Here is a 120,947-nt window from a genome sequence, read left to right as displayed (position 1 = left end):
GGACATTCCCCAGTTTTTCACTGCTTTTCCCCAGCATTGAAATATTGATTCATCTTTCAACAAACATTACTGAGCACTTACCAAGCCCTGGGTAGTCACTACTCCCCTATGGACTAAGAGTAGTGACATTAGTTCTGTCTCACTCTACATTTCCATACAGTCTTAAGTAAGAAGTTTACAGAAATGATATAGTGCAAAGTGGAGAACTCCAGACCCAGGCTTCTAGACTGCAAATTCTGCCTCACCCTCGCTCTCCTTATGCAAAGTACACAAACTCTCTGTGATTCCATTTCCTCACCTGTGAATTCGTATGACGATATTAACTGTCCCTGGGATACGTAATGAGGCTTACAAGAATGTGGAAACAAATTACATTTTGGATGCTTCCATTTAAAAAAAAATTATTTCCGCAGGTTTTTGGGGAATAGGTGGTATTTGATTACATGGTTAAGTTATTTAGTAGTGATTTGTGAGATGTTGGTGCACCCATCACCCGAGCAGTGTACATACTGAACCCATTTTTTAGTCTTTCATTCCTCACCCCCCTCCCACCCCTTCCCCTGAGTCCCTAAAGTCCATTATATCATTCCAATGTCTTCGCATCCTTGTAATTTAGCTCTCACTATGAGTTAGAACATACAATGTTTGGTTTTCCATTCCTGAGTTACTTCACTTAGAATAATAGTCTCCAATCCCATCCAGGCTGATGCGAACATCATTAATTCATTCCTTTTTATGGGTGAGTAGTATTCCATCGTATATATGTATCACAGTTTCTTTATCCACTCATTGATTGACGGGCATTTGGGCTGGTTCTATATTTTTGCAGTTGTGAATTGTGTTGCCATAAACATGTGTGTGCAAGTATGTTTTTCGTATAACAACTTCTTTTCCTCTGGGTAGATACACAGTAGTGGGATTGCTGGATCAAATGGTAGTTCTACTTTCAGTTCTTTAAGGAATCTCCACACTGTTTTCCATGGTGGTTGTACTAAATGATCAGGGAAATGTAAATCAAAAGCACGGTGCAATGCTTCCATTTTTTCATTCACTTTTATTCTTTACATTCAAAGTATGAATGAAACATTTTTCAGTTACAAACAGTGCTCTAATAGATATTTTCTACAACTGTGCTTGTAACGTCTGCAAGGGTTTCCCAGCAAATGCCTGCTGAGGGAGAAGCACATCTTCACTTTTACAGGCACCACCCAGTTACCCTCTGACGAGTTCCGATTTCCTCATTGTCTTACTACAAAATGACGCAGTCAGACTTACTTGTTTTTACCATTAGGATTGTTTTTTGTTTTTTTTTTTCCCTTTGCATCTGCAAGTTTCCAAGACCTTTTAAAAATAACTTGTTATTATCCTGGCCCCCAAAATAAGCTGCTCTCTAATTTTTCTTACCTATGACTCCCACAATAAGGTGACCGTGCCCCAGTCTAACAGGTACGTAGACAAGAGGTCCTCCATCAACCTTCTCAGGTGGAAGTCTTCTTTTAGAAGGATGTTTGTAAACCCTTTTGCATCAGGAATGACACAGTCCAATTCTTTTCTGTCAGTTCTTGTTCCAGATCAATTAGGGTGAGTCATACGGAGTAACCTTGCCATAAAAAATGGAATTCGTATGGGGATTGTATGAAGGCCTTCTTACTGAAAGTCATTGAGATCCTTTAGATGATGTGTTTGTGTATTCTTATGACTTAAATACATGCAGAAATGAAAGGATGCAACGCAGTGCTAGAAAGCAATTTCTCTCTGCGTTTCACTCAGGGTTTCCTGTAGCCACTGCTTCTCTCCATCCATGGACATTCTCCCACTTCTGGTGAGTCGTTCCCCTCTATATCCCTCAGAGAAAATTCTGAAGACAGGGAATGATTTGACTGCTTTAGGGAATTCCCTCTGCCTTCGTCACTCTGTTGGGCAGAGACTTTCATGCCTGAACATCTCAAAAGAGAGTCACGGGCCAGGCTGCACGCAGCCATTTTTAAACCAGTGCCGATGTTTGTTGCGGCAGTGAGCCGTGCCATGTATAAAATGGGCAAGTTCTTCTTCCACAAAGGGCAGCCATCATGTCCCTCTGGCTAGAGGGACAGCAAGCAGGGATGGCAATATGCACGTTCTCCACAGGGATCTGACAGCTGCATTTTCTCTAAAGACAGGTAGAAAACGAAGTGACATTCATGACTCTTGAATCTCTTATTAGATGAACAAAAGGAAGTCATTACTCCATAAATCAAGAATCTGTTTCCGGAAGAGGAAATGGTTTGGCAATAATTTAACAGAAATTCTGTTAAACAAGAAGCATGTTCACGTTCATTGAATAATACACCACATCCCAAGTTTATTCAGGGACAAAAGGCCACTGTATCTGAGCCACAGATTGTGCAGCGATCTTATTATACATTCAGTGTTTACTGACAGTATTTAGCTGCTTTTTACACACATCTTTTTCTCAATGTAAGTGTAAAGCATTCTTCTGTCATTCAATAAACAAACTGAGATACTAGGACTTTGTGATTGACGAAACTGTTCTATCCACTCAGAAATAGGCAGATAGGATTCAAAAGAATATAACTTGTGAGTTTGTCCGGGAGTCAGACACAGCAGAAAATAAACATTCACTCTCTGACTATGTTCTTACATTGACAACCTCAAAAATATTTTTTTAAATGAATTATAAATTTCTGGCTAAATAGTGATATAAAGAATTACAGGTTTGAGGAATCTCTCCTTTGCCCCTTTTCTTTGAGGAAAAACGTGTTTTCCTCAAAATCCTTTGAGGAAAAGGATTTAGACCAGTCAAGCCTGGCGACAACAGCTCTTCTAGATCGGTGAACGTACTCGATCTGTAAATGTACCTAAAATTATATCTAGATAAAATTGGTATCCTAAAGCACTCAGAATATGGAAAATTTATGATATAGGTTAAGTATTGCATTTCAGGAAAATATGCTGTTTTCCAGTAGAAATATTATATATATATAAAATATTTATATATTATATATTTATATTTTATATATATTATATATAATGGAGAGAGAGAGTATGTGCAGTAAGTTATTATATAGTTAAACTTGATTTGAAAGGCTAAATGTTAATCACTATATAATTTTTAATTTTAAAAATTTTTAATTGACACATATATTTATGAGATACAGTGTCATGTTTTGATATATGTATACAATGTGTAATGATCAAATTAGGAAAATTAGCATATCCATCACCTTAGACATTTATCATTTCTATCTGGTGAGAACATTGAAAATCCTGTCTTCTAGCTCTATTGAAATATATAATATATTATTGTTAACTATAGCCGCCCTACTGTACAATGGAACACTGGAAATCGTTCTTCCTATCTAACCCTGACTTTGTACCAGGTGACAAACCTCCACCCCAATACCTCCAGTAACCACTCTCCTACTCTCTACTTCTATAAAATCAACTTTTTAAGATTGCACATATAAGTGAGATTACACAGTATTTGTCTCTCTGTGCCTAGCTTATTTCACTTAATATAATGTCGTCCAGGCTCATCCAGGTGGCTACAAATGACAGGATTTTATTTTTTATGGCTGAATAGTAGGCCACTGTATTATACCACATTTTAAAAATTCATTCATCTATTGATGGGCACTTAGGTTGAGTCCATATTTTGACTATTGTGAATAGTGCTGAATCAACATGATTCATTGATTGGATGAATGAATCCATTTCTTGGATCCATTTCTTGGATACATTGATTGCTTTCTTTTGGATATAGACCTAGTGATAGAATTGCTCAAGTATGGTAGTTCTATTTTCAGTTTTTTGAGGAACCTCCATACTGTTTTCCATAGTGGCTGTACTCATTGACATTCTCACTAACAGTGCACCAGCGTTCCCTTTCTCCACATTCTCACCAGCTAGAGGTCATTACGCTAAACGAAATAAGCCAAGCATAAAAAGACAAATATCACATGTTCTCATTCATATGTGGGAGCTAAAAAGGTAGGTCTTATGAATATAGAGAGTAGATAGGTGGTTACCAGAGGCCAGGAAGAGTAGGAAGAAGGGTGGAGGGATAAAGAGAGGTTGATTAATGTTAGAAAAAATAAAACCTAATGCTTGATAGATTAGTAGGGCAACTATAGTTAGCATTAATCTGTTGTACATTTCAAAATAGCTAGAAGAGAATCATTTTAATGTTCCCACAAAACAAAAGGATAAATATTGAAGGTGATTAACTTCCCAGTTACTCTGAATTGTTCTTTTCATATTATATGATGTATCAAATTATCAAATATACTCTGAAAATATGTGCATCTGTTTTGTATCAATAAAACAAATAAATTAAAATTAAATGGACTGCAAATATTTTAATGATTTATTTGCAATTTTGCTTATTAAATTTTGAGAAGAGGATGGGGTTAGGAGTGTAGGCTCTGAAGCCAGAAGCATCTGTATGCCCAATTCTGCTTCACCATCTTAACAGAATCTTTCTTGCCCCAAATCTAGAAGCTGACTTTGTTTAGATATCTATCTCTGTGGGATGCCGACATAATCTCACACTTTAGGGAAGTCCTAATCATGAAATCTACTCACGATGACTCCATCTACATCACCACTGATTGCTAAGGGTGGACAAATGAGAGAGTCTTTTTACAGTTGGTTGTGAGGTGGTCTCCTGGGGGCACTGCTAAGAAAGAGTTCCTCATTCTTAAAGAGATTGACAAGAAAGAGATGCTCTTCCTCCACTAGACATTACAAGCCTGTCCGTGATCACCGAGAACTGCCATCCTGCAACTGCCGTCAGGCCCAGACTGAAACAGTGACGGCAAGAACAGGATTCTGGAGGGAACCTGGCTCTGTAAGGACATAATTGTCCTGCTGGATTACTCAACTCTTCATGCTTGTTATTTGGATCATACTATTTCCTAACTGTTTACGCCAATGTGAGACAAGATTAGGTGTTAATTCATCCAAAGACATCCTAAATCTGCTAGTTAGATTAGCAGTTGATTAGGATCCAAAGACATACTAATTCTGCTAGTTGTAAGAATTGTATTCTTACAACCAAAGAACTTTGTATGAGAGAGTTCTAAATGTTCTTTCAGAAATTTTCCAAATGTCCACATTTTGAAACTATGGTGTAAAGAGAAAAGGTCAACACCCACAAGCTAGAAAAACTAATTCATTTGTTAAGAAGAGTCTTGGCCGGGCGCGGTGGCTTATGCCTGTAATCCCAGCACTTTGGGAGGCCGAGGCGGGTGGATCACGAGGTCAGGAGATCGAGACCACGGTGAACCCCGTCTCTACTAAAAATACAAAAAATTAGCCGGGCGCGGTGGCGGGTGCCTGTAGTCCCAGCTAGTCGGGAGGCTGAGGCAGGAGAATAGCGTGAACCCAGGAGGCGGAGCTTGCAGTGAGCCGAGATTGTGCCACTGCACTCCAGCCTGGGCGACAGAGCGAGACTCCATCTCAAAAACAAAAAAAAAGTCTTACATCCAGTTTTAATATAGTTATTTTTTAATAATTTAAGCTCTTTAATATGTTAGGAATCTTAAGAAAAATTATTATTATGTGAAGATGTGTTTAATGAATCTGTCTTTTCCATGTGGAACCAAAAAAACGTAGTCAACTCTTTCAGAAAAAAAATGCAAACTTAGAATTTGTGCATCTCCGTGTAAGAAGGGAATAATTTCAAACTAAGAAAAAGTAAGAGAGATATAGTGTATTCTGAGAAAACTGCAACATGAATGCATCTTTCTTCTCCTTTACTAACAACTGTAAATTATCTTTCTTCTCTGAGCCAAATTGCAGTAGAACTTAGAGGTAATTGGGTGTTAGCGAGGGGCTTTTTGCTCTAATTGGCCCTAGAGAGAGAAAAATAACGTTTGAGGTTTATTTCTCGAGAGTATTTGCAGTACTATATGTGAGACCCAAGTCTCAATGGGTCTTAGATAGAATGGTTGATCAGAAATCTGTGGGCCCCAAGCAGTGGCTAACATCAGCCTCACAGGAATATGCCAAGTTTCCCGGGCCTCTGAGTACCCACAAAGGGAGTAAGTGCTTAGGGTTAGTCCTCCCTGTCCCTAAAGCTGAGAGACTATCAGGGGATCACAAGAAACAAAAGCCAAAAGCCTCCCCCAAATGCCTCAGAGTAGACTAGAAGTTTCCCTGTTAGTCCAATCCTGGCTCATAGGGTTAGACAGGACTTGATTCCCCACCTCCTGAGGCTAGACTGCCCCAGCTGAGCCATCAAATCAAACATAGGTGGTGTTGAAGAGAGAAAGCTTGAAATTGGGATATCGGGAGAGATGCAAGAAGTGGCTGGACGTATAAATAGTGGCTAGACTGCAGTGTTTTTGCATGCACAGCTGTGGTTGTGTGAAATGTGAAAATGAAGCCATTTATATATATATTTTAAAAAGATTATGGCAGAGGGTAGGGTGGAAGTAGGGAAGATATGTACAGAAAGAAATGATAAACTAAGAGCGTTCAGCTCCATGAGTGCAGAAATGTGTGGTTTCTAGCCTATTGTATCTCTAGTGCCTGGAACTCTTGTCCTTCATGGATTCTGCTATTCTCTGTTAAATGCTGACTAAATAAACGTCTTCCAATGAAAATTTAAAAAAAAAAAAAAGAGAGAGAGAGATAAACCATCAAAGAAGAGGAGCACAGAACATCCCAGCATACACACAACACAAAGGGATGGAGACAACTTGAATTTGAAAAACTAATAGAGGACTTAAGATTCAACTGAAGAAATTTTTTAGGAACTAAAAAATATCTCTATAGTTTTCAATTAAATAATTTAATACATGCATTGAAGAAAAGGATGGTCACTTTTGAGCACTGAGTTACTGGCCTGCAGGCTCAAATAGAAGTAAAATCTCAAAACTCAAGAGTGTTTTGCAACTCACATGCAAGAAAAATGGGAACATAAAAGGAGGGAGAGGATATAGACTAAATAGAGGCAATGACATAAAACCTTACAGGAGAAAAGAATAATGCTTCTTAATCTATGAAAGACCTGAAACTACAGTTTGAATTAGCTTATCAAGTCCTAGGTTAAAATGCTGAGAAAATCTGTATGGGTAGCTTTTTGGAAAAGAAAAATAAGCAAGTAGGTCGGGCGCGGTGGCTCACGCCTGTAATCCCAGCACTTTGGGAGGCCGAGTTGGGCGGATCACGAGGTCAGGAGATCGAGACCATCCTGGCTAACATGGTGAAACCCCGTCTCTATTTAAAAAAATACAAAAAATTAGCCGGGCGTGGTGGCGGGCGCCTGTAGTCCCAGCTACTCAGGAGGCTGAGGCAGGAGAACGGCGTGAACGCGGGAGGCGGAGCTTGCAGTGAACCGAGATCGCGCCGCTGCACTCCAGCCTGGGCTACAGAGGGAGACTCCGAGAAAGAAAAGAAAGAAAGGAAGGGAGGAAGGGAGGAAGGAAGGAAAGGATGCTGAGAAAAATCGACCCAGGTAAGGTCTGATGGTATTACTGAATATAGAAAGAGTTGTTGGGATATGATGAAAATAAAGTATATAAAATCTTGTAAAATGCATTTAAAGCTATTTTTATGAGAAAAATCATATCTTTGATGGCATGTTTTAAAAAGAAGAATGGAAAGAAATAATCTGAGCATACAGGTCACAAAGCCCCAACAAGTTAAAAGGTGAAAAGAAATTAAGCTTAAAAGTAGGAGTAAAAAACATAAAAGAGATTAATGAAATAAATAATAACTATACAATAGAGAATTAAAAATTGGTTATTTGAAATAACAAATAAAATTAATAATTTGTAGTAAGACACAGTACAAAGGAGAAAGTATGAAATTTCAATAACAGAAATTTTAAAAGCGGGACATTTTAGAGCTATTACAGATCCTAAATAGGTAAGAGGATATTATGAATAAATTTGTATGTAAAATTAAGGGGAAATTGGAGTATACATGCATTTCTCTTGAATACAAAAAAAAATGAAATAACAAAGTAGCTAAACCAATTGCAAAGGAAGGATATTCACCATCCACTCTTTCAGTATTGTTCTAGGTACTAGGCATACAAAAATTAAAACAGAGAGAAAAAAAAGTCAGAAAGAAAAAAGAAAACTCCTGTGTCATGGAGTTAAATTCTATTGTATAAGATCATTTTAAACGATTTCAATTTTTACTTGATAAATTTATACAAAATAGTTTCTCATCTGATTTTCCATTTCTTTTGTATCTGTGGTTAAGCATTTTTTAAAAAAATTGTCTGCATACAATTTCTCCTTTTATTCTTGAAAGAATAGCTAAAATTTGTCTGTTTTGTTAGTGTCAAATAAGTAATCGGCAGATAGTTCTATTTATTATCATTATGAATTGTCTCATTCTACTTGTTTTGTTGTTTTCTTTAGTCTGACTTCTTCAGTTGAGTGTTCAAACATTCATTTCTTTTCTTATTTGTTGATAGGCTATTAAATTTCCCAAGAGCATTTCTTAGTAAAATTCAATGATATCAGGTGTGTATTGTGTTTTATTATTATTGTGTTTTTTATATATTGTGCTTATTATTTTCTAGAAACGATTAATAATATAAATTAATCTAAAAATTTTGTTTGGATTTCCAATTTGACTTAAAAGTTACTTAAGAGATATTTGTTAATTTGTTTTAATTTCCAGAAATTTTTTTCATTTTTCTCACTAACTTCTATTTTATCGTATTGCATTCAGATAATTTTCTCTCACAATTTCCACTTATAAAGCTTAATCAGAGATTCTTTAGGGATTAATAGTACTGTCATTTGTGTGAATGTAACATAGCTACTTGAAAAGAAGGGATATCCTTAATAATTTTATTATTTTAGTCTACAATATCTGCATTTTTGTTTATATGATGTCATAGAATAATAGAGATGAGTAAAATTTCCCATATCTAATGTTTTTTCCTGTGTATTTCCAGGTGTTTTTCTTGTGGTTTCAGCCTTATGGTTATTGATGCTATATTATTTAACATTATAACATTTAGTGCAAAGATATTCAAAAATGAGAGGGAGATAATAAATTATGTCTATCAAAAAGATAACTTTTTCCCCAAATGCACAAGTGATACTTAAAATTTTAATCAAAATGGACAACTTTAAAAGGTAGTCTTTTACAGGCTACCATGATGGATAGTTTGCAAAGACTGGAAGAACTACTCTCTGGTGGCATGCCTATTTGCAATGTGACTGATAATAAGGTTGGTCTGTCTCTTTATCCCCTAAATCTGAACTGACCTTGTGAATTGCTTGCTTTGACCAGTAGAACACACAGGACTGCCTCCCTGAGACCTGCATGCAAGAAAGTCAGTCTAGCTTACTGGAGGATGAGAAGATACATTGAAAACCACTAAAGTGCCTGAACCACCTGCCAGCACTTACTGCCAAATGTGTGGGTGAGGCTATCTTAAACCCCCAGCCAGCCTGGCTGTCAGAGGCATGCAGCCACACACATGAACTCAGGTGGAGCTGGCACAAGAGCCACCTGAAAAACTCACAGAATTACAAAAATAATAAAGGGGAGCTGTTACAGGGCACTAAAGTAGGGTGGTTTATTACTTAGTAATACCTAAGTGATATATCCCATTCATTGATTATAATCTCATAAAAATAGAAATCATTACAAAAAGGTGATCAAAGAGTTGCTTACTTGAAAATGTAAAAATACATTCATAGGTCAAGTTTATGTCAAAGAAGTATGCGAAACTGAGGTTAGAAATTACCTAGAAAATCACAAAAGGGAAAACAACTTATACCAAACATATGAGCCAAAGCAGTACTCACTAAAAAATTATAGCATTGAAAACAAAGCTATAATATAAACACAATGATGTCCAAAAGAATTAATTCTCATCCAAAAGAATTTAAAAAGGAATAAGCCAAAATAATCCAGGTAATGAAATTAAATAAAGATAGCTAACACTGACGATTAATTATATATTGTTAGTTAAAATGTGAGCAAAAGTCATTCTTTATATATAAATATACACACACACACACACACACACACACACACATATATATATAAACTTTAAGTTCTGGTTTACATGTGCAGAACGTGCAGTTTTGTTACATAGGTATACACGTGCCATGGTGGTTTGCTTGAAAATGTAAAATAATAAGGTTGTTTTGGAAGCCAATCTAATGATACTAGAAATATTAAAAACATATCTACACTTCAACTCAACAGTCTCACTACTGAGAATTTATCCACGGTATCCATGGTGAAAAAAAAAACAATAGAAAAAAGTGTGTGTGTGTGTGTGTGTGTGTGTGTGTGTGTACACATGATGTTAAGTAAAATTAAATTCTATTTTGTTTAATACTCTATCAGGGATCAAAGATTTCTCTTGTGTTTTTCTGCTACTCAAATATAAAGACTCTTGTCCTCAAATTGTTTTATTACCATGACTGATTGCTAAAACAGAAATATAATTTTATATGAAAACTCATAAAATCTGTTTTAGATACTTTCAGACAGTCATAAAACATGTCTAGTAGTGGAGACAGTATGAGTTCATAATTGTACTTGTCGTTGGTTACTTCTAAATTTACTAAATTTAAAATGCACTTGCTAATTTTTTGTCTATTTTAAATATAAGCCTCTGGTTATTAAAAAGTAAACAAAAACTGGTGGGTGATTCCCAGAATTTTAACCAAAAGCATAATCTGTTATCTCATGGCAACAGCTGTTTACATACTTTAAATTGAATAATGAGCTTTCAACAATTTCAAAATTTAAACACAATCCAGACCAATGTTGATATTTCCACACTCAGGACAAGTGGTGCAGTGTAAAATTCATATGAAAATCTTATCACTATCAACCACCAACACTAGCAACAATTAACCAAGGATAACAAGTCAAATCAAATAAGTATAAACTGTACTCTACTAGTGACTATTGAAAATTCAGCATTTCAGAATACTAATCTTCAATCCTTTATCAAAAGCATTTTTTTGACTTTAAAAAATGTGGTAAAATACACATATATTATACAATTTGCCATCTTCATTATTTTTAAAGTCACTCTGCAATTTCTCTTTAATATCATTGACTTGTGAATTTATAATTCTCACTGTGTCCCAAACAAGGGAACCTATTACATTTTGTAAACTTCTGCAGGTCATGAATTTTGCACCTCAAAGAGGATCTGTGTATTGTTGAAGGCTTAAGAGGACAGCAGTGTGTGAAACAGAGTCCCGGACTAGCACTCAGAAAAAAATGTGTTCTGGTTCAGTTGTTCAACTACATTTAGTCATTTGACTCTTTAGTTTTATTTCTGTATTCTTTGTGAAAAGATGTAATCTTTTCTTTTTTTTTAACTTTATTATTATTATACTTTAAGTTTTAGGGTATATGTGCACAATGTGCAGCTTTGTTACATATGTATACATGTGCCATGTTGGTGTGCTGCACCCATTAACTCGTCATTTAGCATTAGGTATATCTCCTAATGCTATCCCTCCCCCGTCCCCAACCCCACAACAGTCCCCAGAGCGTGATGTTGCCCTTCCTGTGTCCATGTGTTCTCATTGTTCAATTCCCACCTATGAGTGAGAACATGTGGTGTTTGGTTTTTTTGTCCTTGCGATAGTTCGCTGAGAATGATGGTTTCCAGCTTCATCCATATCCCTACAAAGGACATGAACTCATCATTTTTTATGGCTGCATAATATTCCATGGTGTATATGTGCCACATTTTCTTAATCCAGTCTATCATTGTTGGATATTTGGGTTGGTTCCAAGTCTTTGCTATTGTGAGTAGTGCCGCAATAAACATACCTGTGCATGTGTCTTTATAGCAGCATGATTTATAATCCTTTGGGTATATACCCAGTAATGGGATGGCTGGGTCAAATGGTATTTCTAGTTCTAGGTCCCTGAGGAATTGCCACACTGACTTCCACAATGGTTGAACTAGTTTACAGTCCCACCAACAGTGTAAAAGTGTTCCTATTTCTCCACATCGTCTCCAGCACCTGTTGTTTCCTGACTTTTTAATGATCGCCATTCTAACTGGTGTGAGATGGTATCTCATTGTGGTTTTGATTTGCATTTCTCTGATGGCCAGTGATGATGAGCATTTTTCATGTGTTTTTAATTTCCTTAAGCTGATAAGCAACTTCAGCAAAGTCTCAGGATACAAAATCAATGTACAAAAATCACAAGCATTCTTATACACCAATAACAGACAAACAGAGAGCCAAATCATGAGTGAACTACCATTCACAATTGCTTCAAAGAGAATAAAATACCTAGGAATCCAACTTAAAAGGGATGTGAAGGACCTCTTCAAGGAGAACTACAAACCACTGCTCAATGAAATAAAAGAGGATACAAAGAAATGGAAGAACATTCTATGCTCATGGGTAGGAAGAATCAATATCGTGAAAATGGCCATACTGCCCAAGAGAATTTACAGATTCAATGCCATCCCCATCAAGCTACCAATGACTTTCTTCACAGAATTGGAAAAAACTACTTTAAAGTTCATACGGAACCAAAAAAGAGCTCGCATCGCCAAGTCAATCCTAAGCCAAAAGAACAAAGCTGGAGGCATCACGCTACCTGACTTCAAATTATACTACAAGGCTACAGTAACCAAAACAGCATGGTACTGGTACCAAAACAGAGATATAGATCAATGGAACAGAACAGAGCCCTCAGAAATAATGCTGCATATGTACAACCATCTGATCTTTGACAAACCTGAGAAAAACAAGCAATGGGAAAGGATTCCCTATTTAATAAATGGTGCTGGGAAAACTGGCTAGCCATATGTAGAAAGTGGAAACTGGATCCCTTCCTTACACCTTATACAAAAATTAATTCAAGATGGATTAAAGACTTACATGTTAGACCTAAAACCATAAAAACCCTAGAAGAAAACCTAGGCATTACCATTCAGGACATAAGCATGGGCAAGGACTTCATGTCTAAAACACCAAAAGCAATGGCAACAAAAGCCAAAATTGACAAATGGGATCTAATTAAACTAAAGAGCTTCTGCACAGCAAAAGAAACTACCATCAGAGTGAACAGGCAACCTACAAAATGGGAGAAAATTTTCACAACCTACTCATCTGACAAAGGGCTAATATCCAGAATCTACAATGAACACAAACAAATTTACAAGAAAAAAACAAACAACCCCATCAAAAAGTGGGCAAAGGATATGAACAGACACTTCCCAAAAGAAGACATTTATGCAGCCAAAAAACACATGAAAAAATGCTCATCATCACTGGCCATCAGAGAAATGCAAATCAAAACCACAATGAGATACCATCTCACACCAGTTAGAATGGCCATCATTAAAAAGTCAGGAAACAACAGGTGCTGGAGACGATGTGGAGAAATAGGAACACTTTTACACTGTTGGTGGGACTGTAAACTAGTTCAACCATTGTGGAAGTCAGTGTGGTGATTCCTCAGGGACCTAGAACTAGAAATACCATTTGACCCAACCATCCCATTACTGGGTATATACCCAAAGGACTATAAATCATGCTGCTATAAAGACACATGCACACGTATGTTTATTGCGGCTCTATTCACAATAGCAAAGACTTGGAACCAACCCAAATGTCCAACAATGATAGACTGGATTAAGAAAATGTGGCACATATACACCATGGAATACTATGCAGCCATAAAAAATGATGAGTTCATGTCCTTTGTAGGGACATGGATGAAGCTGGAAACCATCATTCTCAGCAAACTATTGCAAGGACAAAAAAACCAAACACCACATGTTCTCACTCATGGGTGGGAGTTGAACAATCAGAACACATGGACGCAGGAAGGGCAACATCACGCTCCGGGGACTGTTGTGGGGTTGGGGGAGCGGGGAGGGATTGCATTAGGAGATATACGTAATGCTAAATGACGAGTTAATGGGTGCAGCACACCAACATGGCACATGTATACATATGTAACAAAGCTGCACATTGTGCACATGTACCCTAAAACTTAAAGTATAATAAAATAAAATAAAAAAATCAGAGCTGAAGGAAATTAAGATGTGAAAAAAAAATACAAAAGACCAATTAATCCAGGAAATTGTTCTTTGAAAGAATTAACGAGAAAGACCATTAGCTAGACTAATAAAGAAAAAAGAGAGAAAAACCAAATAAACACAATCAGAAATGACAAAGCACACGTTACCACTGACCACAAAGAAATACAAAAACCCCTCGGGGTGTACTATGAACACCTCTATGCACAGAAACTAGAAAACCTGGAAGAAATCAGTAAACTTCTGGAAATATACCACCTCCCATGATTGAACCAGGATAAATGAAACGTTGAGCGTACCAATAACAAGTTCTGAAATTGAATCAGTAATAAGTCTGCCAATCGGGAAAGCCCTGGACTAGGCAGATTTAGAGCCAAATACTATCAGATGTATAAAGAAGAGCTGGAACCATACCTACTGAAAGCATTCCAAAAATTTGAGGTGGAGAGACTCATCTCTAACTCATTCTGTGAGGCCAGAATCATACTGTCACCAAATCTGGCAGAGACATGATGGCAAACAGAAAACTTCAGGCAATAGAAATTAAATAGAAAAGAGAAAACTTGATGAACATAAATGCAAAAATCTTCAAGAAAATACTAGCAATCCATGTCCAACAGCACATCAAAAAGCTAATTCATCACAATCAAGTAGGCTTTATTCCCTGGGATGCAATGTTGGTTCAGCCTATGCAAATCAGTAAATATGATTAATGACATAAAAAGAACTAAAAACAAAAACCATATAATTATCTCAATAGGTGCAGAAAAGGTTTTTGATAAAATTCAACATCCTTTCATGTTAAAAATTCTCAATAAACTAGGTACTGAAGGACTATACCTCAAATAATAAGGGCCATCTATGACGACCCCACAGCCAACATTATGCTGAATGAACAAAACCTAGAAGCATTCTCCTTAAAAATCGGAACAAGACAAAGATACTTTCTGTCACCACTCCTATTTGATACAGTGCTGAAAGTCCTGGCCAGAACAATCAGGCAAGAGAAAAAAAAAAAAAAAGGCATCCAATAAGAAGAGAGGAAATCAAACTATCCCTGTTTTCAGACAATATGATTCTATACCTAGAAAAACCCACAGTCTCTGTGCAAAAGCTCTGAGATGGGATAAACCACTTCCATGAAGTTTCAGGATACAAAATCAATGTAAAAATATCAATTGCATTCCTATACACCAACAACATCTAAGCTGAGAGCTAAATCAAGAATGTAATCTGATTCACTTTACCCATAAAAAGAAATACCTAGGAATACAGCTAACCAGGGAGGAAAAAAAATCTCTACAATGAGAAATACAAAACACTGCACAAAAAATCAAAGATGACACAAACAAATAAAAAAAAATCCATGCTCATGGATAGGAAGAATCAATATTTTTTAAATGGCCATACTGCCCAAAGCAATTGCAGATTCAATGACATTCTTATCAAATTACCAATGAAATTGTTCACAGAATTAGAAAAAAATGATTTTAAAATTCATATGGAACCAAAAAAAAGCCTGAATAGCCATGGCAATCCTAAGCAAAAAGAACAAAGCAGGAGGCATCACATTACCTGACTTCAAACTACAGTACAAGGTTACAGTAACAAAACAGCATGGTATTGGTGCAAAAACAGACACACAGATTAATGGAACACAATGGAGAGGCCAGAAATAATGCCCCACACTTAAAATCACCTGATTTTTGACAGTCAACAAAAACAATCAATGGGAAAAAGGTCTCTCTAGTCAATGAATGGTGCTGGGATAACTGACTAGACATATGCAGAATATTGAAACTGGACCGCTTCCTTACACTATAACCCAAAATCAATTCAAGATGGATTAAAGGCTTAAATGAACAACCTAAAATTATAAAAACCCTGGAAGAGAAGACAGATACATAGCCAACAAGCATATGAAAAAATGCTCCACATTAGTAATCATTAGCAAAATGCAAGTCAAAACCACAATGAGATACCATCTCATGCTAGTTAGAATGGCTATCATTAAAAAGTCAAAAAATAGCAGATGCTAGTGAAGTTGTGGGAAAATAGGGAACACTTATACACTGCTGGTGGGAATTCAAATTAGCTCAGCAAATGTGGAAAACAGTTTGGCAATTTCTCAAAGAACTCAAAGCAGAATTACCATTCTACCCAGCAATTCCATTACTCAGTATATACCCAAAGAAATATAAATCATCCTACCATAAAGAGACAAGTACATGCATGTTATTCACAATAGGAAAGACATGGAATCAACCTAAATGCCCATCAACTGTAGACTGGATAAAGAAAATGTGGTACATATACACCATGAAATACTATGCAGTCATAAAAAAGCATGAGATGATATCCTTTGTAGCAACATGGATAGAGCTGAAGGCCATTATCCTAAGCCAACTAGAACAGGAAGAGAAAGCCAAATACCACATGTTCTTACTTATAAATGGGAGCTAAAAACTGAGTACATGTGGACACAAAGAAGGAAACAACAGGTGCTTGGGCCTATTTGAGGGTAAAGGGAGGGAGATGGATGAGGATCAAAAAACTACCTATTGGGTACTACACTTATTACCTGGGTAGCAAAATAATCTGTAAATCAAACCCCTGTGACATGCAATTTGCCTGTATAACAAACCTGCACATTTACCCCTGAACCTGAAATGAAAGTTAATAAAAAATCTAGGTCACATATGGAACTTGGGCCTTATCTGTGAGAGGGGCATCCCATAGTGGGAGATGGGCTCTGACCCATTATGTGGAATAATTGCCAAAGCAGAGGACAAGAATTGACCATTTTAAATAATTAAAAAGTGCATTACCTCGTTTTATAGGCATTTCAAATTCATCATAAACCTGATTTGAACTTCTCATCTTTCTCACAAATCCTTGTGTTCTCCTAGGCAGAATTATAGAAGTATTAATTTTATACTTTCCTGCACCACTCCCAATCAGTTACATTCCAAGTATATCTTGAATCTTTCTACACCTCTCCAGATCCACTACAATCATTTGAATTCAACATTTTTTTAACCTAGAATATCCCTAAATGGTCTCATTCATTATAACAGCTTTACTGAGATAGAGTTTACATGTAATACTATTTAATCTTTCCAAGGTACAATTCAATATTTGGTATTTTCAGAGAGTTGTGCAACCATCACAACAGTTCATTTCAGAACATTCTCATCACCCCAAAAAGAAACCTTTGTCCATTAACAGTCATTCCTCATTTCTCCTGATGCCCCCAGTTCTAAGTAACCACTGATCTTCTTTCTGTCTCAGTAGAGTCACCTATTATGGACATTTTGAATCATTGGTATCACACAGTATGGGTCTTTTGGGACTGGCTTCTTTCACTTGGCATGTTTTGAATGTTCATGCATGTTGCAGCATCTATCATTACTCCATTTTCATTGCTAAATAACATTACATCATATGAATCTACCATATTTAATTTATCCTATTATCAGTTAATGGACATTTGGGTTGTTTCTACTTTTTGCTATTACAAATAATGCTGCTATGAATATTCAGGTATAAGGTTTGTGTGGTCATATGTTTCAATTCTCCTGGAGTATAAATCCTGGGTCATGCGCTAACTGCATTTTTAAGATTTTTATGAATTGCTAAACTGTTTTGCAAAGTGGCTGCTCCATTTTACACTTTTACCATCAGTGCATGAGTGTTCAAATTTTGTCCACATCTTCACTGACAGTTGCTATTTGCTAATCTTTTTTTATTATGGCCATCCTAATAGGTATAAAAATAGCATCTCATTGTTTTGATTCACATTTCCTTATGACTGATGACATTGTACATCTTCTGTGTGTTTATTGGCCAACTGTAGATCTTGTTTGGATAATGTGCATTCAAATCCTTGGCCCATTTTTAAATTGGTTTGTTTGTCTTTATATTATTGAGTTGTAGGTGTCCTTTATATATTCTACAAACACGTCTCTTATCAGATATATGATTTGCACAAATTTTCTCCTAAACTGTAGGTTGTCTTTTCACACTTTTGATAGTGTCCTTTGAAGCATAATTTTTAAATCAAGCCCAATTTCTGTTTTTCTTGTTTGTTTTGTTTTTGTCACTTACGTTTTTGTCATATCAAAGAAACCATTGTCTAACCCAAGGTCACAAAGTGATGCCTATGTTATCCTCAAAGAGTTTCATCATTTTAGCTCTTAAATTTAGGTCTTTGCTCCATTTTGATTCAATTTTTTTGGATGGCATGATGTAGAAATCCAGATTCATTCTTTTGCATGAATATTAACATTACCACTATTTATTGCAAAGACTTTCCTTTCCCCATTGAAGTGTCCTGGAACTCTTGCCAAAACATCAGTTGAATGTAAATATATGATTGTTTATAGAATTTCAACCCTAGTCCATTGATTTATGTCTATTCTTATGCCTGTATGTCTTGATTATTGTAGCTTTGCAGTAAGTTTTAAAATAAGCATAGATAAGATCTCTAATTTTGTTCTTCTTTTCTAAGATCATTCTGGCTATTCTGGGTCCCTTGCATTCATGTATAAATGTTAGGATCAGCTTGTCTATTTCTAGAAAAATAAACAAAGCACCAGCTTAGATTTTGATAGGGAAACATATTGATCTATCTTTGGAGAGTATAGTAGTCTTCCCTTATCTGTATTAGGGCTGCCATAATAAATAACCAAAAACTTAGAGACTTAAAACCACAGAAATTTATTCTCTCACAGTCCTAAATGAGAGAAGTCTGAAATAAAGGTGTAAACAGGGCCATACTTTCACTGGTAGTTTCTAAATGATTCATGGGAATGTTTAGGGTTCCTGGGCTTGAAGCTGCACAACTCCAGTGTCTGCCTCGATTGTCACATGGTGATCGTGTGTGTGGGTGTGTGCGTGTGCGTGTCTATGTGACTTCATGTGGTGTTCCGCTCTTTATGTGTGTATGTATCCATTTCTCTTCTACTCTTATTTATAAGGACACCAGTTATATTGAATTAAGGGCTCATCCTTCTTCAGCAGGATCTCAACTTACATTTTAATTATATTTTCAAAGACCCTAGTTCCATATACGGTCACATGCATAGGTTCCAGAAATTAGAATTTCAGTATATCATTTTTGGGATAAACAAATCAATCCTCAATACTTCCCATCATATTGGATTTTTAATCAATATATAGAAATAAAAGTAATGTTCCATCTTGATCTTCAACCCTGCGTCCTTATGGAATACGTATAATAGTTCCAATGTTTTTTAGTGGATTTCTTTATGGTTTTCTATGTACAAGATCATATGATCTGCTAATATAGTTTTACTTCTTCCTTTCTTGTCTATATGCTTTGTTATTTTATTTTCTTTCCTAATTGTCCTGAATAGAACCTCTAGTAAAATGTGGAATTAGAAGTGACAAGAGTATATATTCTTGTCTTGTTCCTGATCTTAGGGGGAAGATTCCAGTCTTTCATCATTGGGTCCGATGTTGGCTGTATTTTGTAAATGCTTATTATGATATTGAGTCAGTTCCTGTCTATTCCTAGTTTTTTCACGGTTTTTTGTTTTGTTTTGTTTTGTTTTAAGGAGATAGAGCCTTTAAGGAGGTAATTAAGGTTAAATGAAGGCATAAGGGTGGGTTGTAAACCCGTAGTACTGGTGTCCTTCAAAGAAGAAGAGACAAGAGAAATCTCTCTCTCTCTCTCTCTCTCTCTCTCTCCCCCTCCACAGAGGAAAAGCCATGTGAGAATACAGTGAGAAGGTGATCAACTACAAGTCAGGAGGAGAACCCTCACCAGAAACTGAATTTGTTAGCACCTTGATCATGGACTTTTAGCTTTCAGAACTGTGAGAAAATGTCTATTTTTTAAGCTAATCAGTCTGCGGTATTTTGTCATGTGAGCCCAAGTGGAGTAAAAACATATGGTGTATTGCATTAGTTAATGCTTAGATTTTAAACCATCTTTGCATTCCTGTGATAAATGCCACTTGGTCATGGCAATTGATTCTTTTATATATCGCTGGATTCAGTTGGCTGGTATGTTATGAGGATTTTGTACCTATACTTATATGGGTAGCTTGATCCTTAGTTTTCTGTCTTGTAATTTCTTTGTCTGGCTTTGGTATCAGAGTAACACTAACCTCATAGAATAATTTGGAATATGTTCACTCATCTTTTATTTTTTGGAAGAGTTTGTGTAGGATTGCTGTTAATTCTTCTTTAAAGGTTTGGAGCAATTCACTAATGAAGGATCTGGAATTAGAATTTTCTTTGTTGGATGGATTTTGATTATTTATTCAGTCTCTTTACTTGTTTCAGGTCTATTCTGATTTTTTATTTCTTCTTCAGTCAGTTTTGAGAGCTTGTATCTTTCTATAAATTTTGTCCCATTTGATCTAAATTATCTAATTTGTTGATTGTTGATGGTACAGCAGTCCTACCCTTATTTGTCATTTCACTTTCCATAGTTCCAGTTACCTGCAGTAAATTGCAGTCCAAAAATATTAAATAGAAAATACCAGAAATAAACAATTCATAAATTTTAAATTACACACCATTCTAAGTAGTGTGATAAAATCTCATGTCATCCTGCCTCACTTTTTTTTTTTTAATAGAGACAGGGTCTCACTGGAGTGCAGTAGTGCAATCATAACTCACTGCAGCCTTGAACTATTGGGCTCAAGTGATCCTCCAACCTTAGCCTCCCCAGTAGCTGGGACTACAAATGTGTGTCATCACACCTAGTCAATCCCACTGCAGCCTTGAACTATTGGGCTCAAGTGATCCTCCAACCTTAGCCTCCCCAGTAGCTGGGACTACAAATGTGTGTCATCACACCTAGTCAATCCCACTTCATCTTGCCCAGGACATAAATCATCCCCTGTGCTGCATATTATACCCACACATTAGTCAATTAGTTGCTGTCTTGCTTATCAGATCATCCTGACATCCAACCATTGATATTGTTGTGGCTCAGTGATCTGAGATAACCCAAAGCACATGGTCCTTCTAACATTACCAGAAGATCTGTAGTAGCCTAACACTATGCCACAACACACAAGTCATTCACCTCATTTTCTCTCAGTGGGTAGGCAGCTCATCATCTTGCATTATCACAAGAAGAATAAAGGCAAGTACAGTACAATAAGATATTTTGAGAGAGAGAAACAGACTATATTTGCATATTTTTGTTATAGTATATTTCTATAATTATTCTGTTTTTATTAGTTATTGTTAATCTCATGCTGAGCCATATTGATAAATCTATCGCAGGTATGTATAATAAGGAAAAAATATAGTATATGAAGAGTTCAATATTATCTGTGGTTTCAAGCATCCACTTGGGATTTTGGAACATATCTCCCACAGATAAGTCATTACTACTACATTTCTTTAAATCTTTTAATTTCAGCAGTAATGTCCCCTCCATTCCTGATGTTATTAACATAATTATTCTCTCTCTCTCTCTTTTGTTTCATCAGTCTAGTAAAAGGTTCTTCAACCTTATTGGTCTTTTTCAAAGAACCAACTTTTTGTTTCACTGATTTTTATCTATTGTTTTACTATTCTTTATTTCTTTAATTTCAACACGAATATTTATTATTTTTAATCTGCTTGCTTTGTGTTCAATTTGCTCTTCTTTGAGTGTCTCAAGATGGAATATTGGTCCATCAATTTAAGAACTTTTAAAAAATACAGTATTTTACACTTATAAATTTCCCACTAAGCTGTATGCCTGTTTTTAGCTGCATATTAAGTTTTGGTGTGTTTTATATTTATTTTCATTTATCTTAAAGCATTTTCTAATTCTCTTTGTGATTTCTTCTTTTACCCACTGGTTATTTAGCAGTGTGTTCTTGAATTTCAACATATTTGCGAGTTTCTCAAATTTGTTTCTGTCATTGAATTCTAGTTTCAGCCCATTCTGCTTGGTGAATATGCTTTGTTATTTCTATCCTTTTAAATTTTCTAAGATTGGTTTTATAACTTAGCCTATGGAATCCTGAAAGATCTTCCATGTCCGCTTGAAAAGAATATGTATTCTGCTGCCTTTGTGTAGAGTATTTTATCTGTGTATGTGAAGTCTATTCAGTTTATAGTTTGCATAAGTTTTATATTTTCTTGTTGGTCTTCTGCTGATTTGTTCTATCCATTATTGAATGTGTAGTACTAAAGTCTATGACATGTTGAATTGTCTATTTTTTTCTTTCACTTTTGTCAGTTTTTCTTTTGTGTATTATAGGGCTCTATGGTTAGGCGTACATATGTTTACAATTGTTATATCTTTCTGATGGATTCACCCTTTATCAATATAAAATAACCCTCCTTATCTTTGGTAATATTTTATTTTTACAATCTATCCTGCCTGTCTTAATTTTATATTGGTACTATAACAAATTTTTTAAGATTTTGTGGCTTAAAATAGCAATTCATTCTCTTACTTCTCTTACTTGTCTGCAGTCAGATATCAAAAATCAGTTTCATGAGCTAAATTCAAGATATTGGTAGGCTGGTTCCCCTGCAAACTCTGAGAGAATTAGTTCACTTGCCTTTTTTAAGCTTCTAGTAACTGCCTGCATTTCTTGGTTTGTAATTCCTTCCTCATATCTCTACAATCTCTTGCTTCTGTTGTCGTATCTCTAACTTATCACTTTGACATCCTGGTACCCTCATAATGACTCTTGTTACTACATGAAGCTCACTTGATAATCCAGCATAATCTCCCCATCTCATCTGGGGAATATTCAGCCATCCTACCACTGTGTCTGATAGAAGTATAGCCACTTAAGTTTTCTTATAGTTACTGTTTGCATTTGTTATATCATTTACCATTATTCTACTTTAAACCTATTTGTATGTTTCAATATAAAGTATGTCCTCTAGAGAGTACATTGCTGAATCCGATTGCCCACCCTAATTGATTGTCAGTGATCTCTGACTTTAAATTGGACTATTTAATCCATTTGCATTTAATGTTATCATTTGGTATATATTTATGTCTGCCATTTTAGTTTTTGTTTTCTACATGTCTCATATCTTTTATTTTCTCTATTTCTCCTTTACTGCTTTAATTTGCATTAATGTTTTTGAATGTAGCATTATTTAATTCAATTCCTTTAATAATTTTTTCACTATGTATATATTTTTTCACTATATTTACTATATTAATATACATATATATTTCTTTTAAACCGGGTTGACCAAGCTGGAGGGCAATGGCACAATCATTGCTCACTGCAGCCTCAAATTCCTGAGCTCAAGCCATCCTCTTGCTTCAGCCTCCTGAGTAGCTTGGACTACAGTTGTACACCACCTCACCAAGCAAATTTTATTTATTTATTTATTTTTGTAGAAAATGGGGACTTGCTATTGCCCAGGTTTTTCCCAAACTCCTGGCCTCAATTCACCATCTTGCCTTAGCCTCTCAAAGGGCTAGAGGAGCTACCACACCTGGCCTCACAATATATTTTTAAGTGATTTCCTTATTGGTTTCTCTAAGACTTACCATACTTATCATAGCTTATCAGAATCTACTTCAAATTTATACTAACTTAATTCCAGTGAGATACAGAAATGTAACTTCTACATAGCTCTCAGTTCCCTCTTTCCTCTTTTGATGATACTGTTATACATGTAAACATCTATGCATATTATAAAACCAAAACCAAAATAAATTCTTATAATTTTACTTATACAATTTTTATATTTACTAAGGAGACTTACGGATAAAAGCAAAGCAAGTATATTTATAGAGATTGTTATAATAGTCTTCTTACTTACCATTTTAGGTCCACTTTTTTTTCCCTGTGGATTCAAGTTACTATCTGACGTCATTTCATTATTCCATGGCAGCTTTCCTCCTACCCACTTCCTTTGTTTTTATCATCAAATTACATATTTATTTGTTGTAGACTGAATAATACAATTATGCATATATATTTTATGCAAGTTATTTACATAATTTAAGAAAAGGAGAAGAAATATGCATGTATACTGTCTTTTCTAATTACATAATTATCTTTACCAGTGCTGTTTTTTTGTGTGTGGATTCAAATTACCATATATGATTACTTACTTTCAGTGTGAATGACTTCCTTTAGTATTTCTCGCAAGCTGGGTCCTGCTCACAAAAATTATGTTCTTGTTTCTAGGAATATTTTGTTTCATGTTCATTTCTGAAAGTTTTGTTGAATATAAGATGTTGTTTGACAGTTCTCTTTCAGTACTTTGAATATTTAATACCACTACTTTCTGTCTTCCTCTAATCAATTCTGAAGATTAGTCAGCTGTTAATCTTATTGGGGATTTCTTTATACATGATGAGTTGTTCTACTCTTGCTGCGTTCAATATTTTCTCTCTTGTTTTTCAGCATTTTTCCTTTGCTGTTTCTAGGTATGGATCACTTTGTGCTCATCCTACTTGGAGTTCCTTGATCTTGGGTGTATAGATTGATGTTTTTTATCAAATTTGGGGAATGTTTGGTCATTATTTCTTTGGATATTTTTTCTGCTCTTTTCTCTCCTCTCTTTCTGGCACTACCATTATGCACATGTTGGTGCAGTTCTTTGAGGCTCTGCTCATTTTTCTTCACTCCTCTTTGATCTCTGTGTTTCAGATTGCCTAGTCTTGATCAAGTTTATATAAACTTTATGAAGTCAATATTCAAGTTTGCTGATTACTTCTGCCAGTTTGATTCTGCTGTTAAGCCTGTTTAGTGAATTTTTCATTTCAGTGATTGTGCCTTTCAACATCAGAATTTCCAGTTAGTTCATTATTTAAAATAATTTCTATCTCTTTTGATACTTCTCTGATGAGACAAACAGAGACAGTTTGATGTAAAACCGTTTGATGTAAAAACTGTTTTTACAAAAAGGAAATTATCCCATGCCATAGCCATCTTCCAAGTGTTTGCTCTAGAATATGACTGTAAAACTGGAGTATCTATAGCATTTAAATTGATCCAAGACACATACATTTAAACACTGCTGACAAACTGTCTTTTTTTCCTTATGACTGGATTAAAGAACCAGGTAAACAAAAGTTGAATGTGCATTTATCCATAATGTACTACAATGAGCATTCTTATTCAAAGTAAATTCATATATTTTAAAGAAGACATCCTATACTTTTGATCAACCTTATGGGAATCTAAAATGCTTTTGATTTCTATATACTTGGAATCATAGAAAGCCCTTGCTAGGCCGGGCACGGTGGCTCATGCCTGTAATCCCAACACTTTGGGAGGCCGAGGTAGGTGGATCATGAGGTCAGGAGATCGAGACCATCCTGGCTAACATGGTGAAACCCCGTCTCTACCAAAATACAAAAAATTAGCTGGGCAAGGTGGCAGGCGCCTGTAGTCCCAGCTACTAAGGAGGCTGAGGCAGGAGAATGGCGTGAACCCAGGAGGCAGAGGCAGGAGAATGGCGTGAACCCAGGAGGCAGAGCTTGCAGTGAGCCGAGATTGCGCCACTGCACTCCAGCCTGGGCGACAGGGCGAGGCTCCATCTCAAAAAAAAAAAAAAAAAAAAAGAAAGCCCTTGCTGGATGCGGCCACTAGAACCAACTGAGCCAAACGCCCACTTTTCACAAGGCCCTGAAAGGTGAAATATCATCCCAAGGTCACACAACTTCTTAAATTACAGAAGAAAGAATCACTTTCAACAGCAGTTCAATCATATTTACAAGCTCATTAAATAAAATGAGACTTTTTATGAGAAAACTGTGACATTTGATAGAAATATAAACCACATTTGTAGGCAAAAAATAAACGTTTTATATAGCTTGACTTTAAATTGTTAACCACGTCACTATTTTGACTATCCAAAAAGAAGGAGGAAAATATAAGGCTCCTTCACCACATACTATATTTAAATTTCTCATTTTATATGTGGAACAGTGAAGATTAGATTGCAGGCTCTTTAATTTCAGGGTTCCTCTGTGTAAAGTATACTTGTTGACATCTTACAAGGTAATTCTAATCTAATCTAATATTCAGCTTGTCTTCCTCTTATTGGACCTAAGAAGCACAGCACCTTTGGTGAAAGAGTCCAGTGATATTCAAAGGAACCATGTAATGTTACCGGATGGACTATAGGCCTCAGCTTTCTCCAAAATGCTGCTGATGATCGAGGCACTCCTACCATGTCCCTCACTTCTTTCTGAATCCATACCAGAAGCCCAGTTAATGTCCACATTGCTACCAACAGTCTCTTTAAGGCAATCTACACTTTTCGTAGTACATTTTTCAAAATTCTTCTAGCCCTATTCACTAACTCCAAAGCTATTTCCCCATTTCCTCTACCAAAACCTGTATTATCTCCCTATGAAAGCCGTAATAAATTACCACAATCATGGAAGATTAAAACAATGGGGATTCATTCTCTGGTCATTCTAGAGGTCCCAAGTCTGAAATTAAGCACCAGCAGGACCACCCCCTCCAAAGGCTTCTGGGGAGGAGTCTTTCCTTGCTTCTAGTTTCTGTGGCTGCTGGTGTTCCTCGGCTTCCTTGTCTCGTGGTCTCATCACTGCAGTCTCCACCTCCATCTTCACATATCCTTCTCTTCTCTGTGTGTGTCAAATCTCCCTCTGCCTCTCTCTTATGGCAGTTATGATTGGATTAAGAGCCTACCCAGATAGTCCAGGATAATCTTCCCAAGTCAAGAACCTTAATTTAGTCACATCTGCAAAATCTTTTTCCTTACAAGGTAACATACAGATTCCAGGGATTAGAACCAGCTGCCTTGGAGCCATTATCCAGCCAATACAGAAACTAAAGAGATTTCATAACTAAATGCAACTTGTGGTTTCAAACTCAGTCCTTTTAATATAAAGGACATTATCGAGATAATTAGCAAGACTTGAAAGGGATCTTAGAAAGGGATCAATAAATTATTTGTTAATTTCTTGATTGTAATGGTTGCATTATGAATGTGTAGCATATTTTTAGTAAATACACATGGAAATATTCACAGGTGATGGTGCATTAGTTCAGGAACTTATTTTCAAAATGATTTAAAAATGATTCTTTTACTGTACTGCCAACTTTCTGTAAGTTTGTGATTATTAAAAACAGCAACAACAATAAAAAATGTGAATGGAGAAAAAAAGAAAGAAGAGGGACCGGATTGAGGGACTACTAATATCTCCAGAGGAAGAAGTAAGAGGTTCAAGCAGAAAGGGAAATTCAACAAAATGCTATAGTACTGTTTAATCCCAAGGCAGATCAAAAAGTGTGCTCTTTTCTGAGCTGCATTGTAATCTAAGCCTATATTTTTCTCACATTCCAGTATTCCTACTCCCTTGCATTTTTTTCCATCTCTTAGTAGGAGATAGCACATTTTGCTAAAATGACCATCTTCTGAAAAATTCTCCATGATTTGCCTTTTCTCTCTTGCGGTTTTACTCACATAAATAAGAATTAGAGGGCAATGAATTATTCATTAATATGTTTTCTTGAATTTGAGGTTCTAAGCATAAATAATGATTCTAATAAGGGAAATAAATTGCACTATTAGAACAAAAATGGTTTATGTTTTAGATTAGCTACTCCCCTTATAAAATGGAACGCAAATCATTATTAAACATATATATTCCAAATATAAGGTAAAATTTGCACATGGAAAAATTTGAATTCTCCTTCCCTTCAAAAAAGCCTTCTATTGTTTTTCTTTTAAGTGAAAAACAGCATAAAACATTATTTTGGCCACCTACCCCAACTACCTTGTATTCCGATAAACAAAATGTCATGTAAACCAACCTTTAATGATTGCATTTTAATTATTAACATGATTGTTTTAATTACGTTTGTGTTTTAATGATAAGTGTAACCATCACCTTGTACTGCGTTATCACCTTTACGATTACCTTGAGTTTAATACCCAGATTAATCCAACTGCATACTGCAGCCTTTACAAGCTTGTGGGGTGCACAGTGATGCAAATGGAGACTACTGAAAGTTCTAGAGCTTTCCACTCCTGCAGAAAGTGACTTTGGAGTGCAAATGTATTTAAATATTAATATATTTCCATCAATATCATTATGTAGTGGAATATTTTCTGTATGCCAGGAATTTTTTCATTCATTAAATGTTTATTGAATGTCAGCTATGTGTCAAAGGCATTGGTCTTTCCATTGAGGAGAGAGTATTGTGCCCACCTTCACAAAATTTATAATCTATTGGGTGAAACTCTATACTTGGTGTCTGTGTGTCTATAACTCAAGGTGTTAATGACTAGTTAATGACTAATGGCAGGATATCCAAATATAGGTAATGGTGAAATACAGAAATAGACTGGGAGGGATGGCAGGCTTGAAAAACTATTAAATCATATAAACAGAACCAAAGACAAAAACCACATGATTATCTCAATAGATGCAGAAAAGGCCTTTGACAAAATTCAACAACCCTTCATGCTAAAAACTCTCAATAAATTAGGTATTGATGGGATGTATCTCAAAATAATAAGAGCTATCTATGACAAACCCACAGCCAATATCATACTGAAGAGGCAAAAACTGGAAGCATTCCCTTGGAAAACTGGCACAAGACAGGGATGCCCTCTCTCACCACTCCTATTCAACATAGTGTTGGAAGTTCTGGCCAGGGCACTCAGGCAGGAGAAGGAAATAAAGGGTATTCAATTAGGAAAAGAGGAAGTCAAATTATCCCTGTTTGCAGATGACATGATTGTATATCTAGAAAACCCCATTGTCTCAGCCCAAAATCTCCTTAAGCTGATAAGCAACTTCAGCAAAGTCTCAGGATACAAAATCAATGTACAAAAATCACAAGCATTCTTATACACCAATAACAGACAAACAGAGAGCCAAATCATGAGTGAACTACCATTCACAATTGCTTCAAAGAGAATAAAATACCTAGGAATCCAACTTAAAAGGGACGTGAAGGACCTCTTCAAGGAGAACTACAAACCACTGCTCAATGAAATAAAAGAGGATACAAAGAAATGGAAGAACATTCCGTGCTCATGGGTAGGAAGAATCAATATTGTGAAAATGGCCATACTGCCCAAGGTAATTTATAGATTCAATGCCATCCCCGTCAAGCTACCAATGACTTTCTTCACAGAATTGGAAAAAACTACTTTAAAGTTCATATGGAACCAAACAAGAGCCCGCACCGCCAAGTCAGTCCTAAGACAAAAGAACAAAGCTGGAGGCATCATGCTACCTGACTTCAAACTATACTACAAGGCTACAGTAACCAAAACAGCATGGTACTGGTACCAAAACAGAGATATAGATCAATGGAACAGAACAGAGCCCTCAGAAATAACGCCGCATATCTACAAATATCTGATCTTTGACAAACCTGAGAAAAACAAGCAATGGGGAAAGGATTCCCTATTTAATAAAGGGTGCTGGGAAAACTGGCTAGCCATATGTAGAAAGCTGAAACTGGATCCTTTCCTTACACCTTATACAAAAATTAATTCAAGATGGATTAAAGACTTACATGTTAGACCTAAAACCATAAAAACTTAGGCATTACCATTCAGGACATAGGCATGGGCAAGGACTTCATGTCTAAAACACCAAAAGCAATGGCAACAAAAGCCAAAATTGACAAATGGGATCTAATTAAACTAAAGAGCTTCTGCACAGCAAAAGAAACTACCATCAGAGTGAACAGGCAACCTACAAAATGGGAGAAAATTTTCGCAACCTACTCATCTGACAAATGGCTAATATCCAGAATCTACAATGAACTCAAAGAAATTTACAAGAAAAAAACAAACAACCCCATCAACAAGTGGGCGAAGGACATGAACAGACACTTCTCAAAAGAAGACATTCATGCAGTCAAAAAACACATGAAAAAATGCTCACCATCACTGGCCATCAGAGAAATGCAAATCAAAACCACAATGAGATACCATCTCACACCAGTTAGAATGGCCATCATTAAAAAGTCAGGAAACAACAGGTGCTGGAAAGGATGTGGAGAAATAGGAACACTTTTACACTGTTGGTGGGACTGTAAACTAGTTCAACCATTGTGGAAGTCAGTGTGGCAATTCCTCAGGGATCTAGAACTAGAAATACCATTTGACCCAGCCATCCCATTACTGGGTATATACCCAAAGGACTATAAATCATGCTGCTATAAAGACACATGCACAGGTATGTTTATTGCGGCTCTATTCACAATAGCAAAGACTTGGAACCAACCCAAATATCCAACAATGATAGACTGGATTAAGAAAATGTGGCACATATACACCATGGAATACTATGCAGCCATAAAAAATGATGAGTTCATGTCCTTTGTAGGGACATGGATGAAATTGGAAATCATCATCCTCAGTAAACTATCGCAAGGACAAAAAACCAAACACCGCATATTCTCACTCATAGGTGGGAATTGAACAATGAGAACACATGGACACAGGAAGGGGAACATCACACTCTGGGGACTGTTGTGGGCTGGGGGGAGGGAGGAGGGATAGCATTAGGAGATATACCTAATGCTAAATGACGAGTTGATGGGTGCAGCACACCAGCATGGCACATGTATGCATATGTAACTAACCTGCACGTTGTGCACATGTACCCTAAAACTTAAAGTATAATAATAATAATAATAATAATAATAATAATAATAATAATAATAAAAGAAAAACTATTAAATCAGCTCTCATTCATCTCCAGGGCCACTTTTAAGAAAGAATTAGGATTGTTTATTGTCTTACTCACTTTGGGCTGCTGTAACAAGTATCATAGACTAAATGGCTTAAACAGAAATTTATTTCTCACATTTCTGGAAGCTAGAAAGTCCAAGATCAAGGTGCTGGCAGACCCGATGTCTGGTAAGGTCTCTCTTCCTGATTGGTAGACAGCTATCTCCTTGTATCCTCACATGGCAGAGAGAGGTAGGAGTAGCTCTCTTCCTTTCATGAGAGCCCTCATTCCTCCACACTCATAAGGTCACTGCCCAGCAAATTCCCACCTCCTAATACCATTGCTTTGGGGATTAGGGTCTCACACATGAATTTTGGGAGAGCACAAATAGTCATTCCATAACATTTACTGTCTCCAGAGATTTTGCCCTTCCCACACCCTCCCTAATGCAGTCCTGTGTTTTGAGACATGCATGCTCTTTGCATAGAGGAGCCTGGAACTCACTTATACCTCAAGAAATAGGCTCTGGAACAAAAGGCTAAGAAAAATGCCAGTGTCCCATTAATTCAAGTGTCTGTGTCATTTCACTTGTTTAAAAAGTAATGATGATGATAATTTTTTAATAAGGGAACCATGGGTACAGGGTTAAAAGAGGCCGGGCGCGGTGGCTCATGCCTGTAATCCCAGCACTTTGAGAGGCCGAGACAGGCGATCACGAGGTCAGGAGATCGAGACCATCCTGGCTAACATGGTGAAACCGCGTCTCTACTAAAAATACAAAAAAATTAGCCGGCCTGGTGGCCGGCGCCTGTTGTCCCGGCTACTCGGAAGGCTGAGGCAGAATGGCGTGAACCCGGGAGGCGGAGCTTGCAGTGAGCGGAGATCCCGCCACTGCACTCCAGCCTGGGCGACAGGGCGAGACTCCGTCTCAAAAAAAAAAAAAAAAAGGACGGAAAGAAATCAAAACTGGGGACAGTCACTATCTCCCAAACTGGATGTCCCACGACAAGGGCTTCTTTGCCCTTCCACTAATGTGCCCACCTGACTTTCTGGTCCTTCCTGTCTTATCCAACAGATCTACTTGATACTGCCACACTTGTTGATCTCCACTGATCTCTGTTTCACATCCACCATCTGTACTCTTTGCTCCTCTCCTCCCTGAGCTTACTGTTACCAGGCTCTTCTGCTCTGCTTAAGAAGGAGCCCTCAGGGAATATATGACCTGCACAATTATTGCCCCTCTTATTTTCTGCAGACTGATGTAATTACACGGGTAACTTCCAATGTTTCCACTTTAATTATTGCTTTGGGGTGTGTGTAACTTCCAGGTTTGTTGCTATTTTAGGTCTAAACTTTTAAGAAATGTAAAGTATTAATGTAATGGCCTTCGTGCCTTTCTTCTTAAAGATGGAAGTTTGGACAAACTTTATAATCAGTGTGCACATTCTATACAGAAAATGTATCTAGTACCACATGCTCAGCACTGTGCCAGGTGCCATGTAAGACAGGAATCACATGACATTCCTGTCAGATCAAAAGACAATATATTATAAAGAAATGAATTGAATATGATCAAGTATCAAAATACAAAATGCTTTGAGTGCAATGGGTGTTCAGAAAAAGAAAAAAAAAGCTATTGGTGCAGCTACCATAAATTTGGTCAGGGACTCAGGGGCCTAGAGAGGTGGGAGGGAGGCACTGGATCTAGAGGTTAAAGCACCAGATATAAATAAATGCACAGAAGAGGAGTAAGTTTGATTCAAGAAAGAGAAAGAAAAGATACCCTTTACAAGGTTTAGTTGGTAAAGGACCCCATAGAATGAGAACTCTGACTTTGATCTACTGAGAAATGCAGCCACTGAAAACCACTGGATAGGGAATGACACAGAGTTTTTCTGGTAAGTTAGAAAGAATGGGGCAATGATCCAGTTCATATTCAGTTATTAAGAATAAACAACAAAAAGGAGTCAGAACAATACTTTGAACACAAAAATCACCCAATAAAAATGTTGACTACTATGAAATAATGTCAGGGACTGGTATGGTAGTAGCGGAAATATTGGGAAAATAAATCTTATTGGAAAAACAGCAAGATGTGTTTCAAAATATCAGGAATAAAAAGACAACTCCAAGATTTTTTGAGAGGATAACTCTTATGGGACTAACATCTAGATTTTCCTACAGAAACACACATTTAATGACTTTGAAAACATGTACTTTACTGTATAATACTTATTTCAATTCACAGCCAATTCTTTTGGATTCCTAAATAACTGACCAACTTGTAACCCATTTCAACATTTCTAATCTATTCCAACATGAACAAAATTTTCAAATTGTTTGGGTAAATTAGCAAATGAATAGCTGTCCTCGATTTAGAATTACAGACCTGGATTGACATCTTGGTTCACTCTAGGTAACCCTGAGCATGTTACTGAACCACTCCGAGCCATTTCTTACAAAATGGGACTACAAATCACTCTAAGGTTTGTTGTGAGGATTCAATGACATTAACACATTCAACACCTGGGCCTTATATTTGAAGATACTCAAAAATTTTCTTTACCTTCCTCTCCCCTTAGTAAGATAGGAGTTATAGTCTCTAGCCAGATCTAATTGTTCATGCTTTTTAGTATGTAACAGAATGTAATGAAAGAGTTGGAGAGTGAAATGGGAATGTGAAAAAACTTATCTTTCAAATTTAAGAAATAGTAATCTAAAAATGACTTCACCCTGGGATTCAAGTTGGCGATCTTTCAGGGTAGTACATGAGAGACCCTAGCTCCCACTAGATCTACCCATACAAAGATGGGCTCCAGTACGTGAATTCTTCATCTTCCCTTTCAGGGGACCATTTAAGATTCATCTTACACTTCCTATGATCCAACTCATTCTGACATATTCAAGCATGCACATTTCTTGTTAGGAAAAGCAAGGTATAGGCCCCTAAAGGCTGAGTTAGTATCAGGTCATTTTTTGATCATTAAAAACCATTAACTAAAATACAAACAAGAGGGGGGAAAAAGCAGAATTTTTTAAAAAAGCATTTTATGAAATCTGAAGGCAACATAATTAGGAAGTTAAAATGTATTCATTCCTAGATTCAATTAACTAAAGAAATGCATTAGGGATTAGTCATTCACCAGTGGTTTATGTATAGTTTTAATATTAGCCTAAATTAAATATATGTAAGAGGATAATACTCTCCAGGGAAGGAAATATAAATCTAACTTCTATTTTTTATCCATACCATTACTAGAATAAAATTCATTAATTTCAGTGCAAATTCAGGAATTTTACATAACCATTGAAGAAATTTTAATGTCCTACCATAAAATTCTAGATTAACAATTTTTAAAAAAAGACTGAATACAAACTATCTGAAGACATTAGTCAAATTTTTAATGTACCAATTTATTGCATATGTCAGTACAGAAAAATAGAAAGTATATTTTAAAAGAAATTTATTGTAAAAAACAAATGTAAATGTTTGCTTGCCATGGTTAGCACACAATGTACTATGACATTCACATTTGAGTTATAAAATTTTATCACTTCAAATAAAATATGGCAAATTAACAAAAATATGATTTACATTATGAAATGGGATTAACTTATTTTATACTGAACATACTTGAATATGTTAAAAACAACTTGAATTTTCCATATACGCTGTACTGACAGAAATAATTATAAATTATGTTAAACACACACTCACCTGTTACATATGTATATACGGCACTTTTTGTAAAAAAGTGTCTCATACATAGTCCTATTTTTAAACTACATTTTAAGATACAAAATATAAATGGAGGTATATTTGCGCCATTTGGCAAAAATGTATAGACTAGTATTAAGATGACTGCATTTATCTCGCCATACAAATGAATATATTATTTCCAATTTGCTAAAACTATGTGTGTATATATATATATATATAGTATTAAGAATAAACAGAAGTACATTTCATTTTCTACCCTATCAATTTAAAAAATAAATGTCTGTGCTCTGTCATTTCCATCTTTACCTGAGTAATATGAAAATACCTAAATTTAAGTGGATAACCCAAAAGGGTTATTTATGACTAATTTTTCCTCTCACAGTTTTTAAAAATACATATAATTATCAAACATAATAGGAAAATGGGAAAGAAGAATGAGTGGAAGAGTTCAGTATCTCAATCATGACTTAATTAAAAAGTGACTTCTGTGACATTCTTTTTACAAGTTTACCTTACCTATCCATATCCTCAAGGAGAAAAGGGTCTCCTTAATATGAACTGCTCTTAAGCTATCTGAGCTTGAAAGAGAATTTATAAAAAATGAAATATGGCCTTCACTCTTTAATTTCTCCACACCTATTCCCACAAAGCCAAACTTACAAACATAAGAAATTAATATATAAGCATCAGATGGTATGAATTCTCAACAGGTATTACAGCGTAATTACTCCAGTGACATATTACCAAAGCTGTAATCTATGTAATTATCAAGTGTCTACAGGTAATCATAAATTTAAGCAGCCCTGTAGCAAAATTCAGAACACCATTTTTATGAAAATATCCATTTTAACAGTCAAAAACCTAATTGCAAAAACAGGGTTGTTGCAATGGCAAGTGCTCCAGTCACTTTTTGTTAGAAATGCTTTGCATTCAAATGTTTTGCATGATTTCCTTTCACCAATCTCATTAATTCATTATTTTCTACATCTAAATTTAAAAACTGTGTCACACTTTCCTTTCTAGTTGTTTCTATCCTACTAGTATTCTATTACCTGTCACAAATTATTTCTTCTCTTATTCTGCAGAATTCTTTTTAGGGTCCTTTTTATATTTCTTTTTCACCAGTTTTTCCCCCCAATCATTCCCTTTAAAATAATGGATGTGAGATTTTATTCTAAATGAGCTGTATCTTGCCATATTTAAGATCACTCTAGGATCCCCAAATTTATAGTAACTTAATAACTTAAAGTTCTTTTGTAAACTCCTATAGCTGCTCTTGTATAAATAAGTCAGAAGTTAATACACAAGATAGATACATATACTTCCATTCCCACTAAGCAATGGGTCCACAGTAAAGGAGTGACTCCTGAAGAAGTCTCATTTTACTAAAACCAATTGCTTTGGCTACAAAACTAGAAATATTTTCAAAAATGATGCCATGGGCTTCATGGACCCCTGATACTAAGTTTGTTTTCCACCTCTTACCCATCTAAGGAAACAGTCTCAAATACAGACGCTAGTGGTGGTATAGCCCTAGGCACAGCCCCTGCCCTTAGCTGCAGAAAGAAAGGCTCCTTAACCCTAAGAGAATGAAGGTAGGGAACGCCAAACAAGTACTCTACAATTTTTGAAGTCCTGGCTTAAAATTTAAAAAGATAGTTTATAAACCTGGAGTATCAAAAAGAAAAAGCAGCATAAAAGCAAAATACTGATGAAGAAATAGCTTTTATACCTCATCAGCATATTTAGAACTAAAGCTGATAAATTTCTCCCTAGTGTAATGACTGATTACATAAAAACATAAGGTTTTTTTTGTAAACTTTAAAGAATGATACAAATATAAGGTATGCCATGTAAGCTCGTGTCTAAATATACATTTTGTTGTATTTTTTTTAATACATTAATATTTAGAATAGTCATTCTACATAGCAAGGACTGACAAGAATAATCTTTAATTGTGGTGAATTTATACATACAAAATATGCCTTCCATGATATGCATTACCAACTTGTTTTAAAAAGCAAGACTTTTTACAATTAGTAATTTATAGAAAAACATTATTCTTAGAAATCATACTTGCTATAATTTATTTTTTCTAAATACCGGCATAAAGTGAGTAAGAATGCTATTTGGCAAAAGTATTTCTAGCCCTATCTCCATTGAAAGTTTTAAATTGAGGTCAAGATTATTGACCCATTACTTCTCTGTTCTAGTTGCTTGCAGAAAGCCACTAAATATAGCTAAAATATTCAAAATATTATATGTTAAAGCTGACATAATATTACACAAAGCTCAATTACATCTAATTTTTGAGGACTGCATGAAACAACTTGGCACAATTATGACTCATAGCGTGTATTTTTATTAAGTAAATCCTGCAAGTCTCAAGGGCTTTTTTCTAAGTAAGATTTTCTTACTTTTCTATACATCTAAATCCTACTTCCCACCTATAGCCATTTAACTGCTAAATGTGGTAATAGGTTTTGTGTCAAAAAGCTCCAGAATTCCTTCATTCCCACACTCCTACATGTAAAACTTTTAAAATCAATAAATAAGACTTCCTAAAACTGTCTTTTGATTGTAGGAGTTCTATTTCACAGCAACTGGAACATTAAAACCAAGAACATTGTTTTGTTGTTGTTGTTGTTGGATTTTGTTAACTTTTATTTTCAAGAAGTCCAATAAATGATATCTTGCCTTTGATAGGTTAGATATAACTAGGTACTGGGATTTAAAATCAAAGGTGAGAATTTTTATAAAGTAGTATGTACAATCCTGCAATGATAAAAGACTTCCTAATTTAATTCTAAGTAGTGCTAATCTTCACTATGACTGCTATTAGTGGTTCAGCTGAAGACTTACAAAATCGATAGAAACTAAAATTCTCTTTGCCACCAAAGTTACAAATGTTAAAAAGTTCAAATATGCACATCAAAGCTGCAGTAAAATTCTAAATTTCTATTTCTACATGCCATGATCCAGACTGTACCTAACAAAAACACGGTACATTTGTATTGGAAAACAGGGTCCCATTTATTTGTAAGAAAAAGCTGGATCTCAGCATTCACCAGAGCAAAATTCAATGGCAACCTGCACATAAGTCTCAATTTCACTTCTTGCCAAAAACAAAATAGAGTTTACATAAAAATAGATATAACCCAGATAACCATATACATCAGTATATGACCAGTGCTATTTACATGTAAAATGCTGCATTGCATAATTCAAGGAATAAAATACCATCATGCATTTCATTTAACTTTTAAGGTGAAAAATGCAGTTACAGAACTAAGTTTGCTTACCATGATTGTCCCAATATTTACTTAAGAAACAATACCCAAAGGTTTCTTGTTTACATATCTCTTTCCACATCTAGCTATTCATCTGTGTAACAGATTACACCACTTTAGCAACAAGAAACTTTTGAACAATATCTATTATACTGACATAAACTGAAGATATGAATACATAATCACACTGAAAGTTTTGATGAAAATGTATGAAAGAATCCCAAGAATTACAGTTTTTCCAATGTAAAAAGCTATTTGGAATATCATAAAGGAGCAGTGAAGTCCTTTCAAAGTTTAATGTCACTCTTCAGACAGGTACAGACATAACACACTTCTAAAAGGAACATTCTTTATCATTCTGCACAAATTAAAATACAATGCAATAATCAAAAAGGGAAACATTATATAATTGTTACATTAGATGAAGTTTTTGCCATTTCTTCAGGAGAATGGCTCTTTACGACTTCTTTGATGAACTGTTCAAGTGCAGTGAAATAGCCTTGGCACTGCCATGTGTCATTGTGAGTCCCATCTGGAAAAATGGCTAATCTCTTAGTCCGAGATGGGGAGAGTTCATAAAGTTGTTTCATCATTACTGGTGGAATTAATTGATCTGAGAGTCCAGAGATGAAAAGAGAAGGCATTCTGCACTGAGAGATTTTTCTGTAGGACAAAAATTTATTTTTGTAGCACCATAAAGGAAGGTAACGCATCGGAAAGAATGAAAATAAAGTGCTGGCCATATGTGGTATGCTTAAAAATGTGTTCTCCACCATAATGGCTGAAATCCTATGTGAATTTTCAGAAGCCAAATGAATAGCCACTGCTCCACCCAAGGAACGGCCAAAAAGAAAAATTTTTGTTTTATCAAGGTCAGGTCTAGTCATCACGTAGTCTAACACAGCTTCAGAATCTAAGTAGAGTCCTTCTTCACTTGCTTCTCCTTCACTTTTTCCATATCCTCGATAATCAACCAGCAAAAGGTTAACTTTGAGGTTAACCAACATAAGTAATGCATTTGGCAACCTGTGACCTATGTTGCCTGCATTCCCATGAAAATAAATTATAGTTGGGGAATAGGGTGAATTGTCTCCAGTGTACCGTATCAAAATAAGATTCAGACGTATTCCATCTTTGGTTCTGATGAAAATGTTTTCATGTGGAATGCCAGTGGGCATGGGAACATAAAGACGTGAAGAGGATGGCTGTTCTGGAAAATAAAGCAATACATCCTGGAATTTATACAGAATACCTGCTATTGATATGAATATTAACAAAAGTAAGATAATGCCTCCATACAGATGAAAAGTCACTATTAAAGGTAAAAGAGAAATACGGCAGAGAGCCCAAGACCATGAAGCCAAGGCTATTAGCCATCTTTCAACAAAGTTCCACAGCATCCAGGACTTTTCCATTGTAGCTCTCTGTAAGTATCCTAGAGAGAGAGAGGGAGAATATCAATGATTCAACATCTATCTATTCTTTTAAAAATCCACAATATAATAAACTATGGTACTAGGCCACATGTAATTGTTAAATATGGTAATAGGTACAGTCCATCCACAAAAGTAGCTGCTGTAATTTCCCTTATCCTTTCTGTTCTCAACAGTTTCCTTTCTACCATATCCCTCCACTGTCATGTTTATGAAACACTAATATTCTTCAAATTAACTCATTTTTAACAAGTGCTTATTTACTGCCAGCTATCTTCATATACATGTTCTCACGGATTTGACCCAAAAAAAGTTGATGCGATAGTGTCATTTTTTTTTTTTTTTAATGAGAAAACAGAAGCTCAGGGGCATAAGTAGACTGGCTATCATCTGCTTCTCAATGTAGAAGAGCTGGGAGGCAAACAAGCATGATTCTAGAGATCGTGGTACATCTGCTGTTAGGTTACGTATGTCCAGGGCAAACTGTACTGAAAAGGCAGTTCAGAAATTCCAACATAGCAAGACCAATCTAATATACTTTGTCAATTTTTTTTCACATACGGTAGCAAAAACTAAAGAAACTAGGGTAAGGAGTTGGGCAAAACAAAATAAAATAAAAAAAACAACTAGGGAAAGAAAGAATAAAAGTATCCCCCCTCTACCTCGAAGTTTTAATACTAAACTTAAATAATTTGCTTAAACACTAGATTCTAATATTGTATTAGTTTTAAGAAAATTATTAATGATTTATCTTTCATATGTAATTAAAAATAAATATCATATTGCTAGTGTCATGAGATCGGCAGTATCTTTTATATACTCTTTAATGAAGTTTCACGTCCTGGGGTCAATAGATTGCTAAAATGTATTGATAAGGCAATAAATACTTGAGGGTTCAGTGTGAAACAAATACACAGAAATCCTCTGAGAAACAGAGATAAAGTAAAATGACTCACTGGAGAACAATTCTTAAAAAGATTACTAAAATATGTAACTGATATAAAGAAAGTAAAAACTATTAAAAGAGAATTTTTTGTTATCAAAAGGTTTATACATGTTGTCTTAAAAAGGCAAAAGAATTGAGATATGTTACAAATTTTCTTATGTACTATTCATCTACTTATGCTTACTTACTGAACTTTTAAAAATACTACATTTCCTTCTTTCCCACTGACCAAACTGCTATAAAGAGGTTATAGATTGATTATACAAATAATGAGTTGGATGATTTAACAAATTTGATTTTTTACTATTTCACTAAACATAGACTTTTACATTTGAATTATTATTCAAATGAACTGAACCTTTTTGAACATAAACCAACATTTTTCTGATTTCCCAGAAATCAACACTGCCACCCAGTGGTAGCAAGTTTTATTACAGTATCACATCCCCCCTGAATAACTATTTATCACCTATTTCCAGTCTCAACTGCCTTTTCAGTAGAATGAGTTTTTAAAATGCTTACCTATGAGGCTGGTCATTAGTATCAAGTAAGATTAATAATGAGATCATTCATAAATGTTACAGACATGTTAACTTTATTTGCTTTTGTGACTTGTATTTCTGGCTCTACTACTTTCTTACCGTGTTCTGCTCAAATTACTTCTTACTTAAAAAATTATATAAAACCAGATAAAATAGCTCCAAATACACAAATAAGGCATATTTTAAAATTTGAATCTTATATTTACATTTATATCAATTTACATAGTTAAATTTTCAACTAATGAACTTTGAAAAGTTATTTTCATTTTAGTAGCCTCTAACATCTAATTTTAGCAAACAATACTGAATTAAAATTTATAAGGCTAGGAATTGTGTATCTCTTTTTCACTATTGCATCTCTAATATCAAGTACAGCACTTTATATATACTTACGACTAAAACATTTTTAAAATAATCTAATTACATATACGAATTATTCAATTTATTTTAAAAAAAGTATTCTGAGCAGTGGGCATATATGTTTAAAACAACATCAGAAAAATGGGCGTATTTGTTTGGGTCTATTACTGGCTAGGAATAATAAGGGATAAACTTACAGTTTTCCACAAAACATTCCTGAAAAGTCACATTTACTAAACTGTTTTGTGATAAACAATCATAATCTTACAATGAGTTGTTGCACCATGGAAGTCGGAATAAAAGTCCATTCATCTTGAGTAATATCAAATGGAAGTCATTTTTAAGAACAGGTTAATAAAATTGCTCTGGGGTGGTGGAGTGCGTGGGTATGGGCGTGTTTTCTCCTTAACATATTCTTATATTGCTGGTTTAGAGTAAGAACTCCACTCACAGATTGCCTTATTTTTACCTAACCCCACTTGCTAATAATCTCTGTTCCCTAGTCTGTATGATATATATTTCCATCTCAAAGGTGATCTTAAAGGAACCAGGACAAGTGAACAATATCAGGAAGGATTTTTAATTTACTGAATTTGCTGAAAGTATCAGCAAAGCATAATTACCTTGCACCATCTGCTGAGATGTAAAAACAACTTCATACCCAGATGTTATGACAGTCAATAGAAACAAACACTGCCTCTAATAAAGTCGACTGCATGGATCCTACAGCCAGCATTATGTTTTCTATTGATTTTGTCAATAAATTAGTGTGAGTAAACGGTTAACAAAACCTTTCTCCCTCTTCAGATAAAAAATGACCTCTCCTTAACCTTCCTGCACTGTTTCCCTGGAAACCTGATAAAGGTGGGATATCAGCTGTGTTTCTAAGCAACAGTGTAGTAAAAATGGCTCCTACTGATGAGCTACATCTGGACTGAGAGGATAGTGAGCAGGGCTAAACACGCCCAGTGGGAAGTATAAACAGGGGCTTTTCTGAATTGAATATGACTTGTAATTGGCTTGTCATTTGCTTAGTCCTGGATGCTATACTCACATGCTGTCACAAAAAGACACTGTTTCCTGTGGAGCATGAAGCAGCTAAGCCAGGGTGGTGCTCACTCCCACCCTTGTGTCATTTTCCACTAGACCTGAGCTATCATCTGGAACAATATACCTAACACTGACATGTTGGGTTTTCAAAAACGCAGAAAGGCTGATGCACAGTACGGTCCACTATGGTATACTGGGTCTTGTGAGTATCCATGTCCAACTGACTCCAAGACCACTGCTACTAGTCATGAAGAATGAGTGAAGCAATCAAGTATGTCCTATGTGGTAAAACACCTATAAAACGTGTCTTCAGAGGAGATGTATTATTTGTTGGGTTCTTCTGCATGTGAAATCCATTTGCTGATAACATCTTAGCATCATAAAAATCAGGAAAAAGGATGCATTTAATACACTCAAACTTATACCAACTAGAAGGGCTGCTGAGTAGGAGAGCCAATTAGACCTGTTCTACGTAGAATACAGAAATGTAGATAATCAATAACTTCTCATCTTCCAGTCTTCTTTTACATCATTATTGTATGTATTTTTAACCTTATATCTACATCTTAAATGAATACCTGACAGTCCCATTTCTCAATTTTCTGTTTGCTGTGTTATCAGATCTGGTATTACATGTCAAACATTTCTAAAACCCACCAATCTGTGGTTTTAACCACCGCCAGTAACTCCTTAACCATTTACTATCTGAGAACTTGCTGACTGACTTCTCCTAATGATCTCTCATAAAATGTAAACTTCACTTTAAAATAAATCTAGTGGATTTTTCTCAATCCACACTGCAACACCAGACCCCCAAAGTGTCATTTGCTGTTGGCTTCTCCTCTACACTCAAATTGCTGTTTCTGTCTGCCCTATACCCCGAAAAGCAGGCATTTTCCAACATCTTCTCCACTCATTTAGGATATTATGTTCTTTCCCTCAGTGATTTCATTCCTTTTCATGGCTCCAATTATCACACCTGTGTATGAATTATTCCCAATCTACAAGTCTACTCTTCATCTACAATCTCAATTTACCTGTTCCTCACGTACCTGATGCTTCACTGATATTTCAAACTTATCCAAAACTAAACACATCCTGCTCCCTTCCCAACGTTTTGCAGACTTTATGCTAATTATACACAAAAAAAGCATGATGTGTAAACAAATACATTTTTTTAAAACCCAGGATATGTAGCTAAGATTTAAGTATTAGTTTATTATAACCTGTACCAGTCTTGTATTTGAATGAAAGAAAAATCAACCTTAGAAACAACTTTTGTGCTTTCTAAATGAAGTGGTTTGAGGTGTCACATTGATATTAGTGAGTGTGTCTCAAAAAATAATCTACTGAAAGCATGACTAATCTTTATTATCATGTACTGTATAAATTAGATATGACTGTTTTCCTTTTACAAGAATGGTTTTGCAGTATTAGTGACATCCTGCTATACTACATAAGTAGTTTGATCATCTGATGCAATTTAATATATGGTGCTCATCTTGAGGATTTATGGTCCTAACTGGCTTGTTGTAGTCACCTCTAGTGCTCCCTACTTACTGTCTCTAAATTTAAGTACATGATGGGTATACAATAAACAATTTGAGACTAAAAATAAGAGCCGTCTAGAACTGTAAAGCTCTCAGACCACCTTGCTGGCTAACAGTGTTAGCTGAATGGTAAGTCAGCTAAGGGCATGAGTGATGGCCATGCTTCTCGGATGTCTACTAATCATCTCCTGTGTTCATATAGGATCACAAATGGTTCCATTTTTAAGGAAAAATATTTCATTTAAATAACTATGTTATAAACTGATGCTTTAGAAAAAGAGATCAATATTGAAGTCATGCCCACTACGAATGGTATGAGTCCTCAGAATATCACTGCAGGCTCCCAGGGGAGCTGTGAAACCCAGCGTGGACCACTGAACCAGGCCTACAGTTGATTTCCCAGCCTCTTCCGGAAGAGATGGTCATCAGATTCCAATGCATCCTAGTATACTATACAGTCCTTGCTCTCAAGTAGCTTGTGATTTACTCAGTAACGTTCAAGCAACTCTTGAGGTACTCGGGAGACAGATATGGATATAAATAACTACATATCTAACATAAGTTCATTTAATTATAGAACAGACAAAGAAAAATCAAAGAAAGATGACAATTGTCATTACATATAGCAAAGGAAAATCAAAACCTTAGCTGTATCTTTCCTTCACAACATAATTTTAGTAGTCTCTGGATTTCATCAAGGTTGATTACTTAGAGAAACCAAGTGGAAACTTATGCAATGTTTTAAAAGCAGGACAAAACATAACTCCAGGATTAAGAATCTCTATTACTTTCCATCAAACAGCTGTCTGTGACACTTATTTTTATTCATTTAGCACGATTATTCACAGAAACTGCAAGTATTCAGCATAATCTAAATAAATACTTGGCAAGGATAGCATAGAGGAATTTAGAGCTCTTAAACTGGATGAACTTTGAGGGCTCTATTAAATCTGACATCTTTCTATGCCAGTGGTTCTCAAAAGGTGGTCAGAAACCTGAGGGTCCCCAAGACCCTCTAATGGGGTCCACAAGATCAATATTATGCTCATAATAATACTAAAATATCATTTACTTTTTTCACTGTTTGACATCTGCACTAATGATGCATAAGCAATGATGGGTAAAATTGCTGGTGCCTTTATAAGAATCAAGGTAGCGGCCTCACGTGTTGGAGTCACTGTATTCTTTACCACCATGAGCTCACAGTAAATGAGGGAATAATCCAGTTTTACTTAAGAATGTCAAAGAAGCAGCAGTAAAAATTATTTTATCTCAACTAACAAGTACACATCTTTTTAACACATTGTGTGACAAATGTGTGACAACACTGGAAGTGCACATAAAGCATTTTGTGCTGTGTATTGAAATACATTTGAATTGTGAGCTGAACTAGCTGCTTTGTTCAGGTAACAACATTTTTATTTAAAAAGACAACTGACAAACTATGGTTGTTCAGACTTAGAGGTTTGGCAGATATTTACTACAAAATGAATGAGGTTGCCAATAGCTCCTAGACACTTAAGGGACCTTTTTGATGGCACTGTGGTAATCTATTAATATTAAACGTGTCACCATTTGGAAAAATCTGCATAACTCCATAAACCAATATATTCCAAATGACCAATGAATGGTGTCACAAAATCAAGCAAACGTGAGTAAAAAATTCACTACAAACCAACAGATTTTGATGTAACAAGAGACAATTTCTCTGATGTAGGTTTCAGATGGCACAATATAACTGACCTTTAAGGAAGTGCCTCCTGTTGGGTGATGGAGTCGTACCAACGAGTATCCACAATTCTCTACTACAATACTCTTCCCTTTACAACTACAAATTTGTGTGAGCCTGACTTTCTTCATGTTTCACTTAAAGAGCCTAATAATCTGCCTGTCTTCTATGAGGCAGACATTAAAGATAATTACAAAAATATAATCCCACACCTCTATTTTTTGTAATTACAATTGTTTTATATAAAATTTTATTTATGTGAGTATGTAATGAACTTACTACTGCTATTTTTAAATGAATTAAAACTTCCAGTTTTCCAATTTTAATTTATACACTTTATAAACTTCCAGTTTTCCAATTTTAATTTATACACTTTATAAACTTCCAGTTTTAATTTCTAACACAATAAATATCTATATAATCCACATACATACAAAAAAATCTTCGGGATCTTTACATTTCTAAAATGTAAAGGGGTCTGAGACCAAAAAGCTTGAGAACCACGGTTCCATACTATTTAACCATATAACTGTATTGCCTTATGCCCCAGGGACTTGCCTTCTTCAAATTAAGAAAGATATATTACATTTATTTAAATCCTTTCTGCATTATAACATATATAAATATATTTAAGGTTTTTACCCAGTAATATTTTCTCCAAAAATTAAAAATAAATAAAAACATATATATCAAGAACTGAAACTCAAAAGTATAGGAGTAAATACATTGTAATTATTGCCGTGAGGTTAGTAGGAGAATAAATTAGACAAATCTATTATATCATAGATAACATTTTACAATAAAAATTGTATTTTAATGAAGGTCAGAACTGCCCTACAAATTAAATTCTAGTTATTCTAATTATTTTTAATTAAAAAGTGTACATTGGGCCCAGGCGTGGTGGCTCATGCGTGTAATCCTAGCACTTTAGGAAGCCAAGACAGGTGGATTGCCTGAGCTCAGGAGTTTGAGACTAGTCCGGGCAACATGGTAAAACACCGTCTCTACTAAAAATTACAAAAAATTAGCCAGGCATGGTGGCGCGTGCCTGTAATCCCAGCTACTAGGGAGACTGAGGCACGAGAATCACTTGAACCCAGGAGTCGAGGTTGCAGGGAGCTGAGATCGTGCCACTGCACTCCAACCTGGGTGACACGGTGAGACTATGTCTCAAAAAAAAAAAAAAGTGTACATTGTTTTGCATATTGTATATCGAGTTACGGATTCTGCCACCAGCAAATGGCCTTTTAAAAATACAAAAAAGTGCATTACCCATAGTGAATTACAATGAATTTCCGAAAAACAATTTGGCAAAAGGCTAAACAATTTCAAATACAATTAAAAAGTCCTAAGTCATAAAGGCACTATTATTTCTTTAAAGATCTTTAAGTCCATCCTAAATTGATAATTTTGGGAACAGCTTGTTTAAAAATAAAAACTGTTCATACATTAAAAAAAAATGTGCAGGTTCAAGTGAAGACTGTAAAAAGTGGAAAGGGAGTTCATGTGTCAATGCCGACATCCACATCCCAGCAGAGAATGAGGACCCACACCCCATGGGTTCATTAGTTACTCTGGGTGAATCACAGCTTCCAATCACATGTGAAGTAATGTGGAACTCAGACTCAGTATTCTTACATCAATCTCTCTCCTCTTCTGTTAAGCATTGGGAAGTTAAGAAACCATGCCAGCTGCACAGCTGAAATGGAAACACAAATAGCTGCTATCAAGGTGTTGGAGACACCACAGAATGAATTATCTATTTCCCTAATGGTTACCCACATGCCATCAATAATGAAAAAGTGTGTATTAATAGTCCTATGGGACAAATGAACAGTAACTGCCTATGGAGATGCTGGATAATAACTGGATAGTTCAGACAGCATTTTTAACTAGGATTTAAATCTGTATGAGCAGATAGCTCAAAAATTATACCAGGCAGCAACTTAGTAGCTTTTTCATGCTGGAAAATCTTGGCAAATAGAGTCAACTCTGGCAGAAGTAAAATGAGAGATTATTGTTACTATGGAAGCCAACCACAATTTGTTCTGAGATTATAAATATCTGAAATGTTTAAAAAAAATCCACTAGCCTAAAACTGTAGTGATGTTTGACTGATAATGAAATTCACAAAGTTTCCAATTTATAAATGGGCAATGTTCTAAAACTTTACCTATAAACTAGATGGATGAAACTTAGAATATTTGTTTTGTATAAAACCAGTGTTATATAACATTGAGTATGTGAAAGTAAGTACAACTAGAAGCCTTACTAGAAGTATCCAGATTCTCAGGCTAGCTCACAAATGCATGTAGTCCATGTACTGGAAATACTACATCTTTGCAAGGGATTTCAGCAGAATATACTGTTGCAGGAGTTCACACCATGTGAAACAGAAACATAAAATATAATAATGTATTACAAAATCTGTCATTTGAGGAAAAATATCTTACTTAGAAGAACTAGAGCATCTTTTAAGTCTACACGAAAAAAGGCTATTTAAAGGTCTTAAGACTTTCCTGGGGCAACTAAACAAGGATTAGAAAGATTTCAGAATCTGGGTAATACATTAAACAGAGAAACAGAAATAGATTCCCCTGAGATAACTTATGAGAAGAGATCATGGGAAAATGTTAGATCCAACAGTTTCCTGCACCTATCACTAAGTTATATTGTTAGCCCAGGGCAATTTGGTTAGTAAACCCTCTTATCCACATGCCAAGAGGTGTTTGATGTGCCCAAGAAGAGGGCAGTGTGCCAAGGGCTACCTGTAGGTACCTGGCCTGCTTTCATCATTCCAAGTTAACTATCAATGGGAGGCAGTGTGGTGCAATGGAAGGGAGACAATGTTTTAGGTCATGGTCTGTTAAGAGATAGGTAGATTTTGCCAACTCACTTAGCCTCTCTAAATATATATTTCCTCATATGTAAAAGGAGGATGAAAGATCAAATTGAACTACTGTTGAGATAAAATGTAATAGTGTGTTAAGTGCAGCTACTTCTATGAGACAAAATTTAAATTACTTAATTATGTACTACAGCAGAGTATGTGAAAGTAAGGACAACTAGAAGCCCTATTAGTCCTAGATCAAATAATGGATATGATTCCCTAGAGGTACCGTATCTGAACACAGGAATTAATCAGAGCAATGCACTCTTTCTCTGTTAAAACCAAACTCAGATAGTAGATCCTCTAGAATGCTTTCCTTGGATCCCTATTCCCTCCTGCCACCCATTCCATATTCTGTAGTTTGTGCAAACTTACGTGGCAGAAGTTACTATTACAGCGTAATTAACCTGCTTACACAGGCTGTGAGTTCCTCGATGACAGAGACCTCGTCCTATTCAACTCTACATTTTCTCTACGCAGCAGTGCCTGACGCATAGTGGGCCTCAATTAACGATTATTTAATTGAGCAGCTGATGTCTTAGGTAGGATATCATGACATTAACACTAAATGGGTAATCAAGAAATCTTACACAGTAAAATAAAATTTGATATTTTAGTCAAAGACGAGTGATTTCCCTAAGCATGCATACAAATAAGTATTGATCCACGAACCCTCTCCCGTCAAAACAGATCAGTGAAAAATCCAATATCAACACACAAAGCCAATATACTCATCTCTTTCCATCCAGTTACTATCACATAGCAAACATAAATAAGAGTTGTTAAATGGGGACGGACTTTTTTTTGGTTTCGATACCTTGGGTAGTAATACCAGTAATTCATTTTACTTAAATGTTGACTAAAATCTACAGCAAAATTGACTTCGATTGTATGGGGTGCTTTTTTGATGTTTCCTGAATACCCTAGAACTTCCTGCCATGATATTCACAGGTCTAAACCTGTTACTGACGTGATTAGATCGGGACTCTCCCTCTCTCCAACCTAGTAGCTGGAATTATTCTATTTTACTTTTCATGTCTGTGTGGGAGGGTGGGGGAGCGGAGGGTTGGATTTTAGGCATCGTAGGTTTGTATACATTACTGGAAATACAATTGACATAGAACACTAAGATACGTTTTAGGTTCCAATTACAAAACGACACCCGGCGAGCCTCTGGCAATGCGCGCACCTTAGTTTCCAAAACAGGTATGTGGCTTCAGTTTGCTGCCCCTGGTGAGTGGTGAGCGGAGTCGGGGCGGCCGGCAGGGCTGCACCCCGGACGGACACGGCGCCCCGGGCTGGTCCTCCACAACCCCCGGCGCTCGGCCCCCGCACGACCCCCAGGGGAAGCCGCACTAGCCCCGGGGCTCCCCCCACGGCCTCCCGGGAGGGTTTCGCGCCCGCCTGGAGGAGCCGGCGGCTCCCCGCGACCCTCCTAGAAGGAGCGGACCGGCGCTCGGGCCCCGCGGGCTCGGGGTCCCCGAGCCGCACTTACTCAGACTCGCGGACAGACTGCGCAGTCGGCCGCGGGCACGAAACCGGGCGCCGCGCAGCAGCGTACCCCCGCGTCGCTTCCGTCGCTCCTCATCATCCTCCTCCAGCCCAGGGACCGCTGCCGTCGCCACGGTCTAGCCCGGAGCTCCTGCTGCGAGCTGTGGCCCCACTTCCGGCCCCCGCTCGGGTGTCGCCGGCAAATGCCCCCGCCGGCTCCCACATAACCTGTTCTCCGTCTCCGCTCCCGGAGTGGGAACCCTGCCCGCTCTTCCGAGCATGCGCAGAAGCCGCTACCAGTGAGCCCCCGCGACGGTGGCCCGGACGGAAAAGATACCGCGGCGGCGTGGGCCCGGCTCCCTGCTCCAGGACCTGGGGATCTTGGCCTTCCACCCTCCTCCGAGCACCAGGACTCCCTCCAGTTCCGTACCCGAGGCCTCCGTGGTGAAGAGGTGCCGGACCCGATGAGCTCGGGAGTCCACCATCGCTCTGCAAGCCGCAGGTTTGCGGAGCAGTTTGTTCTGCCTGATAGGGTTGTTAAGGGTGTCGCAATGAGGTCCACGATTTAAAGTGCTTCCGTAACTATTTTTCTCCTTTTACCTCTACCAGAGTGGACTGTCAAGGGCGAATGCAGGTTTTGTGAGGCCTGAACCTTGTGCCATTTGGAGAGCCCTTTTAAAGAAAAATAATGTAAAATTGTCTTATTTTTGCAAATTTTACCGAGGTACACGACCATGGGAACACCTCGTTAGGGCCCCTCTCAAGGCCTTGGAAGTGTTCACAAAAATGGGCCCTTAAAACTTGGGCTTCATTAGCTTCACTGTCAACCCCCCTGTGCACTGAAGTGTACACACTTGTTTACAGATGTGTGCCTCCCCTCCCTTGGGCTTTCCTTGTTCTATGTCCCCTATTTTATATATACAGAGGATATTTCATAAATTTGTGGGGTTTTTTTTTTTTTTTTTCCTTTTGAGACGGAGCCTCGCTCTTGTCGCCCAGGCTGGAGTGCAATGGCGTGATCTCGGCTCACTGCAACCTCCGCCTCCCTGGTTCAAGCGATTCTCTCGCCTCAGCCTCTGAAGTAGCTGGGATTACAGGTGCCCGCCACCACGCCCGGCTACTTTTTGTTTTTGTTTTGTTGTTGTTTTGAGACGGAGTTTCGCTCTTGTTTCCCAGGCTGGAGTGCAATGGCAAGATCTCGGCTCACCGCAACCTCCCGCCTCCCGGGTTCAAGCGATTCTCCTGCCTCAGCCTCCGGAGTAGCTGGGATTACAGGCATGCGCCACCACGCCCGGCTAATTTTGTATTTTTCTTCAGTAGAGACGGGGTTTCACCATGTTGGCCAGGCTGGTCTCAAACTCCCCACCTCTGGTGATCCGCCCACCTCGGCCTCCCAAAGTGCTGGGATTACAGGCGTGAGCCACCAGGCCCGGCCTAATTTTTGTATTTTTTAGTAGAGACGGGGGGTTCACCATGTTGGCCAGGCTGGTGTCAAACTCCTGACCTCAAGTGATCCGCTCACCTCAGCCTCTTAAAGTACTGGGATTACAGGCATTAGCCACCGGCCCGGCCTGTGGTGGTGTTGTTGTTGAACATATGTGTCTTGCTACCAGATGGAGGGCTCCAGGTCAAAGCTGGGTTCTTGAATCATAGCTTCCTAATGTTGATCACGGAATAAGTGCCAAGCATATATAAAGTAGACCATTTACATAAATAAATTAATAATCATGGCAACTCTAGAAGATACTTAGTGAAAAAAACCCTTGATTGTCTTTGAACCAAGCAACTAAAATAACATGATAAAATGGAGACTGGGCTTTGAATCAATTTGGAGTTTGCCTGGTTTCATAATTCATGGTTCTTCTCATGTAACTAATACAAAGTCCAGCTTCTGACATTGTAGGAGCTCAGTAGAGGTTGAACAAGCTACAAATGTACACGGATAGGTACCCTCTCCTAAGATGAGCAAGTGGAGGCTCCTCTACCTTAACACTATTCATTTTTCCTCCAAAATAAATTGATAACTAAATTGAAGAGCAGATACTCACAAAACAATATCATGAGACTTTACAACATCACAGATGATTTTAGATATTCAGGCATCTTAGGTCAATTAGACATACGAAGTAAATAACTGAATGTTCTTGGGCTAGACGGAACCTCCACTACAAACTAGCACTGAATGAAATGTGTCAGTTTTGAAAAACGAGGTTTTTATACATTACACAACCTCTAAGGGCACTTAACAGCTCTAATATGTTTTATCAGGGCCCACTGCAGCAAAATTTATTTTACTATGAAGCAATATTTTATGCTAAAATAAAATAGTTCTAAAAGTTGTTTCCACCCCTCTTATTCTATGAATAACTTCTCACTTCTCCATGGCGAAAGAGGACTGACCACAGCAAAAATTCGGTGGAAACCAACAGCTCCTGGAACACAAAAACTGGGGTTGTTTATAATCTCTCCACCCTGAATATCTAGCACCATTACTATATAATAATAGGTGCTCAATAAAGGTTTGTTAAATAACTTTATTTTTAAACCTTAAACAGATACTAGAAGAGTCCATAGTTGATTTCTGGTCATGCAACGGTTTATTTCTATATTGTAAGTTATGTATTGTTATGTATTATTTTTGTATTAAGAGAACTGAGACCACAGTAGCAAACATCATTTAAAAAAAAAACAGCTCTATATAGTTTGCAAAAGCCTATTTTTTAAAAGTTTAAATGAAACAACCAACGTTTTGAGTTGGGAGGATGCCCTGTTCTCTCTTGGGAGTTTTCACAACCAGCGAAATCAGTATAGTTACCACTGTTTTACGTACAGAGAACAGGAATTAGAGGCTATCACTAGCCAGAGCACAAAGTGATCTTAGGTCTCCCTCGAGACAAAATCCACTGGCGTGTGGATCAACTGCTTGCAGAGAGCATCTGCTGCCGAGGCCAATAGGAGCCGTGTGTACTCAAGACCCTAACCAGGATCCTCCAGGTCCCGCCTCCGCAGCCCCACGGGGCTGCCGGCCCCCCCACCTCCCATCGCGAGCCTGGCTGCGCCGGCGTGCTTGAGCCCGGTGACTGCAAGGCCCCGGGTCTCCCCTGCGCCTGCGCGGCGAGCAGCTGGCGGAACCGGCATCTTCTGGCGCCAGCTTCCGGCTTAGCGGCTGAGCTTCAGGCTTGATGTCAGGTGGGAAGGGTGTGGGGTTGCAGGTGGGGGGGTTGGGAGGTTGGGGGGGTTGGGAGGTTGGGGGGGTTGGGAGGTGGGGGCGGGGGGTGGGGGGTGGCAGATTGACGGTGTGGGGGGAGTCAAGTGGAAGGTGTGGTCCAGCAGGCGGCGGGAAGTCTGTGGGGCAACAGACCGGGGGAAGGTCTGTGGGACGTCAGGTTGGGGTCTGTAGGGCGTCACGTTGGGGGTCTGTGGGGCGTCAGACGGGGGAATCTGTGGGGCGGCAGGTGGGGGCTGTTCGGGGCGGGATTTGGGGTGTGTGTGGCGGCAGGAGGCGGGGGAGGTCTGTGGGGCATCAGTTTAGGGTCTGTGAGGCGTCAGGCGCGGTTTATGTGGGGTGGCAGGTGTGGGGTGTGTGGGGAGTCAAGTGGGGGGTGTGGGGCGTCAGATTCGGGGTCTGGGGGATCAGGTGGGTGGTGTCTGGGACGTCAGGCGGGGGTCGGGGGGTCGTCAGGCGGGGGATGTGTGGGGAGTCAAGTAGGGGAAGTGGGGCGTCAGATTGGGGGTCTGGGGGATCCAGTCGTGGGGGTGTCTGGGACGTCAGGCGGGTGGCCTGAGGGGCGTCAGGCGGGGGGTCTGGGGGGCGTCAGGCGGGGGTCGGTCTATGGGGGCGGCAAGCAGGGTGTTTGTGCAGCGGCAGGTGATGGGAGTTGCCGAGTTCACAGCGCTGTAGACTGCGCCGCATTAGAAACCTGGCCTGCTGATGCTGTGCTCTTCATCTAGACCCAAGCCCCAGGTCGTGGGACGATTTCTCCCGTTTTTGACTCCCTGGAACTGTATTGCCTGCTTTACCTGCGTACATGTTGATTCTTTCTCATGGCAACCCCGCAGGAAACCATCAAGATCTCATTTTACAGCTGGGATTCTCTGGTTCACAGAGGTAACGGAGCTTGCCCGAGGCCAGGTATTCACTGGGAATCCGTGAAGGGTTGGGGGAGAGTAGGGGCAACGGGCAGAGGAATGATGTAGACTCCTTCGGGATTTTCCATTTTCTGAGAGGGTACAGGGGGCATTGGAGCGGGAGAGACTTTAGGCTTGGAGGGAATTACTTTATTTCTCTTCTTACGCTTGGTCTTTCATTAACTTTTGGGATCCCAAAGCCCTTCTAGCGTCTTTGTCTGCTCATTTCTTTCTGCTGAGATTGTCCCAAATTGTCACTAAGTGCTGTGGAAGATAGGCAACTGTAAACCCTTTGTTTCCTAGGGAAACACAGCTTGTCAAGGGCTGCATGAAGGATACTTCAGTTGCATTAGTCACTTTCTCCTTTTTTTCCTCTCTCTTTTTTAAGTGCAATAACATAGCACTTAATCACCTTCCATAGTCACTGAATAAAACCTGCCGGTTTATTTTCATGTGTCACTTCAGGACAATTTAGTCAGAACTGAATGAATGATGAATCGTTATTGTGTACTAATTGCTTGCATTCATTCTCCTGAAAGCTTTGCTTATTGTTAAAGAGTGAAGCTTCTTCTCACCTTTTTATCTCGTTAGTATTTTGCAATATTTTAAATGTTGCTTGGATCAGCAAGCATTATAGTATTAAAATTATCAAGACTTACTACTTTTTAAAGCACATTTTGTAGATTATCTGATTTTTATCTTCATTCTAATTTCTACATAGTTTTTAACCCCATTTTATACTTTAGGAAACTGAAACTTGGAGAAATTAAGTAATTGCCCAGTATCACACAGCTGTTAAATGTTACCATCCACATTTGAACTCAGATTTATTAGAGTCTAAAACCTGAGCCCTAACCAGGAACCTCCTCATTTGTCTTACTGCAAATGGAATGAATCAGCTAAAATCCTCAGAATCCAAAAAATAAAATTAGCATGTAAAAATGAATGGAAGTCCTAATCTTTGACTTTTTATGCCATTGTAATGAGCAAAAATACTTACGCCTAGTTTATGGCAATTTTGGAATCCTTGTTATATGCGTAGCCATTTTAGGATACATGTGTATCCACACCATTACCTACATTTTGTCATTATAAAGTAATTTAAGTCCTTGCCTGGGATTTGTTGAGTGAAACTTTAACTTTGAGACCATATAGAATCTATAGATATATCTGTAGAAACTATATACCAATATTTGAATATTAAAGAAATATTAGTTAACCTTCATTTTACATAGTTTATATAGAAATTGTAGATATAGCATTGTGTACTGTGTTGTACTCCCTTGAGGGAGCACATTTTGAGAGATAGGGCAGTGAACATACATAACCAGGTGTTACAGTCAGTTATGCAAACCAGATTCAGAGAGAGGAAACAACAGTATATTCAAAGATAAAAGTTTCAGGAAAGTGGTCTCTCATGCGTTTATCCCTCGATCTAACCCACTCAGTAGAAGCTGGGTTTCCTTTGTCAGAAATTAGACTGAGAAGTGCAGCTTTTTTCTCTATAGGCCACCAAATGGCTGTTGTAAACCATTGCCAGGGCAGTCAGAGCTACTGAATATTTTTAACCAAACTGAATCTCACCCACTGTGTGTCTGCGTGCGTGTGTGAGTGTGTGGTATGTAACCAGACCATAGCTTTCCCTAGTGTGCTTATCCAGGAGTCAACTCTAGGTGTTCAGTAATTCATTCAGCAAACCTCCTACATGTCTGCCACTAGAGCACAAATTACAGCACAATCTCTGGCCTCTAGAGACTGCAGTATAGTAAATGTAGTATTGTAATTAGCCATTTGATTTATTTTACTGGATACTAGATAATGTAGCCTTGTGCATGTGTGTGTTGCTCATTTGTTTGCGAATTGGAAGATGGGGAGTCACATGTTTTCTGCACTGTAATAGATCTCCCTACTCCCAGCAAAACTTCTCTGACTCCACTGCCTGGGATACATGGTGGTGTGCCAGGAGGGGTCTGAAACCACAGGATAAAACATAGTTTCTATTCATGGACCATACATTTTACTTGAAATCTTTTTTTGGAAAAGTTATTTAACATTACATAGTTTAAACCATATTAAAATTACTCTAATATATTTATCTTCCAGTAGAACTTGTATGAATATTTAAAACTAAAGAAATTTACACTTGTGAAATTTTAGGAAATACTCTTGCCCTAGCTTAGCAAGGTACCCATTATTTCTTCTCTGACTTTAGCAGATACTTTAGGGAAAAGCTCTCCCCTCAGGACATTTTACGTTTGTTTTATTTTGTTAAAGCACTTGGCATTTTATTATACTCAGTTTCCATTACACTCCCCGCCCCCTTTTTTTCTTTTCTTTTTTTTCTTTTTTTTTTTTACAGAATATATTTTCTTTTAAAGCAGAAACATGCAATATTTTCCCCTAGCACAGTGTATGTAGCATATCTCATATGTAGTCATTAAATACTCAGGGAATAACTGGCATGGAAATATGAAAAAAGAAGCATACTAATAAATTTATACTTATAAGACAGTAAGTAACTATGGTAAAATAGATAAAGTGAGGATTTTATGAGTAGGGCATTTTGAGTTGGAATCGAATGCTGGTGTGATTTGGCGTAGCTAGCAGTGAAGAAGTGAAAGGAAACATAGACGTAGGCTTTGTTTGGCTGGAAGAAGAGGGTACCTGTTTTTTCCTTTGTTTTGTTTTTTGGTCAAGGGCCCTGCCTATGATTAGGATTTCTAGGAAGTCAAATTTCAATTCAGCAAATGAGTGATTTGTTAAAAATATCTGTTCGAAGATCAAGTTCATTTCTGGTGCTATGTGGTATTCTGACAGGGAAAGAAGAGACATACATGAAAGGCCTTCCCTCAGAAGCTCAGAAGTGAAGTGAATTAAGCCTGATGAGTTTTTTTTGTCACCATTATTAGCAATATTTGTTTGTATTATGTGCTAAATAATTAATATATAGAATAACTGGAATTTAAAGAGAAAATTAAAATGATTTCTGTATTATAAATACAGGAAATACAGCTATATAGCTGATGATACTTTTCATAATAACTTCAAATTAGGGTTGGAGCAAAACAGTTATTAAATGTAGAGGTTGAAAAGATACATCGTTTAGAGCATTGATCTTTTTTTAGTAAACAATAAACATTTATTATTATCTCAGTGATCTTTGTAAGATCTTTACATTAAATATTTAGTTGAATCTTATCTTTTACTTAAAGTTATTCTCTTTTTGCTTTACTAGTTAAACGAGAAGATTCGTCACCGCTTTGATGGCTGCCTCACAAACTTCACAAACTGTTGCATCTCACGTTCCTTTTGCAGATTTGTGTTCAACTTTAGAACGAATACAGAAAAGTAGAGGACGTGCAGAAAAAATCAGACACTTCAGGGAATTTTTAGATTCTTGGAGAAAATTTCATGATGCTCTTCATAAGAACCACAAAGATGTCACAGACTCTTTTTATCCAGCAATGAGACTAATTCTTCCTCAGCTAGAAAGAGAGAGAATGGCCTATGGAATTAAAGAAACTATGCTTGCTAAGCTTTATATTGAGTTGCTTAATTTACCTAGAGACGGGAAAGATGCCCTCAAACTCTTAAACTACAGAACACCCACTGGAACTCATGGAGATGCTGGAGACTTTGCAATGATTGCGTATTTTGTGTTGAAGCCAAGATGTTTACAGAAAGGAAGTTTAACCATACAGCAAGTAAACGACCTTTTAGACTCAATTGCCAGCAATAATTCTGCTAAAAGAAAAGACCTAATAAAAAAGAGCCTTCTTCAACTTATAACTCAGAGTTCAGCACTTGAGCAAAAGTGGCTTATACGGATGATCATAAAGGATTTAAAGCTTGGTGTTAGTCAGCAAACTATCTTTTCTGTTTTTCATAATGATGCTGCTGAGTTGCATAATGTCACTACAGATCTGGAAAAAGTCTGTAGGCAACTGCATGATCCTTCTGTAGGACTCAGTGATATTTCTATCACTTTATTTTCTGCCTTTAAACCAATGCTAGCTGCTATTGCAGATATTGAGCACATTGAGAAGGATATGAAACATCAGAGTTTCTACATAGAAACCAAGCTAGATGGCGAACGTATGCAAATGCACAAAGATGGAGATGTATATAAATACTTCTCTCGAAATGGATATAACTACACTGATCAGTTTGGTGCTTCTCCTACTGAAGGTTCTCTTACCCCATTCATTCATAATGCATTCAAAACAGATATACAAATCTGTATTCTTGATGGTGAGATGATGGCCTATAATCCTAATACACAAACTTTCATGCAAAAGGGAACTAAGTTTGATATTAAAAGAATGGTAGAGGATTCTGATCTGCAAACTTGTTATTGTGTTTTTGATGTATTGATGGTTAATAATAAAAAGCTAGGGCATGAGACTCTGAGAAAGAGGTATGAGATTCTTAGTAGTATTTTTACACCAATTCCAGGTAGAATAGAAATAGTGCAGAAAACACAGGCTCATACTAAGAATGAAGTAATTGATGCATTGAATGAAGCAATAGATAAAAGAGAGGAGGGAATTATGGTAAAACAACCTCTATCCATCTACAAGCCAGACAAAAGAGGTGAAGGGTGGTTAAAAATTAAACCAGAGTATGTCAGTGGACTAATGGATGAATTGGACATTTTAATTGTTGGAGGATATTGGGGTAAAGGATCACGGGGTGGAATGATGTCTCATTTTCTGTGTGCAGTAGCAGAGAAGCCCCCTCCTGGTGAGAAGCCGTCTGTGTTTCATACTCTCTCTCGTGTTGGCTCTGGCTGCACCATGAAAGAACTGTATGATCTGGGTTTGAAATTGGCCAAGTATTGGAAGCCTTTTCATAGAAAAGCTCCACCAAGCAGCATTTTATGTGGAACAGAGAAGCCAGAAGTGTACATTGAACCTTGTAATTCTGTCATTGTTCAGATTAAGGCAGCAGAGATCGTACCCAGTGATATGTATAAAACTGGCTGCACCTTGCGTTTTCCACGAATTGAAAAGATAAGAGATGACAAGGAGTGGCATGAGTGCATGACCCTGGATGACCTAGAACAACTTAGGGGGAAGGCATCTGGTAAGCTCGCATCTAAACACCTTTATATAGGTGGTGATGATGAACCACAAGAAAAAAAGCGGAAAGCTGCCCCAAAGATGAAGAAAGTTATTGGAATTATTGAGCACTTAAAAGCACCTAACCTTACTAACGTTAACAAAATTTCTAATATATTTGAAGATGTAGAGTTTTGTGTTATGAGTGGAACAGATAGCCAGCCAAAGCCTGACCTGGAGAACAGAATTGCAGAATTTGGTGGTTATATAGTGCAAAATCCAGGCCCAGACACGTACTGTGTAATTGCAGGGTCTAAGAACATCAGAGTGAAAAACATAATTTTGTCAAATAAACATGATGTTGTCAAGCCTGCATGGCTTTTAGAATGTTTTAAGACCAAAAGCTTTGTGCCATGGCAGCCTCGCTTTATGATTCATATGTGCCCATCAACCAAAGAACATTTTGCCCGTGAATATGATTGCTATGGTGATAGTTATTTCATTGATACAGATTTGAACCAACTGAAGGAAGTATTCTCAGGAATTAAAAATTGTAACGAGCAGACTCCTGAAGAAATGGCTTCTCTGATTGCTGATTTAGAATATCGGTATTCCTGGGATTGCTCTCCTCTCAGTATGTTTCGACGCCACACCGTTTATTTGGACTCGTATGCTGTTATTAATGACCTGAGTACCAAAAATGAGGGGACAAGGTTAGCTATTAAAGCCTTGGAGCTTCGGTTTCATGGAGCAAAAGTAGTTTCTTGTTTAGCTGAGGGAGTGTCTCATGTAATCATTGGGGAAGATCATAGTCGTGTTGCAGATTTTAAAGCTTTTAGAAGAACTTTTAAGAGAAAGTTTAAAATCCTAAAAGAAAGTTGGGTAACTGATTCAATAGACAAGTGTGAATTACAAGAAGAAAACCAGTATTTGATTTAAAGCTAGGTTTCCTAGTGAGGAAAGCCTCTGATGTGGCAGACTCATTGCAGCAGGTGGTAATGATAAAATACTAAACTACATTTTATTTTTGTATCTTAAAAATCTATGCCTAAAAAGTATCATTACATATAGGAAAACAATAATTTTAACTTTTAAGGTTGAAAAGACAATAGCCCAAAGCCAAGAAAGAAAAATTATCTTAAGAGTGTAGTATTCAATGATTTTTTATGATCATGGTGAAATAATTAAACAGTCTAAAGAAGAGGTGTTTTTATAATATCCATATAGAAATCTAGAATTTTTACTTAGATACTAATAAAATACATTTAGAAACTTTTAAAGTCATGAAAAAGCATTAACCTTCTAAACAGTATATTCTAAAAAGTCAAAACTTTAACAATAGTTTTTATCTAATAAAAGCATTGCAAGAAAATAGGGTAGAATTGTTACAGCTGGACTTGTAAAAATATGTCTTTTTACTCAGGGTTTAAAATGTCCCTTTTAAATATGAAATGTAAACAAATTTGTTTTTTAAGGTTAAGGCCAAATGTAACAATAAAACCCTGTCAATGATGGTTTTAGCTAAATTAGAGGAAGTTGTATGAGACTTAATGATCTAAAAACTTAAAATTGAATTGATTTGATTAAAAATAAAGCTTGCAATTTTAAAAGTAGCTCACATTTAATTTCTTGCGTGAAATAGAACATGCTTTAAAGGAAGTATTTTTATGTGAATTTGCATTCCAGTATAAATAGTATTCACAAAAAAGATTTTCCTAGATTTTATCTATTGAATAGGTGTCAATATGGCATGCGTATTGTAACTTTCATTAGAAATAAGTTGCTTTGACTTTTAAAAATGACTTTTATAGTTAGATTATTTAAAGTCAATGTATATAGTATATATTATGTATGGATTTATATACCAAATTTTGGAATACAGCCTATCTCATGACCATATTGAAATGTACGGAATTTGATCCATGAGATACTATGTGTGCATTATTTGAAAGTTATTGGAAATTTTATTCAAACCGTGGAACAAATGTATGTGATTTTGTTATACTTCTTAATTTAAATAAAATATTTACTATTAAAATAATTTCTTATGTTCTATTCTTTTTAAAACAATTCATAATAGTTGTATCACATAGATTTTTTGGTGTCAGTAAAAATTTTTTTTTTTTTTTTTTTTTTTTTTTGAGACAGAGCCTCCCTCTGTTGCCCAGGCTGGAGTGCAGTGGCACAATCTCACCTCACTGCAACTTCCGCCTCCCGGGTTCACACCACTCTCCTGGCTCAGCCTCCCGAATAGCTGGGACTACAGGTGCCCGCCACCATGTCCGCCAAATTTTTTTTTTTTTTTTTTTTTGAGACGGAGTCTTGCTCTGTAGCCCAGGCTGGAGTGCAGTGAGGCGATCTCGGCTCACTGCAAGCTCTGCCTCCCGGGTTCACGCCATTCTCCTGCCTCAGCCTCCGGAATAGCTGGGACTACAGGCGCCCGCCCGTGTGCCCGGCTAATTTTTTTTTTTGTATTTTTAGTAGAGACGGGGTTTCACCGTGGTCTCGATCTGCTAACCTCGTGATCCACCCGCCTCGGCCTCCCAAAGTGCTGGGATTACAGGCGTGAGCCACCACGCCCAGCCATGTCCGGCTAATTTTTTGTATTTTTTAGTACAGACGGGGTTTCACTATATTAGCCAGGATGGTCTCGATCTCCTGACCTCGTGTTCTGCCTACCTCGGCCTCCCAAGGTACTGGGATTACAGGCGTGAGCCACCGTGCCCGGCCCGGTGTCAGTAAAATTTTTGACTGGTGCCAATCTATTTCCTCTTTAAGAGTCTTTGTATTTCACATTACCCATGAGCTGTATTTAAAATTTTAAACTTAAGAAAAGTACAAAATAAATATTTAGTGTAACATATATGTATAAAGCAAAGTATGTGCTTCATTTAATTAGCTTTTCTCAATGAATTTTGAAAATATTTACAATTCACTAAAATATAGCTCCATCATTTTAAATTGTTGTGCAATATTTCATTGAATGCCCTGTTATGTAGCCCATTATTGTTCAAATTTTAGACTATTTCACCATGCCACCCCCACCTTTTTTGTCCTTTTTCTTTTTTTTTTTTTCTGACAGAGTCTGACTCTGTCGCCCAGGCAGGAGTGCAGTGGTGCGATCTCGGCTCACTGCAAGCTCCACCTCCTGAGTTCAGGCTATTCTCCCACCTCAGCCTCCCGAATAGCTGGGATCACAGCCTCCACTAGAATAAAATACATGAATAAAGGCACTAGGTCAACTATTTACAGGATAAATATTCTGAAGCCAACTGAAAAACACACTTGGTTCTTAATTCTCCAAGGCTATGGTTTCTTGCCTGAAAACAGGACAGCAGATTTACCAAGAACTGCTCCACCCTATTCCATATATCTGATGATTTAGAAGTGTCCTCAAGGAGTTCATTTCAGGCTGACGGCAACTTCTTTGAAAGTCAGGTGGCTAGAGTAGCTGCATTATACTCATGTGCTTGACCTGGGATCTATGTGAACAGGGCTCCTTTGGCCCCTTGGAATTCTCACTTTTGGGAAAATACATTGTGTTTAAAATGTCTAACATGGAATTATTCGAGCCCTAGAATTTATCCTGTAAACAACACTACAATTCACTTTCATTCAGTAGAATAAGTTCTTACTCTCATTAGTAGCCCTTTGGGTAAAAAGAGGGATAAAGCAATCCCTGCCCTCAAAGAACTCACAGTGTATTGACAGATAAAGATAATTGGAATACAAAAGGTAAGCGTATTCCGAGTTAAAGGAAAGATGGATTGTCCTGGAAAGTCATATGGTGTAGGGGAAAGAGCACAAGCTTTAGAATCAAGTCATTCTGGGCTCAATTACAGTTCAGCCACCAATTATCTGTTATTTTGAGCAATCACAACTTCTTTGAAACTTAGTTTCTCAAGTTTCAAATGCAAATGACACCTGTCTTATCAGAATGTTTGAGGACAGAACCATAGCTCCCCCGCACATACTAAGGACTCTAGATTTTACCTGCTATTCTTACCCACACCCAGGTTAGTAAGTGAGTAACTGAGGGAAAATGGGTCGAATTTCATCAGGCATAGTGGTATGGAAGGTTTTTCCTGGCAGAGGAGAGATTATAAATAAAGCCAGAGGGGAACAAAAGTGTGTGGAAGTACTTGTAAAGCATTGAGATTTAGGGGTGAGGGAGAGAGATAGGTGAAAGTAGGCTAGGGTAGATTTTGAAAGGTCTGAAATGCCACACTACGGAATATGTAGTGTGCTCAAGATAAATGCATGAAGAATTGTAAGCAAGATATTTTAGCCTCTTGTGTAAGGCTTTTTTTTAATCTCATTTTTTTTTTGTTTATTAGACCACTTAAAGTATGATAAACATACAAAAAGCAGTACGTATTTGAAGTACACAACTTGATGAGTTTGGAGGTAAGTATACACCTTTTGAGACCGCCACATTCAGGTCATAAACTTATCCATCAGTTCAAAAGTTATCTTCTTCCCCAGTATTTATTGACTGAGTCCCCACCTTGCCTTCTGTTATTTAATGATTCACAAACATGAGTGCCTCTTGAATTCTAGGCTCTGTCCTAGTTCTGGACAAACAGCAGTAATCAAAGTAGGCAGAAATTCCTGTCTTCGTTGAGTTTCCATTTTAGTGGATAAAGAGAGGAAGGAGAAAAACTCATGTTTCCTTCTCTGTCTGATTCTCCCTCTTTGGAGGCTATTTCCCTCAGCATTTCAAAACCATATATTTTCTGGCTGATGTTTCTTTTCACATGCAAGCATTTCTAAGAATTGTCTAAACTTCTAGTTTCACTTTCTGGCATTTCACTCTTAAAATTACATATATAATGTTCTAACAAAGTCTTTGACCTCTTCATTGATACACCCCATAAATGTTAAAGAGCTTGTTGGGTGTTCCACTAAAGGAACACAGGCACTTACATAGCGTTCACCGGGAAGAAACGATAATCATGTTCTGAAGTTATGTATTTGGAGTGAACATTGAAGGAAGAAGATAATCCACCCAACTAGTCAGCTAGATGAACCAAATAAGCATTAGTGATTCTGACTGATAGACATCATGGGGACGTTGCCTTTGATGGAACACATGCTTCCTTTGATATTTGAAAAATTTCGGAGCATAGAAAAAACATGGAAGCCTTCCAAAATCATTTCTTAGGGCTTAGTAATCTTGATATCACCCTCTATCAAAAATAGCATAGAATGTGGAGCGACCAGAACTTTCATATGTTGCTAGTGGGAACATGCAATGGTGTCACTTTGGAAAACTGGTAATTTTTAAAGTGATATACCTACTCTGAGACTCTTAAACATGTGATGTGCTCATTTTACTCTGAGTAAATTGTACTTCAAAAAATTATTTAAATAAATATTTGAAACAACTATTGGTTGTATAGTTACACAGATAAAACATCCCAATAATGCATTTTAATTAATATTGCAGTAAGAGGAGCAAGAAAATATTTCCAATATTTTAAGAAATGTGAGGATAATACAATATTATATATATATTATGGCATGTAGCTGTATTAATAGACTAAATGCAGCAATAAAAAAATTGGTATATGAAATTCAAAAGCATTCTTTTTTAAGCAATAAGAACAAAAATAATTTAAATAAAAATTGGAGACTTCTTAGAAGAGATAATGCTACAAAAAAAAAAAGAAAGCTGGTAGCTTTTGGGATTTTAGGATGATGGTGGCAGTGGCATCACAGTTTTTGAATCCCTATAAATTCCCACACAAGAATGAAACACAACTGCATAGCAATCGAAAACCCATGAACAACATTTACAATAGGACTAAGTGATGAATAGATGAAAACAGACAGGTGAGCCATAATACTTGCATGACATTCATATGTGTGTGAAGAAAACAGAGGGACCTGAGAAAAGCAAAAACTCCTTAGTCAGCAAGGATTTACTGGAACGCACAGTGGGCAAGACTGAGAGCAGCACCTGAAACTAAGAGGGATTTTGTCCAGTGGAATAGCAGGTGAGGGAAAGGAGCCCTAGGTAAATCTGAAGGGCCTAGTAACTGTGAATTCTCAGAACTCAGCCACCATTGATGCTTTCCAGGTCAGGACCTCATAATGAAGAAACACTGGTGGGAATGGAATAAAAGGTGAGCAAAATAGGGGCAACAGAAAGACAAAGGAAATAGAAGGTCCACATGAAGGTGAAGAGGAAGCAGCCAACATTTTAGGAAGCAAACCATTATGGTTCTGAAAAGCAACAGAAGTAGGAATTCTGTGACATTAGAAAAATTACCATTAACTACATTTTCTTCTATATGTTCAGTGAAGCTAAGCTAACCTAAAAACAAGGAACCAAATGATAATGGGGGCTAAATTTACACAAATAAGAAGAAAATAGTGTGATTGAAAGAATCGATTTCCACAGAGAATGAACTCACATAAGAAAGAAAAGCCCCTAAAGCAGATCAAAATTGTAACCTGTAGCTTCAAAACATCTGAAAGATTTTTTTTTAAATACAAGATGTGAAAGAACAACGTATTATTTCAGAACTGGAAAAACTCAGAAATTAGCTGACAGAACTTAGGAACTAGATATAAAAGAAAAAAAATCTATGCGCTATTGGAAACTTAAACCCATAGAAGTAATTAATATGTGTGACATAAAACATATTAAACTACATGAAATGTTGAACCACATATAAAATATCATGTCAGCATTGGTGGGGGTGGAGCAAGAAGAGGTCTGGGACATCTACCTTCTTCTGACATCACCCTTCCCTAAATCTAACCCATTAAAAGGCACGTAACCTCCTGGTCCTTGGTAGTTCAGTAGGACATAAATGTGATGATCTCTGAGGTCCTTTCCAACTTTAACATTGTGGTACATCCAAGAACCATTTACTGGCAACCTTGAATTAATTTATTAATGCACTTTTTATATTTATTTATTTACCTGCTTACTTGAGATGGCGGTCTTGGTCTGTCCTCCAGGCTGGAGTGCAGTGGTGAAATCATGGCTCACTAAAGCCTCAACCTCCTGGGCACAAACGATCCTCCTACCTCAGCCTCCCGAGTAGCTGGAACTACAGGCACATGCCAGCATGCCCTGACAACTTTTCAAAAAAATGTTTTGTAGAGATGGGATCTAGCTATGTTGTCTAGGCTGACCTTCAGCAATCCTCCTGCCTCAGCCGCCTGACCTTTTATTTTTATGGTGAGATCTTGAGCTAGTATCCGTGGTTGGTTTGGGAGATGGGACTGGGTGGCCAGCTGATAGAGTGATCCTGGGGAGGTGAGGGAATCTGTATACATGCATCTAGCAATGGCTTTTTCAAGTCATGGTTTTTCCAAGGAACGGCTCTTCATTTCCGTCAGCCTTCGGTTTGGATATATGAGATTCTTCTATCTTATGTAAATAAAATGTCTTTCATAGATTTGATACTTTCACTAATCTCTAACATCAGTATATGAACAAACCACTTCCTAAACAAATGCACCTTCAAGACAAATAATCATGTCCTTTTCCCAACAATACAATTAGATGGAATTCTCTCCCTTTTGTAGATAGATTCTGTATAAAAATTCAGGAGCAGCATTGCCTAGTGATTAAAAGCCAAGCCTTACTTACATAACTCTGGCAGAGGATTGTTGCTCAAATAATAGTAAGTGTTGTTTTTATATTAGTGTTAACATGCTTTCTGTTATGGGATAAGATAAATAAATGAAACGAAAATCATGAATTCTTGAGAATCTTGATGAGCTGGAATTTAATTACCCAGTTTGAAATAATGATGGTAAAATGGCCAAAGCTTTTGATGCTCTTAGTGAAGAGCACTAACATTTCTTAGATTTTTCTACTTGCTGATTAAGGAATAGATAGACATCTGGCAGCTACTGTTAGATTTAAGGTGTACCCTTGCAAGATCTAAAAGGAAATTGAATTCAGTGACTAACATGAGTCTTCAAATTCTTACAAAATATATATCTTAGTATTTAAGGACAAAAATATCATTCAGCACTATGAATTCCTGAAATTCGTACTTTATATTATTTAAGGGAATAAGGTACATTCTTTTCCTTATGACTCTAACAGTGGTTTCTACAATTATTGGAGCAAGACTTTTGGGGTTTCTGAAACTAAATTACTGAAAGAAGTGTACTGATTTTTTTTCCATTTCATTCTGTTAATTATTTCCTTTCTGCTGGAAAGTTGGGATTGGTAATAGCTGTAGAGCATGCTGTGAGTTATGTAATTTAGTCTTAAGTGACAACAAGCTATTTATAGTGTGTCTGGCTTTGGGGTAGAGCATCATTTTTCAACAGATAGTTTGGGAACCTCAAGGGTGTACAAAGAAGTTTCCATATAAAGTTAGTAATGGTTTTAATATCTTTGGCTTTTTACATAAATTGATACATAACTAATGTTTCCTTTAAAATTGAGTAATTTGAAAGCCTCTGAGTAGAAATTCAGTAAGCACTTGTAATAGTTGAGGCTGACAAGTGGCGAATGACTCATTTACTGAATCATATCATCATTCAGCTGAACATCCCACGCTGACATAGAGGTTATGGCCATTATTCAGTTTTGAATTGTTTTTATTCCTAATCATAAACAACATAATTTGTCTCATAATATACATTTAATAAAAGAAGGAAAAATAAGGTACATTAAGATAACACAAGTTAATGAAGAGCATGTGCATAATAATATTACAAATACATATCACGATAATTGTCACCAGATTAATAAATTGTATTCACCTGATCAAAATTCCTATATCTCATATCAAATTTTTCCTAGCACTTCCAAAAGCAATGTTAGACAAAGGAGAAACTATATTGGTAATCATATCCAGTTTACCTTTTACTTGTTAGTAATAGAACACCATTCATAACCTCAATGTATTTATTTGTAGAGTTGTGTTTACAAAGAACTCCAAACATTCTCTTTTTCTAGCCACTTAGAGAAAAACCATGATGTTTTTCAAAAATCTAGTCCACTTGACTTTTTGAAAGTCCAATTTGAGAAAATTAAAAATCAGAAAATTAAAGTATTTTAATATATTCTTGGTGCTGAAACATACAGTTAATTTTTAGCATATATTTAAATATGCAAGAGGATATAGTATGCTATTTAAAAATTTTTTTCAACAAAGCATGGCTACTTTCATAATTTATTTAAAGAGAATTCAACTGAGTTTACTTATTAAAGAAACAAAAATTGGACTTATGAATATCGTTCCAGTTACTGTTATTACACAGCAAGTTGATCCAAAACTTAGTGGTATAAAAAGCCATTTTAATTATGGTCAGGTATTAAGTTTGTTCACAGCAGGAATGTCTTACATGGTTCTATTATGTCTGGGGACTTAGCTGGGTGTAACCTTCTTCTCACTTCTTGCTGGCTTTGAAGACGTGACAGAACATGGATCTCACGGCCTCCAAGAACTGAGTTCAAGCAACAATCATGAGAGTAGGGAAGTGATAGTTCCCTAGTTTAACCTTCAGAAGAGAAAGCAACAGTAGAAAACTAATGTAGATTTTTAGTCCCAGAAGTAGGGTGCTGCTTAACAAATACCTAAAAAGTGACTTAGGAAAAGAGTAAACGGTAGAGTCAGAAGGAATGTTGAGGTGTATAACACAAGAAGGGTAAGTTACCGAGCAGACTATTATTAGAAGTCTGGATTTCAAGGTCACTGCCAGTGAAGTCTCAAAAGGAAGCAAGGAACATATTATTGGAAAGTGGGGGAAGAGGGATCATTGTCATATAGTGGTAAAATCCTTAAGCAAATTGTCTCCTGTAATTATGTAAAAATCAGAACTTGTAGGTGACCAACTCAGTTATAGAGCCAAAGAGATTTTCAAGCAAAGTGCTGGTTTCTTGTTGCTTATAAAATACGGTAAGATTTAAACAAATCTGTTTTTGTCTTTTAAACAAAAAAGACTGCAAGTTGATGATATTGAAAATTCCCAGCATCTCCAGAAAGCAAAAACTGCTGAAATTAAGAAATTGCTTCCAAAAATACGGTATGCAGAAAATTCCAAAGGTATGATCGTGCAAACTTTGCTCTAACCTCAGATATACCTAAAGATCAGATTATTTAATTTCACAGAGTCCTTTCAAGAGATCCTCTTAGATCTTCACAAGCAAGCTATGGGGCCTGTAGGAAAGTTAAGTATGTTGTCTTTAAGCCATCTGATATGGTTTTGCTGTGTCCCCACCCAAATTTCAACATGAATTGTAGTTCCCATAATTCCCGTATGTCATGGGAGGGACCCGGTGGGAGGTAATTTAATCATGGGGGTGGTTACCCTCATGCTGTTTTCATGATAGTGAGTGAGTTCTCACAAGATCTGATGGTTTTATAAGGGGCTTTTTCCCCTTTTGCTTGGCACTCCTCCTTCCTGCTGCCATGTGAAGAAGGACGTGTTTTCTTCCCCTTCCTCCATGATTGTAAGTTTCCTGATGCCTCCCCAGCCCTGAAGAACTGTGGGGTTTAAGAGGTCAATTAAACCTCTTAAAAATAAATACCCAGTTTTGGGTATGTCTTTATTAGCAGTATGAGAACAGATTAATGCACCATCTCAGCAGGAAGATGAAGTAGAGGAAGACTTATATTGCACTGATCTATTGTGTAGCTTTTGTTTAGTGGAACAAACTCAATTAAAATCTTCAGGAGTCAATATTGTTGAGAAAATTATTTAGCATAAACACTACCAGCTTGGAGTACAAGGAACAGAGAGACTATAAAATAAAAGGAGTCTGAGGGACCATAAAAATTCTACTGGTGGGAAGCAGTCTCAGAAAACTACTCAGCTGCAAACATTTGCTTTCTTTCACGAAAAGAAAAGAACCAAAAATGGCATATGATCTGTGACTTTAGAGATGAATAGATTTTAGAAGTTTGAGGACTGCCATGGTATGTACTCAAAGAAGGCATTTTAATAGAGGAAACAGGATATAGTTGGATTTTGAAAGGGTAAAGCATAGCAAGTCAAGAAAGGACAAATGCATTTTTTCTCTAATGCACCTCCTTTTATTACTATGTATCACATCACCTCTGCATCTATTATTTTTCCTTCTCGCATCATGTACAAAATTTAATTATACAGCACAGCATTCTAAACATCATCCTAATACACACACATGTGTGTACATTTAGTCCTAAAAACAACTCTATAAAATAGATACCATTATTAAACTACTTTATAGAAGAGGAAGCTAAGGCATGGGAAGTTGTATAACTTGCCCAAGTAGAGTAACCCTATTTCAAATCCAGTTTCGTTATTTCCAGGGTCTATACTCTTTATCACAGAGCTACACATGCGTTTTCTTTCTCAAGCAGAGAGGTTTTCAGCAGTGGACATCATTTCACACATGTCAGTATTAATCTCTGAGAAACAACAGTGATACTATGGATAACAAAAGAAGAAAAGTTTCAAAAAGAAATGGGATGAGACAAGACTGTGTAGGCATAGTCCAAATATATTTATGAAACATTCAGTAAACACAAGAGTCACTGAAGCATAAAAGATTCATTCACATAGAATTATTCACAGCCTCAAAGATCTAAACCCCTTCTTTCTTCGAGACAATGGTTCACAACTGGAGATGACCATCAAAAAGTATCCAGATGTTGCCACCTGCAGGGGTGTCAAGACTGGTGGTGCTACTAGCATCTAGTAAGCAGAGACCAGCAATGCTATTAAATATCTCACAATGAACAGAACAACCCCCACAAATAGGAATTATCCAGACTAAAATGTCAATAGTACTGAATGGAGAAAACTTATTCTAGAATCTTCTGCAATGCATGAGAAAAGATATTATATTACTTGTTAGTAATCCTTTTAAATCATGCATATTCACAGCTGTATTGCAAATCAGTGTTCCATTCATAAAACAAATGCTAATTCCTACTTATTTCCTTTTAAGGGGTTAGGATGTAGGTTAATTAGTGTTTGCAAACTCCTTTGACGATGTAAAGTCCTATGTAAATACTACTTATTATTAATTACCATTCTGGAAGAACTGCACTGTGACCCTACTTGTTCCCTAGTAGAGCCAAGCCTCAAAGACCTGAGCAATGCTGAATTATTTTTGATAAGTTAGAATATTGATAATGAGAAAGACAGACATCAGGGATCTAAGCCAATTTTAGATAGCTGGGATATGACTGTATATAAATTGGCTCATTAAGATCAAGAAAACTATAGGTTTTGATTTGGGATTTTTGCTATACTGGAGTACATTTCTTTCAATTTTACAATAGTATATGTCAGAGAGGGTGGTAGCAAGAATCTAAAATACAAATTTAAATAATTATAAACAAGCAAAAATAATTTATAGAATACGTTTATATTATTTATATTGCAAACTGATTTTCTCTGGCCAATGAGTCACTGTGTTATTTGGAGTGTGTCTGTCTCTTAAGACAATAAAATGATTTACAAAAACTTTAAAAGAAGATACAAGGTATGATAAAATTTCTTTCTATATGAAGTATAAATCAATCATGTCATGTAAATATAATATTATACTTTGTATAAATATCTTTACATTTTAAGATAGCTCCTGTTCTTCATGATTACGACATTTTCCTGTTAGGGCAGAGTCTAACCCTACAGATTTATACAGCAATTACATTGTGATCTGCTAAAATGCCTGGAGCCCTATGTTTAACTCAGTATCAATCTGGACAAAGGACTTGTTGGTGACAATGTAAACCAAAACTAACATTTTCAGTCCCCAGTTGACTGAATGGACCTCTCCTCTCAGCAAAGGGCATTCCAAAGTTAACCTGAAAAACTAGTTCAAGCCATGATGAGAAGTGGGGTTTGGACATGCCCCATTATACTCTTTGGAATTCAGGCAGAATTGACCAGCATTAACATTAAAACAGAGATCTTAAGACTGACAAAACATATTCTATATAGCAATAAGATACCAAATTGCAAATTGACACTAGTATAGCACTACATGACAGATAACAAACCATGAAAGAAATTTTACCCAACATTATATTTCTTTGACATATTTCAAAATGGCCCTGCAAAGCTCTCTCGTGGAGGAAATTTACATACTATAGTGAATCTCCTTCCCTTTCCAATCTTTTTCTTTCTCATCCTGAAGAGATTAGCTGAGAGTCTAGCACCTTTTAAAGCTCTGAATAGGAAACATTTGCCATCTATTGCCTCTAAGGACAGACACCTGTGGGACTTCATCTGTGTAATAAGAACACTGGTCTCCACAACAGTTTATCCTAACCCAGACATTCCTTTCTATTGATTCTGTCACATGATCCTTTGGGAGTCACTTCGCCAGCCAGAAACCTCTGTGGCTGGTGGCACCTGTGCTTGGGTTTTGCCTGTGCCCACTGGGCTCATTCCACTCGGCTTGGCAGGCTGGGCTCAGCTTGCACTAAAGGCCTGGATCCCACACCTGCCAAGGGCAAGCCAGGTGTTGAGTGGCAAGGGGTGTATGGGTAAGTGAGCACAGGGTCTGGCCACTGTGCACAGCCAGGCATTTCAGCTGCAGTGGGGCAGGCAGCTCCAGGCACTGGCACAAGCAACCTGGCTCCATGTGAGGCTGCAGCTGAACCAGTCATACCACAAGTGCCTTCTGCTACAGGCACTTTTGAATAAAGTGGTGCCTGAAAGCTTGGAGATGTCAGGAACCTCATAGCCCCAAAGAGGGTGTTACAGTATGTTATAGCCCAGGCTTAGGGAGTCCTGAGGTTTGGGCCCCCAGAAAGGCTGCAGCTCTTCTCTCCTTCTTGCTGCCCACAGTGCAGCAATCGGTGGGGGCGTGTTTCAGTGGGGGTTCAACCTGTTTGTGTTGCACCTCTTTCATTCCCACTGCCCCACCCCAGCTCATAGCTCCTGGGCTGGCCCAGACCTGCCGCTGCTTCCCATCATGTGGGGTGGCCGCCTGGAGCCAGTGGAGTGTGGGAGGCCTGTAGTGCTACAGCAACTCTGGCTTGAGGAACTGTGAGGTTTGGGACCCCAGAAAGGTCACCACTCTTTACTCCTGCAGTCCAGCAGCATGTCACTATCTGCAGCTTGGTGAGCTGACCAGCCAGGAATTAGTTACAGTGCCTTTCACTCCCACCATTTGGCAGGTTTCAAGTTCTTGTCCTGCATCCAGGAAGAACGAGGTAATGTGGATGATTGGAGGGTGAGCAAGGAAGAGAGGAGCTTTATTAAGCAAGAGAACAGCTCTCAAGAGACCCAAAATGGGTAGATCCTTTCCACAGGCAGGTCATCCTGATGAGTTTCTAAGTTTGGCTGAGTCTGGGGTTTTTATGTGCTCAAAATGGAGGAAGTGTGTGATTGATCCATGGGCAACCACGGGTGGGCCTGGAAAAAGCACCATCTGATTGGCCAAAAGGCATCAGTGAAATTCTTACTCTGGGTCAGACTCAACCTGAAACTGGCAGCCTGGACCCCAGGTTTCAGGCCATCCCTGGCCTGAAGGTGAGGTTTCACAGAGACCTGCCCCTTCCTGCCTAGGAACCTGTCTGCCTCCTGCCACCATCAACATTCTGTCCACAGTGCCCAGTCTGTTTGCACTGAGTGGAACCCTCAAACCCGTGCTGAGCCTCCCTCTCCCCATAGCTTCCTTTCCATGCTGATTGGTGTCCAAAGTCCAGAGGGAGCCGAGGCAGCAGGTGGATGGTGTGTCAGTGCCACCCCAAGTGTATGCACACCTAGCTGGGTCACGACAGTGCCTGGGCTTGGCCACAACTTGGCTCTGCACTGGAGTGGGCACAGACAGCAGGGAGAGAGGCCAGGCAGCAGGAGCAGGTACTTCTAGGCCTGTGGGGGCAGGGGTTTTCCCAGGTCCATGAGAGTGCAGGGATCCCTGGGTCCAGAGCCATGGTTAGGCAGCTGCAGTTGCACCCAGGAGCATGGGCTCCCACACTGCCAACTTGGTAGGGCATAGGGCTCCCACTGGGATCACCTGTTCTCGGCCCCCACTGGCTCTACAGAGCGCCCAGCCACACTTCCCCCACTGCAGCTGGCATCCTCACAGCAGCCGCTTCAAATAGGCCGCGGCCACCATCGATTCCAGGTCTTTAGATAATTAACTCTTTCAACCAATTGCCAATCAGAAAATCTTTGAATCCACCTATGATCTGGAAACACTTGCTTCAGGTTGTTCCACCTTTTCGGGCCAAATCAGCATACACCTTACATGTAGTGATTGATGTCTGTCTTTAACTTCTGCCCCTTAAAATATATAAAATCAAACTTTAACCCAACCACCTTGGGCACACATTCTTAGGACCTCCTGAGGCTGTGTCACAGGTCAAAGCCCTCACATTTGGCTCTGAAAAAATCTCTTCAAATGTTGTACAGGGTTGGGTTTTTTTCATCAGCAACATACTGGGGTACAACTGGATTAGGTGTCCTTGGTGAGGCATAAGTCAGAGCTGTAGAGTTTGGCTTTGTCAAATCCTGTTGGAACATATTTACCTGCATGAATCAGCTTCACATGCATGCTGATGGAATTCATTCCTGGGTAACTCATTTTGGGGGTGAAATTTGAAATACTGAACAGTGATAGGACAGTTACCAGGGAAGCCTTGAAGTTTGACGAGGAAAATTTTCAGTGTACATGGCAACTTTCTTTAAATTCTGAGGAACTGACATGAGAAGAGGGAATGTGTTCTCTCCTGATGACTTCTGGAGGAGAATAGGATTACTGAAATTTGAAAATGGCAGATTTTTCCACAATAGGAGAACAGAATATCAGACTAAGTATAGGATGAACTGCCTCCAGAGCTGAGTTATCTGTATATTGGAAGCCCACTCAAGGTGGCCAAGCCCGCTGAATTCTGCAGACAGAGACAACAAAGCATGGGAGATTGGGACACATGCATTTAAGGTCTCATATGTCCATGAGATTTTTGCTATTATAGTCTAGTTTTTATGTGCTTTTCTTTAGTCATTCTTAGCTCTCCCTAATTAGACTGGGTTCTCTTAAAATCCCAAGATAAGAGTCTTCTTGTAGAAGCTTTTGATCTTCTACATTCTGTGGCCAGTCACTGAAAAGTTCTATATCTATCAGCTTAGCTTATTTACACTGTTTCAGTGTTGTGATGTAATCCCATTTTCATTCACAGGTTAACTCAGAATAGGTTCATTATATACCTTCTATGTGCAAAAGCATGATGCTTGGCACAGTGTGGGTTCAGATATTAGAAAATTTTTATCCATTAAGAGTTTTTAATTTAGAAGGAGAAATATGATTGCAATATTTGATCATATATTAAACTAAGCAGAGTGATATTAAATGTGATGTGTCCATATTTGGAAGATTCTTTTTTCTGAGATGATCCAGGAAAGAAAGTGGTACTCGAGTTGGTACTTCAAGGATAGAGAGGAATTGATAAGTAAGGATGGGTCAGAAAGAGGCCTCCTGCTGCATTGTTGGATTTTAATATTTTGTTTAAGGTGGTTTGAGCCTTACAAAGAATGATTTGTTTTTGCATGTTTTAACTGCCTCTCAACAATTATTTTTGGCAATTGGAAATATTTGTTTCGGTTTCAATGAGTGAACTTTACAACTAAATGTAATAATACCTTTAATGCTTTATTTTTCCCTTATATTTTTAAAATGTACTAGCTATTTAGTTCTCTATTAGGGCTATATTGGAATTAAATACGGCCCTAACTTTTTTTTTGTCTCCTCTGGCTTGTATTTTGATACAATATCCTTTACTTTCAGTTAGCACCTAAAATGAAATACCTTCTACTTTCCCTACATTCTTTCCCTTCTCTTCCCATTTTTATAATTGTATATATCTAGCTTTATATGTATTGTCATTCTCATGTCCATGTTTTAAAATGTTTCAATGAATATTATTGTGTCAAAACTTCTATGATTATTTCTTGGTGGATTGAGACTTGTTTTCTACAGATTCATCAGGTAATACTTATGGGAACAACTTCCCAAATTATTTCATTTTTATAATAGCTTTACCATGACTTTTATATCTAAAGTTTAGTTAAGAGGAAATAAAATCAAAGGCTCACATTTTCTTCACTTAAATATCTTAACTCATTATTTCATTGTATCTAGCATAATGCATTGCTATCAAAAGTCTTGGTATCTTTTTCTTTTAAGGAAGGGATTTTCCCTAGATGCCAAAATAATTTATTTTTCAAATGTTTCAGTTATTTTCTTAGAATGTTTTTTGGTGTTGAGCATTCAGAATTAGTTCTTCCAGGTACACTGTATGCCTCTTTAAAATATAAGTCCAAGTCTTTTATTATCCAAAATAGTTTCTTGGATTATACGCTTAAGCACTTTTTCTAATACTGCTTTAGTTTTCTTCTTTGAGACTCCCATTATATGTATGTTGACTACTCTTTATTTTCCATTTCTCTCACTTTCTCTAGAATACCTTTTATCTCTTATGTCATTGCTTTATGATTCATTTTCCTCAAATTTTTATTTCTATTTTCATTTCTCATACAATAATTTCTATGCTCTTATGTTCCTTTTAGTTTAAGCTTAATTTCTGAAATAATATTTTCTTTTATTTCAAAATATTTTCTGGGCATACTCAACTCTCTCTTAATGTTCTCCTATTGTTCAGATATCTCAGTACTGATATTTTCTAATTTTGATGTATATTGCTTTTCCTGCATATATTTAATTATTTTCATAATTTACTATGGCATTCTTTGAGATAATAGATTATATGTTTTTTCTTTCTTTCTTGGTTATATTCTTTAGGTGTGTCTTCATTTTCTATAGAATGTCACTGATATGGTTTGGCTATGCCCCAAATCTCATCGTGAATTGTAGCTCCCATAATTCCCATGTGTTGTGGGAGGTGCCTGGTAGGATATAACTGAATCATGATGGTGGTTCCCCCATACCCTTCTTGTGGTAGTGAATAAGTCTCACGAGATCTGATGGTTTTATATTCACTTCGTTCTCATTATCACTTGTCTGCTGACATGTAAGACATCCTTTTCGCCTTCTGCCATGATTGTGAGGCCTCCCCAACCATGTGGAACTGTGAGTCCATTAAACCTCTTTTTGTTTATAAATTACTCAGTCTTGGTTATGCCTTTATCAGCAGCATTAAAACAGATTAAAATAGTTACTCATATTTCGACCTCATCTTTCTTACAACATCTTTGTATGGATTTGGGCTGCAGACCTTGTATGGTGCTATTATAGTAAAGTAAGATTGATTTTCCTGTATGTTTAGAAAGAAGTTTCTGTTGTTCAAGATTTGGACATGAGCCAGGGTGAACTTGCTAGCTTCATATTTATGGGGTTTCCTCTCTTGTTGTTTCTGCAACATACTAAAAATGCAGCCTTTTCATGTAGCCATCTCTCCAATACTTTAAGCTATCCATCTCCTCTTGTCTCCTCCATCACTAAACCTCCTATTTTCTTTACTTCCAGCATTTCTGTTATGTTAAATGGGAGACATGTTCCTCCACAGATCCCCCTCAATATGAGGCTCTGTCCTTCTCTGAGAATTTCAGAAATCCCTAATGACCTAGGCTTCCATAGCCCAGCCCTAAATGCTCCACTGACATCCAAGCTTTCAAATGTCCCTTCAAATTCTAAGCACTGTTTTCAGATCCTTCACCCTCAGTGGGGACTCCTCTTTTTGAAAGTGAGTGTTGGTAATTTCTGAATTTCCAGTTTGTTAGAACCATCAGAAGTCCCCCTTGTCTTCCTTCTTCTTTGTCTAGTACAGCTGCTGTGTCCACACAGTTCTTGGTGTTGTAATTGGCATAACCCCATCCACTTATATTCCACAGTTTGTAGAGATACTTTCCTCCTAGTTTTGTTGAAAATGTTCATTTTGGAGTTTTTTTGGTAATTCTAGTTGTTCTGTCTGTTTTAATGAATAATGTAGATAAGACTTGAAAGCTCTATCTCTTTTGTTGTTGCTGCCATCTTGCGTTTCCAGGAGACACATTTAGAATTTTGCCTTTGAAAGCGCTGTTCTCTAACATTTCTACATTAAGGAAAGTTTTATCTTGAATTGGAAATTCACCCCTTTTTTAGAAAAACAAAAAACAAAAAACAAAAAACCTGGCTGTGTATTCCCAAAGGGATTTAAGAAATAAAGTATTTCTATTTCTTTTAAGATTTAAAAGCATTAAGTTTACATTGTTCCTAAAGGTTTATAATTACACTGTATGAGATCAATTTGTAAAATGGGGATATTTTATTCTAATTAGAGCAACACTGATGAGGTGCCATCTTGGTTTTTGTTTATGGCGTCTTGCTTTCAGGAGCACTGCAGTGCAGGAATGTCGACACACATCCAGAGCAATGACGCTGAGCATCAGGTGTGGGTCTGGGTGAACTCTAGAATCCACATTTTCTCCCTATTCCCGTCACTCATAGTACCTCACACTCAGGAATAGTAAATGATGGTTTGGCATCAAACACACCTAATTTTAGGCATTAATGACATATGGATTTTTCTTCTCGTTTGTTAATTGCTGTTGTGTTTTTCTGATACCACCAACATTGAACAGATTGGGAAGTTAGGTTTATTTGTTCTTGAATACAAAAACAAATGTCCCCCAGAAGCAATTGCAAATGCATTAAATCAATCACAATACCGCCAGTTTATAATGTCCAGCTATAGAGTAGGGAAAATACGACTCCCTTCTTCCCACGAGATTCTAATCTGATTTGGGGTTAAACACCGGGGAAATAGAAATGCAAAGGAGGCTGGGCACGGTGGCTCACGCCTGTAATCCCAGCATTTTGGGAGGCTGAGGTGGGTGGATCACGAGGTCAGGAGATCGAGACCATCTTGGCTAACACAGTAAAATCCCATCTCTACTGAAAATACAAAAAATTAGCCGGGCTTGGTGGCGGGCGCCTGTAGTCCCAGCTACTCAGGAGGCTGAGGCAGGAGAATGGCGTGAATCTGGGAGGCGGAGCTTATAGCGAGCCCAGATCGCGCCACTGCACTTCAGCTGGGCGACAGAGTGAGACTCCGTCTCAAAAAAAAAAAAAAGTGCAAAGGAATGGGGGCTTCATTTTACCTCTAAATCTGAGAATCTCACTCATGTTACCTTTTCTGTATCTCCTCCTTTTCCATCCCGTTTGGGAGGGACCATTTATACCAACCAACCAAGATAGTGTTGTTTACTTACATTTGCAACTACATTTTGTCCATAATATCTCAGTTTATTAATAACTTAAATGAATCTTATCTCATTTGTTCTGGGAGATAGGTGTAATTATGTTCCCCATTTTAAGGAGTAACCTAAGACTTATTCATCTAATAAAATACAGTGTTCTTAACTTGTCTACCTTCTTTCTAAATCATTTTTCATACTGCCATTACATTTTCCTTTTTAAAATACTATGTATTTTATGTATGTATATATTGTTATAAAATTTAGTCCAAAATCTGTAACATGACATACATGATGCTAATAAATAGCTATTCTTCAGTGAGTGTTTATAGTGTGTCAAGAATTATCCTAAATTCTTTACCTACACTATTATTTCACTTAATCCTCACACCAAAGCAGAAATAAGTACTATCCTAAACTTGATTTTATGGAAGAGGTTATAGGGACACAGATAAGTTACGTAACTTGCTCAAGTATAGAAAACTGGTAATGTATGTATTGAGGATTTTAACCCAGACATCTGCTTCACCATCTCTATAGTCCACCACTGCCTAAATGCACTCAATATTTCAAGTCCAGTTTATACCCTGATCTGTACGTGGCATCAGCCGTTTTGCATGCAAAATGTTACATCCTCAGTTTCTCTAATACAACTATCCCTTGTATTTTTTAGTTAATTTTATCCCTTTTTCTTTTTTGCCACTTGTGTGAACTAAAAATTAAATATGTGTCTTTAACTTTTCCATTGGCTAAACCCTACCACAGTGTTAATCACACTAAAACCCATTATGTAAAAATATTATGTCTGTGTACACCCATGGTAACATGGTAATGGGCATCAGAGTTAAAAAGAAACCTGTCCTATGAGTATTTGCCTGCAATGAAATGTAACTATCATCAGAAATTAAAGGAAACGAAATCCATGCTAGACTAAAGCAGAAATTACTTCCTGGGCTACACACTAAGAGTTTCCTACAGGTCTTCAAAAAAGAAGAGCTGGAAGTTAATGATCACAATTCTGTTGTACAATATCCTTAGAATTTTTGTCTCTATTTTTAGTGTTTCAACATAGTAAAGTATGTACATAGACCTTATTCCAGATTGTGTTTTTATTGTCTTCCTAAAGATTCATGTTATAGATATCAAACGATTGTTACGTATTCCTATTTCTTCTTGGTTGGTCCTTACGTGACTGTCAAGGTCTAAATTATGTTGCCCTGGGTAAGTAAACCAGATAAGCAACACACTTTACTGCCCAGCTGCCCAAATGATGTTTAAGTTGTATCTGTGTTCGTTTCATTACATTGTAAATTCCTGGATGGCAGAGATTATATCTTCTATACCTCCCCAACCAAAACAAATAGTATAATGTCAGAAAAAAAGAGACTTATTATAAAAATAGTTGTAGTTTTTACCCTAGAAAATAGGATTCAAAAATATTACTTGAAAAAATATTATGAAAGAATATGAAGAAATATTGGGAAAGGAAGAGAAATGAAGGGGAATATTGCACAGATTACAAAATTGATTTCCATTAGTGAAAACAGTGCAAGGTAGTGTAAAGTATAAAGCTGTAGTAAGGAAAACACTGTGGTTTTGTTACTTGACTAAACAGATCAAGGACTTAGAAATTCCAGAAATAAACCCAATTGTATGTGAGCTTCAGTATATAATGAAGGCAACATTTCATCTGTTGGGGGAAAACACATTTTATTTAATACACAATTTGAGAATAACTGTGTAGTCATCTAGAAAACAGACAGTAAATTTGTAACCCTCTCTCATTGCTTAGACCAAAGTACATTTTAGACAAAACAGATATTTAAAAGAAAATAAAATAATACAAATAATATAAATTTAGGGAAGACTATTTTAAGCATTAAATATATAAAACAAAACAAAAAACAGAACCCAGAGGAAAAAAGATGACTGAATTTAATGTACAAAATTCATAAAAATGCTATGTGGTAAACACTGTAAATAAATCAAAAGAGTTGATGCAGTAGGAAAAATTTTGTATTAAAATAGCAGAATAATGACATTTTTCTTTATTATAGGAAGAGCATCTGTAAGAAAGGCTATTAACTAAACAATAACAATGAAAATTATATATAAAAATATTCAAAACCATAAAATATAGATTAAAGAAAACAAATGACTATAATATTTATAAAAAGATTTCCATACCATCCATAACAAAATAAGACAAACAAAAGTCATATTTTTCTTATTGTTATCAAATTTGGAAAGCAAAACTTTAATAATACTTGTTTGGTAAGGGTGTGAGAAAAATAGATACTCTCATCCTTTTTTGACAGAAATATGTATGTTTATATTATGTGTTGATTCTGATTTACTATTGGGGGGTGCATGGCAGTTCCTATCATCAAAATTTAAAATGCATTTATGCTTGGACGAAGTAATTTAATTTCTAGAGATTTATCATATAAATATAGTTACACATGCACAAAAAGATATTTTCAAGGTTAGTTACTGTAGAATTATAATGCTGAAGAAGAGGAAGTCATTTAAATGTTAATTAACAGAATTTTGATTAAATACATGATGATATATCAGGCAATAATAATATGCAACCATAGTCATGTGTTGCATAGCGACACTTCAGGCAACAAAGAACTGCATGTACAACAGTGATCCCATGAGATTATAATACCGTAGTTTTACTGTCCCTTTCTATGTTTAGATATACAAATGCATACCTTTATGCTGGGATTACCTGCAGTATTCAGTAGAGTAGCATGCAGTACAGGTTTATAGCCGAAAAGCAATAGGCTGTAGCAAATGGCCTAGGTGTGTAGTAGGCTGTACCATCCGGGTTTGTGTCATACACTTTACGGCATTCCTAAAAATGACAAAATTGCTTAACAACTCATTTCTCAGAATGTATCCCTGTCGTTAAGCAACACATGACTGTATTTAAAAAGAATAAGGCATTTTGATGTGTACTGCTATGAAAGGATCTTCAAGATACATTAAGTAGAAGAATACAGAAGGTGTAAGACACTATGTGGAGGCTTTCACCATTTGCATTGTTTTATAAAAGAGGAGTGAACGAGTGTGCTCACACATGGTATCAGCTCTCTTCAGAGGTGCACGGGAACTGTCAAAGTGTCGCCTCCAAAGAAGGAAACTGAAGACCTTGGGAGACAGAGGTGATAAAAAGAAGTTTAGCCTTTCTCTTTACACATTCATTTGTACTCTCTAAATTTTGTTCCATGTTTGTGTATTATCTATTGAAAATAAAAAGGACCAACAAATGAAATACCTATTTATACCAATAATTATAATCACTGCTGTCCTTCGAGCTTTCCAAAACATAGGCCCTGTTGTCTGCATAGAGGCGTAGGAAACATTATTGCCCTTGCCTGTGTGACTGTGCAATCACCATCTTTCTAATATAAAAGTGTTATCTTTGTATGAATTGTAGTATTGAGAAGCTATATCAATTTGGTTATTTAATATGTAGAAATTAAAAATAAAAACATGTTTATTAAAAATATTAAAAATAGCATGAAAAAGCGATTTTAATCACATGGAAGTTCTGTTGGGGTTTAAGGCATGTCACCTAACTGAAACAGCCAAGATTAAGAAGACTTGACTATATTCTTGACACATTTTTATAATGATTACAATTAGCTGGCATTCATGTTTGACATCAGAACAAGCCAAATTCAAATGATGTTTTGTCTTATTTTTCAGGAATAAGTAATAATTCTAAGAACTTAGTCTAATCACAACAGAGATTCACTGCTTTCTGTTCTTGCTACTATTGCACTGACAATGAACACAATTGGGCATTAGTTCTTGTACTGTAAATGTAAATAAAAAGATAAGACCTGGCATGTCAAAAATGGATACGCCAGATTGGCTCTGAGATGGGAAATGAAAGAAGAACTTGCCAAATGGGTTCAGTTTCCTCTCAGCAGTGTTGTTTTTCTCTGATCAATGTCACAGAGGAGATGCTTGGGTAAGGTAGTTTCCCTCTAGAGTGTCTCTGAAAATGGGAGTTCTCCAAATATACTGGTTTTCTTTAGCATACACTTATTAATTGAAGGAGTTGTCCTTTTTTTTTTGTATGGGAATCCCCAGTGTAAAATGAATTTGAACTTTTTTCAATAGAGAAATCTAGTGATGTGTTTCTTATCATATTGCCCCCTAAGAATAAGTTCATGAGGATATCACTAGCAAAATGCTTTCTCAGACAAGCTGTGAACAGCCAGGCACAAATGCCTGCCTTGGTAGTAACAGCTGCCAGATTATGATTCACTGAACAGGACAATAAATTTCAGCCTTATTGGATTTTGTTAATTATGTAAATGAGGTCACTGTCGAGGCAGTTGCTAATTATCAGTTACTATTGAAAACCTGATGGGAGAGGTGGAGATGATATGCATAATTTTAATTATATTCATTTATTTGAACAGAGTAAGAGCGAATTACAGTTTTCATGATCTAGTTCTTGGTTAGCACCACTCTTTAAATGAAATCCCACAGATATGGAAAGAAGTATATGCAAGGATGTTTATCACAGTATTATTCGCAATAGGAAAAAATCTAGGGTGATCTAAACAGATGAATGAAAATACAACATTTCATATGATACACAACTGTGGAACTATTGAGGAAGATTTAGTCACATACATGCAATACAGTTGATATAGTATGTAAGTTAAAAAGTATATTTTAAATGCATAGAAAAATAGAACTGTAATCATATGTCAAAATGTGAACACTATATATAAGTGATGTAATTATGGGTGCTTTGTTTTGTGTTTTTCTGAGTTTTTCTAATACTTTTGAGAGGCAAAAGTTCTAAATAAATGGAACTGGTATGAACTTCAAAGATGATGCTGGGTATTGAAACTAAAGACCAAAAGCAGAAATCTTATTTTGCTCTCCAAGTAGAATTCTTAAGATACGTCCTTTTTTCCTCTTAGCTCATTTTAATTGTTCAGTAAGTTAATTTACTAAAAAGTTAAGTTTAATTTTAACGATTTAATTTTTTAACAATTCCTTTATGTATTTCATGTTTTTATTAACGGGAAAGTGGGAGTTATGTTTTCTCTAGTTGTATGTGGTCAGGCGTAATCTAGTGATTTATTGATAGTATAGCTGACACCAAATAGAAATTGGAATATCACAGAGCTTCACTCATTCTTCTCTGCTGTAAAGTCTAATGTAAAAATGATGATGTGGCCCAGTCTACAAAGAAGAATTCTATGAGAATGAGCCCTAATACACACATTTTTTCCTACCTTCTTTAAACAAAGAACTGATTTGGTAGCACCACATATCAGAATGAAGTAAGATTAAAAAGTGAAAATTCACCAGGTGTTCCTTGTGAAAATGATAGAAACTATGAGTTATGAAGCTAGCAACATACATCAGATGCACTGTAACCAAATCATGTGATACCTGTTTTCTGTCTTCTCTACGGAACCCTTAGGATGAGCCTGATAACTTGGTGCAGTTTAGCATTCCTAACCCCCATGTAGATCATAAATCTTGCTTGAAGACCATGCCTATTAAGAACAACAAACAAAAATCAGAAGAGAGAGAGAGAGAACAATTTTAAAAAATGGCTTAGGGCTGAGAAACCAGAGAACCTCATTTCCTGGTAATGAAAGACACCTCATGTAATGATCCCCATTATCTATTCATCATTGCTTCCTCTTCAACACTCAAATTATGCTTCCATTTCTCAACATGATATCCTTGTTCTAATCATCAGGCTCTTCATTGGCCCAGCTCCCTCACCAGTCTACTATAAATCATTCCTGGAAAAATACAGGAAATATACATGTATTACCATTTTTGTCATTGCCTATGTTCACAGAGATTCCGGAGCACCCCTGACCCACCCCTCTGCCTTCAAATGTCCATAATATTTTGCATGGCTCATTCCTAGTCTCACCTGCTCCATTCACCCCTCTAAACTTTCCCCTCTTGGAACTGCTGTTGTGATTCTAGCATAACACATATAATTTGGTACTTAATCACTCTCTGATTTATCTAGATAGTCTCAATAGTTCTTCGGGGGAAATTCAGTCTTTTATATACATTTTTAGGTTTCTCCCTTAATTGTAACTTATAGTATAATAGGATATATTAAATACCTATTAACAAATTGCCTAGATATTATTGTTCTGTTAAACTTTTATGCTTGTATTTTTGTTTTAGTAGTGTTTCCATAAAAACAAGTTGGTAAGTAAATATTCTATAAGAGTGCTGATTTTTCATAAATATTTAGATAAAAAGAAGCTCCATGGTAGGTCAATAATGTCTAATTTCAAAGGAAAAAAATCCTGGGCCAGCAAGGATAAGTGGAGGAGGAAATAAAGTTAACTTTAGAAATATCCAAAAACGAACTGCAGAAACTAAATGATTTAACATGTTTGGGTGGGGCCTGCTATTGGCAATAGCTGGATGCACCTGCTACCAATTTTAAGTTGTTGCAGTGTTGTTTATGTGCTTGGACTCTGGAGCCAGAGTGCCTGAGTAATATTGCTGGCTGAGTGACATTGGGAAATTAGTTTACTAAGAAAAAGCTGTGTGATTCTGGGCTGTTAACTTAGTAACTCCAAGGTTAAGTGTACGAGTAGGTGAAATTGTGACAATACAGGATCTCCCTCAAGGGACTGTTGTCAAGATTAAATGTGTGAATACCTGTCAAGAACTTAAAATAACCGCTTGATACCACAGACAGTTAAACTTTTGTGAGGCCTGAAACTTATACAACTTCCCAGCCTTTCTATAACAAAATTTTCAAAAATTAAGAATGTACAATTAGATGTGAGATCAGGTGATATCACTGAGAAAGGCTGAGTAAAGACCTCAAACGTCCTCCCCTCCAAAAGCTATGTAAACACTGGTAACTTGTCAACATCAACCTTTTCAGCATGCTGTTAATTAACTACAGGCTTCAGCAATCCAGGGAAGAGTTATTTAAGAACAGCTTGTAGAATTGCTCCCAAAACTTTTTGAGGTAGTTTTATCTTTATTTTACAAAAGAAGAAACTAAGGTTTGGGGTGGTTGAAATCTTGCCTTACTGTCTTGAAAGTGGGAAACAGGCCAGGCTCGGTGGCTCATGCCTGTAATCCCAGCACTTTGGGAGGCCGAGACGGGCGGATCACTTGAGGTCAGGAGTTTGAGAGCAGTCTGGCCAATGTAGTGAAACCCTGTCTCTACTAAAAATACAAAAATTAGCTGGGCGTGGTGGCGCACACCTATAGTCCCAGCTACTCGGGAGGCTGAGGTGGGAGAATTGCTTCAACCCGGGAGGTGGAGGTTGCAGTGAGCTGACATTGTGCCATTGCACTCCAGCCTGGACAACAGAGGGAAACTCCATCTCAAAAATAAAAAAAAAAAAATTAAAAAAAGAAAGAAAGAAAAGGAAGTGGGAAACAACTAATGTTATGGTGGAGAAATTTGGCAGACTCTGTCTTAGGTGATGGTCAAGGTCAACATGGAAAGTGATGAACCGTATTGACAGCATGGACCCTTGATATGACATGTGAGAATAACACTCTACTGCTGTGTTTTTTCTCCCCCAAAATTCATAATCCAAGCATAATCTTGAAAAATCCATGAGACAAATCTAAATAGAGAGACATTCTACAAAATACCTGACCAATACTTCTCAAAACTGTCAAGGCCATCCTAAAACAAAAAAGGTCTGAGAAACGGTCACAGCCAAGAGGAGCGTAAGGAGACATGAAGAATAATTGTAATGTGACATTCTGGATGGGATCCAGAACAGAAAATTTACCTTGATGAAAAACTAAGAACATTCAAATGAAGTATGAATTTCAGTTAATAGCCATGCATCCACCTTGGCTTGTTAATTGTGACAATACTATTTTAATAGTACCATATTAATATAAAACATTAATAGTAGGGGATACTGGGAATGGGGCTATGGGAACTCTACTATCTTTGCACCTTTTCTGTAAGTATAAAACTATTCTAGGCCGGGTGCAGTGGCTCACACCTGTAACCCCAGCACTTTGGGAGGCCGAGGTGGGCAGATCACGAGGCCAGGAGAGCAAGACCAGCTTGGTGAACATGATGAAACCCCGTCTCTACTAAAATACAAAAACTTAGCCTGGCATGGTGGCACGCACCTGTAGTCCCAGCTACTCGAGAGGCTGAGGCAGGAGAAACGCTTGAACCTGGGAGGCAGAGGTTGCAGTGAGCCGAGATCGCGCCACGGCACTCCAGCCTGGTGACAGAGCAAGACTCCATCTCAAAAAAAAAAAAAAAAACTATTCTAAAATTTTAAAAGGTTTATTTTTAAAAATCTGCCCCCAGAGAACCTAGTTAGTATGCGGGGGAGTTGATATTCAGACTCAAAGTGTTTGCATTATACAAAGCTACTGCATTAGTGCCCGAACAAAATGCCAGACTGAGTGGCTTCACCACAGAAACTTTTCTCACGGTTCTGACGCTGGAGAGCAGCTGGAGACCCAGGTATCGGCTGGTTGGGTTTCTCCTGAAACCTCTCCTTGGCTTGCCGATGGCTGCCTTCTAACCATGTCCTCACATGATCTTTCCTCTACACATGCATCCTGGTGTCTCTGTGTCCACATTTCCCTTCTTGTAAGGATACCAGTGCTAGTGGATTGGGTCCGACCTAGCTAACTCATATTAACTTCATCACTATCTCTTTAAAGACCCAATCTTCAAATGCATTCTGAGATGCGGGGCTGGGGGATGGGGCGGTCAAGTTCAACATATGAATTTTGGAGACACACAACTCAGTCCATAAAAGGTACTTTCCAAATTTGGGAATAAAACCATGTTTATTTAAGAATGATTCCATTTTCCATTTTCAAGGGGATGGACGACACTTTGGCAGCTCTAATTGTGTGGGAATCCTAACTGAAGTTTCAGGCCCTGCTTCTCATTTCCTCTAAGGCGCCCGGGGCCTCTGCCTGGCATTGGCCGCTCAGCCCTCATCTTCAGACCCCTGTGTTTTCTCCTTTCCTTCTGCACACAGGCTTTTCTCTCTCAACTCGTTTTATTCTCATTGCAATTGTCAGCCCTTACCTGCACGTGTCTAACAACGTTCTTTCCTTACCCCAGCCCTCTTCTTTTTGAGACTGTTACCATTTAGTTACTACCAGATTTTTGTTTTTTCTATCCCTTTTAAAAGTTAGTATGTACTAGCAGTTTTAAAAATACTCCTAGAAATGTTGATGACATTTTTATGATAATCTAAACTTTCCTTTTCCTTGCTAATCCTAGGTCTTGGGTGAATCCAAAGATTCAGGTGGGTGCTGTTTTCTGAGGTTCTAACTTCTTGGAAATTATAGCTGCAAGAGAATGTTATTAGGAAATACAAAAATGTCAAAGGATTTAAAATAATAATAATTTGAACTGGGAATGTTTTAGTTAAGCTTTAAAATTATGTTATATAAATAAATTACAGGGGTTTGCATAAGCTATAAGTTTTCTCTAAACATCTAAAGGATTTTGAAAGAGCAAAGATGTCTATAATTAAAGTGGTAAATCTTTAAATAAGTAGTAATTAAATTATGCAGAAGCTCTTGAAGAACTTGCTGGAAATAAAGATGAGGCAGGAAGTTAGGGTATAAATTGCTAATTACGTATGTGTATATATATATGTATATACACGCACACATATTTGTATGTGTATATATACATATACACTCTTTGGTATGGTTTTGAGACATTAACTATATTAATATTAAAAATTAACTATACATTTATTACTCAAGAGATAATAGAATAGATTAAACATGTTGGAATCATGGATTTTTTTTTTTTTTTTTTGAGACGGAGTCTGGCTCTGTTGCCCAGGCCAGAGTGCAATGGTATGATCTGGGCTCACTGTAACCTCCACCTCCCTGGTTCAAGCGATTCTCCTGCATCAGCTGGGACTACAGGCACGTGTCACCATTCCCGGCTAATTTTTTGTATTTTTAGTAGAGACGGAGTTTTACCATGTTAGCCAGGATGATCTTGATCTACTGACCTCGTGATCCGCCCGCCTTGGTCTCCCAGAGTGCTGGGATTACAGGCATAAGCCACTTCGCCCGGGTGGAATCATGGAGTTTTAGGCAGGCTTAGCAATCATGTAAATTCTTACTTTTAATTTAATAAATAAAAAAATCTAGAGACCTAGGAAACCTGAGACCCTGAGAGGTTATGTGCATTTCTCAATAGTAACAAGCATATTTACAAACCCAAATGTGTTTCATAGTATTAGTACAATAGCTAAGAGAAAGGAAGAGACATTGAAATAAATTCAACTTGAAGATTTTTAAAGGAAAACAATCAATATGAATATTCCAGTCCTTGCTACTCCTCTTCTCAAGAGGTGTACAGACGTGCACAGGTTCTGGGAAGCTGATTTGCTGTCTTACAACCACTGTGGGTGATTCAGGACGACTGCACACCCTTGGCATTCTCGTCGAGAAAAGTCCAAGACCATCTCTCCTTCCCTGGACCTTGGCTGGACCATGAAGGCTTTGACTAAGAGAATATATTGTAAAGGACATGATTCCAGTTCTATGCTCACCTGTGTGAAGGCTAGCAGCTTGGCCTTAGTGTGTCCGGAATTTATTCCTTCTGGTGGGTTCTTGGTCTCACTGACTTCAAGAATGAAGCCACCGACGCTCGTGGTGAGTGTTACAGCTCTTAAAGATGGTGTGTCCAGAGTTTGTTCCTTCAGATGTGTCCAGAGTTTCTTCCTTCTGGTGGGTTTGTGGTCTTGCTGGCTTCAGGAGTGAAGCCACAGACCTTCGCAGTGAGTGTTACAGCTCTTAAAGGTGGCGCTTCCGGAGTTGTTTGCTTCTCCGGGTGGGTTCGTGGTCCCGCTGACCAGGAATGAAGCCTCAGACCCTCGAGGTGAGTGTTACAGATCACAAAGTTAGTGCGGACCCAAAGACGAGCAGCAGCAAGATTTATTGTGAAGACCAAAAGAACAAAGCTTCCACAGACTGCAAGAACAAACCAACCACAGCGTGGAAGGGGACCCCGGCAGGTTGCGGCTGCTTTCTCGGGTGGCCAGCTTTTATTCCCTTAGTTGGCCCTGCCCACATTCTGGTGATTGGTCCATTTTACAGAGCGCTGATTGGTCCATTTTACAGAGTGCTGATTGGTGCGTTTACAATCCTTTAGCTAAGCACAGAGTGCTGATTGGTGTGTTTTTACAGAGTGCTGATTGGTGCGTTTACAATGCTTTAGGTAGACACAAAAGTTCTCCAAGTCCCCACCCAATCCAGAAACCCAGCTGGCTTCACCTCTCATTAGGATCTGAACCATTGTGTAAGATATCCAACTGCCCTGATGAAGAGACCATCTAGTGAGTCCTCATAACTGTGGGATAAAGAGAGGCCCAGATGAGTGCAGCCTTCCAGTCACTACTCTTCAGACATGTACATTGAGCCCTCTGGGACCCTCTAGACCAGATGAGCTGCCAGCTGCATACCACTGGGTGACCTCAGCCAATGCCTGCCTGAATTTCTAGCCCACAGAACCATGAGATAGAATAAAAGCATTGTTGCTTGAAGCCACTAAGTTTTGGGAGCATTTGTTATGCAACAATAGATAATCACAATATTATACTTTGGATCAATTTAGGAAGAGAACTAACATTAATTTCAGGAAATGACTGCTTTTACAAAAATTAATCAACATACTAACTCAACTAAGTATATTAGGTCAAAGTGTAACTTAGAATTACTTAAGATTCAACCAGGGGACATCAGACACCTAGTAATTTATAGGCAAAGATTATTCTTGTCCTTAACATTCTGGAAATAATTGTACTCTAGGTCCTTACTGCTGAAATTGTGGTGTGTGGTCCAGTGCCCTAATCCTCACCTGGGAGCTAGTTAGTAATGCAGGATCTCTGGCTCTGCCCCAGGCCCAGTGCATCAGAAGCTTCCTTTTAACAAGACCTCTGGTGATTCCTACGCACTGAGAACCTTGAGAAGTCCTAGTCTAGGCAGTTTTATTAGAAGCAGTGGGAGGCTGATAAACAAATGTGGGAGGAACAGTCTTCAAATTCATTTTCCTCTTCCTTGTTTGGTAATAAAAGTTTCCACTTTTAGATAAATTTGTTTTCCTTCAATATTAAGTCGTTACAGGCAGAGTTTCTTCAAGCCCCAAACATTCAAGAATAATAAAGCTTACTTTCAAACTGGGGCATGCATTACAAAGGTATTTACATTAGACTTAATTAGATCAGTAAAATATATAAACCCATTTCTTCAGTTCTTTGAAAATACAATTTTTTACAATTTAGGCTAGTAAGGAAATAGATACAAAAGAAATATTATTACTTATGGAATAATTAACCCAGTTTTAGGTTTCTGGTGCTGGAAAAAGGCATCTAGAGAAGAATAAGTAAATTTATTAACACAAGAAGTTGACTTCCGGTGACAGACGGGAGGGCGGTTGCGGGGTGGGGGAAGAACAGAGGCCTTTTCTTTGACAGCTTCTCACTGTCACCACCTCGTGGCTGAGGATGAATTTCCTTCTTCTGGTATTGCTGTTTCAATATTCGTTTTCTTTTTTTTGGTTTGTTTTTGTTTGTTTGTTTGTTTGTTTGTTTTTGAGATTGAGTCTCGTTCTATAGCCCAGGCTGGAGTACAGTGGCGTGATCTCAGCTCACTGCAACCTCCATCTCCCGGGTTCAAGTGATTCCCCTGCCTCAGCCTCCTGAGTAGCTGGGATTACAGGCGTGCACCACCACGCCCAGCTAATTTTTGTATTTTCAGTAGAGACGGGGTTCCGCCATGTTGACCCGGCTGGTCTTGAACTCCTGACCTCAGGCGATCCGCCTGCCTCGGCCTCCCAAAGTGCTGGGATTACAGGTGTGAGCCACTGCGACGGGCCTCAATATTGGTGTTACATGTTTGTCTTTCAATAACTCAGCAAAGCTAAATCTCATGGACGGGACCAAGGATCAAAGCAATTCAGAGTCTCCCTGATGGGTTCCTGGGGGAGGAGAACTCACCCTGAACAAAGAAGTAGAGAGCGTGGCATGGACCCTGGGGTACAGGTTGGTCTTCAGCTATGGTGGGGAGATTATCTGGTGACCTCCTGGGAGGTGATCCAGCCCCAGGCCACTCAGAGTCTTTGTAAGAAGGGACTATAGAGAAGAGAAGAATTCAGGCCACCTGATTGATTGATATCAATGATGTATTTGTAACTGTTGGAAACAAGGTCCTCCCTACTCCAATGAGAATGGGTGTTCTCCGCATCTCAGGGACTGTGAGAACGGGAACACCTTACTTCCCTCACACTGCATTTCCACAGCCTGGTGACTGGCAGAGAGCTTAGTAAATGTTTGGTCATTCACTGACTGACAGGAAGAGTGGAACTCACCAACTAATGAGAAAATCGAAGGCTGGAGTGAGATCACAGACTAGCAATAGAATCAAACTGGAAGGTAGGAGCAACAGCATCACCCCTGGCAACATCGGGAGAGGAAGGCTCCCCGAGGCTAAGTGGAGTTGGGCTACCCCCAAAGAAAGGGATCCCCTAGCCCCTCGGCTTGTTTTCCGAGGGCTGGGAGGGTTGTGGGGCAGAAAAGAGGAGTATTTGCCCAGCTGTCTTTGGTTGTTCTTCCATATAGCCTGGGAAAGCCCAAGTTACAATTCAACTTATATTTTTGCCATATCATTGGATATATTATTGTTTCTAGCAACATCTGTATTCACCATTCGCCAAAATGAACCTTATATTTTATCCCTTTCTCTAAGCTGCACTGAAGTGCCCCTTTTCCTATGAAAACCCAATAATTTATAAGAAAAAGGTTTTACTTTTGTTATATTTCCATGTGCTAAGAACTCAAATATTGAGTTCTCATTGGTAAGTGAAAAGTAACAAGGAGGAAAAATAATTATAATCTGTGAAAGTATGGCTTATATAAATTGCATAAATTGAGGTATAAAGCTATCAAGTAGCAAGGTTTGTAGGAAACACAAAGGCGGTTGTTTCAGTGTGAATCACAGAAGGGATTTTTAAAAACATCAAAGAGATTTTTCTTCACAAGAGTTAATTAAAAGTGAGCGATATATATATTTTTCAAAAATATTTATTTATTTATTTCATCTTCAAAAACTTTTATTTTAGGTTCAGGGGTACATGTGCAAATTTCTTACATAGGTGAACTCGTGTCATGGAGGTTTGTTGCACAGATTATTTCATCACCCATTTATTAAGTCAAGTACCCAATAGTTGTCTTTTCCGCTCCTCTCCATTCTCCCACCCTTCACCCTCAAGTAGACCCCAGTGTCAGTTGTTCCCTTCTTTGTGTTCATGAGTTCTCATCCTTTAGCTGCCACTTATAACTGGGAACATGCATTATTTGGTTTTCTGTTCCTGCCTTAGTTTGCTAAGGATAGTAGCCTCCACCTCCATCCATGTTCCCCCACACGACATGATCTCATTCTTTTTTTATGGCTGTGTAGTATGCCATGATGTATATGTACCTCATTTTCTTTATCCAATCTGTCATTGATGGGCATTTAGGTAGATTCCATGACTTTGTCATTGTGAATAGTGCTGAAATGGACATTCACATGCATGTGTCTTTATGGTAGAATAATTTATATTCTTCGGGGTGTATACCCAGTAATAGGATTGCTGGATCAAATGGTAGTTCTGCTTTTAGCTCTTTGTGGAATCATCATCCTCCTTTCCACACTGGTTGAATTAATTTACACTCCCATCAGCAGTGTATAAGAGTTCCCTTTTCTCCACAACCTCACCAGCATCTGTTGTTTCCTGACTTTTAAGTAATAGCTATTCTGACTGGGGTGAGATGGTATTTCATTGTGGTTTTGATTTGCATTTCTCTAATGATCAGTGATATTGAGCTTTTTCTTTCATATGCTTGTTGGTCGCATGTATGTTTTCTTTTGAAAAGTGTCTGTTCATGTCCTTTGCCCACTTTTTAATGGGGTTATTTGTTTTTCTCTTGTAAATTTGTTTAAGTTCCTCATAGATGCTGGATATTAGACCGTTGTCAGATGCATAATTTGCAAATATTTTCTCCCATTCTGTAAGTTGTCTGTTTACTCTGTTGATAGTTTCTTTTTGCTGTGCAGAAGCTCTTAAGTTTAATTATACCCTACTTGTTAAGTTTTTATTGTGTTGTGATTGTTTTTGGTGTCTTTGTCATGAAATCTTTGCCTGTTCCTATGTCCAGGATGGCATTGACTAGCTTGTCTTTCAGGGTTTTTATAGTTTTGGGCTTTACATTTAAGTGTTTATTTCATCTTGAGTTGATTTTTGTAGATGATGTAAGGAAGGGGTCCAGATTCAATCTTCTGCTTATGGATAGCCAGTTATCCCAGCACCATTTATTGAATAGGGAGTCTTTTCCCCATTGTTTTTGTCAGCCTTGTCAAAGATCAGATGGTTGTAGGTGTGTGGCCTTATTTCTGTGCTCTCTATTCTGTTTCACTGGTCTATGTGTCTGTTTTTGTACCAGAACCATGCTGTTTTGTTTACTGTAGCCCTGTAGTATAGTTTGAAGTCAGGTAATGTGATTCCTCCAGTTTTATTCTTTTTACTTAGGATTATCTTGGCTATTCAGGCTCTTTTTTGGGTCCACATAAATTTTAAAATTGTTTTCTCTAGTTCTGTGAAGAATGTTATTGGTAGTTTGATAGGAAGAGAATTGAATCTGTAAATTGCTTTGGGCAATATGGCCATTTTAATGATATTGATTCTTCCTACCCATGAACATGGGATATTTTTCCATTTGTTTGTGTTTTCTCTGATTTCTTTTTCTTTCTTTTTTTTAAAGATGGAGTCTCACTCTGTCTCCCAGGCTGGAGTGCAGCAGCACAATCTCAGTTCACTGCAATCTCCACCTCCTGGGTTCAAGCAATTCTCCTGCCTCAGCCTCCTAAGCAGCTGGGATTACAGGCATGTGCCACCACACCTAGCTAATTTTTTTTGTATTATTAGTAGAGATGGGGTTTCACCATGTTGATCACGCTGGTCTCGAACTCCTGACCTCATGATCTGCCCGCCTTGGCCTCCCAAAGTGCTGGGATCACAGGCATGAGCCACCATGTCCAACCCTTCTCTGATTTCTTTGAGCAGTGTTTTGTAGTTCTCATTGTAGAGATCTTTCATCTCCCTATAATTCCTAGGTAATTTATTCTTTTTGTGGCTATCATGAATGGGATTACCTTTCTGATTTGGCTCTTGGTTTGGCTGTTGTTGGTGTATAGAAATGCTAGTGATTTTTGTACATTGATTTTGTATCCTGAAACTCTGCTGAAGTTGTTTATCAGCTGAAGGAGGTTTTAGGACGAGACTATGGGGTTTTCTAGATACAGAATCATGTCATCTGCAAACAGGGATAATTTGACTTCCTCTCTTCCCTTCAGATGCCCTTTATTTCTTTCTCTTGCCTGATTGCTCTGGCTAAGACTTCTAATATTATGTTGAATAGGAGTGGTGAGAGAGAGGGCATCCTTGTCTTGTGCCAGTTTTCAAGGGGAATGCTTCCAGAATTTTCACATTCGGTATGATGTTGGCTGTGGGTTTGTCATAAATGGCTCTTATTATTTTGAGGTATGTTTCTTCAATATCTAGCTTGTTGAGAGTCTTTTACATGAAGGGATGTTGAATTGTATCAAAGGCCTTTTCTACCTTTATTGAAATAATCATGTAGTTTTTGTCTTTAGTTTTGTTCATGTGATGAATCACATTTATTGATTTGCATATGTTGAACCAACTTTGCATCCCAGGGATGAAGCCTACTTGATCATGGCGGATTCGCTTTTTGATGTGCTGCTGGATTTGGTTTGCAAGTATTATTTTGAGGATTTTTGCATTGATGTTCCTCAAGAATGTTGGCCTGAAGTTTTCTTTTTTTGTTGTGTTTCTGCCAGGTTTTGGTATCGGGATGATGCTGGCCTCATAGAATGCGTTGGGGAGGAGTCCCTTCTCCTCGTTTTTTTGGAATAGTTTCAGTAGGAATGGTACCAGCTCTTCCTTGTACATCTGGTGGAATTTAGCTGTAAATTCATCAGATCCTGGGTTTTTTTTCAGTTGGTAGGCTGTGTATTACTGATTCGAGTTTGAAGCTCATTATTGGTCTGCTCAGGGGATCAATTTCTTTTTTGTTCACTCTTGGGAGGGTGTATGTTTCCAGGAGTTTATCCATTTCTTCTACGTTTTCTAGTTTGTGTGCATAGAAGTGTTTGTAGTAGTCTCTGATGGTTATTTTTAATTCTGTGAGTTCAGTGGTAACATCTCCTTCATCATTTCTGATTGTGTTTATTTGGATCTTCTCTCTTTTCTACTTTATGAGTATAACTAGCAGTCTAGTCCATCTATCTTATTAATTAAAAAAAAACTCCTGGATTCATTGATCTTTCTAATAGTTTTTGTATGTCTTGATTTCCTTCAATTCAGCTCTCATTTTGGTTATTTCTTGTCTTCTGCTAGCTTTGGGGTTTATTTGCTTGTACTTCTCTAATTCCTTAAGTTGTAGTGTTAGCATTTTAATTTGAGATCTTTCTACCTTTTTGATGTGGGCATTTAGTGCTATGAATTTCCCTCTTAACATTGTCTTAGCTGTATCCCAGAGATTCTGGTATGTTGTATCTTTGTTGTCATTCATTTCAAAAAACATCTTGATTTCTTCCTTAGTTTCATTATTTACCCAAAAGTCATGCAGGAATATGTTGTTTAATTTCCATGTAATTGAATAGTTTTGAGCAATTTTCTTAGTCTTGACTTTCATTTTTATTGCACTGTGGTCTGAGAGTGTGTTTGGTGTGATTTGGGTTTTTTGCATTTGTTGAGGATTGTTTTAGGTCCAATTATGTGGTTGATTTTGGAGTATATTCCATGTGGTGATGAAAATAATGTATATTCTGTTGTTTTTGCGTGGAGAGTTCTGCAGAGGTCTATCAAATTCATTTAGTCCAATGTTGAGTTCAGATTCTAAATATGTTTGTTTATTTTCTACCTCGATGATCTCTCTAATACTGTCAGTGGAGTGTTGAAGTCTCTCACTATTATTGTGTGTGAGTCTATATCTTTTTGTAGGTCTCTTAGGTCTTGCTTTATTTCTGGGTGCTCCTGTGTTGGGTGCATATATATTTAGAATAGTTAGGTCTTCTTGTTGCATTGAACCCTTTGCCATTATGAAATGCTCTTCTTTGTCTTTTCTTATTTTTATTAATTTAAAGTCTGTTTTGTCTGAAATTAGGATTTCAACCCCTGCTTTTTTCTCTTTTCCATTTTCTTGGAAGATTTTCCTCCATCCCTTTATTTTGGGCCTGTGAATATCATTATATGTGAGATGAGTCTCTTGAAGACAGCATACTATTGGGTCTTGTTTTTTATCTAGCTAGCCGCTCTGTGCCTTTTAGGTGAGGGCATTTAGCTCACGTATATTCAAGGTTAGTATTAATATGTGTGCATTTGTTCCTGTCATTGAGCTGTGACCTGGTTATTATGTTTGCTTGTTTGTGTGGTTGCTTTCTAGTGACACTGGTCTGTGTGTTTAAGTGCATTTTTGTAGTATCTGGTAGTAGTTTTTCCTTTCTATGTTTAGTGCTCCTTTCAAGATCTCTTGTAGGGCAGGTCTTGTGGTAACAAACTTCCTCAACATTTGCTTATCTGAAAAGAATCTTATTATTTCTCCTTCACTTAGGAAGCTTGGTTTGGCTGAATATAAAATTCTTGATTAAAGATTTTTTGTTTTAGAACGTTGAACATGGGTCCCCAATTTCTTCTGGCTTATAGGGTTTCATTTGAGAGGTCCAGTGTTAGCCTCTCAAATGAAAGGTGTTCTCTTTGGAGGTTACCTTCCTTCTCTCTCTAGCTGCCTTTAACATTCTTTCATTTCAACCTTGTAATATCTGACAATATGTGTCTTGGGGATGATCTTGCGTAGAATCTTTCAGGTGTTCTCTTTATTTCTAAACTTGACTGTTGGCCTCCTAGCAAAATTTAGAGAGTTTTCATGAATGATATCCTGAAATGTGTTTTTGAAGTTGTTTGCTTTCTCCCCTCCCTTTTCAGGGATACCAGTGATTCATAAATTTGGCCTCTTTACATAATCCCATACTTCTCAGAGGTTCTGTTCATTCTTTTATATTATTTTTTCTTTATTTTTGTCTGACTGTCTTATTTCAGAGAGCCAGTCTTCAAGTTCTGATACTTTTTTCTCTTCTTGGTTTATTCTGCTGTTAATACCTGTGATTGCATTGTGAAATTCTTGTATTGTGTTATTCAACTCTATCAAATCTGTTAGGTTCTTTATTATACCAGCTATTTCATCCTTCAGCTCCTTCATCATTTTATTGTGATTATTACTTTCCTTGGGTTGGGTTTTGCCATCCTCTAATCTCAATGGGCTTCATCCCTATCCATATTCTGAATTCTATTTCTGTAATTCCAGCCCACTCAGCCTGGTTAAGAACTCTTGTTGGAGAACTCGTTTGGTTCTTTGGAGGACATATAACACTCCGGTCATTTGAGCTACTGGAGTTCTTGTGTTGGTTCTTTCTCATCTCTGCATGTTGGCATTCCTTTACCTACAGTGTAGATTGAGTGCAGTCAATAGACTTCTTTTCTAGATGTTTTCACATGTTACAGCCATGGTCCCTCTCAATGTTCTCAAAGTGTGGGTTCTTCTCCCCATTGAGTGCTGGCTGCAGATCACGGCTTGGCATTCCTTGGCTGCCCGCACTGCTGCTCTGGGGTGATCTCAGTGTTCATGTTCCTTCCCCAGCTTGGAGGCAGCAGAGGAAGGGACCTTAGTAGTGGTTGTGTCCAAAGGTCTTCTGCTTGTCTCCTGGGGGTCCACTCCAGAGAAATGGAAGTCAGAAATTGCTCAGTGCAATCATCCCAGGATAGAGGGTCTGTGCTGTGGGCCCAAGCTGGGGGTTCTCTGTCTAGTGATGAGCAGTGGGGGCACTGGCTGGAACCCAAGGAAGACAGACTGGCCCCCTCTCCTTAGATCAACTACAGCTTGTTGGAGGTGTGGCTAAGGCACGTAGGGTCTTTGTTCCTTTGTTAGTCTGAGGGTAGCAAGGGCAGTTCCACAGCAGAGGCAGTGGCAGAGAGGCTTTGAGCCCTTGGGAACTCTGTCCAGGGAGTTGCAGAGCTCCTGCTGGCACAGTAGTTCTGGCAGGGGTGGCTAGAGGCCTAGGTCTGGAGGACCTGCCCAGTGAGGACATATAAAAATGAGCACCCACGTAACAGTCTGGCCACTTTTCTGCAGTGCTGCTGTGGTATGCTGGGGCCCACTCCAGTTCCTAGTCACCTTGGATTTTCCAGTACCTGGAGGTATCAATAGTAAAGGCTATGAAACATCAAGAAAGACAGCCTGCCTCTCTCTTTGGGAGCTCCTTCCCAGAGAGTTATGGGCTTATTGCCAGCCCAAATACACCTGTAGGAGATGGCTGGAGACCCTGGTTGGGAGGTCCCACCCAGTGAGGAGGAATGGGATCAGGAACACATTTAAATAAGCAAACTGGCCATGTTTTCATAGAGCAGCTGTGCTGTGCTGGAAAACTGCTTTCACCCTCAGTCGGCTTGGACTGTCTAAAGCTCGAAGGCTGGATGGCTAAGGTCACCTAAACAGCAAAGATGGCAGCCCACCCCTCCCTCTAGGTGCTTCATCCCAGAGAGGTTTCAAATCTGTGTTGGCCAGAGAACACCAACGGGGGTGGCTGGAGATCCTGGTTGGGAGGTTCTGCCCAGCAAGGAGGAATGGGATCAGGGATCCATTTTAAAAAGCAGTCTGGCCATGTTTTCATAGAAAACTTGGTTTTCTTTCTGTTTTATCCCAATAGTTGAATATTTTTTCTGTTTTTTTCTAGTTCTTCATTGGCCTTTAGTGAAAATAATCATATCTAACTGGGCTGTGCTAGGGGACCACTTCCACCCTTGGTTGGCTTGGACTCTCCAAAGCCTGAAGGCTGGATGGCTAAGTTGCCCAAACTACAAAGATGGTGGCCTGCCACTCCCTCTGGGAGTTCTGTCTCAGGGTGGTGCAACGCTGCTATCAGTGTCTGGCTGGAATTCCAAGCCAGTGGGCCTTATGCTGTGAGGTGCCATGGAAGCAGGGTCTGCAGACTGTTGCTGCTCAGTCTAGATTCAGCCTCTTTCTTAGGGGTATGTATGGGGGTCTAACCTCCCACTTTGCCTGAATTGCAACTAGTTTTGATGGGAAGCCCAGAAAGCCCGGGTCTCTAAGGCTCCTGGTCTCCAAGTGTGTGCCTGTGTGGCTGCTCTGCCGAGACTCCACTTAGCTCTGTGTGTCAGACTGAAGGCCCTGGTGGAGTGGGTTCACAGGGGAATCTCCTGACCTGAGGGTTGCAAAGATCCGTGGGAGCAGTGTGGGTTCCTGGGATCACTCATTCACTCACTGCTTCCCCGGGTGAAGGAGGTTCCCCTGGCTCTGTGTCACTTCTGGGTGGGCCATTAATCTGCCTTGATTTTCTCCATTTTCCGTGGGTCCAGTTATTTCCTTGACTAGTCTCAATGAGTGTACCAGGGTGTTTCAGTTGAAGGTGCTCTACTTACCTGCCCCTTCTGTTCCTCTCTGTGAGAGATGTGTGCACTAGCTTCTTCTAGTTGGCCATCTGGGCCACCACCCCTAACAAATATTTATTAAGAACCAACTGTGTGCCAGGCACGACATAGCTGCTGTGTAGTAAATAATGATCAAGACAGTAAAAATGTTTGCCTTCATTGTTCTTATGGACTTAGATGAAAACACTAGACATTTTCATATAAATTGCAATAAAGTGTGAAAATATTTGGATTCCAGAAACATAGAGCTTGAAAAAGACTTCCTAGAGGAAGAATATTTAGATTGGGAATAGAGATTGGTGAGGAAGGGTGGAGAAAGAGGTTCCTAGACAAAAGGAACAGCATCAACAGGCATTGTTGAAGATTTTTACTTTTATCCTAAAGGCAATAAGTCAAAGAGGGCTTTTTAAAGGAGAATGATGCATTCGGTTTGGCATGCTGGAAGATTCTATCTGGCTCCAGTGTGGCAAATACATTAGAGAAAAAGCAAGATGGAGACAGGGTTACTTGTTTGGTGGCTATTTGTTTTCTGTCCTTCAGGAATTAAAATGAGTACACCCTAGGAGAGTAAAGCCTTGGTATATGGCATCACCTACCTACCTTTTCATTCGTAACTACTTGCTTTAGACATTTACACTTGGTTTTCTTTCTGTTTTATCCCAATAGTTGAATATTTTTTCTGTTTTTTTCTAGCTCTTCATTGGCCTTTAGTGATAATAATCACATCTAACATTTTTGGAGCTCCACTATGTGCAAGATACTGTGTGTTCTCCTGTGATGTTCACAAAAATCCTTTGAAGCAGGTGCTGTCTCCATGTTTCAGGTGGGAAATCTGAGACCTGGAAAAGGCATGTAACTTGAACAAACTCACTCAGTCAATGCTGCTGCTGAAATATGCACCCAGCCTCATCATCCATGCTCTCATCCAGTGATCTAAATGAGCCTCTTAGGACTACCTGGGAGCACGCGAATGGCGTGAGATGGTGCTGTGTTGGGTGGGGTAAAGTCAGTGCCGTGGGATGCAGGGTCAGAGTTTTCTCTTAATTTTACTGAACAGTGAGCATATGCTTCTCCCCTGGTCCACCCTGAGAATTCTTAAAGATTTATTATATAGGAAAAAGAACCAGACTTAATGATGAAACATTTTGCTAAGGGAGCACTTACTGTTCCTCCTTCTACAAATATTTCTTTTTGGCAAAGGGTGATTTAGAGTGTGTGACTTCTTTGCTGGGGTCCTAACGCACTCAAAGACAGTCATTCCTGTTTGAAAACCATTATATTAACATCCACAGCCACCTAACTCACCCTGTCTTTTAGGGAGCCTCCATCTTTGGCACTCTGGTTGTGATCCATGGACCAGCTGCATGAGGTTACCTGGGAGCTTGTTAAAAATACAGAACCTCAGTTCCACTCCAGGCCTTCTGAAGAGAATCATCTTTGCAGCAAGATCATTGATATCTGTATGCACAATAAAGTTTTAGAAGCACTGTTCTAAATTTCTCAAATTCCTTATCAGTAATTCACAAACATGTGGCCTGGTTACGTCAGAATTTCCTGATGTGTGAGTTAAATAAAATGCAAATTCTTAGGCCCTGCAAAAACAAAAACAAAACCAAAAACCTCTACTAAATGAGAAACTCTGGAGATAGGACTTAGAGTTACGTATTTTTAAATGTTCTGTGTACAATACTGTACAATTTTAACCCCTGATATAAGGAAAGAGAAAACACCAGTTTTATATTATTATGTACCAGTAAAATGTTCTTTCTCACAGAATATTTAAAGTGAAAATTTCACATAGTTAGATCCTGTTTTATTGCTGAAAATATTTAAAGTGCCATTAAGATATGATGTTAAAGATATTTTGCAAGTATTTTAAAACTTTTTAAAATGACTGAAGGAAAATACATTGTACAGGTTCTTTTGTGTAATAAATATTACAGTCTTGAGACTACTTGGACTTTAGAACTTGTAGTTATTCCAATAAAAATGAGACAAAGCTCTGATGCCCACTGAAATTCACAGTGTGCCTGACTTTTTAAGGTGCAGATTGTAAATTCACATTGTGGGGAATTCGTGTTTTAAAAAAATTTCCATTTCTTTTAAATAATCACGTTTGAGGTGAGGTTTTTCATGTCAACAAATGAAAATAAGAAAGACACAAAAGGAAATGAAATTTGTTCTCGTTTGTAATGAGCTTCAAAGCTGAGTATTTCAACATGAGATTATCATTCTGTTGCCTTTTGTGTAATGTAGGCCAAGATGTTTTGACTCCCTGAGCAGGGATGTTTGCACATGGCTCTGAGCAACAGCATTATCCGAAGGCCACCTTTGCTTCCCATTCGGGGCTCACAATAGCACTCTCCTCCCACTTTTATCACTGAAAATTACATGCTCATTAGAATTGGGCTATAACTGTGATGAAAAGGATATTTTCTCTGGAACCTGAAGTGTCTGTTAATATTCTAAGCTTTAGTATTACGTGATGAATAAGCTAGTTGTTCACGTAGGAAACGGAAGCAATTGTATCATATAGAATTACTAAATGTGAACTGCTGTAAGGTTTTATTAGCGTGTTCACACTTTTATTTCAAACTTAGAGTGTGACTATCGGTATGGAATTCTTCATACACAGTTTTGAGCTTCTAATATTTCATTATGATGATTTGATGCATGAACAGATGATGTGGCAGGAATGGCTGGCTGCACTGCCATCCATGACCCATGATCCTTTAGTGTTGTGGCTGGGGGCAGCCGCCCCCATGGTCCACAATTCCCAGCCCCTCAGCCTGCAGGTTTGGCCATGTCACTAGCTCTCCAATAGAATGTTAACAGGAGTGTGTAGCATTTCCAAACCAAGACTTTTATGAAGCGGACTTCACTTTTGATTCCTTTTCCCTCCTGCTCCCTAGAGGAGCCCCAGATGCAAGGAAACTGGACCCTGAATTAACATCAGGGAAAGATGTCTGGCACCTGGGAATATCAATTTTAGACCATTTTTTCAACTACTTTGTTGTGTGGCACCATTAACCTTTTGGGATTCTTCATTATCACAGCTGAGCCTCGCTTTATCAAAGTGGGGAGAATTAGTTGGAGTGGAATAAAAACACAACTTAGAGGGGACAGTGAGAGTGAAGCAACAGGGATGGCCTTCCCTAGTTCACATATATCCAAGGCTGGTCCTCACCTCCAGAAAGTGCTATAGGGTGGAGTTTGATGTCACGTGCATTTTGTGCATGTGTAAAAAGTGTAAGATGCATAAATTGATAGTTTTGTGATTGAGGGTATTGTTACTTAGCAATAAAAATAAAATAATAATTGCAACAAGTGGATAAAATTGGAATACTTAGCATTAAATACTTGAAAGTATTTTACAACTTGGAAATTAGAGAAGAGATGGTGCAGAAGAAGGTGGCAATTGATTGCGTATTGATTGGCAATTCAACTTTAAATAGAACATTGAAGAAGGACTTTCTTTCCCACAAGGCCCACTGAAGGAAGACAGGTAAATAAATAGGAAGCACAGAAACAAAATTCTTTAATTCTTTTTTTTTTTTTTTTTTTTTTTTTGAGACGGAGTCTTGCTCTGTCACCCAGGCTGGAGTGCAGTGGTGCAATCTCAGCTCACTGCAAGCTCTGCCTCCCAGGTTCACGCCATTCTCTTGCCTCAGTCTCCCAAGTAGCTGGGACTACAGGCACCCACCACCACTCCCAGGTAATTTTTTGTATTTTTAGTAGAGACAGGGTTTCACCATGTTAGCCAGGATGGTCTCGATCTCCTGCCCTCGTGATCAGCCCGTCTCGGCCTCCCAAAGAGCTGGGATTACAAGTGTGAGTCACCGCACCTGGCCCGGAAAAAAATTCTTTACCTTTGGTGTGGTGGATTTTATTGGTGTGCTCATTCTATTATCTTTGTCACTACCCTGTGTAAACATCCGTTTGTCCTTTTTCATACTAGATTTTGAGGATCTAGCTAGATGTCATTATGCATGGGTGGAAGTCAGCTGTCTAACCTGCATAATTTCCAAAACTTCGCTGACATTACATTAATAACTTAAGGATTTTTAGCTAATTTTACCTAAATATCTCTTCAATGAGATATTGAGTGATAAGCTAAAAACAGACTGAACTTTCCCAAGAAAAATTCTGTGGTGCTCACCACCAAATGATATGTATCCAATATTAGTAAGATGAAGGTAGCAATCAGTCAATATTTTATGAAAATATGAATTGTTAACTCAATTTCTCCTATCCCTTTTTTTGCTTATCTAGATATACATGAGATTGCAAAACAGTAATTAATGCTTACCAAGAAGGGAGAAATGAGAGAAAAATACAGAGAAATATAAATTATTTACATATGCACAGATAAAAGCTTTATTGTATGTTATTGATTCTGAATTTAGAAGTTGCATCAAAATGTCAAGGCAAGACTGACACTATATGAGAAAACCTGACCTAGATATGATAAAATCAGGTAATAAAGGCCTGAAATTTTAAACTAAAGACATTATCAATTTAGTCCCCACGTAAGGGTCAAACCTCTGCAAACTCTGATTTGGCAACCGAGCTCTCATCTACAAAAACATGCAGCCTAGAGGGCAAGAAAGGGAGATTCCATTGTGGAAATCTTATGCATGGAGTCAAAGAACATGTGAGGAAGGAAGGCTGACATCTCGTGGCAGGGCAGTGACACAAGAGAGTGCCCCTTGTAAGGGGCAGGCATTTTGGAGAGGAAAGGGGGTTTTTGTTAAGGCCCCTTGCTATGTTGCATCGGACACAGATTTTCACGCTGTTTCCTTTCATTTTCATGTGGCTCTGTGGGGCACACTGCATGACCCACACCAATTCTAGCCTATCTTCTCTGACTCTGAAGGCTGTGCTCTTTCTGCCATGTACACTGCAAGAAGGTGACTCCTGGAAGGCACAGAAGCAACGGTGCATACATCCCGTTGCTTACAGGACTGGGGACATCCATGGCATTTTAGGGCTACAGGACAATTTTTAATCCAGTAGTGTCAATTTACACTTAGTCATACATTAGAAAATCATGTAAATGACGCGCTAATGGGTGCAGCACACCAACATGGCACATGTATACATATGTAACAAACCTGCACGTTGTGCACGTGTACCCTAGCACTTAATATATATATATATATATATATATATATATATAAAGAAAAGCATGTCAGCCATACCTTTGAAATCAAGTCCCCCTAACTTCGACTGAAGCACTGTTTTGAATGGCCACCACCCACCTGTACTAGTGAAATTGCTTCTGGTTGCCTTTCCTCTCCCATTCTTGGCCCCTTATCGTCTATTATTCAAACACCATTCATGGCGATGTTAGTCAAATGTAAATCTCAGTGTTTTGCATTTCTCATCAAAATTGTCCAGTAATTTTTGTATCATATACAGAGTAAAATGCAAAATAAAACACAAATGGTTACTGTGGCCTCTTAGGCCCTGTGTAGAAATCATTTGGACATCTCTCTGACCCCACTTCCAATAGCTCCAGCACTTCAGCCTTTTCGCTGTTACCCAGAAATGCCCGACACACTCTCAACTCAGAGCCTGTGCACCTGTGAGAGAAAAGATCAGGCAACAATGATTCCAAGATTTTGATTCACAGCAGCTGAGTTAATGATGATGCCTTTACTCAGAAGGGGAGGGGGCTGCTTTTTTTAATTAGGGAAAAATGTAAACATAAGCAAAATTAGAAAGAATAGTACAAAAACTTTCCACAAAGTCGTCACCCAGAAATAGTAACCATCAAATCCCTGAGATTCTTGTTTCGTCTGTACTTTAATTTGATTCTCCTTCCTCTCCCTTCCACACCAGCACCACCACCATGGGGCTATTTAAGCAAATCTCAGACTTTGAATGATTTATTTTTATCATTTATTTTATATTATAGGAAATATTTTTAAAACAAGCACAATACTGTCATCTCCAAGAAATGAACTATTATTTCCTAATATTATCGAATATTCATTCAATGTTCAGATTCAGAAAACTTGTTTTGATATATTAAGTTGTAGATGTTTATCAGAAACCTAAAGGGAGATGTCGACTAAGAAGGTGATCATAGAATTTGGAGTTTGGACCGAAATGTGAATTTTGAAGTCAGCAACACATAGACATAGATAGTATTCAACACTAGGATTTTGGATAAGATCCTGTAAGAAGTCAGTGTTCGGGGATTGAGCCTGGATGCATTTTGACAGGAGGGAGATGCAAAAAAGAAAAATTAAACGTTTGGATAACTTGCATTAAAAACTAGAACTGAAACTCAGAGCATCCTATTCATGCCTCCAGTTTTGCAGTGCAAGTTAAGAGAACAATGCATTTCACTTTCAAATAGCTGCTTTACTGTAAAGAGAAGTTGTTTCCATATGTTCATCTACTCCCATATTGTTATTAATTGTATTATTTCATACTTTTTTTTCGTTTATTTGAGACGGAGTCTTGCTCTGTCACCCATGCTGGAGTGCAGTGGTACGATCACTGCCCACTGCAACCTCTGCCTCCCGGGTTCAAGCGATTTTCCTGCCTCAGCCTCCCAAGTAGCTGGGACTACAGGCACGTGCCACTATATCCAGTTATTATTTTTTTCCTGTATTTTTAGTAGAGATGGGATTTCACCATGGTTGGCCAGGCTGCTCTCAAACTCCTGACCTCAAGTGATCCGCCTGCCTCGGCCTCCCGAAGTGCTAGGATTACAGGCATGAGCCACTGCGCCCAGTCCTTATTTCATACTTTGTCATGGACAAGAAAACTTCTTGAGTTACAGAAGCAACAACAACAAAAAAATGTGTCAGGAGTCTTTGCTTGTAAAGGGACTCGTTTCTTTTTCAGTCTGGAAGTGAGAAAAAATTGCGATGCCATCATTGTCAAGGAGTGTGTTCTCCAGAGAGGGAGTGATTACCCGGTGATGTTAGAGAATGACTCAGTAAAGGAAGAGCACAAAGCTGGCTGAACCTAATGACTGATAATAGTAATCTCTCTGCAATGCCCCATAAGGTAGGGCCAATCTGGAACATTATCAGTTGTTCTGCTTCTCTTGTCTTCTTCTGTCTTGGAGAAGGGATGCTGTTCATGGTTACATAAAGATTCAAAGCAAGGTTTTGGTAACAAGCAGAAAATGATCATTTGTTCTAAAAATGTTAAGGGCAAGAGGGCCTCAAAACAAAACGTCAACTGTGCTAGCATGGAGAAATCTTGGATCTCACAGTGCACTTTTTAATTTGAATTTTAACATTGTGTCATTGCATGGATTTTATCTTTTGAGGCAGGAAAGATGGATGTATGAACATATGGTTCCATTTGGATTTGTATTCACGATGGCAAAAGACAGAAGGCTGGCCGGTAGGACCCTATATGGGCCTTTACTTCTTGGGGATGGGGGGCTAAGGGATATTGAGAGAAAGGTCACAAAGAAATGGCAATCTTTATCATCAGAAACCTATTTCAGTGAAGTCATGGAAAGCATAAGCTATTCAGAAGTTTTATACCTGGAAATTAGTTATCATGTTGTTGTTGCTAAGAACATTGATTATTTGCATTAACAAGTCAGGAAAAAAGGTCATTTGGTATTTTATCAGTTGTTTTCCCCATATAGATACTAAAAAATGGAAACTAAGTACAAGGACACAGTGTCTAACAGAAGAACAAATCAACTAGATTTATTGTAAGAAATCACCCTATTTGATATTTACATAACATCTTCTTTCTGACAAATTCAAATTAGTTGGCTACTATAATAATATTAGGTTCTCTTCTTCAGTGAAGTTAAAATATTAGTGAATAAAAAAGGGAGATGCTCGACCCTATCCTGCAGAGTTTCAGCTATTGTCTATGGGGATGGATATCATATAGGATCTATTGGTACCAGGCATACCTAGATTACTGGCCTGACTCAGCAGTTCGCAAATTATCTGACTTCCAATAGGGTATTAAAGTATCTGAGCTTGAGTTTGCTCAACTGTAATCCCTCCCTTGCAGAGTTGTTATCAGAGTTAAAATTAATGTGTATAGAAAGACCTTTCCTTATACTGCTGAGAAGCCTTGGAACTACTCAGCCTCCCGAGTACCTGGGACTACAGGTGCCTGCCACCACGCCCGGCTAATTTTTTGTATTTTTAGTAGAGACGGGGTTTCACCGTGTTCGCCAGGATGGTCTCGATCTCCTCACCTTGTGATCCACCCGCCTCGGCCTCCCAGAGTGCTGGGAATACAGGCGTGAGCCACCGCGCCCGGCCTCATCTCCTCTTTTTTAAGTTTCCCTCATCTCACTTTCTTCTTCCCTTTTCAGTGGGAAGAGTCTTGGGTTGGAAGAATTCAGATGTGTATTGTAATTCTGGGAACATTACTTGCTTCCTAAGGCAGATTCCTTCGCCTCGAAAGCTAAACAGTGCGCTTCTTTGTGTATTGTTTACTTTCTGGACTCTCCCACTAGCTCTAAGGTTCTGTCACTGTGCCCTTGCTCGGTTTCCATCTTTCCTTCCTCCTCTTTTGTCAGCTGGAAACCTGAATGTGCAGCTGTGGCTATAGGTAAGGTCATGTGCCTGAGCCCGGTTTCTCCAGCAGCTAAGGGCTAAGTGCTTTGTATTACTGTGACACCTGATTCTTCCCACAGCCATCCGAGTTTTCTATGCCCATTTTCATGGACACAAGGAGGTTGAAGCTTTCAGGTATTAGGTAAGGAGTTCAGACAAACGTGGGGACAAGAGTCAAACACCAAATCTGGACCATTATATGAGAATGGCTGTGAAGGAGAAGGCAAGCTTCTGGGTGGCCCAGCTCTGGGTCCCATGTTATTTAACCAGTCCTTCCTTAGGGAGATGACAAGGGAGCACGTAATAAGCCTCCCACAGAGACGCACGCTGTAAGGCAGTGTGCTGTGCTCCGAGGAGGCGGCACAAGGGGTATAGAAACTACAGGAAGCACCGTTACTCTGTAAAAGGTGGGACACCCACAATCGCCTTTATTTACTTTTCACATGCATTTTATTGTGATTTTCCATGCTCTGGGCATTCAAGCCTGCCTGTTTTTAAAGGCAGATTATGGGAAAACTTGATCAAATTGATCTTTTGAAAGTGTCCTGTGTTCCAGTGGGACCCCCATCCCTTGTTGTGGGGAATACATGCAGCTATTTTAAATTGTCATCTAGCTCCTCAATTTCCAAGACCGTGTGTATTCTCCCCTTCTGTGTCCTCCTCCTTGCTTCTTTCCTTCCCGCTGCCCCAGAAACCTCCTTCCCTGCTGTGGAGTCACCTCAAAGCCAGGTGATACGGTTTGGGTGAGTCTCCACCCAAATCTCATCTCGAATTGTAGTTCCCATAATCCCCACATGTCATGGGAGGGATTTGGTGGGAGATAATTTAATCATGAAGGCCGTTACCCCCACGCTGCTGTTCTCATGATAATGAGTGAGTTCTCACAAGAGCTGATGGTTGTATAAGGGTCTTTCCCCAGCCTTCACTCTGCACTTCTTCCTGCCGTCATGTGAAGAGGGACGTGTTTGCTTCCCCTCCTGCCATGATTGTAAGTTTCCTGAGGCCTCCCCAGCCATGTGGAACTGTGAGTCAATTAAACCTCTTTCCTTTATAAATTACGCAGTCTGAGCATTTCTTCACAGCAGCGTGAGAACTAATACACCAGGTATTTATTTATTTATTTAAAACTTTTATTTTAAGTTCACGGGTACATGTGCAGGTTTGTTACGTACATAAACGTGTGTCATGGGGTTTTGTTGTACAGACAATTTCATCACCCGCGTATTAAACCTAGTATCCATTAGTTGTCTTGATCCTCTCCCTCCTCTCACCCTCCACCCTCCATTAGACCCCACTGTGTGTTGTTTCCCTCTATGTGTCCATGAGTTTGCATTATTTAACTCCCACTTATAAGTAAGAACATGCGGTATTCGGTTTTCTGTTCCTGTTAGTAAAGCCAGGGTTTTAAAAGTGCCTCATGGGTAGTTGGCAGTTTGCGTATCACTACCAGATAAATCACCCTAAATATTTATTTTTCATGATATTTCTCTGCATTTTCCTAACACTTATAAAATAAACTCTATACTTCTCTGCTTAGATTTCAAGACTTGATAAATAGCCAAAATGATTGATTATTGGATTGATTTAGATTTCTACTTATATCCAAAAATGAATATGATATCATATACATAAATCTGACAATAGTTTAAAAAGCAAATGTTAAAATAATGTTCTATAGTGATTACATTGTATGTAGAAAATACAAATAAATTCTCTTTTTTATGAGTAAGGGCACTTTAGACTAGTCTTAGGTTAGAATATTCTGTAATATATAAGACAGAAATTTTAAAACTGCTTTTGAAGAATTCATTACCTAGCTCAAAGAAGAATAAATTCAAATAGTTAACTGGAAGTCATATCTTAAGACTCTTAAGTGCATTAATAAGCATGTATTAACTATGACCTGGGTTCATTTTCTTAACATTTTTGAAATAATGTATAATTAATTGATTCCCAAATTCCTTCATGATTTTTTTTTTCCTAAGACTGAATTTACCACTTGAACTTCAGCATTTGAAAGTTCTGTAGATATGATATGGTTCATGGATTGTTTACCTTAAAGGGGCCCAAGAAAGAGATTCAGGGCTCTGGTAATGGTGGGTGTGTGTGTGCATGTGTGTGTGTGAGAATGTGTGTGTGAGAGTATGTGTGAGTAGGTCTCTGTGTGTGTGTGAGTGTCAGTGTGTGTGTGTCAGTGTGCCTGTGTACGTGAATGTGTGCATATATGTGTATGTGTATGAGTCTGTAAGTGTGAGTGGGTCTGTCTGTGTATGTGACCGTGTCAGTGTGTATGTGTGTGTGTGGGGGGTCTGTGGTGTATGTGTGTGTGTCTGTGTGTGAGACAGTGTGTTTCAGTGTTTGTGTGAGTGGGTCTGTGTGTGTATGTGACTGTGTGTGTGAGTGTGAGTGCGTGTGTGTGTGTGTGCATGTGTGTGATGGATATCAGGATTCTTCCGGAAAGAGCTTTGTAGCTTTCATATCACTCTCAGTGGGGTCCTTGACACTCAGCACATGAGCCTGATGCAGCGCAGTCCCTCAGTGGGGCTGAAGTGTGCTCAGACACACAACGCTTTAACACTACAACTAGAGGGAACTCCATATTTTCCCATCTGGTGTTCTTGGCCTAGTGTTCCTTCCAGACAGAGTCCAGCATTTAGTAATCTAGTGGTTATTAAGAGATTTGAGCTAATCACTGTCATAAATGACTCTTATAAATGTGTCCTAACCCCCACCACTCGTGATTTTCCCGCTTCAGGGGACGGGTACTTCAACGTCTTTAAGTACTCATCTTATGAGAGATCTCGTATGTCCTAAGATCCTATTTGGAGTTAAGTACTCTTAAATCACGCAGAGTTATGTCTTCTATGCATCGTTTATAAAATTCGACCATATTATCTTCTGAGCTGTCGTATGCATTTTTATCTCTGACTTTGGATCCGAGCTTAGAAATATTATCTAACAAAAACATGGCTCCCACTATAGAACCCCACACTCTGAAACAAAAGTCTGATAACTAAGGCGAACTAATGAAAGATTTTTAAAATACAGTTTATATTTTTCCTTAGTATTCTGAAAGGAGATTATTAATTTTTAAAATCTCAGTGTCAGCTACTCTTTTATTCATTTTTAAAAATTTTATACTAAAGCCTTTCTAAATAAGAAATGGTTTACGATATCAATAATTTAAATTTCTTTTAATTTAAAAGAAAACCGATCTTTTAAATGTTGCGTTTATTTCACATTCTAGTTTCATTATGATGCCCCCTGAAGTGTGGATTTGTAACTAAGCCAGTGTCTATGGTCATTATCCTAAAAGCCGTGAAGCTCCTCATCACACTGGGGTCTTGCAGCCGACTATGTAGCTTTTCCAAGGGTTTTAAGATCACATGCAGTTATTAATAGTGCCACCTAGTGAGAGAAATTGCTCAGATGGCTATTCTTTGAGCGATTTGAATAATATATTTAGCTTTCTTTATTTTGCGTAAATATAAAATTATGTCAAACAACACAGCAATGTTAATCACATCCCGCGATGGGAACAATTCCTGATGGGTCCAGCAGGTGGCAGCATGTATCACGAAAGCACAGAATTGCCACTAAAAAAAAATCTGTGCCAAGGCTGCTCTCTCTTTTTTCATGTGACTGAGTTTTTCCACTCTTTAATGTAAAAGGAAATGTATCTATATGTTAAAGATAAAATAACTTTTCAGAATGGGGATAATATAGGGCACTAAGTCATAACGATAGGACTTTTACTGAGGACTAATTCCATGCTTCCATTCTAAGTACCTAATACGTATCATTGCGCACAGCACGCTTTCTGTTGCTATAATGACTGTGCCCATTTTACAGACAAGAAAATTGAGGCAGGGACTTTGCCCAGGTTTTCACAGCTACTAGGTGAAGTAGGTGGGAGTTGAAACCAGACAGTCTGGTTCTAGTGTTGCTTAACTGTTGGAAATGTAAGGGATTAAAATTAAAAGTATTAGGAAAAATACTAGTTTTTAGAAAAGAGACCTGAATGTTAAACTTAATTCAAAACTATCTTTATTGTGTCCCTGAGTTCCACGGGCTCTAACTTCAAGCTGATTGCCTCCTCTTAGCTGGATCTGCACTGTGACTAAATAACAGAACCCCACTACTGGGGAAGATGTTATAGTTTACGGAATATTCATACTCATACTTTTTTCTTTGTGTGAACATTAGGAGGAGTAAAGACATTTAAAGATTGCCTTTTCTTCCATTTTTAAAATGTATTTACTGACAAATCTCCCAGTGTCCTCTCTCCCTGCAACTTTATTCTCACCCTGAAGTACTTGCTATTCTCTGAATACAGTTCTCACTTCAGTTCCTTCTGCATATTTGTTTATCTTGTTTTCTAAACCTGGAGGCAGCTCATCTCTCCCTGTCCCCTTTCAAAATTGGTCACTGGACTAATGTCAATATTGACCAAAGGAAAAGCAGCATGTAAGGGCAGGGACATAGGGGCAGGAGAGTGTCTGAGGGTCTTGTATAAATAACAGCATAGGTTTTAAAACCAGTGCAACAAAGCCTTCTCTTGCATTGTTAACTCTGTGGCGTAACATTTTTTTCCCAGCTAGATTATAAAGTCCTTTGAGAGGTGAGGCCACATATGAGTTAACTTTCTGCACCTCCCAGCCTTATCTACTAATACTTCACATAGTACTTTCCTCCCAGCAGGAATTCAGTGACTGCTGTAGAGGGTGGAGTGGTGCAAAGTCCAGCTCAATTGTGGTTTATCAAGCCTGAACTTAAGCACCACTCACCTTGTTTTTTAGCAGCTGTGGGCCAACAGGGAGGCTGGATAAGTGGAAATCAAGCAGAGATTCTTTTCCTAACTTTGGAGAGAGAGTAAACAGCTGCACAATATATGAAAAGAATAGCAAGGTGATAAAATTCACAGTTTACAAAATAGAGAATAAGCTCAGATATGCTCTGCAGGCCACTCTCAAGACCAAGAGGTAGTCCCCTTTCTTACCTATAGACTAGAAGAAAAATTAAAGCATACTCAAGCATAGGAGATCTGTCCATATGTAGCACAGGTAGGAAGATCAGTGAGCTCAGGAGAAACTATCTATTAAATGAGCTTCAGGAGGGAGGTAGGAACAGTAAATAATAGAGAGTAAGGCCCAAATCCTTTCACCCAGAACAGTCGGCTCTTAATCTTGGCAGACTCAGTGCTCCCTGTTAATAATAAATATTTTATTTTATTTTATTTTTTGAGATAAAGTCTCACTCTGTCGCCAGGCTGGAGTGCAGTGGCGCGATCTCAGCTCACTGCAACTTCTGCCTCCTGGGTTCACGTGATTCTCCTGCCTCAGCCTCCCAAGTAGCTGGGATTACAGGGGCCTGCCACCACGCCTGGCTAATTTTTGTATTTTTAGTAAAGACAGGGCTTCACTATGTTGCCCTGGATGGTCTCGATCTCTTGACCTGGTGATCCACCCACTTTGGCCTCCCAAAGTGTCGAGATTACAGGCGTGAGCCACCACGCCCAGCCAATAATAAAACATGCTTTCTGTCATCTGTGGAATTAAATTTAAAGATAATATGAACTGCCTACATATATAACTTTTAAAAATCAGTATGAGTGCCTTAACTGTATATTGAAGGAAAAGTTGGAAAGTGATATATAATAAGGTACCATCCATTTTGACATGCTAGTCCTCAGAGCAGCTACACTTGAAGAGATACTAAAATGTCTTCTTGTTGTTGTAATTGTCCGCAGGTTCTTCCTGCACACTGCAAGGCAAAGCCAATTCACTGAGGCCATGGCATTGCAGTAAAGAAAAAGTTTAATTTGTGCAAGTCCAGCTAGGACTTGCAGGAGACAGAGTTATTACTCATATTACTCTCCCTGAAGGCTCAGAGGTTAAGGTTTTCCAAGGATAGTTTGGTGGGCAGGGGACTAGGGAATGAGTGCTGCTGATTGGTTGAGGATGCAATCATGAGGGTGTGGAAAATGGTCCTTGTGCCCTGAGTCCACCTGTGGGTAGAGTCCCAGGACCAGTTGAGTCATGAGCCATGAGTCCAGGTGGGGTTAGCTGGTTGTCAGGAATACCAGCATCTGAAAAGACACCTCAAAAAGCTAATCTTAGGTCTTATGTTAGTGGTGTTATCTACAGACGTAAGTGGGGGTGTTACAAATCTTGCAACCTCTGGAACAATGGCTGGTTATCATTTAACTATGCCTACATACATTCTGCTACATAGTGGCAGAATTCAGGCCCCTCTGATAACCCTAACTTTGTGGTCTTTTAATTATTATCCTCGCTTTAAGGTTAAACTATCAACTAAATTTCTCCCAAAGTTAGCTTGGCCTACCCCTAAGAATGACCAAGGACAGCTTTGGAGGTTAGAAGCAAGATGGAGTCAACTACCTCAGATTTAGCTTACCATCATAATTTTGCAAAGGCAGGTTCATTGGCAGCCTTTGCTGTGTGTTGCAGGACTTCTAGAAGTCTTAGTGCCTGTCCACAAAATGTCAGTAGCACCTCCATTTATTTTGACAAAACAATTCCACGAATTTGCAAAATACCCACTGAGAAATGAAAATGAAATTGTAAGCCCCCCAACTGACTGAATGTGTCTCTTTTTGTCCAAGGGGACCCCAGAGAAAGTTAAAAACTGACTTTTCTGCCATGACTTGATGGAACGTTGAACATACATTATGCCTGTATTAGTCCGTTCTTGCACTGCCATAAAGAACTACCTGAGACTGGGTAATTTATAAAGAAAAGAGGTTTAATGGATGCACAGTTCTGCAGGCTTAACAGGAAGCATGAATGGGAGCCCTCAGGAAACTTACAATCATGGTGGAAGGTGAAGGGGAAGCAAGTACCTTGTTCACACGGTGTCAGGGGAGAGAGAGAGTGAAGTGGGAAGTGCCATATGCTTTTAAACCATCAGATCTTGTGAGAACTCACTATCATGAGAACAGCAAGGGGAAAATTCACCCCCATGATCCAATTGTCTCCCACCAGGCCCCTCTTCCAATGCAACATGAGATTTGAGTAGAGACACAAATCCACACTGCATTAACGTCCAATCCCCTGTTAATTGCCATTAGGCTTTCTTCCCTAAGGTCTAAACAGCAAACAGCCCTTTCAAAAGATTCCACCACTGATTTAAACCAACCACCTCATGGCACTCCTCTTTTTGTCAGTTTTTCACAGCAACTGACCAGCAGTGCTTTCTGATAAGAGATCACAGACCACAAAGTGGCTCTGGCCAATCTATGGAGGATGCATGGTGAGGGTTTTTGTGTCCTCTGCTTCACCTATTGATGTCAGAGGGTCGAAAACTTCATGCTCAGATCATGTTAAGGTTGCCATTTTTTGTACATGCAGCTCATGGGGCATGAAGCTCAGTTGTGCCTATGCAAGTTTCTCCTCTCATAAACATTCATGCCTCCTCCTATAGCTTATTAAATATGTATACTGAGACACCCTGCTCAGCATAAACACCTGTTTCTTTTTCCCCTCCCTCAGAATACCTGTTTTTGGCTTCTGACCAGAGGCTATGCTTCCCAGCCTGTGAAAATGGCCACCCTGCAGGCTGCAACCTTTGTTTTTCATATCCAGACAGGGTCTCACTCTGCTGCCCAGGCTGGCGTGCAGTTGCACAATAAAAGCACACTGTAACATTGAACTGTTGAGCTAAAGGGATCGTACTACCTCAGCCTCCCAAAGCATGGAGATTACAGACATGAGCCACTACACCTGGTCCAGGCTGCAACCTCTTATGGGAAATAAAGCTCTCCTTTCCAAATCTATGAACCTTGTCATTCTTCAGTTGATGGCACCAAGGGTAGTATCGCCCCTTCAAGAGCCACTGTTTAAATTTAATGTCAGGGTTAGAGTTCTTGTGGGGACTTCTATGTCATCTCGTTAAATGGTGCCATTCTTTTCTTTATCTTTATGATAGTTCTTTGACAGCAAGCACCGTTTCTCTAACAGTAATTGAATATTATCAGATAAATTTATATTTCCTTTAAAACTCTCTGAATAAAAACGCAACTATAACTAAAAGTAAAATATAACAAGAACAAAAAGACATCAGAAGCATTCAGTGATATCACCCAAGGACAGTCAGTTATTATATGCAAATCACAGTATGGATCATCTAGGATATGTCTTTGACAATGTCTTTTTTCACTAAAATATATATCGCAATGACCACACCTGGGCCTGCTGATCAATATAAAACATCATAAAGAGAAGAATAATCAAAAATCACCTGAGTACTCTGAATTATTCTTGTCGAAAGCTTGAATATAATCAAACTTCTATATCTAACTTCCAATTTCCTGTTACGTGGGGAGTAGAGGAGCAAGTTAAATGGCAATCAAAGGACGCAATCAGCAAATTGAGGACATAGGAAATTCTATATGGAAAACAAACCATCTTTTGTTATGACATTCTCTAAGCTACATGTAAAACAACATTCTCTAAGCTAACCACCCTATCCATGGAAAGCACCCATGGTAGCCAAATCTTGGAGGGCAAAGATTGCTGAAAGTAAAATTATTGAGCTGAGTCTGGCGTCTCATACTCCTTCAAAATCCCTTGAAACACTTTAGAGATTTTTAAATGAAGCTGGACAAGAGGCTGAGAAATCAAGGCAAAATCTAAGCAGGAAGCCAGTGACTAAGCAGAGAGTTTGGCTATCTCACAGCACCGGGAGACTAAAATTGAAATTCAGGCTATTAAAGCAGTGAGGATTTGAGAGGCCAATTCCAAAAGAGAAAGAAGTTTTAGAAAAGTCGAATTTGAAAATCTGAGTCACTTTTCCACTTGAGGGTTTCTTCACTGTCTAGACAGTGAGAGAAAGAAAACTCAGCTTAGAGGTTGAGGGGAAGCAGGGCTTTTGTAAGCTTCACAAGGCTAGGGAAATAAACTTGGATGCCCTACTCAAAATCCTAGACACTCATTTGGGATGCCTGTATGCCCGAAGGACTACATCATCAGAAATGTGTAAACCAGAAATTGACTATGACTTTTCAAGTTCAAAATCAGTTTCAGATCTGGAGTTATACTCTTGTACCCATAGACTAGAGAGAAAAGAAAATCATGCCCAGATGGAGAAGTGGATCCATGTTGCAGAACTCAGTTCTCTATTCTAACTGCTTGTCGAAAACAAAGTGCTCACCCAGATATTTTACAATTATTTATACTCACAATCCAATATTTAATCATTAATTTCCAGATATGTCAAGACCCAGAGAAGCAAACAAACCATAGAAGTCAAACTACAGGTGATCTGGATATTAGACTTGTTAGGCTCAGTCTTTAAAATAACTGTGACTATTAGGTTCAAGAAAATTGGTGACAGCAAAGAGAATTTCACTGAAGAATTAGAGTGTATTAAAACAAATTCAAAGAAAATCTTCTACTGAAAAAATATGGTAACTGGAATAAATTAATTTATTGCAGATTATATTTAATACCAAATGCTGGAAAGAATGTGGAACAAGAGAAACTCTCATTCATTGCTGGTAGGAATGCAAAATTGTACAGCCACTTTGGAAGACTGACAGTTTCTTACAGCTAAACATAGTCTTACTATACAATCTAGCAATTACACTCATAGGTATTTACCTGAGTTGAAAACTTATGTCCACCTAAAACATTGTACAAAATTTATAATAGCTTTGTTCATAGTTGCCAGAACTGAAAGCAATCAAGATGTTCTTAGTCAATATAGGAATGGATAAACAAACTGTGCTACATCCATACAATGGAATATTATTCCGTGATAAAAGGAAATGGGCTATCAGTCCACAGAAAGACATAGAGGGAACTTAAGTGCCTACTGCTAAGTGAAAAAAAAAAGTCAGAAAAAGCTACATACTGCATAATTTCAATTATATGACATTCTAAAAGGGAAAACTGTAGAGATAGTAGAAAGATCAGTGGTTTCCATGGCTTCAGCAGGAGGCAAGGGGATTGAATAGGTGGAACCCAAGGCACTTTTAGGGTGATGAAATGATTCTGGATAATGATACTATAATGGAAGATACATAACATTATGTATTGTCAGAACCCATAGAAATTTATGGCATAAAAAGTAAACTTTACTGTATGTAAATTTAGAAAGTCATTTAGGAAGTAAGGGGATCCTAGGAAAGACTATAGATTGCAACAAGAAAATCTAGGTGTATTACAAATAAATGAATATATAGCCAGCCTCATTAAAGGTGTAAGGTAGAAGAAAGATGGATGTGAGTAGAAACTGTAATTCTAAACGCGTAAGAAACTGCACGTAAGTTTAGTATTCTAGTTGATAAAATTGTTTCCGATGGAGGTACAGGTTAACAATTCAGATACTGCTGTACATGTGTACAGGAACAGTTAAGTATATGGATAGTGGGTGGTGGGAATCTTTCATGAATAGAGTGGGAATTTGCAGAGAAGCAGGGAGAGGAGGCTACAATGATCCATGTTGCAAGAGTTAGAGTTATCAGAAAAAACTCAGTTTGGTTTAATATAAATACAGGTGTTTACATTTAGAAGTATTTATAGATATATGTGTATGCATAACTAGTATATACACATATATTTCTTTGCTCTGTCAGCTGAGAGAGCCTAAAAGAAATGACACCCCCCATAGCAATGAACCTAGCTGGTCTCAGACGTTGGTTTCTAAAAAATTTCTTTAATCAAATAAAGCAGGGCCCCTTGGAGAAATGACTGATTCTAGGACTGGGGCAGGGACTACATAAGATGAGCCTGGGCATTTTGTAGTGCCAGAAGGTATGGAAGTGCTTGAAACAAACAGTAAACAACCATTGAAACCCCACAGTGGTGAGCTAGCCAAAGCACACAAGAGGCACCCCAAAAAGCTCCCAATAATCAAAGCTGGTACAATTTGAGCAACAAAACCTATAAAGTAGTATTGCATTATAAAACAAGATAGAAAATAAATATCCATGAGTTAGGCTGATATAAATAAATGATTAAAGACATTAGTAAATAGGTAAAGATGTCATTTTTTGCTCTTGTTGTGGTTGCTTTTCACGTCTTTGACAAATAGGATCTAATTACACTTAAGAGCTTCTGCACAGCAAAAGAAACTATCAACAGTGTAAACAGACAACATACAGACTAGGAGAAAATATGTGCAAATTATGCATCTGAGAAAGGTCTAATATCCAACATCTATAAGGGACTTAAACAAATTTACAAGAAAAAAATAACCAGCTGGCAAAAGACATGAACGGAGACTTCTCAAAAGAAGACATACATGCAACCAACAAATGTATGAAAAAAAGCTCAATATCATGGATCACTAGATAAATGCAAATCAAAGCCACAAGGAGATACCATCTCACACCAGTCAGAATGGCTAATACTAAAAAGTCAAAAAACAACAGATGCTGGTGAAATTGTGGAGAAAAAGGAACACTTAAACACTGTGGAAGGGAGTGTAAATTACTTCAACCATTGTGGAAAGCAGTATGGCGGCTCCTTAAAGAGCTAAAAGCAGAATTACCATTCGACCCAGCAATCCCATTACTGGGTATATACCCAAAGGAATGTAAATTTTTCCACCATAAAGGCATGTGCCTGTAAATGTTCATTGCAGCACTGTTCACAATAACAAAGACATGGAATCAACTTACATGTCCATCAGTGACAGGCTGGATAAGGAAAATGTGATACATATACACCATAGAATATTATACAGTCATAAAAAAGAACAAGATCATGTATTTTGTGGGAACATGGATGGAGCTGGAGGCTATCACCCTTAGCAAACTAATGCAGGAACAGAAAACCAAATACTGCATGTTCTCACCTATAAGTAGAAGTTA

At 38.0% G+C, this 120,947-nt stretch overlaps 2 protein-coding genes and 1 long non-coding RNA gene across 10 annotated transcripts; 1 reads left to right on the top strand and 2 right to left on the bottom strand.

Annotated features, from left to right (window-relative positions):
• Positions 1 to 36,242: 36,242 nt before the first annotated feature.
• On the bottom strand, positions 36,243 to 49,905 carry ABHD13 (abhydrolase domain containing 13). Of its 2 annotated transcripts, XM_063697519.1 has the most exons (3): positions 49,669 to 49,905; positions 46,922 to 46,982; positions 36,243 to 39,108 (listed from the first exon to the last, which is right to left on the bottom strand). In XM_063697519.1, the coding sequence occupies exon 3, from the start codon at positions 39,086 to 39,088 to the stop codon at positions 38,075 to 38,077; it is 1,014 nt and encodes a 337-aa protein (XP_063553589.1). In that variant the 5' UTR covers positions 39,089 to 39,108; positions 46,922 to 46,982; positions 49,669 to 49,905; the 3' UTR covers positions 36,243 to 38,074. The 2 variants fall into 2 exon arrangements, with proteins under 2 accessions (XP_063553589.1, XP_004054775.1); XM_004054727.4 differs by lacking the exon at positions 46,922 to 46,982 and having other exon boundaries at positions 49,669 to 49,810.
• A 27-nt stretch (positions 49,906 to 49,932) lies between these two features.
• LIG4 (DNA ligase 4) lies at positions 49,933 to 60,890 on the top strand. 7 transcript variants are annotated; one of them, XM_055360761.2, is made up of 4 exons: positions 49,958 to 50,166; positions 52,594 to 52,853; positions 53,616 to 53,796; positions 57,108 to 60,890. In XM_055360761.2, exons 3-4 carry the CDS (start codon positions 53,709 to 53,711, stop codon positions 59,789 to 59,791), a joined length of 2,772 nt encoding a protein of 923 aa, XP_055216736.2. In that variant the 5' UTR covers positions 49,958 to 50,166; positions 52,594 to 52,853; positions 53,616 to 53,708; the 3' UTR covers positions 59,792 to 60,890. The 7 variants fall into 7 exon arrangements, with proteins under 7 accessions (XP_030857245.2, XP_055216736.2, XP_004054771.2 ...); XM_004054723.5 differs by lacking the exon at positions 49,958 to 50,166 and having other exon boundaries at positions 50,173 to 52,853; positions 53,724 to 53,796; positions 57,028 to 60,890; XM_063697517.1 differs by lacking the exon at positions 49,958 to 50,166 and having other exon boundaries at positions 50,173 to 52,853.
• Positions 60,891 to 68,205: 7,315 nt separating this feature from the next.
• On the bottom strand, positions 68,206 to 84,469 carry LOC129526366 (uncharacterized). The gene is made up of 4 exons (XR_008671054.2): positions 84,410 to 84,469; positions 82,060 to 82,132; positions 81,711 to 81,836; positions 68,206 to 68,335 (listed from the first exon to the last, which is right to left on the bottom strand). It is a non-coding gene; the product is annotated as an uncharacterized lncRNA (long non-coding RNA).
• Positions 84,470 to 120,947: the final 36,478 nt, after the last annotated feature.

This window comes from Gorilla gorilla, chromosome 14 (genome assembly GCF_029281585.2).
Source record: "Gorilla gorilla gorilla isolate KB3781 chromosome 14, NHGRI_mGorGor1-v2.1_pri, whole genome shotgun sequence".
NCBI classification, from domain to species: domain Eukaryota; kingdom Metazoa; phylum Chordata; class Mammalia; order Primates; family Hominidae; genus Gorilla; species Gorilla gorilla.
The sequence above is the reverse complement of the archived record's forward strand: the minus strand, read 5'-3'. Positions and strand labels throughout refer to the sequence as shown.

Coding starts and splice junctions, on each gene's coding strand:
- ABHD13 (XM_063697519.1), bottom strand. CDS start 39,088: ATGGAAAAGTCCTGGATGCTGTGGAACTTTGTTGAAAGATGGCTAATA.
- LIG4 (XM_055360761.2), top strand. CDS start 53,709: ATGGCAACCCCGCAGGAAACCATCAAGATCTCATTTTACAGCTGGGAT. Junction 53,797..57,107: donor CGGAGCTTGCCCGAGGCCAG/GTATTCACTGGG, acceptor TTCCTTTTGCAG/ATTTGTGTTCAACTTTAGAA.